At 38.5% G+C, this 132,781-nt stretch overlaps 31 protein-coding genes across 31 annotated transcripts; 16 read left to right on the top strand and 15 right to left on the bottom strand.

The window, feature by feature from the left end:
* Nucleotides 1-386: 386 nt before the first annotated feature.
* Nucleotides 387-4,064, top strand: CBG03164 (the record flags this gene model as incomplete). The annotated part of the gene is made up of 12 exons (XM_045242248.1): nucleotides 387-522; nucleotides 1,374-1,632; nucleotides 2,249-2,405; nucleotides 2,463-2,633; nucleotides 2,680-2,766; nucleotides 2,812-2,872; nucleotides 2,919-2,990; nucleotides 3,043-3,140; nucleotides 3,202-3,342; nucleotides 3,388-3,533; nucleotides 3,581-3,791; nucleotides 3,891-4,064. The coding sequence occupies 12 exons, from the start codon at nucleotides 387-389 to the stop codon at nucleotides 4,062-4,064; spliced, it is 1,713 nt and encodes a 570-aa protein (XP_045092106.1).
* Nucleotides 4,065-10,022: 5,958 nt separating this feature from the next.
* On the top strand, nucleotides 10,023-14,609 carry Cbr-ptr-20 (the record flags this gene model as incomplete). The annotated part of the gene is made up of 10 exons (XM_045242249.1): nucleotides 10,023-10,091; nucleotides 10,585-10,881; nucleotides 10,932-11,341; nucleotides 11,393-11,504; nucleotides 11,547-11,713; nucleotides 12,570-12,649; nucleotides 12,700-13,385; nucleotides 13,434-13,752; nucleotides 13,799-14,034; nucleotides 14,301-14,609. 10 exons carry the CDS (start codon nucleotides 10,023-10,025, stop codon nucleotides 14,607-14,609), a joined length of 2,685 nt encoding a protein of 894 aa, XP_045092107.1.
* Nucleotides 14,610-14,937: 328 nt separating this feature from the next.
* On the bottom strand, nucleotides 14,938-15,692 carry Cbr-rab-21 (the record flags this gene model as incomplete). The annotated part of the gene is made up of 4 exons (XM_045242250.1): nucleotides 14,938-15,050; nucleotides 15,099-15,306; nucleotides 15,395-15,517; nucleotides 15,561-15,692. The coding sequence occupies 4 exons, from the start codon at nucleotides 15,690-15,692 to the stop codon at nucleotides 14,938-14,940; spliced, it is 576 nt and encodes a 191-aa protein (XP_045092108.1).
* Nucleotides 15,693-15,851: 159 nt separating this feature from the next.
* On the bottom strand, nucleotides 15,852-16,940 carry Cbr-cyn-11 (the record flags this gene model as incomplete). Its single annotated transcript, XM_002631289.1, has 4 exons — nucleotides 15,852-15,961; nucleotides 16,405-16,585; nucleotides 16,632-16,790; nucleotides 16,839-16,940. The coding sequence occupies 4 exons, from the start codon at nucleotides 16,938-16,940 to the stop codon at nucleotides 15,852-15,854; spliced, it is 552 nt and encodes a 183-aa protein (XP_002631335.1).
* A 547-nt stretch (nucleotides 16,941-17,487) lies between these two features.
* CBG03160 lies at nucleotides 17,488-20,821 on the top strand (the record flags this gene model as incomplete). The annotated part of the gene is made up of 9 exons (XM_002631288.1): nucleotides 17,488-17,510; nucleotides 17,574-17,779; nucleotides 17,825-18,048; nucleotides 18,092-18,178; nucleotides 19,165-19,271; nucleotides 19,321-19,441; nucleotides 19,490-19,648; nucleotides 19,830-19,982; nucleotides 20,678-20,821. 9 exons carry the CDS (start codon nucleotides 17,488-17,490, stop codon nucleotides 20,819-20,821), a joined length of 1,224 nt encoding a protein of 407 aa, XP_002631334.1.
* A 1,616-nt stretch (nucleotides 20,822-22,437) lies between these two features.
* CBG25556 lies at nucleotides 22,438-22,565 on the bottom strand (the record flags this gene model as incomplete). Its single annotated transcript, XM_045242251.1, has 2 exons — nucleotides 22,438-22,509; nucleotides 22,557-22,565. 2 exons carry the CDS (start codon nucleotides 22,563-22,565, stop codon nucleotides 22,438-22,440), a joined length of 81 nt encoding a protein of 26 aa, XP_045098095.1.
* Nucleotides 22,566-23,040: 475 nt separating this feature from the next.
* On the top strand, nucleotides 23,041-25,595 carry Cbr-trcs-2 (the record flags this gene model as incomplete). Its single annotated transcript, XM_045242253.1, has 5 exons — nucleotides 23,041-23,181; nucleotides 23,233-23,865; nucleotides 23,909-24,508; nucleotides 24,558-25,270; nucleotides 25,319-25,595. 5 exons carry the CDS (start codon nucleotides 23,041-23,043, stop codon nucleotides 25,593-25,595), a joined length of 2,364 nt encoding a protein of 787 aa, XP_045092109.1.
* Nucleotides 25,596-26,240: 645 nt separating this feature from the next.
* On the bottom strand, nucleotides 26,241-27,036 carry CBG03158 (the record flags this gene model as incomplete). Its single annotated transcript, XM_002631286.1, has 4 exons — nucleotides 26,241-26,357; nucleotides 26,411-26,471; nucleotides 26,520-26,646; nucleotides 26,913-27,036. 4 exons carry the CDS (start codon nucleotides 27,034-27,036, stop codon nucleotides 26,241-26,243), a joined length of 429 nt encoding a protein of 142 aa, XP_002631332.1.
* A 7,593-nt stretch (nucleotides 27,037-34,629) lies between these two features.
* On the top strand, nucleotides 34,630-35,779 carry Cbr-rol-6 (the record flags this gene model as incomplete). Its single annotated transcript, XM_002631285.1, has 3 exons — nucleotides 34,630-34,770; nucleotides 34,821-35,605; nucleotides 35,659-35,779. 3 exons carry the CDS (start codon nucleotides 34,630-34,632, stop codon nucleotides 35,777-35,779), a joined length of 1,047 nt encoding a protein of 348 aa, XP_002631331.1.
* Nucleotides 35,780-38,565: 2,786 nt separating this feature from the next.
* CBG03153 lies at nucleotides 38,566-39,027 on the bottom strand (the record flags this gene model as incomplete). Its single annotated transcript, XM_045242254.1, has 3 exons — nucleotides 38,566-38,578; nucleotides 38,743-38,921; nucleotides 38,965-39,027. 3 exons carry the CDS (start codon nucleotides 39,025-39,027, stop codon nucleotides 38,566-38,568), a joined length of 255 nt encoding a protein of 84 aa, XP_045092110.1.
* An 8,040-nt stretch (nucleotides 39,028-47,067) lies between these two features.
* CBG03152 lies at nucleotides 47,068-50,033 on the top strand (the record flags this gene model as incomplete). The annotated part of the gene is made up of 8 exons (XM_045242255.1): nucleotides 47,068-47,152; nucleotides 47,422-47,558; nucleotides 48,189-48,690; nucleotides 48,743-48,947; nucleotides 48,996-49,073; nucleotides 49,302-49,426; nucleotides 49,532-49,770; nucleotides 49,815-50,033. 8 exons carry the CDS (start codon nucleotides 47,068-47,070, stop codon nucleotides 50,031-50,033), a joined length of 1,590 nt encoding a protein of 529 aa, XP_045092111.1.
* Nucleotides 50,034-53,083: 3,050 nt separating this feature from the next.
* On the bottom strand, nucleotides 53,084-54,313 carry CBG25557 (the record flags this gene model as incomplete). Its single annotated transcript, XM_045242256.1, has 4 exons — nucleotides 53,084-53,207; nucleotides 53,378-53,472; nucleotides 53,533-53,629; nucleotides 54,099-54,313. The coding sequence occupies 4 exons, from the start codon at nucleotides 54,311-54,313 to the stop codon at nucleotides 53,084-53,086; spliced, it is 531 nt and encodes a 176-aa protein (XP_045098096.1).
* A 2,389-nt stretch (nucleotides 54,314-56,702) lies between these two features.
* Cbr-atf-2 lies at nucleotides 56,703-59,945 on the top strand (the record flags this gene model as incomplete). Its single annotated transcript, XM_002631282.1, has 6 exons — nucleotides 56,703-56,833; nucleotides 58,128-58,524; nucleotides 58,612-58,828; nucleotides 59,350-59,612; nucleotides 59,660-59,758; nucleotides 59,826-59,945. 6 exons carry the CDS (start codon nucleotides 56,703-56,705, stop codon nucleotides 59,943-59,945), a joined length of 1,227 nt encoding a protein of 408 aa, XP_002631328.1.
* A 325-nt stretch (nucleotides 59,946-60,270) lies between these two features.
* On the bottom strand, nucleotides 60,271-62,384 carry CBG03149 (the record flags this gene model as incomplete). The annotated part of the gene is made up of 6 exons (XM_045242257.1): nucleotides 60,271-60,328; nucleotides 60,404-60,684; nucleotides 61,152-61,238; nucleotides 61,286-61,363; nucleotides 61,736-61,834; nucleotides 62,316-62,384. The coding sequence occupies 6 exons, from the start codon at nucleotides 62,382-62,384 to the stop codon at nucleotides 60,271-60,273; spliced, it is 672 nt and encodes a 223-aa protein (XP_045092112.1).
* Nucleotides 62,385-62,697: 313 nt separating this feature from the next.
* Cbr-fut-1 lies at nucleotides 62,698-65,343 on the bottom strand (the record flags this gene model as incomplete). The annotated part of the gene is made up of 10 exons (XM_002631280.1): nucleotides 62,698-62,911; nucleotides 63,005-63,123; nucleotides 63,170-63,275; nucleotides 63,324-63,412; nucleotides 63,465-63,569; nucleotides 63,963-64,103; nucleotides 64,151-64,338; nucleotides 64,387-64,594; nucleotides 64,641-64,710; nucleotides 65,309-65,343. The coding sequence occupies 10 exons, from the start codon at nucleotides 65,341-65,343 to the stop codon at nucleotides 62,698-62,700; spliced, it is 1,275 nt and encodes a 424-aa protein (XP_002631326.1).
* Nucleotides 65,344-69,524: 4,181 nt separating this feature from the next.
* CBG03147 lies at nucleotides 69,525-70,769 on the top strand (the record flags this gene model as incomplete). Its single annotated transcript, XM_002631279.1, has 5 exons — nucleotides 69,525-69,842; nucleotides 69,889-69,980; nucleotides 70,045-70,124; nucleotides 70,167-70,440; nucleotides 70,502-70,769. 5 exons carry the CDS (start codon nucleotides 69,525-69,527, stop codon nucleotides 70,767-70,769), a joined length of 1,032 nt encoding a protein of 343 aa, XP_002631325.1.
* Nucleotides 70,770-70,845: 76 nt separating this feature from the next.
* On the bottom strand, nucleotides 70,846-71,500 carry CBG03146 (the record flags this gene model as incomplete). Its single annotated transcript, XM_045242259.1, has 3 exons — nucleotides 70,846-71,034; nucleotides 71,075-71,329; nucleotides 71,384-71,500. 3 exons carry the CDS (start codon nucleotides 71,498-71,500, stop codon nucleotides 70,846-70,848), a joined length of 561 nt encoding a protein of 186 aa, XP_045092113.1.
* Nucleotides 71,501-73,436: 1,936 nt separating this feature from the next.
* On the bottom strand, nucleotides 73,437-74,698 carry CBG03145 (the record flags this gene model as incomplete). Its single annotated transcript, XM_002631277.1, has 4 exons — nucleotides 73,437-73,715; nucleotides 73,763-74,075; nucleotides 74,122-74,482; nucleotides 74,527-74,698. 4 exons carry the CDS (start codon nucleotides 74,696-74,698, stop codon nucleotides 73,437-73,439), a joined length of 1,125 nt encoding a protein of 374 aa, XP_002631323.1.
* A 1,173-nt stretch (nucleotides 74,699-75,871) lies between these two features.
* On the top strand, nucleotides 75,872-81,942 carry Cbr-kel-1 (the record flags this gene model as incomplete). Its single annotated transcript, XM_002631275.1, is given in 13 exon segments — nucleotides 75,872-76,023; nucleotides 76,073-76,219; nucleotides 76,264-76,510; nucleotides 76,513-76,574; nucleotides 76,626-76,787; nucleotides 76,836-76,908; nucleotides 77,229-77,299; nucleotides 77,346-77,415; nucleotides 77,471-77,944; nucleotides 81,193-81,339; nucleotides 81,551-81,629; nucleotides 81,731-81,834; nucleotides 81,883-81,942. Coding segments are annotated over 13 exon segments (1,848 nt in total), but the record flags the coding sequence as incomplete, so codon positions are not given.
* On the bottom strand, nucleotides 78,131-80,602 carry Cbr-tars-1 (the record flags this gene model as incomplete). The annotated part of the gene is made up of 7 exons (XM_002631276.2): nucleotides 78,131-78,328; nucleotides 78,375-78,497; nucleotides 78,545-78,671; nucleotides 78,718-79,019; nucleotides 79,061-80,038; nucleotides 80,085-80,414; nucleotides 80,471-80,602. The coding sequence occupies 7 exons, from the start codon at nucleotides 80,600-80,602 to the stop codon at nucleotides 78,131-78,133; spliced, it is 2,190 nt and encodes a 729-aa protein (XP_002631322.2).
* A 174-nt stretch (nucleotides 81,943-82,116) lies between the features above and the next one.
* Nucleotides 82,117-87,612, top strand: CBG03141 (the record flags this gene model as incomplete). Its single annotated transcript, XM_002631273.1, has 12 exons — nucleotides 82,117-82,535; nucleotides 82,583-83,322; nucleotides 83,368-83,558; nucleotides 83,604-83,789; nucleotides 85,948-86,043; nucleotides 86,094-86,219; nucleotides 86,351-86,488; nucleotides 86,532-86,678; nucleotides 86,722-86,808; nucleotides 86,863-86,967; nucleotides 87,020-87,235; nucleotides 87,280-87,612. Coding segments are annotated over 12 exons (2,784 nt in total), but the record flags the coding sequence as incomplete, so codon positions are not given.
* Nucleotides 83,865-85,616, bottom strand: Cbr-inos-1 (the record flags this gene model as incomplete). The annotated part of the gene is made up of 4 exons (XM_045242260.1): nucleotides 83,865-84,198; nucleotides 84,243-85,156; nucleotides 85,269-85,535; nucleotides 85,584-85,616. 4 exons carry the CDS (start codon nucleotides 85,614-85,616, stop codon nucleotides 83,865-83,867), a joined length of 1,548 nt encoding a protein of 515 aa, XP_045092114.1.
* A 479-nt stretch (nucleotides 87,613-88,091) lies between the features above and the next one.
* Nucleotides 88,092-92,412, top strand: CBG03139 (the record flags this gene model as incomplete). Its single annotated transcript, XM_002631271.1, has 9 exons — nucleotides 88,092-88,256; nucleotides 88,311-88,437; nucleotides 88,480-88,730; nucleotides 88,776-88,928; nucleotides 91,577-91,712; nucleotides 91,760-91,878; nucleotides 91,976-92,071; nucleotides 92,205-92,315; nucleotides 92,362-92,412. 9 exons carry the CDS (start codon nucleotides 88,092-88,094, stop codon nucleotides 92,410-92,412), a joined length of 1,209 nt encoding a protein of 402 aa, XP_002631317.1.
* On the bottom strand, nucleotides 89,075-90,752 carry CBG03140 (the record flags this gene model as incomplete). The annotated part of the gene is made up of 6 exons (XM_002631272.2): nucleotides 89,075-89,234; nucleotides 89,287-89,477; nucleotides 89,559-89,688; nucleotides 89,739-90,012; nucleotides 90,062-90,588; nucleotides 90,637-90,752. The coding sequence occupies 6 exons, from the start codon at nucleotides 90,750-90,752 to the stop codon at nucleotides 89,075-89,077; spliced, it is 1,398 nt and encodes a 465-aa protein (XP_002631318.2).
* A 528-nt stretch (nucleotides 92,413-92,940) lies between the features above and the next one.
* On the top strand, nucleotides 92,941-94,775 carry CBG03138 (the record flags this gene model as incomplete). The annotated part of the gene is made up of 5 exons (XM_002631270.1): nucleotides 92,941-93,003; nucleotides 94,137-94,248; nucleotides 94,293-94,387; nucleotides 94,432-94,534; nucleotides 94,585-94,775. The coding sequence occupies 5 exons, from the start codon at nucleotides 92,941-92,943 to the stop codon at nucleotides 94,773-94,775; spliced, it is 564 nt and encodes a 187-aa protein (XP_002631316.1).
* Nucleotides 94,776-95,030: 255 nt separating this feature from the next.
* On the top strand, nucleotides 95,031-97,039 carry CBG03137 (the record flags this gene model as incomplete). The annotated part of the gene is made up of 3 exons (XM_045242261.1): nucleotides 95,031-95,041; nucleotides 96,241-96,847; nucleotides 96,929-97,039. The coding sequence occupies 3 exons, from the start codon at nucleotides 95,031-95,033 to the stop codon at nucleotides 97,037-97,039; spliced, it is 729 nt and encodes a 242-aa protein (XP_045092115.1).
* Nucleotides 97,040-100,415: 3,376 nt separating this feature from the next.
* On the top strand, nucleotides 100,416-101,532 carry Cbr-ldh-1 (the record flags this gene model as incomplete). The annotated part of the gene is made up of 3 exons (XM_002631268.1): nucleotides 100,416-100,659; nucleotides 100,728-101,320; nucleotides 101,368-101,532. The coding sequence occupies 3 exons, from the start codon at nucleotides 100,416-100,418 to the stop codon at nucleotides 101,530-101,532; spliced, it is 1,002 nt and encodes a 333-aa protein (XP_002631314.1).
* Nucleotides 101,533-103,107: 1,575 nt separating this feature from the next.
* On the top strand, nucleotides 103,108-105,059 carry Cbr-alh-8 (the record flags this gene model as incomplete). Its single annotated transcript, XM_002631267.1, has 6 exons — nucleotides 103,108-103,134; nucleotides 103,331-103,387; nucleotides 103,434-103,606; nucleotides 103,651-104,158; nucleotides 104,207-104,656; nucleotides 104,703-105,059. The coding sequence occupies 6 exons, from the start codon at nucleotides 103,108-103,110 to the stop codon at nucleotides 105,057-105,059; spliced, it is 1,572 nt and encodes a 523-aa protein (XP_002631313.1).
* Nucleotides 105,060-105,265: 206 nt separating this feature from the next.
* CBG03133 lies at nucleotides 105,266-106,527 on the bottom strand (the record flags this gene model as incomplete). The annotated part of the gene is made up of 3 exons (XM_002631266.1): nucleotides 105,266-105,447; nucleotides 105,495-105,641; nucleotides 106,416-106,527. 3 exons carry the CDS (start codon nucleotides 106,525-106,527, stop codon nucleotides 105,266-105,268), a joined length of 441 nt encoding a protein of 146 aa, XP_002631312.1.
* A 6,014-nt stretch (nucleotides 106,528-112,541) lies between these two features.
* Nucleotides 112,542-115,724, top strand: CBG03132 (the record flags this gene model as incomplete). Its single annotated transcript, XM_002631265.1, has 5 exons — nucleotides 112,542-112,594; nucleotides 112,645-112,864; nucleotides 113,778-114,520; nucleotides 115,331-115,496; nucleotides 115,545-115,724. 5 exons carry the CDS (start codon nucleotides 112,542-112,544, stop codon nucleotides 115,722-115,724), a joined length of 1,362 nt encoding a protein of 453 aa, XP_002631311.1.
* Nucleotides 115,725-117,157: 1,433 nt separating this feature from the next.
* Cbr-gpb-1 lies at nucleotides 117,158-121,522 on the bottom strand (the record flags this gene model as incomplete). Its single annotated transcript, XM_002631264.1, has 9 exons — nucleotides 117,158-117,264; nucleotides 117,657-117,758; nucleotides 117,813-117,927; nucleotides 118,008-118,209; nucleotides 118,990-119,140; nucleotides 119,416-119,494; nucleotides 119,646-119,741; nucleotides 119,788-119,901; nucleotides 121,466-121,522. 9 exons carry the CDS (start codon nucleotides 121,520-121,522, stop codon nucleotides 117,158-117,160), a joined length of 1,023 nt encoding a protein of 340 aa, XP_002631310.1.
* Nucleotides 121,523-132,781: the final 11,259 nt, after the last annotated feature.

Consider the following 132,781-nt stretch of genomic DNA (forward strand, 5'->3'; position numbering starts at 1 on the left):
ATTTGATAATACACTGTCCAATTTCAATTTGTCCACCTATTTTTTCGTTCAAGATCATTTTCAGACCCATCAAATAAACATTTTCTATAACTTTGACTAATTTCTGGAATATTCATAATTTTTGTACAGAAAATTCAGATATCTGGTGAAATAAAGGCTACATGGTACATGAATCATCAATTCGAGCTGTTTCTATACATGCGAAAAAAATTCTTCAAATTTCAACCGTCTTATATCATGGCAACATGATACTTTTCGCTTGAATCGAATGTTATTCTAAAAATGAGAAGCGGTGGGTGGCTGGCGGGCCGGTCACTCGTATACAATTGAATGAATTGTCGCCTTCTGCGCAACGATGCTAAACGTGTTTGGTGACAGGTATGACTATGACCACAGAAGCTTCTTGTGTTGCTTCCGAACTTAACACTGAATCGGAGAAGAAGACGTTGTCCTCCGACGCCGCCTTCTTCTTTTTTCGCACCGTTTCTCTGTATCCTCTCCATTTCATCTCGGCAACCGATAGTAAAAAGAGAGTGAGAAAATAGGAGAAGAACTTTTTTGGAACAACGGAAATGCACTTTTATCTTCTTCTTTATATTTTTGCATGTTCCGTGATAAGTGGTGAGTGCCTTTTTTTTTTTGATTCTGATAGGGGGGATTCATTTTTCGTGTTCTGCTTTGTTTCCATGTTACCCTCTCTGTAATAGGATTAGTGTTCTTTCGAATTGATTTTGATTAAACTACACATCACTTTTTGATAAACGATTCTGATAGCTTATCCTACCCATAGCTTACCGTAAAACCTGTAATAGAAGGTCCCCTATGGTTGAACTTTCAGCCACTTCATCTCGGTTCCTGTCAAAGATATTGAAAAATTGTCAACTGATAAATTGTTTATCATAATATAGTGAAAAATTTAGCTAACTTGACAGTGTGTGGGGCCCTTCTATTACAGGTTTTACGGTATCCTGTTTGAGTGGAAAATTAAATATCGAACAGTTCAGATCTATAGATTACGGTAGTTAAAACTTTGAGTATCTCTAGGTAGCCTGAAATACTCCGAAACCTCTTTTTATGCTAGATTCCTATTATGAATTACTGGGTTTCCTTAAAAGTTTCCGATGCGTTTTCTCTTTGAAACACCTTCTCCTGAATTCACAAAACACACAAAAAACTAGCTTCTCTTTTCATGAAAATTTTCACTTCGCATGTGGGTCAAAATGAAACTTTCAAGTGCTTAAAATGGATATTCAAACATCTTCCGATCGAAAATATATAAAAAATCGTTTATGTATTACGTAATGAGAGGGAGATACATATGTTGTTGTTTCAAGTTCTCTAATCCTCTTCTTGATTCCAATTTTTCAATTCAGCCGTCGTCAATGCGAAATCGTCTCTCGATTGTGATTTTTCTGAAGATTGCTGTTGGGCAACGACCAGAGAAGAGGAGCAATGGGAGATTCAAAGTGCCGATGAGCTGGATTTAAATGAGTTCAGAAAGATATTTTTGACTGGGAAAAGTCGGCCTCCGCCATCTGGAAACTATGCGATTCGAGTGGAGAATAAAAAGAAGTCGTCACTGATTTCGTGCGCGGTTTGCAGTGCAACCGGCCAGGCAACCGTTAAGTTTAGGTAATAATTTCGAAAAGAAAATCACTTTTCCCAATTCGATATCCGTCTCGATTTGATGCGCTTCGTTTGTCATCACATTGTGATGCGATGTGGAACGTCAGGTGTAGGTATTGGAAGAAAACTTGAATTTTACAGGTCTAAGAACTTTTGAATCGTCTTGGAGAGCTCATAACTATTTGAATTTTTTGAAGATATACAGTACAGCTCAATAAGATTTACAAAAACATATTTTTCAGTTGGTTTTCTGCTATTTTTGATCATTTTTAGGAGTCTGGAGCTAGGAATTTTTTGATTTCTCAAAGACACATGTTTTTTCACCTTATCAGTACAAAAAAGAACCAAGAAAGGGTGTCTTTCAGAAATCGGCAAATAGCTTAAATTTGGAAATTTTCAAAAAGTTCAACATATACATAATTTTCAATCTCGGTTTGTTTTACATCCTTGAAGATTTTCAAAGTGATCGGAAACTCGACAGCCGTCCAAAATGATCAAAACGGCCAAAAACAAACTGAAAAATACGTTTTTGTACATCTTATTGAATGGTACTGTAAAAAGATCACTGACTAGTGCTGTTTGAGAATTCAAAGAATTAATATCCAACGCTGGAATCTTTCAGGCACTGGCAAAGTGCAAATGCGATGCTGAAAATCTGTTGGCAACTAGCTGGAGACGGTTCTCCAACCACTGAAAACTGCCAAGTCGCTCGTCACTCGAAACAGAGCAAATTGAACACCTACAAGTTCCGAGACATCGACAAAAACAAGAATTTCCGTGTAAGCCATTCTCTTTTCCCATTCACACTGTGTATGTGATGGATGTGATTCTTTCAGTTGGTGTTTATTGTGGAAAACGCGGACGCTGAAATGGATGCGGGAAATGAAGCCACCATTATCGTTGACCGAATTTCTGTCGACTATGATTCATGTGATCATGCGCCGACTCATGAAGTTGAGGGAAATGTGACGAAGAAGAGGACAAGACAACATAGTAAGCCTAGACAAGTGAGTGATTGGAGAAGAAGAGATTAGGAGTGGAAGGGATTTTCAGAAGGCAAGATCTAGTGTAACACTGGAAAAATTGGCACAGAAGAATCAGAAAATGAAGGAAAATCTGAAAAAACAAGAGGACAAGCAGGTACGTATAATGATTTATGTCAACATAAACATTCTGCTTTTCCAGGCTTACCTGAAAAATGTAGATCAGCAAATCGCAAAAGTCGTAGATGAAGTTAACGCTAAGCGTAAGATCTAGTTCTCACGAAAAACTAATCTATCGTCGATTTTCAGAAGCCGCAGCAGCAGCTGCTTCTTTATCTGCCAAAGCCGTCGTTCCCGCTTCTCCGAAAACTCCAGTTGATCGTAAGATTGTTTTTGTGCCTCTTTTTTTTCAAAGTCGTTGATGTTTTTTCAGCACTGACTGATCTTCTCGGCAGTGAATTTGTGGACTTCTTGGATCCGAATTACGAATCGAATGATGATGAAGAAAAAGATGAGAGTGATTTTGATACGGTTTGTGTTTCTTTAAACAAGATGATGTTTCATTTTTAAAAACTTCACATTTTTTCTGAAGGATATTCATATTTCATCAACAACTACCGCTGCTCCCAAACCAACATCACCAACTCCGACGTTGAAATCGGGAACTGCTGGAAAACTACAAGGAAAGAGAGTGGAAACTTCTAAAAAGTCGATTGACACCAATGGACAAGTTGTAAGATTACTTTTGATGTATGCATAGATGTGCTTGAATTCTCAGATCCATAAAACATTGAAACCTGTGGAACACCTCCCTATCCGCCCAATCCCATCCGAAAGTATTGTCAAGTTTTTGCCAAAGGGGAAACCAATGCAAGTTCAAGCACAAAATGGAGTTTTCAGTCTTCCTTCTCAGCAACATGCCCAGTGAGTTTGACTATTTTGAATCTAAAAATTCCTTGGAATTTATTCAGAATCCCACTTGGCATACCATCAACGTGCTCGACACCAGGTGGTTGTCTTTTTGAAAAGGATTTCTGTGGATGGACAACTCCTATTGGGGTGTCCAACAAGTTCCATCTGAAGAAAGGTTTGAAGATAATTGAGGTGCTCAGAAAAAAAGTGAAAGTTACAGTACATGCATCGAGTTTTGCTGAAGCCATCGTTCCAACTGGAGAAATTGCTGTCATGAGACGGAGACAAAAATGACACAAGCTCATACGGTAAGCATTTTCCACAAAATATTTTTGTTAAAGTTAACAACTGTGAAAAACAAGGTTTCAGATAATTTTCGATGCTCTGGAGTTTGCAATGGGAACCAGATTGATTGCTTGTTGCATAGCAGATGGACAACTAACTTGTCCGTTCTCCACACCATCTGAACAAACTGGAGTTCTTTGGCAATTTTCGAAATTCGAGTGCCCTATAAACACATCCAAGGTATTCAAATTACAGTAAACACTCTAATAGAGTGCCACCCAAACCGTCAACTTTGAGCTCATATATCTCATTTATTGTGAAAGATATCAAAAACTTTTCAACTGACTAAATATTTTTGATGTTCTCATAAAGATTTTGGCAGTTGATCATTTTTTGATATCTCTCACGGGAAGCGAGAAAAATTGGCCCAAAATTGACGATCTGAGTGGCCTTCTTTTAGAGAGATTACGGTAGCTAATCGCTGATTCTAACAAGGGAAGGTTTTTTAGACAACGGTTGAGAATGTGCTCAAAATTTGTACAAAAGTACATTCGAACATGCTGAATCCGAATCCAAAAAAATTTTCAGCCTGTTCTCAAAAGGAGTCGAAATATGGCCTCTGAAAGTGATTTCAGTACTAAAATTTGACCAAAAACATGCATTTTTCAAGGTTAAAAATTAGCTATTCAGGATTTTCTTGAGTGCGATACTCATTTTTTAACATTTTCTATCTTCTGAAACAGTTTGTGAACATTTTCAAAAAAAAAACTTTTTTTTGAAAAAATCACCATGGGTTCCCCACACTGCAAAAGTGATTTCTCGAAAATTTTTTGGAAGTGCAAAAAATGTTCCAATTATTCAGAAACGATAAAAATAGCATTCTGACAAATTTTGACAGCCCAATGTTGTCTTTGGGCTCGAAAAATCTCCAAAATCTGATTGTTGTTAGAACTTTGACAGTTCCTAATTTCTGAAATATCGCTTGAAATTCACTGAAACCTATAGAAATAGGTTCAAATCTTGTATGTGATCGATTTAACAGTACCTCACTTCGAAAAGGGCAAAATCGAGCAATTTTCAGAGGCTGAGATTTTCGTTTTGAACGATAGGAGGATGTAAAGACCGGTCGAAAAGACCATTATCTATTTTTTCCTCAAACTCTCATAAAATCTTTTTTTTTACTTCGAAAACCTTTGAAATTAAACAAAAAGTGTCATAAAGTGTCTAGGGGGGCAAACTTGAAATCAAAAATTAGTTTCAAAAAATGCAAAAAAGTCTTACCACAGTGGGGGTCGAACCAGCATAGTCAACCCTAATGAGTCACCCTCTTACCACAACACCACACAACCGATATTTTCCTCTCACGCAGAATTGGTAGAGGAGGGTGGGAGAAGCCGAAATCGCCTGCGCGCCGAAATCGGCCCAAAATTTCAGACAAAGTTTTTCGGCCTGGGAGTGAGAACGGGCTAAAAATTTTTTCGTCATCGTATAGAGCATGTCTTAAACTAAAAGTATGCAAATTTTGAGCAAATTCTCAACCGTTGCCTGAAAAACCTTCCCTTGTAAATGTCTGTTTTCAGATCGCTTTTGTTTGTGAAAATTTCGGTCTTACTGAAAGTATATGTGCTGTGGATAATATTCGAATTCACACATCTACAGATGTATTCTTCCTAGAAGCGTGTCAGAAGGACAAATTACATAGGAACTGATAATTGCCAACCTTTGATCTCACTATTTATTAAATTGTATATTATTTATGTAAAGTATGAAGTTTTCCGAATCTTGTTTCCTGACAAAGTTTTCCTTGAACTTTCCATCGCTTGACATACTAATTTCTGTATTTATGCATGTTCTCCACTGTCTCGGAAACAATGTCTTTGTGGGAGAGGAATGGAATAGGAATACAATGGATACGATTGTACTGAATGTTCTGAATTGTGATTTGAAGTTTTTGAGTCGTTTGATATGCACTTTTGAGACTTTTGGAACAAATATCAACTTATTCACTTCATGTTCGAAAGTCGCTAGTGTTTATCTCAAAGTGTTGGTAGTTTCCGAAAACTCCCAACGTGTATGATTTGAATAATTTTTAAAGAAGAGCGAAAAAAGGTTTTAATGGAACTCTCGAGACTAAAAACAAAAAAAAAATTTTGGGGAGAAATCAGGCATTTGTTTCCCATGAAAAATCTAGGAGAAGTATCATATAGACCAACAGTTTCCTTCTGACAGAATAATAAAAGTTAGATAATTAGGTTGCCGTACTTATCTAACAGAAGTCCACCCAAACCGTCCACTATGAGCTCAATTATCTCGATTCCTGCAAAAAATATGAAAAATCGACCTAATAATAAGATATTGGTGATATTATTTTCCTTATATATAAAAGAGGGTTGGTAGTTTAATAATATATGTGAATGCAATGTTTTTATCTGTGTATGTTTAACACTCTCCAGAATGTTCAAAATGATCGGAAACCTGAAAGACGAGCTTCGGACTCTTGAAAATTGTCGAAATCTACGGAAAAACACAATTTCTATGAAAAAAACAATATTATGAAAATAAACAAAAGTATCAATAGTGCCAGACTTTTGTCTGTTGATTCCTTTCGCCACGTAGAGGCTCAGTACATGAAAGGGTCCCCCCGCCCTGGTCTCCGAGGACCATTGTTGGATAATTTCCAAAGTTCCTTTTCCCTTGTAAGAAGCCATGCGTACGCTTTTATCTGATATTTGTTCATTTCTTTTAAATCTTTGATTGAATCTTTTGCAGAAGGGGGACGTTCAGTGGATTCCACCTAGCCATGAACCCCAAAACATGGCGACCCTTAGGGCCTTCTAGTACTTTTTTCGCATTCGACCAATCAAAAGATGAAAAAAAATGAACAAAAAAAGCAGCGTATGCATAGAGCTTCTTACCAGAAAAAAGGGCTTGTGAAAATTATTCAACAATAAAATTCAAAGAGTCTGATTTCACAGAGAACTGCGTTTTTTTTGCAATACGTGGCATTTTTGAACGTGGACAGAAGGAGGGGGCGTGACCTAATATTGATTGATTTATTGAATTATTGCGTAACGTGAATAAAAATATAAAAGACGAATGTATCCGATTTTTGAAAACCTTGAAAATTAAATCTAATTCAACGTGACCTTTTGAAAAAGAGAAATGAAAAAGTGAGGAGTGGAGCGACGGGCAGTAAATAGGTTAAATCGCGTCGTAGGCACACCAGCCAGCTGTTTGAAGCGCCAGAGGCGCGGCAAACTGACTGGTGATAAGTAATTTATAAGTCGACAATTGTTTGATATCTTTCCCCGGAATCGAGGCAATTGAGCTCATAGATGACGGTTTGGGTGGGCTTCTAATCTGCAACAAGTTTTCGAGTTCACTTTTGAAGTTATGTCATCATGTTTATTCTTATTAGAGGCTCCTTATAGCGGATTTGTTGACACCGAAACGTGTTGAAATGTTTTTCTTGAATAAAATTTTTGCTTGATTAACATTTTGGTACAAACCTTTTCTAAATGAGTAACCCCATCAGATAAACCCACCTTTCTACAGTAACCTCAAAGTCCCAGATCGAACAACAAACAACAGATTGTGAGGATAACCAAAAATCATCATTATGACGTAAAGATCCTATTAAACTTACTTTTAACTGATCTTTGAGAATGGACACCTAACCTAAAGATGAACAAGAACCGTTTGTTCTTCGTTCAACTGGAAAATTATTTTAATTTAATTTCCTGAAACTTCAAAAACCAAGAGTATAATAGATGTGTTCCAAAAGAACCAAATTGGCAGTTAATCGTCACTCTCTTTCGGGGTACTTCTTCTTCCTCAGACTATACACTTCCCAGGTAGACACCGTTTCATCTTCTGCCATCCAGCAACCCATCCGTGCTGACATTAAACCAGTCTCTTTGTACTGTAGAGGTGTATACGTCTGCTTCTTGTATATGTTTTCCAAACTGTTTTGCTTAGAAGATAGTGTCCGTGACAGTATGTGTGATCATTCCCTTTCTTTCCTTTTTTTGTCCCTCTAGTCCGAATAGACCCCCAGGGTCTCCAGTTTCCTTCTTCCTTCTTCCCAGCTTCTTCTTCTTTTTCTTTTTCTTCTTTTGCATTGGCAATCTGCTTAATTCACATAGCCCCCTTCTTCTATTGCGCAAGTTGATCTTTCAATGACATTTCTCCTCGAATCGCATATCTCTTTATTTACGTTCCGATTCCTCGCCATCCCGTTTCTTCCTCCTAGGATTTTTTGAACCGACTCCATTCGGATTTTCTCTACCTGTTTCTTCTTTTCCACTCGCTCTTTTTCTCGTCCGAAAACCCACAACCACTCTTTAATTTTAATGTTATTGCCTCCCCATTCCCTCTCTCTACCAGTTATGCCAATATTCACATTACACCAATACACCATTCTACCATTTTTCCAACATCATCTATTCTTGATAGTTCAAAAACTACCACCACTTTCTTCTCTCTCGACTTAGTTTTCTTAGTTTTCGAAACAGAAAAAACACGTTTTTTGGTTTGTCTCACCCCTTCTCTTCAAGTTTCTCTCTCTCCGTTTTAAGAAGAACATCTGTTATTATTTTTAACAACTATTTGATTTTGAGATAAGACATGGGTCACCTGATAACGTAGTTAGAGACATCCCAAAAAAACGAAAAAGGGGTATATATTTGTTTCGGTGAACCGCCTCCTTGCCTGTTTTTTTTTATTGCAGAATTATAGTTTTCATGATCAGACGTTTCTTACCGTATCAAGTCGAGTTATTCTGAGAGAAATTCTCAACCATTATCATCTCATAGATCACCTAGGAGATATTTTTTTTCGAAAGTTACGCTTTTTAAAAGCTAGACAGGTGTGTCTGCGAACGTTAAGATCTGGATAAAAATAAAATCGGTTTTCAAATTTTCGTTAACTTGTGAGTAGACAACCTTTTGAACAAAATTTCAATTCCAGCTTAAGATTATATCTTGATTTCTTTGACCACCAACTTTGAGCTCAATTAACTCGATTCCTGTAGAAGATATCAAAACTCTATCAATTGATAAAATATTGATAACAGTATGATAAATAATTTATTAATAGGCAAGTTTTTGATATCTTTCACAAGAATCGAGATAATTAAGCTCAAAGTTGAGTGGGCCTCCATTCGAGGAATTACGGTATTGTTTGTTTCCTGACTTTGAGTTGGACTTTGACTACCATCAATATCCCAAACTCATAGAGCTACCTTCCATGATATCATCTCTGATTATCCTCAAATCAAAACCAGTCTATTGGAAAAGCTGATTCTGTGATTGTGACCCTGTTATCTCATCCTCCTTATCTTTATCCCATCCTGTTGCCATTCATATCTTCCGATCAGGGATCAATTTTTTCTTGTTATTGTTTTTTATTATTCTACTGATCTGACCGTAATCTAAAAATTATAAAGACATTTTTTGCGAATTCGAAAAAAAACGGGTTGCGCAAGAAGTACACCTTATCTCGTCGTAGATACGCCTCATTGGAGACAAAAGTTTTTTTTAGGTGGGCGAAAAAACAGTTGGTTTAGTAGTACAACATGTTTGTGGGCCATTGTCACCTTTTTGTAAGGTAGTTCACTACATAGTTAAGGGCTTTCCTACCATCCCTCAAAAAGCTGTAACTACAGGCGGTTCCGCGTATTTCCTCGACTAATTTCAGAACGTCCTTTGCCTCTATTTCTCTCCTCATCTCAAATGACTTTCATCTTTTCTACCATTTCACACTCTTCCTTTTTTCATGCCCTCCTTCCTTCTCATCACCTGCTGTTGTATTCTTCGACCCACCACCTCGATTCATTTAATTCATTCATAGAAGCATCAACCCTCAATTAAAGCGTCTCTTACAAAAAAGATACGGTGTGAGGTGTCATCCTTCGGTGAATAATCTGCTACACAGTCTTGAATTGAAAGCAAAGGTGAGAGGGTAGATCTTCTCATTCCGTCCCCGCACAGTTTTCTCGATAATCCTACCGGACTCCTCTTCCTTCGTCTCGCTTCAGATGAGTATTTTGACTCTTCTTTGTGGTTTGATTTAGCCATTCGATTCGTCACCTATTCTACAGTCAACCTTGTTTTACGGATTATAATATTCTCATAAATTCACACTTCTTCTTTCTTTTCTTCCTCCTTTTTGACGTCATCTGATTTTCTGATTTTTGTAATTTATGCCTTTCAGGTAATGCGAAAGCTGGAGAGATTTTTCGATGGGTATGGACAGTATGTGGCAAGAAAACCATTCTTTTTCATTGTAAGTTGATATTTTTACAGAGTTTCAATACATACAAGTCTGAATTTAATGTAAAACCTGTAATAGAAGGGCCCACACTTTTAAGGGCTCCACTCTTTGAGCTAATTTATCTCGGTTGCTGTTAAAGATACAAAAAAGTTGTCAACTAATAAAATGTTAAAGATAAAATAACAAACATTTTATTAGTTGACATATTTTTAGTGCCTCTCATAGGAAGGGAGATAAGTGAGCTCAAAGTTGATTTACGGTATACTAAAGCCCAAGTTGAGGTCAACTAGTTGTTTTTTCTAGAATACTGTCATAACTTTTTTCATCATAAGTTTAAAACTGAATGACCCCATTTTCTGTGTAATTCAAATATTGGTCGTCCTACTAGCCTTGAGGCAATGGACGAAAAACAAGTTCAAATAGTACGATGGAGTGGTTTTCGAAACGGTTTGAAGTTTGACCTGAAGAAACCTCCCGGAAGTAAAAAAAGAAGATTCCTTTCCAGCTAGTCCCTGCATTACTCACAATTGTATCGACGTTTGGATTTCTCTCATTTTCCACTCAAGACGACATTTGGGACATTTACGCCCCGACAAATGGGTTATCAAGAGTGGAAGAAGCAGGTATAAAGAGGTTCGAGTACGCGTCTGGGTCTCATCATCATCGAGTAAGTATTCCTTTTGTTCTAATTCATTTTCTAGTTCTTTTTCCTCTTTGTCAGATGCAAATCCTCGTGTCCAAGAAGAACAGAGGGAATATATTGACAAATGAAGCACTCGATGAAGTGTCGCAAGCACACAAGGTCGGTTTAATTAGTTGTCTCTCTCGAATCAGTCTTATTTTTGATTCCAGTTTGTTGCCGACAATATTACAGCATGGGACGGAAATCATCAAATTGCATACAAGAATTTGTGTGGAATCTATTGTAATGATAGTAACGCCGCTGTACTCGCATTCTTACAAGCCACTCTGAATGATACTGCGAGAAGCTCATTCAAGCTGACATTTCCCAATGCGGAGGCTCTACAGAAGAAGATTTTCGTTGGATATTCCTTGGGAGATCTGAAACTTGAAAAAGGATATGTGACAGAGGCAAAGATGGTGATTCTTCATTATATGGTCGACACTTCACTCCCCAATGGAAAACAATTAGCAGCAGATTTCGAGACCAAAGTCAGAAACTTCTTCGCTTCTATGACAGATATCTCTCATCATATCAAATACTCCGTGTTGTCTAGGACAAGGGAACTTGAAGAGCAAAGGTAGCTAAGCTATAGTTTCTAAAATTGCAGAAGAAAAAGTTAAAATTTCAGAGCGATTACAATAACATCACTACCATTCTTGGGATTGACGATAATTGTTCTAACTGCATTCATGTTGGTCACTTTGGTTCGATTCCCATTGTATACCAGTCAGCACTGGCAGGTGGGTTCCCAAAAGCAGAAAAGTTTGATTTTGAAACTTTAGAGTATTGTTGGAGTCTTATCTCCGGGAATGGCTCTCTGGACGACTACTGGACTTCTCTGGGGACTTGGATACCCATTCAGTAATATTTTGACAGTTGTACCATTTTTGGTAGTCACTATTGGTATTGATGATGCCTTTTTGATTTTGGCTGGATGGAGACAATCCACGTAAGTGCATTCCGGAGTAGTTAGTAATTTTGATCAACTTGATCCAAGACGGTCAATTTGAAAACAGCGATATTCTGAGAAGGTTACAGTTGAGAATGATAGGTTACTACTGTCTAGTTGTCTTGGGTGTTTTTCTATTCCCAAAAGAAAGACTTTATTGGCCCACGACGATATTTATAGCCCAGAAGTAGGCAAGGGTTGCCGAAAAGCGTACAAACGGCGGCTGAAGATCTGAGTTAGCTATATGTATCTGGGAAAAATATATGAGAAATGATTTGAAAAGCAATCATTATTAATCGGACCATAAAAAGAAAAACTATGGTTTTTGAGTTGAAAAAAATAAGAAAAATCTTTTTTTGGTTTTTTGGATTTTGTGTTTCTTAAATAACATTTTACGAAAAAAAAAGTTTTTCCATTGTGGTTCAGTTACTAATTACCGTAAAATCTGTATTAGAAGGGTATCTCCAAAGGGCCCTCCTATTACAGGGGCCCAGAAATGTTTCATTTTAAACAATTTATTTTGATGGAGGCCCTTCAGTTTTTCCCAAGCCCCTTCAGAGGTCCCTTCTATTAGAGGGACTCTTCAGTTTAAGGGCCCTTCTAATACAGGTCTACTGGTTTGCCTTGTCTTTCATACTTTTTGTCACAAATTTTTCCGAATTTTCTCGAACACGCCAGTTATAATCAACTCTTACAAGTTAGACCTTTAGCCGCCACTGGTCCGTTTTCCGCAACTACCGCCTAACCTCTGATTTAACTTATTCTGGACACTGGTAACACTATTATTTCTAAGTTAGACTTTCAATTTCGGTCAGCAAAATCTCATTACTAATTTCAAATCAACGTTTTTTTTTAGAAAAGGAGAATCCCTGGATGTTCGTCTTGGACAATCGGTAGCCATTTCTGGTGCTTCTGTCACTGTTACATCTGTCACAGGTAGCCTCACAATGCTTCACCGTCCAGTAAGAACCTTTCTATAATTTCAGATGTCGCCTGTTTTGCCACTGGTTTATTTTCAAACATGCCAGTAGTGCAACTATTCTGTCTTTATACTACCGTTGCACTTGCCATTGATTTCGTCTACCAAATGACATTTTTCACGGCTCTAGTTGGAGTTTTTGTTCGGAAACAAGTGGATATTGAAAAGGAATTAACCAAGACGGAAACCAAAATCGAGAAGACAAAAGAAGAAGAAGGGTCTTCTTCCTCTTCTTTAGGATCTCTTCTCACATTTGTTCCAACGATTTCTCAAGAAGCCCACATCAGAAATATTCTAGAAGTTTTCATCGATTTTCTACATACTTCAATTGCCAAAGTCATTGTTGTCCTCGCGTTTTTCGCACATATTTCGGTACTACTCATATCTAGAATTTCATCTCGAATCATCATTTATTTTCAGATCTGTCTCGCCCTCGTTTCAAATGTCAACACTGACTTTGACATGGAAAACCTGTATCTTGAAGACTCTCCCCTCACTGACATATCGAGAAGAATGCAGAATTTCGTTCTTGGGGAAGCGTTTGTAGTCAATTTTGGAGTTTATCCAATGCCAGACTTTGATAATGCAGAAATTAGAGAAAAGTTCGAGGATATGGTGAAGAAATTGGAGACCATGCCAGATTATGGTGCTGGAAAAGAAAACACGAATCTGTGGACAAGAGAGTATTCTAATGTTTGTTGTTCCCTAAAGGAAAAACTAACTGGTATCAGTTGATTACAGGCTGTCGCTTTCTGGGGAGACACTGAAGATTTCTGGCATAAAGAGGATATGGTCAGTAACTATAGAGAATATGGGATGGATGAAAAATACATTACAATGGCAAATGATACTAATGGAGATGAGATTATCGACGGATTTTTCTTCACTATCACTTATCATAACTTCTCGAATTTCCTTCAAGTTGAATCATTTCTAGAGGATAGAAGAGAGATTTTGAAGAATTATTCTTCATTCTTCACAGTGCATTCACATCATCCCTTCGAGAAAGTTCCAACGGAAAGTGCAGCTTCTGCTCCATTCAATTTCATCTCTACTTCAGGTGTGCTGAGAAGACTAACAAATTGACAAATTATACATCATTACAGTATCTGCCGTTGTCTTGATGTCTCTTCTTGTCTTGGTGTTCGTGATGAACTTCGAAGCAATCATCTCCGTTGTCGTTTCGATCGTATCTATTTGTCTTGGAATCGTGGTGTATCTTCATCTTTGGAACGTCAATCTCGATGCTGTTTCACTTATTTCCATGCTGATGTCTATTGGATTTTCAGTCGACTATTCTGCTCATGTCTGTTATCATTATTTTGCTCATGTGCATATTGACGTAAGTTTAGGATCAAGTACCGTGTTTTCTCTAACAGAAGCGCAAAAAACCATCAACTTTGACCTCATTTATCTCGATTCCTGTGAAAGACATCAAAACTTTTTCAACTGATAAAATTTTGGTGATGGTATGATAAATAATTCATCAGTTGACAAAACTCATATATCTTTTACAGGAATAGAGATAATTGGGCTCACAGTTGATGGTTTGGAGTGGGCTTCATTTAGAGAATATTCAATTCGATAACTTTTTACATTTTTTTTCAGGAGCAACTTTGGAGATCTCACATCTACGCTGAAACCAGGGACCGTCTTTTGTCCACGTTCCGCGGTGTTGCTTGGCCAGTAATGCAATCAGGTCTTTCCACGATTTTGGGAATGTTCCCACTTATGTTCGTTCGCGCCTACGTTGTTGCTGTCTTCTGGAAAACTGTGATTCTCGTTGGTATTCTTGGAATGCTCCATGCTCTCGTCCTTCTTCCAGTCATTTTCATTCTAACTCATGACGTAAAACTTCTCTTCCGTAGGAAACGAACCGTTGCTCCATCTTCTCATTCCATGGAGCTGGCTTCTTAAAGATTTACAGATGTCACAATGTGCAGGGTCTTTTGTATTGTTTTGTATCATGTTTCGTCTCTTGTTATCTACGGGTGTATCATATCTCTGTGAATATGAATATCTGAATGATTTGTTTGTTAAAAAAACCATCGATTGAATAAAACTTTGAATTATGAACAAACTTCTGAAAAATAGATACAAAGTGAGAAAGTGAACTGGGAAAGGAGGAGGCGACTAGAAAAATCTGTGCTGAAACGGGCAAAGAAATGGGAACGGGGAAAAATATGACGAAATAGTCGACCAGCGAGGTGAAATATACATTTATGAAACAGTGGGATGTGCATAATCAGCAGCATTTCTTGCGTCTGCTCTCTTCTAAAGGTTCTTCATCGATAAGACGAATCGATCGGTTCGAGAGGGGTGCCTCGGCCGTGGCTGTTCGAGAATGCTGAATCATTTCTGTAATAAGTAAATTTCATATGATTTGAATTCAAACCAGAAACTAACTTTCTGTCAGAGCTGTAAAAGCTTCCGATATCCCTCTATTCTCCTGGGCGGAAGTTTCCATGTACAATGCTCCTTCCGATTCGGCATATGATTCGGCTTCCTGTCGTGATACTTGTCTTTCATCATCCAAATCAATTTTGTTCCCGACAATCAGAATTTCGGCGGTTTTTCCGAGACATGTTTTGATTTCAAGAACCCAGTTTTTCACCTGAAAACTGATGTATATAATTGTTCTTCGAAAACCAGGATACCTTTTTAAAAGACCGTTGTTCAGTGATATCAAAGACCAAAAGCACACCATTGCTGCCACGATAGTATATTGGTCCGAGTGCGTGATACTTCTCCTGTCCAGCTGTGTCCCAAATGTGGAGCTCTGCTTTGCAGTCATCTACTTGGACGGTTTTATTTTGGAAACTAGCCTGGACTACGGAAATTTTAATTCTTTCGATTAAAAGACAATACCTGGATAGTTGACAGATGTCTAGTGCTGAATTTGTTTTCCACAAATCGCAAAACTAGAGATGACTTTCCAACACATCCTTCTCCTAGCAATACCACTTTAAATTTGAATTCTTTTCTCGTGATACTGGACATCAATTCTGAAAATACATAGTTAAAAAACCACCTATTTACAGGGAATCAAAAAATATGAATACAGTTTTTGAAACCGATTTTCTTTCGCATCAATAATTGTGAGAGAATGAAAATAATTTATTGTGGTACAGAGATCAAAATAACAAGAAATCGGTTAGTTTAGAGTTGACCACATTGAACAATCACAATCGGCAGCTTCGGCTTGTTATTAGCTCCAGTTGGGACATTCTCGATCTTTCGCACTGTCAGCATGCCATCGAGTACTCGTCCTGCAAGAAATGATCGGTCATAGGATCTCATAGCGTCATCAACCAGCTTCATCTTGTATAAAAAGGTGATAAATCTTTGGATCGGATTCAGTTGAAAACAAAGCATGATACGTATTCTTGCACTCGTTTTAATATATCTGAATTTCGTTGCAATGCAGACCCTATTACCTATGTTATACGGTTTGAATCCTTACGAGCAGTATAAAACAACTACTTCTTCACCATCTATGTATCACCAACACTATCAGTGAGTATTTGAAAAATGAATTGTGATTAAAACCTAGTTTTAGACAATTGGGATGGAGAACTAACGATGTCGGAGATATATACCACAATCACAACCCCTATTCCTCATTCTTCGTTCTTCAGAAGTCTACGTACCCATAAAATAATGTTTTAAATAATTCAATTCAAATTTTACTTTCGTTAAATAAATTTCTTACCGAATACAACGTGCTTGTTATCCAAGAAATCGGTTTTTGCACATGTGATGAAGAACTGACATCCATTGGTGTCCGATCCAGCGTTGGCCATCGACAGCATTCCAGGTCCCGTATGCTTCAGTTCGAAATTTTCGTCACGAAATTTCGAGCCGTAGATACTCATCAAACCTGTACCATCGCCCTATAAATATTATTCAGTTAACAGATGCGAACAGTCTAGACCATACATTGCAGAAATCGCCTCCTTGAATCATAAAATCCTTGATGACACGATGGAATGTACAATTCTTGTAGCCATTCGGTACGCCATCCTTTTTATACTCGCCGGTGCAAAATTGTCGGAAGTTCTCAGCTGTTCTAGGAGTCACATCAGCAAACAGTTCAATCTGATAAATAATATAAATTCAGAAGTATATTGTTTTCAAAGTACTCACAACAATTGTTCCGATTGGAGCCCCACCTGCTGTTACTTCAAGAAACACGATTGGGTTATCGGGATGACGGAGTTGTTCAGCAAATTTGTCATACTCGGTCATCTACAAATATTTACAAGTGAATATTTACTGCAAATTCATAATAAAAAATTAGAAGGCGAGATATATACGAAAATCTACTAATAATGAAGTTTTAATAGTTTGTTTGACACCAATTATCAGGAAAAAACTTTTTAAGAACTCGAAAAAAAAAGAAATCGGGAAAAAAAGTGACTGAAAGTGTTCAAAAATTGAAATCAAGGCACAAAATTCGTAAACGAAAATGGCAGAAAATGCCAGAAAAAAGCGTGCCGCAGATCTGCGCCTTGAAACTCCGCCCAACCAACCCTGCCGCAGCGACATTTTTTTTGCAGCCGTTGTTCTATGCTAACCTTTTTTAATACTTTCCTCAAAGAAAAATATCTAAAAAATATAGTTTCTTTTAAGTTTAAGATGTAGAAACCAAGTATTTTGTAAGTTTTCTCCAGAGACTATTCCGTTTCAACTGATTTCAAAAACTTATCTTTATCAACATTTGAAATTTCGGTCAGTGCAAATCGTACAAGAGTTGAAATCATGTAAATCAGAATTTTTTTCAGGTATCTTCAGAATGTCTTCCAAAAAAGGAAAATCGTAAGTGTTTGAGAACGTTATTCATCAGTTTAGTAATTCGTATTTACAAAAATGTATTTTCAGATCATCGCATATCACTTACGAAGATGATAACGAGGACCTTATTGATGAGATCAACACTTTTCACAACAAAGATAGAAAAGTTGAGAAAAACGCTCTTCACAGAAAGAAAGTCTTTACTCGTCCTCAAGAAGTGCTAAATGTTGAAGCCGAAGCTTCGGATAGCAGTGAAGACGATGGGTCTGACTTTGATGACGACGATGTTAATGGTAGTACTTTTCAAAGTTGAGTTTAGAACGTATTAATTATTTCAGACATCACTGATAACAAATGGGGAAAGGAGAGAAAGGATTTCTATGGTACTGGATTCGTAGACAAAGATTGGGGAGGAATGCGAGAAGAAGAAATGGAAGATGCTCAACTTGAAGAAGAAGATGCCTTGTCGCGTCAGAAGCTGATCGATAAATCTACAGCTGCTATCGCTGATCTGTTTGATGATGACGAGGAGGATGAAGGAGAACAAGAGGAAACAGTTGAAGTTAGAAATTTTTATGTGAATATTACCCAAAACCATGATTTAGGTTGAGACTGTTCTCGAGTTCAATGAAGAAAACGCTCAACGGAAGAACAAGAAAGTTGTGAAATTATTGCAACAATTCGAAGCTAGGGTGAGTTCTAAATATATTCAACGCTTCTTTTGTTTTCAATTGCATGCATTTTTGTATTTCTTCAGTTAGAGGAAGTAAATGTTCGTTTCGATGTCCCCTAGGTTTCGAGTTTCGAATCGCTTCCTATTTTTCCGTGTTATCAAGAAGTGATTCGTATCGCCGTCAAGGTTAAATTTCCCTGTTCTCTCTTCTCCCGCTTTCACTAACTGTTCTTTTTATTTCTGCTTCTCAGTCGTGATGGCTATGAGATAAGCGGTCTTCGAGTCGCGCAATCGCCACATGATTACGTCAAAAACGGGTTGCCATCTTCACAAGCGAAGATACTGGACGATTTCTTTCAAACGATGATTGTCCTACGGACAAAATACACAATTGAAACGATCGAAATCGTCCACATGAGACTGTTATGAGTGAACATTAAAAAGCGAAAGCAAAGTGCCCTTCTGATGTCTGAGGCATCAGATGTTCAAATAGCTCTTTTATTCGTCTGTTCGCTGCATAGCTTGGATTTTCGTTATCTCGTTTCACTTCGGCGTTATTCATTTCTCACCGGACGACACTGAAAAACTGTAACACCACATAATAGAGTTGCACATCAATTGTTAACTTTGGGCAGATTTATCTCGTTTGCTATGAAAGACATCGACAAATAGTCAAGTTAAGTAACAAAACATTTTCGATATTATCTTAAACGTTTTGTTAGTTGACTTTTTTAAAACCTCTTACAGAAGTCGAGCGAAATTTACTCATAGGAAACGGTCGCGGTCCATTTTCATTGGTCTCTGTCAAATACATTTTTTCCTCCACCTAACTTCACTACTTGATTTTCCTATAAGTTGCTCTGCATTATATAATACAGCTGTTTCCGGAGCTCGTGACTAGTTTCTTTTTTCGCCTGATAACGCTGCCCATTCTTGTTATCTGCTCTCCCCTTTCTCTCCTCTTCTCAGCAGAGAAATCGTTATTTTTCTATCATTGATTTTCAGAAACGAATCTTCCAACTCGTTGTAAAACCACTTGAGAATGTGATTAAGCAGATTCCAAAATGCGCACTCCGATCACAGTTGGTGTATGTCGCCCAAACATATGCTTCGTAAGTCTTCCTGTCTGTTTTCTGTCTTCCAATTATGGCTTTCGTTCAGGTATCTTATGAACACTGCGTTCATGTTGAATTTACGAGCCGAACAGTTTGCGAAGGAGAAACTTGAAGATCCTCTTGTCGACATTCATCCTGTCACTGAGGCCCTGAAACGACTCGAAAAGGTATTTACGCATATTCTCTTCACCTATCCAAATTCTTCTCCTTTTCAGAAAATAGTCGAATGCGAAGATTTTCTGCACACCAATTCGGATCATCTGGATGAGCTTAAGAAATGGGCAGCTTCTGAGCCGGAAAATATGGAAGAATTGATTGCCAAGGTCGGAGATGTGCAGCTGACTAAGAAAACGTTTGGAGCGGTTATGAACGAAGTAAGTGAATTACTTTCTTTTGCTTCTAGCAATAACATGTCTTTCCCAGAAAAAAAAGTTCCTCCCCATTCCGTTAAAAACAAAGGAACTGTTCTTTATCTGATACTCAAGATATGTGCCAACTACCTTCATACTTTTCGAGAGATTGTATTTTTGAACAAACTAAACTGTTGGCCTTCAGAATCGTATCGATGCTGTTTCAACGGACGTTGCCTCTACTCATCCTTCATTCACTCCAATGGATGCTGATGAGAAACGCAAAGCAAATGACAAAATCTCCAAAAATAGGGAATATGCTGAACGCCGAGGAAAGAAGAAGGCAAAAACTAGCAAGGTAAGTTATTTTTCTTCCTATGTTATGTCTGGCGATATTTTTAGAATAGGTATAAAATTAGTTTATGCTTGAACATCTTCATGATCCGGAATATAGAGTATTCCTTTGTAATGGATGTTTTCTCATTTCTCAATCAAAATGTTCTACAACTTGTTTTCACACACTATAATCAATACCCAAAATATCACTAGAGCGTTGGTGTCCCTATCGCAACCAGTAATTGGCTCACGATATCTCTAACTTGTTTATTCGACCGAGTCTCTCAAGTTTTCCATCTTCCGAGCTGCCTCGGAAATTTAGTAAAAAAGACAACCACTGATATCGCTGCATGATATTAGCTTTCAATCAATTCCTGAACGTCGTATTGCTGGCTTTTCATTCATTTTCGTAATTTTCGAGAAACAGAACTGCTTGTTAATTATATCTAAATTTAAATATTTCCGAAAAGAACAAAGTTATAAGATTTTCATGCACTAATGAGATTTTAGTTTTTTTCTAAAACTTATTGGGGTGGAAAAAGTTAGAAGCTAGTTCAACACATTATGACACCCAATCACGAGTATTCCGTATGACCTTTTACTGATTATCAGCTTTAATATAATACTCAATAACGAATTCTTAGTTTCTTCATTCCCCTCTTTTATCATTATCGCCTACGCTTACTCATCTTCATTGAAAAAATGTTCTACTTTCAGACGAAAAATCGCCGCAAGGTACACGCCATCGAGAAGCGTGTCAAATCACAAATCGGAAACGTTCGACGCGAAACTCAGAAGTATTCCGGAGAAGCCAGCGGAATTCGTGCTTCAACAATCAAATCAACCAAACTCATTGCATAAGAAGTGAGTTCAATATCTCTCTTTAATATACTCGTTCAAACTCGAGATTCCGGTATGCGTCTTACATTCTCATTACTCTTCACCGCACTAATTAGCTCTCTTCCCGTCTTCTTTTTCATAATATACCGAGCTCGGCGCAAACGCTCTTCTAGTGTTGAGCATATAATAAAAGGGCGTTTTCGAATTACCCACCAAAAATGCACTTTTACGGTACCTCACATGATCTCAATTAATCTTATTGGGATCTGCTCTGTACTGGTTTGCTCTCTGTTCTGTTCATCAAAAGAAGACACCATTTTCAATGCACTCCCCTCTTCTTTTCGACCCATGCAATATGTCCGCGAGGTCTGGCACCGCCAGGGGTTGTGTCCTATTTTTTATGCGTGTCCTTCGCTTCGAACGAATTGAGCCTCGGCCACCTGCTACTTTCCTTTTTAGTCCATCTGACCTTCACCAGACTGGTACATTTTCCTGGCTGTTCTACTAAAATTTCGGGCTCGTAGATTTAATGTCTTCTCATAATAATCGGCGGTGAGAACGATTATAACATTTTATTAGTTTTTTTTTTGCGAATTTTACCTATAGAGTAAATGCGATTTCAAATTCTTTCCGGGCATACAGTTGAAAAAAGTCTATGAAATCCCTATTGCTAACAGTCAGTTTTCAAGATTTGGTGTTTAGCCATTTCAATTCAAGCTGATTCCTCTTAAAAATTGAGCTGTCAGCGTCAGGAAGTGCATAATATTGTAAGCGCTTATGATTTTCTTCTGCTCTTGAAATGACTCATTTTTTCTCAGCTTCTCTGTTTTTATCGTTCTTTCAAAAATCCACACTTGAGGGAATGAGAATAGCAGAGAATGTCTAACCCCTATAACACAAATTGATAAGCAGTCGTTTTTGGTTTCAAGTTCTATACCCTACTGTCACCTGCTATTTCGCCCACACTTTGTATATTTCAGCCACCAAGTTTCCCTAGAGCAATCTAATATGAACATTAATCAGTTTCTAGTAACTAATCATGAGTATAGACATGAATAATGTGGAACCTTTTTTCAATCACTTTTTTTGGTCTCCTTGAAATATGTCTAGTGACTAGTTTCGATTTTTTTCTCGTATCATGCCAAAGAAAAGTAAACCGATCAATTACAACTTCTGATATCAGTGATATCAACAGTGAAAGAACACTTCTACTTTCATCATAAGTTGAGAAAAAGTTTTCCCGCATGCCCTCTGCCCAACACCTTATCAACCATCGATTTTCAGGTTTCCACATCTTCATAGTCAACTGCACCTGGGTATCAACTACTCATATTCAAACGTTTTTTTGTTTCAGTTATTTGTTATCCATTTTTTAAATCGTTGTTGTTGTTCGTTCTCGTTTCTTGTTGATTTTTTGTTCTTATGATTTCTCCCTCTGAATGGAATAAGACTTATTTTTCATTTTTCATTTATCAATGCTCTTTCTATCGGTCTGAACCCCGAATTATATATCTGAAATTGTTTTTCGTTTTATTACTATTTTACTTCTTTTTTTGGTGTTCATTATCTCGCGGTTGTTATTTGCCGTTCGTCGTTATCACATGGTTACTCTTTTTGTTCGAATCTGTTCATTTCCCCTAAGACTTGATTGTCTTGGCAACAATCCACTTCGGCCATCCCCTTGCCTCACACAGCTCCGTGCTCCGCCCCTGCTTCATATCTGTGTCAGTCGTTTTCTCATTCTAGTCGTTCCCACTTTCTGCATCTCCCAATTTCCTTCCACAAGGTATCGTTGAATTATAAACCCAAACCTATAATTTTCGAGCAAACATCGTCAATTTTTCGAGCATGAGCGAAATGGTTTGTGAGGCTATAATTCTTAGTTAAGCTTCACCTGCTCTTAGTTTTTGAAAACTGCCCATTCTGCCAGCTTCCATTTTTCCGTTGACTTAGGAATTTCCAGCTGTCTGTTTCCATGACAGTATTCGTGGAGCCTTCGACTTCTAATCATCTTTTATTTTCAAACCTTATTATATACGATGTATTGTTGACTGACGGTTTCCACAGCTGCCTAGCTCAACAATTTTCTTTTATCATACGTCGCATTGCCATCTACTTTTTCTTCGACTTCCCATCGCTTTTCAATAATGTTTCTATCTCCTCACCGTGTTCCCATCTCGCATTCTTCGTTCTTATCAATCAATACATATATTTTCAGAATCACATTCAATAGTTGAAGAATGGCGAAGATTTTAGGAGAAGGACATGTTCGGAAGACCGGTAGAGCTTGTGTGATCTTGGAAAAAAGTAAAAATGTATTAGTTGATTTACCTGAAAGTGCTTTTCGATTGAATTATGATAAGAAATGGTATGAGCCTGAGGTGAGTAAAGTGTTTCATGTTCCAATCAACTAAAACTATAAACACTTTTAGCATGGTGATCATCTTATCTTCTCTGCTCAACTTCAAAATGGTAGATACTCGGCTGTGACGGCTATTAGACAATGTGATCTTCTTCAAACATATGGAAGTCTTTCTTATTTTGATGATCAATTAAAGTTTGGACATGTTTCGATTCAAGGAAGGACGGCTAAAGTTTTTGTTCCATTTTCTACTCGAACTACGAACGGAGCGTGTTGGTACGGACAAGGTGCATACATCGACAAACCATATCTTATCCACATGTTCCGACAAGAAGAATCTCATGGGTGTAAATATGTTGCTTGGGCTATTTTTGACGATAACCGGAAAACTGCCAATGCTCCTGCTCAATCAGAATCAACAAATGTGTCTCATATGAAAAAACTGGGAACAACGAACGCAGTTCAGCGGCAATCGGATCATCAATCAGTGGAATTTGTGAAATCTCAAACCGGTGTTATCTACGACGTATCTGATAACTTTGTCGTTTCGGTGACTTCTCCAACATGTCAGAACGTTGAATTTGCACCTGCTCTTTTTGAATCATGGATGAGACCTGGAAGATTTATGACCTTTGATGGACGTCGAGTTTCTGATGTGAAAACATCGAAATTGATGGGTAGCAACCCTGAAGACATGGGATCGGTAATGTAGCAAACAGTTTCCCTCTTGAATTTTTTGTTTTCAGATTTACCCAATAAGAAAATTGGCTCCCTTGACTATTACCATCAGTGCTGTGTTCAACAAAGTCTCTCACGGAAAAGCTGGTTGGGCATGGAACGACCATGTTGGTCGTATATATGTACCATGGAATTGTACAGATCGCCACATGTCAGCTTCCAAGCCCCTTCCATTCACACCTGTGCATTTGGAAATCGCCTACAATGGAAAACATGATGACATCCCATGGGTTGCATCTTCTGCTGCTCTTTGTGAAGAACTTGAGTTCGATCAGGTTATCGACGAAAACGCTCGCATGCTTAGAACGGAAGACAACTGGAAGATTGCTTCAATTGTCGACGGCCCGGACAATCCGAGCATATTCTTGCAAAAGTTGGACGAGTCTGGCAAGAAGAAATGTGCTTTCGCCAAAGTGATCGATTTGAACAGCGGAAACATTCCACCAACTGGAACCCTCGTTCGAATTACGTACTACGCTCAGGAGCGTCATGGAAGGCATGCTTTTCGATGTGTCCTTGTCACATCAATGGATAAAGTGGAGCGCTTTCCCAAAGTTCATTTGGTTCATAACGGAATCGGAGTCAAGCACTTCCCAATGTTGTATGAGGTAAACAGAGATAATTTTTCGTATTGGGACGAATTTTAAATATTTCTAGCAACCGATTCCCAAAAAACAGAAGGTTACTGAGTCAGCTCCTCGTATTCAAGCAGCTCCACCACCGCCGAAAAACTGCTGGAACATGAAGAATCTTGGAGCACCTGCAGTGCAGCCATCTGCACGAGACTTTCCGACCGTTGACGGATCGGAGATTGAGGAGAAGGAGAATATTCCTACCCAATCGATGGAGTCACTTCGGATTAATTCAGATGAATCTATTCCCGCTGTTGTGTCAAAGTCGGTAATCGAACCACCACCAGGTCTGGAAGCGCTACCACGATATTCTGCTCATCCGGCTAATGCCTTAACACTCGAAGAGCTCGAAGCTTCCCAGGTGTCTGCAGCTGCTTTACCACCGCGTCCCAGCTACGGTCTTCGTATGAGTATGGGTTCAATGTGGAGTGGAACACCAGCGGAATCGAAACCAGAAGAGCTAACTACATTTTTCCCACAGGAAACATTTGTTAATACCACCTTAGGACAGTTTAGTTCCGCGTTCACACCATCGGGAGATAACTTCTTCACAGAGCTGGCTACTGTTTCACAGCCGTCCACTTCAAGTGCAGTAAATTCGAATCCAATCAGTGATCTGCGTAACACACAATCCGAGGCGTCTTCCCCTGGATTGAAATCCGACATAAATGAGCAGTCAGAAGAGCAAGGAAACTGTTGGTCGGCATTTGACAACAACACGTTCGGTGGATCATTCTCGTATGTTGTTGTAGATTAATCAACAACATCAAAATACACATTTTTCAGGTTCGGATTTCCACACGTTGACCTTCCTATCTATCAGAGCATGATTCCAAAATCTCAAGAGCTTCTGAAGATCACACCAACAGCCGAAACCGATGCAGATGCTGCACCATCGACAACAGACACTAACGCCGACTCGTGCACTTGTGGAAACGAACAATTGATTTGGGACCTGTGGGAGAATCCTCGCTTCGTAGCTGCTTTTTCTGCCAGTGATCCGGAAACGTACAGGCGCGTGGAGGCGAGACGTCACACGTTCAGTTCTGTTCACCGCCATTAATCGTCATTATTGTTCATAGATTCCTCCTAATAACCATTATTTCTTTCTAAACCCATTTTTAATTTCTCGTTCTTTTATATTTCATCGAAAGCAACATTCCTGTCCGAACCATTGCTTTCGTTTATCGTTTATGTTTTGTTTCTTTTTTAGATTGGCGTGGGCCGCCGTTGAATTCGTTCATAAAATGCCCCTTACGATTGCTCGTCTTCTCTCCCTGTTCTCATGACACCCTATCAGTCCCCTCCGCCCAGTTCTCATGACATTCGACAAATTTCTCGAGTCGCCCCCAGTGCTTCTCCCGCTGAGATACTCACATCACCTGTTCTATTTCTTTCCATCATGTAACACTTTGTAATACCTTGATTGCAGTCTGACTTATTTATCCCTGACTTTGTAGACTCTAATAATTGGACAGTTCAAACACCCCAATACACATCTTTCTTTTCTCCCCTTTTTATCCTAACAACATCATCAAATAGTCTTGATCGCCATCACCCGCTTTCAAAGTGTTTGGTTTGACTTTTTGGAGATAATCAAATGAACATTTTATTTTTCTCTTTATGATCGTTTCTATATTATTAGAATTTCGTCGCTTATTGTGAAAGACTGAGAATGTGTACGAGAAATTGAGATGACGAGAAAACATTATAACCGTAAGAGTAGAGGAAAAGCAAACATTGAAAAGAGGTTGAAGAAGTAGGGAGAAGAGTTGCAGAAGTCAGAATCTCGGCAGTAACAGTTGATAGTATCCACTCCAAGAACCTGGAAATACAAAAGATATGAAACAGATTATTTCAATGGAGCTCTCCGCTCACCTCTTCTTCTTTGCAGTAAGTTCTCATTTTGAGATGTGGCTCATAAACACTGCTGGATATCCTGAAACTCGAATTTATACATCTCATTTAGCTGTTTTCTGAAACTCACGTTAGATTCTCGCAACCTTTGCTCACATAGTGATTATTCACAAGCGACTTGACACAAATATCACCGTAACAGAGTCCTGTTGAACAGTCGTGCGGTTGATTGCATTGATGGCAACGCAGTTTCATTACTGGAAACAATACAATAAGATACCGTAAACCTTGTATTAGAAGGGCCCCTCACTTTTAACTTTGAGCCAATTTTTCTCGGTTCCTGTCAGAGATATAGAAAAGTTGTCAACTGATAAATTGTTTATCATAATATCACCAACATTTTTCAGTTGACCGATTTTTGATTGCATGCATAGGAATTGAGATAATAGAGCTCAAACTAGACTGTGTGAGACCCTTCTAATACAGGTTTTAGGGTAGATGAGTTAGAATTCATGAATATTACCATTTTCAATATGATATCCGACAGCTTGCCGGCTGCGACTGGATTCGTAGTTTTTGTAGGCGTCACCAAGAGAGATGAGGAATAGAAGAAATAGGGAAAAGAGATGGCTCGTCGACTGCCTCATCACATTTCAGTCTCTCACCTGGAATAAATTATTAGGTGTGAAGTGGGGATTGAAAGATTAAGGAGAGGAAAAGGAAAGGATGAGGATTTTTATTTCAAATTAGCTTAATAAATTGTATGAAATTGTATAATGAAAACACCCTACAAAACTTTGAGCTTATCTTTCTCGCTTCCTGTTGAAGACGTCGAGAAGTGATAAACTAACAAAATGTTTAGCATAATTTCGCATATATTTTGTCTTCTGACTACTTTTTGATATCTTAGATGTGAGATAAATTGGCTCAAAGATAAAGTGGCTCAAAGTTAAAAGCTAGGGGTTGTGTTCTATAAGAGTTTTTACAGTATTTCTGCTTTTCAATTTTCTTACTATTAGAATATTGGTTGAAAACTTAAATAGTGTGCCTTTATTACTTTATTTTTTGGAAATTAAATTTTTTTAATTTATTGAAAATTTTTGAATTCATGTCTTCATGAGTCTTCAAAAGATTTTAAATAGTTTCGTTGGACGAAGATCCCACAACTACCGTACCCTAAAATTACTTTTACTTTCCGTATTGATTTTCTCGTTTTTCACTGCTATTCGTTGATTTTTTTTTTAAACTGAAAATAAGCACGGAAAACGAGAAAATAACTCAAAAAAATGTTTTAGGTTACGGTAGTTGTCGTTGTGGGACCTTCGGCCACGAACACTGGCATTTCTCTAAAACAGCTTCGATTATTTTTTACCAGAATAATATATAACTATAGATTCTCAAATGAAGATTCACAATTCACAGAAAAATCAGGGATTCAGAATATATTTTTCTCATGAGTTATGCAACCTGGATGACTTTTTTGAAAATCCATCGATCTCAAAAGTGTTGAAAGGTTGAAAGAAAAGGTGAAGAGAGGTCCATTATGACGGATGAGGAATGATGTTTAAAAGATCCTAATGAGATATTTTGACATGTCAAAAAACTAGCGACAACTGTCATGACAATTGGAACAAGAGAGATTGAGTTTGAGAGAGAGGAGTTTCTTAATAACTGAACGACTCTGGAGAAGAAGAAATATTTATCCGTGGTCTCCAACCAAGTCTCAGTCAGTCAGCCATCTCCGGGGACGCCGGCAGGCCGCCATCAATTATCTGTTGTTTCTTTTCTGGAACAAAAAAAGAAACAAACGAGATCTCGGGGGCAGCGACGGGGGTCCGAACCCATCAAAAGGTTCTCTCTCTTTATGACTATCGTAGGACAGAGAGAGAGAGAGAGAGAGTGAGTAACAAAAAATTGATGAAATCCGAGATAAACGCGGAAGGCGATGGCAGAAGCCGGCGACATCGGCAGAGAGGAATATGAAGAAGGAGGAGGAGGAGAGGACGGACCAAAAAGGACTCTCATATTGCTCAACGAGTAAATATTGTGTTTAGTTGAAGACTCCCCGCCTTTTTTCGAAATGAAATATTATTAAAATTCATTCTGGAATTCTTCATTATATTAAAAGAAACGAAAATAAAGCCCTGAAGGAATGAAAGGAATAGGTGAGAAGGAATTATTAGACAAACATATTATAAGATAAGTTGAAAATGGGGAGGACACCTGTCAAACTGTTATGAATTATGTATTCGAATGGGTGTGGAGAAGGGGAAAAGAGCAAGATATTTGATATGCAAATTTGGATAAGGATTGAAGCACTTATTATGAAATGCGATCGGAATAATCTGCTAAAGATAAGAAGGATCTGAACTGAATTATTTGAAACGGGAAAGTGAATTTCAAGGTTTCTAACGGTTCTTAAAACGATTTCTATAAATCTGAAGTTCAAATAAAATCTATCGAATTCTATCTGATAGAGCCCATCGGAACTGTCAACTTTGAACTCAATTATCTCGACTTCTGTGAAAGGTATCAAAATTTTGTAAACTGATAAAATATTGACGACATTATGATAAATGATTTGTCAGTTGACAAAATTTGAGTTAGAGATAGTTTCATTTGGATTTTTTAACCTGATTATATGTTCAATACTAAAAAACAGGTAGTAAGTTTGAATAGCGATTTGAGGTGGAGTTCAAAAAATCTTCTCCAAAACTTATTCTAAAATTCTACTGAAAAATTTTCCAGAAGTGCGACTTTTAGAAAAATAATTTCGAATTCGCACGGATATGGTAAAAAGAGATTGAAACAAACTTCTAGAAATAAAAATGAAGAAAAAGAGGAAAGCATGAAGGTTGAGAGCTAAGAAAAGAAAGAAAATTGGTTTGATTAGAAGAAGTTCTATCCACAGAAAAACCCGCTTATTGGCTTTGTTACTCGAAAACTGTCAAGGACTCGAGAAGAAGGGGATTGGTCAAGTCTTTAATTGCGACTGAGATGTACAAACAGATGAAGTTGTCTCTCAAAAGCATCTTCTTCTTCGCGGAGAAGTTGTTTCATAAGTTAACAACTCCCTTGAGAGTAGGTCAACTCGCTTCACGTCCTCGACACTTTTTGATGTCCTCCAGCGTGTCAGATTGACTAGCTGGAAACTGCTTTGAATTCAGGAAAGGAAAGGGGATCAGAGAAGGACAGGTGAAAGAGCCCAATGCGACTTCGGGGAGGCAGTTTCGTTTCCGGTACGAATTATTAAACGAAGCGGACGAATCGCTTTTCCGGTGCTGCTGGGAGGTAGGAGAAGTGCACCACTACAGAATAAGGAAAGATTAGTAATAGTTTTGGTGTAGACATTTGGAAAAAGAAAAACGGATGGTTTCTGGCAAGAAAAAGGCTGAAGATGGACACGGACCGCAAGGGAATTGAGAAGAACAAACGACGCCGCGCCACACGTTTTTCTGACGAACAACACTATCATTTAGGAGATGGAGAGAAAAGAAAGTTTTCGAAAGAATGTATTAAACTGACGGATGATGATGACCTGAAATATTTTGTCGTGGGTCTTGGGGATAGGGAAGGAGATGATGCAGGTGCAAATTCAAAAAGAACCCTAGCAGACTCTGAGCATGTTTTAAGACAGTATAAAACCACTCAAATGGGTGAATCCCTATATCACAGTTAAATCTAAAAGTGAATTTCGCACATTTTTATTGAGAAGTACTGTATTTCCTCAATGCAGAAGCCCCCCCAAACTGACAACAATTTAACCTATTTGTTTTCCTGTTAGTCGCTCCGCTCCTCAATTTTTCAAAAGGTCACGTCAAGTTACAGGGTGCGGCAAAAGTATGGTAACACAAGTTTCGCTCAAGCTGGTGGGCGCAGGCACACTTTTCGTGTCCTGAATTTATATTCATTATTTTCAGCATGTCTTAATTACCTTACTCACAAATTTTAAAGTTATTTTGGTTGACTTTGAAAACACAAATGGTGACGAGTTCTTTACACCTAGGTACCCTCGAAGATGACCAAAAGGGGGGGGGGGGGGTGGGCAAGATCTTGGAATTTCACGAACAACGTGTGGATTAACATCGGAGTGTTAGATTAGTTGAATACGGTCAAGAACTGCCTAAAACGTAAGATCTCGAACTTTTATTACCCTGGAGAGAATCATAAGTTAAGATCTTGTTAACCAAAATCTTATGAAATCCTCTCATATAATACATCTGCTTCCATCTGAACCAGGTCTTATATCAATCCGTGACCACCATGAAAAACATTTCAGCTATTAATATGAAGCCTTATTTAAGTCCCATTCGATCTTCTGAAAACATCCTGAACACTAAGAAATCATAATTTTGCAACACCTCCACATTATCTTGAACCTAATGTGTTAAATCGCGGATCATTTGATTAACTTTTGACGGATCATAAATCTAATCAGCTTCATCATCACCGCAAGATCTTCCTTCATAAAAGTATCAACCCGAAAGAAGTTTCAATTTCTCGACAAAAATTCCGTATCCATCGACATCGCACGTACGAACGACAAAAACGTCATAATCGTTCACTGTCACCTCTGTTTCCCTCCTTTTTCTTCGTCGTTTGAGTTATGGATAACGATGGATAAGGTTGCCGTTTTTTTTTCCAAAAATTTCTTTTTCGTCGGATACCGACAACCATTTTGGGAATAAGAGGAGAAAGTGATAAATGTAGAGGAAAAATGAAAGATTGGGTGGGAAAAAGAAGAATGACAAAGGAGAAGAAGAATAAGAGGAAGAAGAAGTTGAAAACGAGCCGAGAGGTGATAAAATGATGGAATGGTGAGGGCGGAAAAGAGATAAAACAAGGATAAATTGACACTTAATGTGGCTTTCTTGTTTCAGAAAAAACACACAGAAGAAGAAGAAGTAGAAGTAGAAAAAGAAGAAGATGTTTAGGAGAACAGAGTGAAAGACAACATATAAAAGGGCTCTGCTTATTCTTGGCTCATGCACTCTTTGATTCAATCTAATCCGATTTTGCAGTGAGCTTCGATTCGTAATTATTTGAGACAGGAGTTCAGAAGGGGGCACGGATTCTCTCTTAAGAGAAGTCTCGATTTAATGGAAAGAGATACCCATTCATCAATCGGATATGTCAATTAAACTTAACCTACACTGTAAACGAAGGATACTAAATGGTTGAGGTGTTAAGGACCTGGCTTCGTTTGACCGATCTATTTCCGCTTTGTGAAAACTGAGAGTCGATATTAAAAAAACGGAAAGTCTAATTTCTTCTGTTTAACTTTTTGAGTTTGTTAATTCAGATTCGATAATCATATCCTGAATGTTCGGATAACGAACTTTCAGGATGCGACGTATTAAAGGGACTACGACCAGAAATTTTTCTGTATTTTTGTGCAATAAAATTGTTCCAAAAGTTATGAATCTTCATGATATTGTTTCGAAACAATCAAAATTTTTTTCAAATTCCTGAAAACGCTGTCGAAAATACCTAGCGCACTCAGTTCTTGTCCAAGATGTTTCATGTATTTTTTCAGACATTTGTCAGGTCAGCTAGATTTTTTTGTTCTCTTCATCGAGTTTTCAATGAAGTACTTTAATTTTTTTGTAAAAATTTAGACTTAATTAAGTTTAATTTTAAAAAAAAGGTCCGGGCAACGGGGAAAAATGTTGAGAAATTGCATGAAAAAACAACGGACCCGGTGATCTTGGGCTAGGATACCCGCGACCATCTTGGACTGAGCTTGCATTTTTAAACTTTTTTCTGGATTTTTTTCTTGTTTTGAGTTCGAGAAAAAAACGTTTTGATAATAATGTCTACTATCGTAATAATTATGTGATTGTCATTCTCAAATTCTCAAAATCAGCATTTCTGATTTTTCGCCTTACTCGACAGGTGAAAAATCTTTGCAGTAATACTGAAAATAATCGTTTTTGTTTCTAGATTGCAAGAAAAATCAACAGGGATCTCAACTTTCGCAATAATTAGTGTATCTTTTTGTCCTTTGTCCCTTTAACTATCTACAGGAAGTTTCTCCTTTTTTTTTAAATCACATCCTATTCAAAAAACATTTGTGACGTCGCACTTTCGTTTTGATAAAAGAACATGCGGTATGTATGGTTGCATTAAATGGACAAAGGTGAAAAGCATAAGGATGATATCCCTCAAATTGGTCATAAATCAAGATGTCCGGCGCCATTATGTCGGCAATAACCCACCGAAGACCCCGGTGTGAAAAAGTGATGATATCGTTCTCCTCGTCCAGGATTTGTTGATTTAGGCCTAGACCAGTATGGCCTGACACCTTGATAAATTGCCGTTGATTTCGAATCTCCTTCTCATTTTCCACCTGGATATCAAGGGTTGGGTCGGTTGTCCATGTCTTATCAGATTCGGTTTCAAATGATAGTGTAGTCGAAAAAATGAAATTGGAGAAGAGGAATAGGATACAAAACCGGACAATTGGTATGGCTTCTGATTGTTGCGTAAGCTATTTTTACGATATTACAAGACGGGTTACGTTATCAAAACATTTTATGAGCTGATAGAATGGATTCTATCTTTCTGGATGCTTCTGATCAAACCACCTTCTTCTCTCTGGTCTCAAATCTAATTTATCAGCTGATCAAAAACAAGAAGCTTCCCTAATAGGATGTACTTTTGTCAGAAAGCCCTTTTTATTCATTGAATCAAATAAAATCGGTCTCTCTCTTTTTTGGGTCGGTTTTACGAGTGGATATTTGCAACAATGTTAGTTCAATGTGATTTATTTCGGCGTGATTCACTCCGACACTCTTTTTTCCAGAAACCATGTGACGCCGCTGATTGTTATCTTCTTTAGAAGGAAAGCGATTCAAGAACAGGTGAACTGAACGAAAAATATATGCACAAACAAGTGACACTGATGAAAATCGAGATAAAGAGAAAAAGAGATGGATATGGTGGAAATACTTATGAGGAAATGACAGTGAATCTTTGAAAAACGGACACTGTAGCTCAGAAACTTCAGAATAGCAAAGCCCCATACTGTAATCGAGTATGCTTTCAGGTTTTAAACTACGAAATGAAAGATCACGGAATACATTGAAGTCAGGAAATGAAAATTTCAGCATTGCCGATTTTCAGAATCTCAGAATTTTCTTTTTCTCAAATTGTTGGCAGTATGGATTCAAAAATTGACAAACTAAAATTTTCGAAAATGCAGAAATTCCCAAAATTCGTAAAGTCAAAGAATATGAAATTCGGAAACTATAAAAATTCGAATTTTTCAAGAAATTCAGAAATGCATTCAAAAATTCTGAAATTCCAGAAATCCGAAAGTTCGGAAAATCCAGTTATCCGAAAACTCCGGACTTTTCAAATTCTGGAGTTAAAAATTTAAAACTCGAGTGACCTGATCAGGTTGTCAAAAGTTCTTAAGAACTTAATTAATAAGATTCAAGTTGGAAGGTTTTTCCCTGTCAAGACCCGAAACTTCCGATTCCAGAAGAGCAGACGATGTTTCCTTTATTCTGTGAAACTTGAAAAAAGTAAAATAGTAAATTTCCGTTTTCCTAAACTACACTAAAGTTCGATACACTGAACACTTTTAGATATCGAACCTTCAGGATCAGAACTAATTCGATTTGGGATTTCATACTAATTCATAGATCAAACCGTCGAAAGTCTCAAACACCTACTTTTTTATTCATCAGATCCACAAAAAAACTCATCGTGCCTTCTTCCCTCCCGTTCCGATGATGTGGTCACCCCCTCACATTAATCAGTTAAATGGGCCTTTTTTCTAATTTATCCTCATCCTCACCTATTCTACCTCTTCTCATTCCGAATGAAATTCCACGCATCATTGCAACATTTTCGTCATAACCTTGTTATCCCTAATCGGTTGACAATGTTTCCTTCCTTCACCAGGAAACGAACCGCTTCTCGTCCTCTCTTCCGAACAAAAAAAAACTCGAATACCGTTTGCCATTGGATGGTTGTTGTTTCAAAGAGTTTTAACTATAAGCTACGCCCCTCCGGACGTATACGGAGACGTACGCGCGGAGGTGGGGGCTGGGCGTCCTCTACCGAAAACTGCCTAAAGAAGCTTTTCGGTTTTTCTACCCTATATATTAGTGTGGACGGGTGGTATACGATTAGCGGCAATCACAGAGCGATATCCTATATCCATGTCTTCTTTTTCTTTCCTTTCTCTCCTCATTTCTTGTTGGCACTGATCCAAATTGTTCTCCTTCCAGATGACCCTAACTACGGCGACGTCCGGCGCCATTGTCTTTTCTGGAGCCACTTTGTTGGTCTCCCTCTTTGCCGCTGCTTCGCTTTACAGCCAAGTATCCAACATCTGGAATGAGCTGGATGCGGAAATCGCCAACTTCAGAGTAAGTTCTATTGTTATCTATTTCTGTAGCTCAATTTTTAATACTTGTAGAGTCTCACTGAAGACATGTGGGTTGATATGGTCAAGCTTGGAGCTGGAACCGCTTCAAACAGAGTGAGACGTCAACAATACGGAGGATACGGAGCCAGTGGAGTTCAGCCACCAGCACCAACTCCAAACCCATATGGAGGATATGGAGCCAGTCAGCCAGCTCCACCAGAGAAGTTCCCAGATGGTATTCCAAATGGAGGAAACCAACCAAAGTTCCCAGGAGGTGGATTCCCAGACGGACCATTCCCGAACGGAGGAGGACCACGTGGAGGAAACCAATGCCAATGCACTGTTGAGAACTCATGCCCACCAGGACCAGCTGGACCAGAAGGAGAGGAGGGACCAGATGGACAAGACGGTCAGGATGGAGTTCCAGGGTTCGACGGAAAGGATGCCGAAGATATTCAGAATACCCCACCAACCGGCTGCTTCACATGCCCACAAGGACCACTCGGACCACAAGGACCATCCGGAGCCCCAGGACTCAGAGGAATGCGTGGAGCTCGTGGACAACCAGGACGCCCAGGAAGAGATGGAAACCCAGGAATGCCAGGAGACTGTGGACCACCAGGAGCTCCAGGACTCGATGGAAAGCCAGGATCCCCAGGAGGAAAGGGAGATGATGGTGAGAGACCATTGGGAAGACAAGGACCACGTGGACCACCAGGAGAGGCTGGACCAGAAGGACCACAAGGGCCAACTGGAAGAGATGCTTATCCAGGACAAGCTGGACCACAAGGAGAGCCAGGAATTCAAGGATACGGTGGAGCCGCTGGACAGGATGGGTAAGAATAAATTAGGGAGAAGAGATTCATAAATAACATTGACAATATTTTAGACCAGAGGGACCACCAGGATCACCAGGACTCCCAGGAAAGGATGCCGAATATTGCAAATGTCCAGGAAGAGAAGGAGACGCCGGAAGAACCGCCAGACGTCATCGCAAATTCCATTTGTAAAAAATCACCGATTCATGACACTTTTCCACTTTTCAAAGAAATAAACCTAACTTCTCAGTTGTTCTTATTGCATAGGAATATGATTGCATTATAGCCTAATTTATAGGTTTTTTAATGGTTTGTGACCAGTTAAAAAGTTTTTAGAAGTACGGAAAACAGAAAATAAGAACAAAAGAGTTAAAAAACGCTCATCGATTCCTGGGAACTGAAAAGAATGGATAATTGGAATCTGAGAACAAAGAAAAGTACTACAAAGGAAAACAAAGAAAAGGGCAGATTTGGAGAACACTATCAATCTGAATTAGGGGTTAGATTCATGTTTTTGTCTTCGAGAGGTGGAACCTATACGAAAGAAAGAAAACGGCAAAAAACACACTTCATGAATATATTTAGGTTGCAGAGGAGAGAGGAAAAATAATCGGGAAAGTTGGCAAAGGTGAATTAGAAAATGTGTACAAAATATTGTTCGTTTGGTTCCAGAGAAAAAAGTTTAGAAAACCCCAAAAATGTTTGAAAAAAAAAGTTAGGCGGGAAATTGAAATTCTGCTGGTGTTCCCCAGAAAAAAATTTGGGCAAACATTTTTATTGGCAAGTTTAGTGGGTTTTACTAGGAATGAGGTTCCAAAACAAAAAGTGAGAATTGGAGAAAATTTGAAAAAAAAGGATTACAAAGAAAATATTTTTAAATATTAAAGATTAAACAAATACGGAGCTCTGAAACGGTACTGGCGGTATTAAATACGGTCGATTTTATACAAAATAAAATTTTAAAAAAGGAAAGTTTGTATTCCATTAATTTGATAAACGGAAAACTGTTGCCAGAACCTTCCAGAAAATTTTAAAAGCTAATAATAATATTTTCGGGGTTTTCAGGCAACGTTTCTGAAAAAATTCCTTATTCGTTTGGAGCCTATACCCGGGAATTTTTTCCCTCGTTTTCTCTGCTTTGGATGTCCCTTTTAAGATATGCGCCTTTAAACAGGGCGGACATGACAAATATTCTCAAACGCAGTCAAGTTTGGAATTATAAAAAAGTAAACCAGAGTTTTTCAATTTTTCTGAAAATTTCAGAGTATACGTAACAAAAATATAGCTTCATTTTTGTAGTTGATAACTTTTTCCTAGCTACTGTAGTTTTTGAGATATGCGCCTCCATCTCTCGTATTGACAACTATAGAATTGATTACAGTAGAATAGAAAATCGGGCCTGTCTACTTCGGTCCTCTTGTCTGAAATTATCTAGTCGGAGTTTTTTTAAAGCACTGTTTACGAGTTTAGCATAGTATTCAAGTTCAAAAATGTCAAAAATGTTAAGAGTCTTCTTTAAGTCAAAATTAGAAATTCATCACATCGGCTAATTAAGGTTAGCAACTAGTTGAGACCTCACTAGATTGAAATGAAAATGTTTCTAGAGCTCCTAGCATAAAAAAATTTCGAAGAGAAACCACCAGAATCGGACTACTAGCACCTCCTAAAAAAATGCCAGACTGGAACATCGTTCCCTTCTTTTGCGTACTCTGGTATTCCTCCGAAAAAAGAAAACATCTGGTTTCGACAATGCAAAAAATAACTTATGGTCGTTTTGGTGTTGCCCTCGGGAATCGGAAGCCGAAATGTTTTTTGTGTGTGTGTGTGTTTTTTGTTGTTATCGGAAGGAGGAGGAGCAGAACAAGAAGATGAATAAGAGGAAGAAGAAGAAGATGGAACACTATAACACGTACGTACATGAGCTCTTCTCTTCTCTCTTCTGCATACGAATTTCTGTGGTCCCCACCCACCTCCAGCGTCAGCGCAGACAAACCGAAACCTGGTCATAAAAACTGAGAGAAATCGAGAGTAGTGGAAAATTGGAAAAATAAAAAATGGAAGAAAAAAGAAACGAAGGGACTATAAAAGCCATAAAGTGCAAAACGAGTAAAAAAAGCGGCGAGAAAAGAGAGAGCAAGAAAATAGAAATCAGAAGGCAAAATCAGCCAACCGTGTCTGATTTCTTTTATACTTTCTCTTCAAAATCTTCTTTTCTGAAAGGAACGAAAACGACGTCTAATTGTGTGAAACATTGAAACGCAACAAAACGGAGAAGCCCTTTTTTCATTTTTTTTCCTTCGGCATGGAGTCGCAGAGATCTCAGGAAATCGAATAATAATGCAATTTCACATTGCTCTCCGGGTGTCTCAAGACGTGTGTATGTTTGTTTATTAGCGAATAAAGAAACAAAAAATGAATGAGGGCCTACTACCAAAAGTCGGGGGATCCAATTAGAATGCCCTCGAGAGAAAAATAAACAAACTGGTGGAGGAGGAGGTGGTCCCAAAATTTGTGTCACCAAATTTTGAAAAAAAAAACAAGGGGACACATTCTAATAAATATTCAATGTCACCAAAATAATGACCGGCTTGTTTTTGGCGCCGGAAGGGCACTTTTGCACCTGCGTTTTTTTTCTTGTTTTCAAGCTTTTGTAACAATTTGGTTTATTATTATTATTATTACTATTACATGAAATAATATTAGCTGGCAAAATCATAAAAGACCAGTTCTTAGCACCTGTCAGATTTAGCAGACTTCCTCTTGATTCCAAGAGCACGATTGGCCTCATCGATTCTGAGATTCTGGAGGGAACGACGTTTACGTCCTCCTCCTCCGCATCCGCAGCATCCACATCCACATCCACATCCGCATCCACAGCAGCATGGGCGGCAGCAGGTGCAGCACCTGGTACAACAACAAGTTCTGCAACAGGTACAACAACGACGGCAGCAGCAACAGCATCTGAAAATGAAAAGGGTTTATAGATGGAGCCTATAAAGTTATGTTTATATGAGGTCGGCCAAATTTTTAGAATGGGTTTTTTCACATTTTCCAGCTTTTCCTAATCAAAAAGAATATCATGAATGGTCTAGCAGCAGAAGATGCAAAAAGAACTAGTAATATTGAGACTCATTTTCCCAAACATTGACTCTTACCTTGGTCTACAACAACAGCATCCACATCCACATCCACAACATCCGCATCCTCCACCTTGTCTCTTCACCCTGGACATCGAATTTTGAAGAGTATCAATTGCAGTTGTTGTAGCCGTCGAAACATCTTTTCCGACTGTAGTCAGTTCAGTAGAAGAGACAGGGAGAACAGCGGATTGAACCTAAAAGAGAATGAAGAAGAATGAGATTCATATCCTCTTCTACCTGTGACACTGCTACAATTGTGGCAAGTGCAACTAGAACTGCGAGAGTAGATGAGGAAGTCATAATTGAAAATGAGTAAAAGCCGATGTCCAATACTACTTTCAATTTCTCTTTTATACCATTCATGTGCCATTCCGGAAGGACTTGCACCAACATATTGCGTAATCGGTTCGGTTTTCCTCGCAGGAAACTGTCAAAATGTCTCGACCAATTCAAACATTTTCCATGTTGCACTCAACCAACTTTTCTGTTGTTTGATCCATTAGATTTGAATTTTTTAGATCAGGTGATACAAATTGTAATATTCTGGTTACTAGGAAGAATGCTCGAAAACTTTGTCCGAAGTGATCATTTTCTTACAGAATGCTTTTCAAAAGTTTTCAAGAATTGAGATTGAAGAAAAATCAAACTTCCCAAAAATATTAGTCAAAACTTTTATTAGAGTGCGTTGTGCTGTCGAATTATTTTCTGTGTGCAGCATACGGTATGCTGGTACAAAAATCAGAGTCGTAGAAGAGAAACACCGGTGGCCGTGGACCGAAAGTCTCACATCGACAGATACAGCACCCAAAACACTTTTATAAAAGTGTTTTTTTCTGAGTTTATTTTTTTGATTTCCGTATATTTTCAGTAACTGTTTCACTGTTTCGTAATAAATTATTATTATTATTATTATTACTATTAAAAAAGTTTATTTTTGATTTGTTTGGGAAAATTAACAGAAAACTTTACGAAAGGCAGGGAAAACGAGGAAATAAAAATATTATTAGGTTACTGTAGTTGTAGTTGAGAGGACCTTCAATATCTCTAATGTTTATAGATATTCTATTTTACCTAAATAATTTCCTTCATGCGTCTGATCGGGGCAACACAGGTAAAGGAGAATGCTGAAAAACTGCTGAATGGCAATCACAGGAGAACTGACGGGTCGTTTACGGGCTGCTGACGGACTAGTGGAACCCATCGCATTAACGCATTTTTCAGCGCATTCAAGCTCGAACCCATTTTCATCCCTGTTCGATATACTCTGCTCCTTTAAAAAAATGTGTCACATTTCCTATCGTAGATCTGATGGCTCGAGTGTTTGAACACAGAAATCAAATAGTTAGGTGATCAAATCACTCCAAATAGTTGTTTCTTCCGTGCAAAAAGCTTTTCTGTGTTTTCATTCATCAACTACTTGTGTCTTCGCACCTTTCGCTACTTTTTGGTTATTTCCGTCAAGTGTTTCTTCTATTTTTACTTTTCTTCACCACCGCCCAGTGTTTTTCTTTAGAGCTGGTCACAGTTTTCCCAGCGAACAGATATCTTTTTTGATGATGAGAGCTACAAGACACGTATTAGAAGGCATAACTTTTTTTGGAATTGAATCAAAAGACTTTTCAACTCTTTGAATGATGTTTGCATATCCCTTGTTGACGGCTGATCGAACATTCAAGCCTTTTGATCATTTGTTTAACAAAACAAATCACATAGAGGGAGAGAGCTGGGTCATCGAACATCGCTTATCAACGCGAATTACTGTCGGTTTGATAACTGACATTGATCATTGATGAGGTGTGTAAAGATTCGAATGAACGGGCAAGCAATCAACAAAAACAAAGATGTATGTGGTGGTCATTTCAAACAAGTGAGAAGATGTGTACTCTATAGAGTTGTAGGAATAAACAATGTCATACAGGTGAAAATTAAAGATTGCTATTTACTATTTTTCGAAATTTTTGTATGTGAAATTTGACCTTTTGATATTAAACTAGACGTCTAGTTATATTAAAGTTGAAATTTTGAAAATCGAAAGACATCTTCTGGTTGGAGGTTGTTCAGATTCCAGATAGGATCACTACTAAAGCCGACCAAACTGCGACAAACTAATGATAAGCTTCCGGCCTAGTGGTAGCTTCCTACCTAGATTTCAAATTTCAATTTCCGACCAAAATCGGACCATGACCCGCTAAACAGCCGTGTTTGGGCAACTTCCGACCAGAACCAGGCCAATGTCCGTCCAAAAGGCAAACCTATGCTTGAAGTTACAGTAATATATTCTGAAAATCCAAACTAGACTCTAGCTAATTGTGAGCAGGTTTCATAACTAAACTGATCATTTTGTGCTTTTTGTAGCCAACACTGTTCGTTTTCAATAAAACCTTCAAGAACAATCGAAACTTTCATTGCAATCGATTTCTTAGAGATCCTATATTTTAAGAATCAAATCATATGACAAGACCATGAAGATCCTAGGCCAATCAATCTTACGTTACTTCAAAGATCTCAAATTGTTCTCTGTCAGACCGTTCAGACCATTTCCGAAATCTTTCAAAAATTTTCATGACCTTAAAACCAGTAACTTCATTCAGAGAATCTTCCTTCGTCTTTCAATCAGAGACAACATTGAATAAATCTGAGATCGCCTAGAACAATTGAGAAGAAAACTGCTACACCGGTACGATTGTTCTCAAATTAACCCTGTAATTGTTGAAAATGTTCCCAAAATTGCATTGTTTCGTTTTCTTCGTCTACAATAAAATTGCGATTTTTGCATACAAACATGTTTTTGTTCTTATTTTTGCAATTCGGTCAGCTGTACTCAATTATCAAATGAACTGATTACAAAATACAAAAACTAGAATGATAATATTGAAAGATAATGATAACAAGAGAAAAGAGATCATGATCCCAATACTTCTTTTTCTTCTTCTTTTTTTTTCATTCCCGCCCTAGAATCTAGTGTTCTTCTGACGATATTGATATGTCAACTTTTGATCGACCAATTTTATTCGTGGTCATCTCATAAAAATAGCAATAAAAGTTCAAGATCATGATCCGCATCAAAAAGGGAAAATGCTATCAAATGGAAATATTATGAGAAAATACTGTGACTTCTTCAATGAGAAAAGCAAAGTTTTCTGGAACAAGAGAAAACAAGTCTTCTTGCAACATGAACAAATGAAATGCTTTTTTAAAAAGAAGTTATCGTAAAAACCGGACGAATTGGAGCGTTCTAAAATTATTTGACTTGTCTTCGAGTTGATTCATACTTGTTGGCCTAGAAGTCGTCGAATTTCAAATACCGTAAACACTCTTATAGAAGGCTACGCTATACTTTGGCTTAGAGCCAATTTTGATCGGCTCCTGTAACAAACATCAAAAAGTGGTCAACTGACAAAATGTTTATTATAATATCACCAATGGTTTGATTGTTCACAGGTTTTTCATGTCTCTCATAGGAACCGATATAATTTAGCTCAAAGTGCAGGGTGGGCTTCTATATTTGCGAGCACGGTATATATGATCATAATTTATCAACCACTTTTTGGCAAGCTTTGTAGACCCAATTCGATTAGTTTCAGACGCGTTTTTGTAATTTCGTATTGGTAGATTCTGAAGTTTTCTGGAAATTTCAAATATCCGCGGTCATTATAGATCTTCTGGCAAACCAAAACCGCTTCTTCGCAGTTTTGAAAGTCTCTCTCACAGCTTTGAAAACCTATGGTCACACTTGGTAGTTTTTTTTTCCAAAAAAAGTTTTTCAGGGCATAGTTTCTATCCTCAGAATCGATCCGGCACAAAGCATGAAGTTCATGAGAATCAATCCTAACTATAAATCTTTTTTAATTCACTCGTTTTTAAAAAGTCGACCCCAAAAAAAGGCTTGTTCTAAAACACCACTTCTTCTAGAACAATGTTTTTCCATGCCAAATAGTTTGCAACCAACCCCATCCAACACGTTCGTCCACTTTCAAAGACATTCCTGTATTTTTTTCCTTCACTTTTTTTTTTCAAAAACAGTGCCTTGAGCAAACTTTCGCTGACGTCCAAAAAGTGTCAATTGTTCTTTGTGCTTTTTCTATGTTCCTCTTTTCCATGAGGAAAACTTTTGAAAGGAAAAAAATAAGATAGGAATCGGTTTCCGATCAATTGACATCGTTTGAAAAACCACCAAACCAGTTATGCGTTTCGTTGAAAACGATTGCCATATCCATTCTCTTCCTGTTCAAATATTTCTTCGATGGAGAGAAAATAAGAGACAGTATCTGCCCTTTGCTTTCAAAATGTTGTTAAGAATCTCTTATCAGGAAGAGTAAAGGTTGATTAAAAGTTGTTGATCTGTTGAAATGGAACAAAGTCCCTAAAAGAAGAATCTAGAAAATCGAATCTTTCTTCTCCTTATTCGTCACCCCTTCTCAGCCTGTACTGGTTGACATCTTTTTTTTCTTTCAAAAAACAACACTTCTGTCCATGACATCAATCACGACAGATGATATGAATCCAAGTTTGTATGAAAAGTTACGTAACTGGGAAACCCCTTTCCCTCCCCTTCCTTTCGACCGAATTTCACAGAATCTCGAATCGTTATCAATGATTTCTTATCAAATTTGGCTCTTGAGGAAACCCCCTCAATCTGTTGAGACTGCAGCGTTTTTCAACGAAATTCGTCTTAAGATCAAATGAACATTCAGGAACTAAACCCCAGCGAAAAACTTATTGATGAAGGTAGAAAGATCATAGTTCTGGCGCAGACGATGGTGAGGCAGGGTGATGTAATCGAAAATGTTGTTTAGAGAATTGTAATGAAAGTTTCGATTGTTCAGGAAGATTCCATTGTGAACGAACAGGGTTGGCTACGCAAAGCACAAAGTGATCATTTCTTGGCAGTTAGATCAGCTAGAGTCTAGTTTGGCTTTCATAAAAGATTACTGTATCTTCCGGTTTAGAGGAAGAAATTGGAAATGGTTCGGCGAAGTTTCAGATTTCAGAATATGTGAAAATAGAGTTTTAACTTCTAGCAGAGAAGTTTTCAGTTTTCTGGAAGTGGGTGAAGTAAAAAACTTTGGTAGTTTTTTAAAAATAAAAATATAAAAATTAAATATTCTATGTATTTTTTTATCGAGGTGCTCGAAAACTTCAGAAAAGTTTAGTGTTTCAGTTCCATATTGCCCTATCGCGCCATCTGGAATATTCGTGAAATGCCAATTCCAAGTCCTCCCTTGCTAACTGATCGAAAATTGTTTATCCCCTAGGTTTTCTTTTTTCCAAACTTTTATTATCAGTAACTTTTGTTCTAAAACACAACAGTGATTCAAACAATTGCAATGTCCCTAATGCGGGAGACGACCTCAACCCCTGTCATCTTTCCCCCAGTTCTCTTTGAATTGTCATTGAGAACATTCACTAGCAGCAAACCCAAAAACCACGCCATAAACTGGCAGACTTCAAAGAAAAAGCGTCTCATTCCGATTCCATCACTTTTCAGGTAGACTTCAGGTGTCACGTGTGTGTGCAGATAGGGGTCGCTCTGTGTCTCCGGTGCACACAAATGTTTAGAGGAGAAAGTTGAGCTTCTGCCTTCTCACTCGAAGAGAGAAAAGTTGCAAACAAATGATCAAAAGAGCGGTATCATCGAACAACAACAAATGAGGTTTCTGATACCAGTGTGAAAAACATCGGTCAACGATCATCCCTTTCCTCAATATCCTACTCTCTTCTTATCACACCATCATCTTCTCTCTTCGCGATGTCTGTTCACTCCACCTCCGTTATGTCGAGGACAGGAAACCCCCTTTGGCGACGACGAAACCATCCCCACGTGGGGTGATATCACGAGGTTTTATACAGAAAACGATAGAGTCTGTCTCACAAGAATATCCTCTCTAGAACATTTACAGGTACGTGCAAACCCTACAAGGCTACAAACAACACATCCATGTGACATTCGAGATGGGTGTGAGTTGAGTTTTATGGCCCTCCTCCCGATTTGGTTTTCCGACCTTTTTTGAGGAATAAGAAGAAAAACACTAAATCGGCAACAGGAAGACGTTTGGTGGTTTTGAAAATAAACTGATGCAACATGATTCTGAATGAACATCACAACATCAGAGAACAGTCGGACGATCAGCCGATTAAATGCGACGGACTAGAAAGAAAAGTCCGGCCTGCAAAGAAGAAGATAATGTTCAGAGAACTAATCTAGATCACATCAGTCCAAAGTACATTCCTTCAAGACGATCCTGAGAATTTTAAAGATCACTTCTGAAAATGAAGTTGTAACTGGTTCACCACCATGTACGGCCATCTTTCTTTGATATTTCTTTGTTTCCGATCAAATGATGCGACCGATTGTTCCAGTCACTTCTGCGTCACAGAAAATCTGCTCGTCAAACTTTGGACCGGCTGGCCCACCAGGAAGCAGGAAAACAATACACACGAACGTTCACTTTGACCTGAACTCGGATATTTTTGTTCTTTTAGGGGGTTTTCAAATTCTTTTGACAGCTCGTAAAATCTATAAATATTCAATAGTTTTCCTTCAAATGGTTGAAAAAAACTGGTGAGCGGATTACTGTAACTGTTTTAAAATTTGCATCGAAAAATACAACAAACTGCGCGTTAGTTTTATTTCAGATTCAAGCGGTATTATATTGAGGTGTTTTGTTATGTTTTTCGAGCTATATATTTATTTTTCAAACTGTTGCACATATTTCCCTATATTTGGATATAAAAATCCGGTTATTTTGAAGAGACAGTCGGCAAGAAACGAAACAGTTTTCTAAATCATACGGTACTTCGTTGAAGAGTTTTGTACATCATTACGCAAAAATGCACAACTTTTTTTCCTGCTCACACAAAATAAATGCTTCGATTTCTATTCTTGCTAATTGCTTCTTGCTAATTTTTTGTGTAGTGTCGCAGCTTTCGGATGTTTTTGAGTGTTTTTCTAAATTTTCATTGCCTTTTTTTCAATTTTTTTCATTGATTTGCGTCTTATCCCGTCATTCAGCTCGTAAACAGCTCTTCAATTAAATTTCTCTAACCCGATTATTCCATGTAACCAGATTTCGCCCCCAGAGCCATTTCGTCTGTTTAAATGTTTGTTCGAAAAAGCTTATTTTTTGCGGTCCATTAGTTAAACGAAAACCCAACATTATTTGCTTTTTCAGGCTGTTCTTAACTATGAACTCTTCCTAACCTTGCTTTTTCGATCTTCCTAGCCTTACTTTCTCTATTGAAAAGACGCCAATCGGACCACTTGCGTCAATAGCTCTGCTCTGCGCTCCAGTTGTGCCGTGGCGCGCAGAGCTCGTGACTTCATGGGCCCTTTCTTTCGCATTTCCGCTCATCGATTCACATCCTTTTCCCTTTTCTTCTCGTGAAAAAAAACCTTCTATTACAATTTCCAATTGAAACATTCCTTAATTTGCTTGTTCTCACAACATTCTCATGTTCGTAATTGTAATTACATTACATTTAAGCCACTGCAGTGTTGAACAAGTTTTTCTTGTCTTCTAATTCTTTATTCTGTCTGAAAGACCACAGAGACCATACACAGTTGCCTATTGTTCAGTGGAAGAAAACAATGTTCCCATTTGTCACAGCTCTAGCCGTTCTTTGCAGTCACGTGGAGGAACTGTATTTGATAGTTTGTATCTTTTATTCCAGATTCAACTGATAAGACGATTGGCGCATCACCCCCTCCCCTTCCTCGCGCCTCCTACGAAATAGAGGCGTAGCCTGAAAAGAAAACGAAAAATGACTCCCACTCCCCATTCACCTATAAAAACCGCCCTCTCGCCACACCAGACACTCAGACCATTTTTTGGGAATACCAGTTGCTCCGCCCAGGGATGTCCCATGTATAACCTGCCCTCTTGTCTCTCTAACTTTTTCTCTTCGGGGCGCCTCCCCCTCTCCACCAGACACCGCATCATCTATCCTCTGCCTGCTGTGCCTCCTTCAAATATATATTCATGCGATTGAGGGAAGGTCGAAATTAATCGATATGATGCTTGATTCTTCTTGCTTCTCCGTCCTCATTGTCTTTCTGCATTATGTCGTTTGTTTTATCTCCTCTTTTTCGTTTCTTTCTTCTCTTTTTCCCCCCCGAACTACTCAAATGCTAAGCAGATTAAAGTCATTTGAACGGGCAATAGCAGGTACTAGAAGTACTCGATCTTCTTCTTTTTTTTTCCGTTAGCAAACTCTTTTCGATTTTTCGTTCACTTACTGTTATGTAAACATATCAATTTCTATACATCATTGACCTATAAACTTTCCAGGCTCTCGCCATCTTTTCACCCCACAGCTTTACGCTGTACCTAAACGAGAAGGATGATGTTCGAATATGAGGAAGACGAGGATCCCATGGAACAACAAAAACAAGAAGAACTACAACATCATTCGTCGGATTACTCCGGTTAGTCACTTTTTTCTTATCTCAATAAGTGTCAATTTCCCTATCGAAAATTTGTCTAGAGACAGGACAAAGTACATTATTGATCAAATCAGGCTAGAAATAACGGGAACCAAAAATATATGTAATAATATTACAATACAACCAACATCTAGTTTTTTTTCCACACTGATCTTTGTTGAAAATTTTGGAACGTCGCAGATAGGAAGCAAAAAAACTCGTCTCTGTCAGCAGCTGATCACAACAACAACAAAAATCGTTTTTGTTTTCAGGAAGTCCTCAGGAGAATCCGTTCCGTTTCTCGTATGATACTGGGAAACGAGCGGCATCGATGTTCGTAACGCCGTCGTCCGAAGACCTCATCGCCTACGGCACCAAACATCTGCTCGACTCGCCAACCGCTCTGCAGGTATCGCTTTCGTTCTGTACTTTGTCCTGAGCGGGGGACCAATTGTTATTACGTTTGGTGGAATAGAGGGGAAATGTACTTTGACTGACAGGGAGCAGCACGTGGGGGTGTATACGACACAATAACAGACACTACTCACTAAAAAAGGAACAAAGAACACGAAGGTCTCTGGCGCTGAGGCTTCATCAATTAATGATAGGTCAGACTCCTCGACGAATAAAACGAGAAGTGACGTCTTCAGACTATTAGTTTCCATTACGTTTTTTTCTTGAATTCTGTCACCGAAGTTCCTAATAACTTCTAGAGTTTGTAGCCACGTGGGGAGACTTTTACCGACATGACAGCTGCCCTCGTTTCATGTCATCATATCACTACTAAGACTAGTATCTTCTTCGCCGTGTCGGCTTAAAAGAGAGTCACCCCATGAGCTGAGTGAACTGACCTCATTTCTTGAGGATCCAGGCTTAGCAAGCAAAATGAGAGAACAGGTGGTGGAATCAAGAATAAAAACAACCATTTCGTTTGATTCTGTAAATCAAAGAACGACTATCCTGATCAAGCATCAAGAGAACACACAGATTTCAAACGCATGACCTTTTTGATTAGGAAAAATAAAAATTGCTCTTTCAGCGTTCGTTGGTCCTGAATGCAACAACATCGCTCAACATCGACTGTGATTTGTCATCTGATGAGGAGCTCAGTCCAACAACTCAACGAAAGATCTGCTTCTGTGCCAGTCAAAATCCAATCGAGACCCAAGAACAAGGTCTCCGTCAAGCAAAGTCGACGCTGACCGTTTCTTTCCCATATCACCAGCACCAAATCACCGAGGACTATACCATTTCTGCCGAGATCATCGGAATCGGCGAATCGGGAAAGGTGATGGCGTGCTACAAGAAGAATTCCGGTGAAAAGTTTGCACTGAAAGTGTTGAGAGATAGTCAAAAGGCTCGACGTGAAGTGGAGTTGCACTGGCTGACAAACGCTCATGATAACGTTGTTTCGATTCTGGACATCTACGAGAACACATTCGACAATGTCAAATGTCTTTTGATGGTTGTCGAGTTTCTCGAAGGAGGAGATTTGTTGAGTCAGTTCGAAAGCCAAGGAAGCATTCCGTATTCAGAGAAGAGTGAGTTTATTTTCTAAAGTTTTCTTCTGAATACTACGTTTCGTTTTTTCAGAAGTTGGTGAGATCATTCGCCAAATCGGAAACGCTGTCATGTATCTCCACGACATGAATATCGCGCATCGAGACATCAAACTTGAAAATATTTTGTGTAGTGGTACGGGTGATAATTGCATCTACAAATTGGGTGATTACGGGTTTGCCAAGCGTCCGGAGAGAAACGTGCTCATGGAGTCTCCATGCTGTACTCCGTTCTACGCGTAAGTCCATCAACATTTTCGTACTTCATCCTATGATCGTGTTTTCAGGCCACCAGAAGTATTGGGACGCGAACGATACGACAAATCGTGTGACATGTGGTCTCTCGGAGTCGCTATGTATATATTGTAGGTTATCAATTTCCATTGTTCCCAAAATTTCGAAAATCAAATCATTTGACTGTTACGATTAGAAGTTTTTTTTGTTATCACTCAAATCTTCTGTTTGCTCAAACTATCAGCTCTTTTCGTCTCTCAGTCAAAAATATTTGTAGGGCAAATTAGGGTTAGAAATCTTTCAAAAATATAAAACAATAGGGACAAAGGGTATTTGAAGCATTTTGAACCCTATTACAGATTATGTGGATATCCACCCTTCTACTCGATGAAAGGTGTTGCTCTGTCTCCGGGCATGCGATCCCGTATTGCCAACGCATACTATGCTTTCCCGCCCGAGGAGTGGGATTGTGTTTCGAAAGATAGTAAGCACCTAGGTTAACCAATAAGCTTTCAGAACGTTCTAAATATCTAGTCCAATGACTAACCAACTCCTTTCTTTTAAATGATTAACACTGTGTCATTTTCAGCGAAAGATGATATTCGATGCCTGCTGCGCACGAATCCACAAGATCGTCTAACTATCCACGAATTGATGGCTACACCATTGGTGACTGGAGAACCGATCATTCCTGGAAAGCACATCACAACTGCAATCGCCATCCCTGGAGCTGACGATTCGGAATGCGAAGGAGGAGTCTTCGAAGGGTTCATTCCCGAAGTGGAAGATATTCCAGAGATTCCAGATATCACTGAAATCACTGATACGGTAAAAACAAAAAAGCTAAACTCTTAAACATTTTCGTTTTTCAGGTCGGTGAAATTCTACCTGTTCCGAAGAGCGTCCGTTTCTTGCGCGATGGTGTTAAGGCTCCACGACTGCACAGTATCCAAGAAGAAGTTGGTCGTGCAATGGAGATCATGCGCATGGGACATGATCAAGTCTACGTCAAAAATCCGACATCATCATGCAACAATCTATTCGCCAGGCGCCGCGCCATTCATCTGAGCATTCCACGTGTTCATTGTTAATCCGTGACCTACCTCTCATTTCTATTGAATCCTGCCAAAACATTTCTAACCTTGATTCTATATATTTTCCCCCCGTTCCGGTGAATATCAAATAATCTTTATGAATAGAATGTTGTGTGTACCTACCTGCCTTCTAAATAAATTGCCCTATCACTATTACCACATCGCTGCCTTCTCTCAATTACACTATTAGCGCACCGGTCGGTACCAGCCGCCCGGCTCGCACCACCGGAGCATTATGCGCGCGTTCTTCTCCTTCCGCGCAGGTGTTTGTTCGTCAGACTGCTGTCACCAAGTGACCTCTTGCAGCAAAGACACCAAATAGAACCTGTTGAGTTGAATGCATGTGCATCAATTAAGGAGAAGCAGATGTTCTGACGGGAAATGCACAACCAGATTATGACAGTTTGATGACGACCATAAAAGGAGAAGAATTAGGAATTGACTTGTTGTCTGATTGGTGGAGAATATCTACTGGAGATGTCAGAGAGCCGCGAAGAGGAGTATCTGGCACTCAGAATATATCATTTGTAGCCAATCGGATTGGTTTTGAATATTGAATCTCTCAAAAATTATGGTTGACTACAGTAACCCAACACTAGTCTTCTCGACCCAACTGAAACAGGTCCGAATATCCCAAAACGAAATCTACCGTAACCAATGAATATTTTTATTTACACAGCTTATTTTTTCGTTTTCCGTGCGTTTTCAGTGATTTTTTTCACTATCAATAACTTTTATTTTTGACTTGCAAGGTGGAAAATGACAAAAAATGAAAAATAAACGAAAAAATAAATATATTTTAGGTTACTGTAGCTGTAGTTGTAGGGCCTTCGAACACGGCCATCCTCTTCCACGGCGTTCCTCTTCCACAGCTCCGCTTTTTTCGTACCAGAATAATAGGGCTACTGTTCTTGTCTGGACTCACATCATCACGAATTGAATTTTTTAAACACATTTTATGGTTATTTAAATCTTCTGATATTTCTGATACTGATACTCTTCTGATACCATTTCCAAAAATTATCGTTCATTACAGTAACCCACCAATATTTTAGACCCAGCTATCTCGAGTCGAACCTACCTACCGTAGAAGGCTGAATTTCATTTTCATCACAAACTGCACTTTCTAAACGATTTTTTAAATTATGATTTTTCAGATAATATTTGACGTCCATATTTCAGAAAGGCAATGAATTTTATTCGCAAAACTGAAACTCTCGCGAAATTTCATATTACAGTCGTCATTCATACTACTGTAAACCCTGTAATAGAAGTGCCCCCACACTGTCAAGTTCGAGCTAATTTATCTCTTTTCTCGTAAAAGACATCAAAAATGTGTCAACTGACGAAACAATTATGATATTATGATGGACAAATTATCAGTTGACAACATTTCTAAATCTTTTACAGGAACCGAGAAAAAATTGAATTAAAGCTAAAAGTTAGGGACCCTTCTATTACAGGTTTCAAGGGAACTTTGAAATTCTGAATATCTTCACTTTAAAGTTTCTTAAACTCTAAAGAGCAACAATTGCTCGCTCAAATCGTTAAATTGTGTAAATGGTTGAATAGTTATCGAATTGAATAATAAACAAGTTGTTTTGCACTTTCGCCACTTCTCTTATCTCATCGTCGCACCAGCTGCATGACGATGAATTGTTACGTTGACGTTCTCCGGTACCGCTTCTTCTTCTTTCTTCTGCTGCTCCTCGATTCTCTCTATTCAACTAATCAGTGAATTACTTGGAAATAGCATGTACAATACGAGACGCATAATATGCCCTCTCTTTCTCGAGAGTGCTCTGTTCCCGCGCAGGCGGTTGTTGTTTACTGGCTCTGACCATCATCATTCCCGACCGCCCTAGTTGCCAGCCAGCTTTCCCGTCGGTCATTCGGGGTCACTGATGTTTACGTGCCGTGCCAGTGTCCCAATAGACACGCCGAGCCGTCGTCGTCCGCGCGGACGTTCCCTGTTCCCCCTCCCATATTTTATTTCTGTGCCAGAGCTTCATTCCACTGACAAAAGCGGTCCCTCTTTTTTCTATGCATGCTCCCCAACTGAATTCCCAAGATATGGGGAGTGGCTCCCTCTTTTTCTGAATTTCGTAACTTTAAACACTGACTAATGTCCTACATTGACTTCAAAAGATGTTCAGATTTTGAAATTGTGAAATGAGTTTGAGAAATTTTGAGTCAGGAAGTGATTTAAGTGAGCCAGAGATCAGAAATCTGAAACTTCAGTATATTTACAGCAGGTTCTCATTTGAGGACGATGTTCCTAGTTGAGCCGCCACCTACAGTGATCCCCTATTTATAGTTCAAGAAACCCTGGTTTTATTTAATGTATCTGAAAAAGACAGAACAGTTTAGGAATTCTATAGGGGACCAATAAAAACCAAAACAATACCGTAAACACTTTAATGAATCGGGTGGTCTTCTACTAGCGGAAATACGGTACCTTCCAAATGCAGAGTAAAATTTGAAAAAAAAGCATTTAAACTGAAGCTCATTTCTAATTATATAACAAGTAGTGATTTTCAAAAGTTTTAATTTTGGGAAAAATATTCAGAAAGTGTTAATATTTCTGCTATATTTGTTGAAAAAACACGTTGCTCCCAAAAACTTAACGGTCCATCTTTTGGGAGATTCAATAGATTCTCGTGGCTCACAAAAATTTTTGAAATTTCAGTACTTTGATGTGAAAATTAAAACTTTTGAAATTCACTACTTGTTATACCATTATTCTAAATCACATCGTCATTAAATATTCTTTTTATTCTTTTCTGTGATGAGCATAATCAACACTTGTGGATGCACCAAAAGATGCGAACCATCTGCTCCGCTTCTGAATGTTTATGCCCACTCTCTGTGACTCATCCCCACAACAATAACAATCTCTTTTGCTCCGTCTTCTTCTTCCTTTTCTTCTTCTTTTTCCATTTCCCCATGCCAACAACCCATATTTCTCGAACGTTTCCTGTTCTCGAGAAGCCGTCTCACCTACTTTTTTCTGCTTTCATTGCTTTCTCTTTCTGTGAAGCATAATCCTATCGGTGCCAAACTTTTGATCGCCCATTGATTGGATCATCACAGCCGGATCTTGAAGCACACCCAAACATATATCGATGAAGACGAAAAGGACGCGGGACATGATTGCAATTACGCATGCAACTAGAAAGGGGTATTCCCGTTCTGACGACGACGACGGATCGAAGAAGACGTGTCGAGAATCCCGAACCTGCATCATCGACGTCGCCAGTTTCAAGCCTATTGTCCAACTCGACTTTCACTCTTGCGGTGGTCACCACACACACTATCCGAAACTCTCGTTTTCCAATTGCCTCCTCGATCCGATTAAAAAGAAGTCGTCGTCGCTTTCGCTCGTTTCGCCTTTTGTCTGGTTGATGTCCGTCCTCTTTTCGCTTTCTTCATTTTCCTCTCGAGATCCGCTTCATCATCTTCACTTTTCACCTGGGGAGGCTTCATCCTCATCAGCTTCTCCTTTCCCTGACTTTCCATTCTTGCATAGTTGATGAGATGTTCTCAGAAGGACATTCTGATAGGAATTGAAAAATCGTTTATCCTCGACTGACCTGCAACGGACAGCTACCGTGCCCTCTTTATTTTTCTGACTTGCTTTTAAATGGACAAGCAAATCACTATTGTTTTCAGGATGTGCAATCAGTTAGAAACTGAGGATCTGATCGCAGACTTTAGGAAGTTCTAGTTGCTAGTTCTGGTTGCTGTAGAACCTACCGTAAAACCTGCAATAAAAGGGCCCCTTTCAACTTTGAGACCATTTATTCTGGTTCCTGTCGAACATACGAAAAAGCAGGCAACTAATAAATTTATTATCATAATATCAAAAATGTTTTGTCAGCTGACACATATTTTATATCTTGCATAGAAACCGAGACAAGCTTGACAGTGTTGGGGCCCTTCTATTACAGGCTTACAGTAGTTTGGAATTAAAGATCTAGGCTCAGACTCTAGAAAGCTCTAGTAGCTGGAATTCATTCAAAGTCCCTGGAATTCGAATTACCTCTTCACTCTCAAAGATACCCATCTCGAACTTTCACATTGTCCAATTCCCAATTCGCTTTCTCTCGCTCTCCGTACTTTCCCTTGATGGTTCCCGAACGATACGATCGTGCTAGCCACTCTCTCCCGTTTTCCTTTTTCTCACACCCGTATCGAACAACGATCTTCTTCTTCTCCCCCCCCCCCCCCACATTTTCCCTCCACTGAATTCCACTGAATACCATTTCAACATTCATTTCGCAACCCCATCATCCAAAGTGCACTTCATTTTTGCCTCCGACCCTAATCCATCGGAAAGAGTTAGCCGAAACAGTACTGGTCATCAGCATGCGGTAGAATACGCACGGTGTCCAGTCGTCCAGTTTCGAGTCTTGAAGCCGTCAGTAGACACTGTTTACCTCGTCTTCCTGGAACTGTTTGTCATCCTGGAACTGTTTGTGATTCACTCTTTTTTCTCTCAGCCGAATCGCCTTACCATCAAACAAACAAAAATAGCTCAGTGGACAATTGTCCCCAGGCGCTCTTTTTCTTCCCTACCTGCGGTTATTTTTGCTCTCTACACGAAAACAGTCTATCTCTCACACCCTCTCGTTTCTACTTTTCCTTCTTTTTTCGGTGCACAATCAAAAACAAACAAGTGTCCTTTCTCTCTCTGAATTCGCGAATTTGTGTGTCCATCTCTTGTCCTCTTTTTTTGGAAACGATGACAACCCCTTTTTTTCGGACACCTAGGTGCTCCTTTTTTCGAAAACCTTTTTTGGAAGTTTAGTTATAGATAGCTTTTAACTTTAACCTAATTTATCTCGGTTCCTGTCCAAAATCTAAAAAGTTATCAACTGATAAATTGTTTATCATTATATCCTAAACTTTTTATTAGTTTACAAAATTTTGATATCTTTCACAAGAACCGAGATAATTGAGCTCAAACGTGAAAGTAGGGGCCCTCTCAAACACTATAATTGAGTGCCACCCAACCCGTCAGCTTTGAGCTTCTATAACTCATTTGCTGTGCAAGATATCAACAAGTGGTTTACTAGCAAAACATTTTTACATTATGATTAACATTTTATCAGTTGACAGGTTTCCGATATCTTTGACAGTAACTGAGATATAGTGGCTCAAAATTGACTGGTTGAGTGTCACTCTATTAGAGTGTTTCTCATTGTTTTCAATGGTCCCCTATACGTTAACTGTTTTATTTTCGAAGCTAATTTGTTTATCTTCCTTCTTATTTGTTTTATAAGGAACAATTTTAGTTTTTGCAATCGAAAATCCTGATTTCCTTCCAACCGAAAGTATGAAAAGGTTCAAAAATCACGACACTCGAGAAGAGCAATTTTGAACGTCGAATTTTTACGACAGCTTTTTTTTCCATCACCTGATCTTATTACAAAACACATTTTGAGCAAGAGTCAGAACTTTCATGACTTTGAAAATTTCTGAACTTTGCCACCTTCAAGATCCCCAGTCAACTTTCAAGACTTTCAAATTCTGTGAATTCGAAATTGATCTCTCAAAAGTTACTTTGCTTCTTGATTCTTGATATTCTGGGGATTGTACCCTCAAAACTAGTGAAAGTTTGATTTCCAATTAGTTCCAGACCTATATGAATACTAACCAAGGTTTAATCTACCCTTAAAACCTCAGAAAATCTAATAGAACGCCATTTGAACCGTCAACTTTAAGCCTTTTTATCACGCTTCCTGTAGAAGATATCAAAAAGTGGTAAATTGATAAATACTTATTATAATATCAAAAACATTCTGTCAGTTGACTATTTTTTTAATATATCTTACAGGAACCGAGATAAATTGGCTCAAAGTTAAAAACGGGTGGCCTTCTATTAGAATGTTTACGGTAATCTCTATCCGTTACTTCATTATTGCGTTTTGTTATCTTTACTTTCTCTTTTTCGCTTCTTTATCCACACCAATTATTCACTTTCTCCCTCCCACTTTCCTCTTTTCATTTTCTTCCATTTCGCAAAGTTCACCTACCCTTTTGTACTAGTGACCTGATGATGTATTCATCTCCTCCAAAATCCACACAGACACTTACAAATACATAGAGACAGATACATCCGTGACCCGAAAGCAGCGAAAGCTGAAGCCATTTTGTGAAAGGGAAAGGAAAGTGAAAACTATTAGAAAAGTCGGCATCATGGACGGTGTGAGAATTGGTGAGAAGTCGTCGCTCGCGGCGAACGATGAAGAGTGATTAGAAGAAAAGGGAACGGAGGAGAGGCGAAAATCGCTTCTTCTCCCTCCGGATGAGATATCCTGTTCTGTAGACTAGTTGTAGAGAGAGTGAGTTGAAAGAAAAAGAGAAAGGATACCAGCATTGTCCGAAAGTGACCGCTTGTGAGTGGTGGCTATGGCTAACTGGTTTGTTGTAAAATGGGGGGCACCGAACCGCAAATAGGTCAACTGAGGAGGCGCCCGGGGACAGAACCGCTTAATTGTTGCTAACTGCACTCTGCTACACACCTGTATGAACACATACACAACACCTGCACACTTTGTTACTTTGTTCTCACCTACTTTTTTTGACGTTTTCTACAGTAACATAATTTCTCTATTTATGACTCTAGTGACCTAGAAGCAGTGAAGTATTCGTAATTTTCAGATGGACGTCGACCAGGTGTCACTGTCACCGTCCTCCAGACTTTCGGTGGTTTGTTCGGCTTCTGCCGAGTTCTCTTCGAGCTCGTCAGATTCGTCGAACTTTTCAGAAGGATCTCCTCCCGAATCAAGAAGGTTTGTAGCTTTCTATCAAAGAGTTCTAGAATTCAGTTCTAGAATTCGCTTTAAAGGTGGTGTACGGTGAAATTTTTTATTGCATCAAAATGTGCAGAAATGCATGTAGATTGACTTAAAAATAAAGAAAAAATTCAAAAAATTCCTTCATCGAGAAAAACGCATCGAAAAATACGCTGAAAGCCCTTAGGGACGAGGTTTTTTCTAGGTCGCCCGGTGAGTAAAAGCGCGCGAATTCAAACTTTTAAAATTTTTCCGCTCGTTTTCACTGTTTTTTCAAATTTTCCCATGTATATGGAAGAACAATTGACAAAAACCTGGAAAACTCTTGAAAACCCCGAAAAAAAAGTGAAAACGAGCAAAAAAATTTTAAAAGTTTGAATTCGCGCGCTTTTACTCACCGGGCTGCCTAGAAAAAACCTCGTCCCTAAGGGCTTTCAGAGTATTTTTCGATGCGTTTTTCTCGATGAAGGAATTTTTTTTGAATTTTTTCTTTATTTTTATGTCAATCTACATGCATTTCTGCACATTTTGATGCAATAAAAAATTTCACCGTACACCACCATTAAACTTTTTTCCCTTAAATATGTATTTCCTAGAATTTGAAACAAAAAATACCTATTTTGGCATTTAGCGAGTATACTAAAATTAGACTCGTACTATTCGGCTTCCTAGAATTCACTTACCGAAAACGAGTAATGGAAGGGCCATCACACTGTCGAGTTTGAGCTACCTTATATCGATTCCTGTCAAAGATAAAAAAGTTAACAAATAAATTGTTTATCATAGTATCACAAACATTTTATCAGTTGACACATTTTCGAAATCTAGCATAGGAGCCAGGAGAGGGCCCTTCTATTACAGGTTTTACGATATTATGCTCTCCATAAACGACTCCTTAGCCAGTATAGATTCTTCTAGGCTAGTGGGACAGGATGTTTTCAAAAAACTAGTATGGTAATCTCATAAACCTATTGCGAAAACAATTTGATCATAGTAAGCGCATCAATCCAATTTTTATGGTTTTGGAAATACACTAATCAGTTTTTTAAAAACAATAATTTCTCGGTTCCTGTCAAAGATTAAAAAAAGATGTCAACTGAGAAAGGTTTCGTTAGTTGACACATTTTTCATATTCTTTACAGGAACCGAGATAAATTAGTTGGAACTTTACAATATAGGTGCCCTTCTGTTACAGGTTTTACGGTAATTTAGTCGGTTTGAAGTTTCATGAATTGCTCAAGCATGAGCAAGAATCAAACGCTATACCTATTTAAAACCGTTTATTTTTCAGAAATTCCGTAAATGAAAGTGTAATAAAAGATGAACATTATTGGGAGAGGCGGCGGAGGAACAATGATGCATCCAGACGGAGTCGAGAAAAACGTCGGCTGAATGATCAAGCGATGGAAGAAAAGATAATGCAACTATCCGCTGAAAATGAGAGATTAAAGTCACAACTGGAAAATCGACCTGCAGTTGCTCCGGCTCCTCCCCCACAACCTGCTCCTGTAGTTGAACCTCCAACTGCTCTCATTATTCCAAGTGTTGCGAAAAATCTGTTTCCATCGGGACCAGTCGCCTCTCTGCAAGCCAGTTCAATGCTCTCTGTGCCACTTCTTCAAACCGCACCTCATTTCCCATCGATGCTCCAATTGTGTCAATTGCAACCAACAACGATCCAATCATCAGTAAGTCTAATGGTTACGTTTTGACAGCAGATGAAATTCGTGACCTAGAAAGGCAGATGTTCATGATAATTACCGTTTCTGATTTAGGTCTACACGAGCACTCAGCCAGCGACCTCAGCATCTTCATTATTCTCATCTTCATCGTCATCTGCATTTCATCCGTTTCGTCCGTCTGAAGCAATTCAACAGAGCTTTCCAACCAGTAGTGTTATTATGAAAGTTGAGAGAAGGAGTCCGGATTCATCGACTGATTTGAAATTACCTCAACCACAACTTCAGCCGGGAAGCAATGTTATTCAGCAAAGTGAGTTTTCATTTTGAAAATCTGAACGAGTCAAAAATCCAAAAAAAAAATTATTCTTGATCCTTTCACGGACGTTCAAATGCCAACTTTGGAGTCAGAAATAGGAAGAATATGTAATAGAAGAGCCCCGTACTGCGAAGTTTGACTTCAATTATCTCATTTTCTGTAAAAGGTATCAGAAAGTGGTTAATTGATAAAATATTTTTGATTTTTGATAAGCATTTTATCAGTTGATCACTTTTTTATATCCTTGCCAGGAAATGTAATATATGGGCTCAAAGTTAACAGTTAGGGGGTCCTATTACTAAGGATTTTACGGTAGTAAGACAGATAGATCAGAAATGTGTTTTTAAAAAACTCTGATAAGAATTCTAGCTTTAATTTCACAATTTTCCCAATTTTCAATTTTCACAATTTTCACAATATTTTCACAATTTCTATCAGTTTCAAAATTTTCAAAATTGTATGTTTTGATTCCTAAAGTTTAATTCCTAAAGTTTTCAAAATAAACTAATTTCCAGTTGGCCAACCAGCCTCCTCAACTGCTCCAGCTCAACCAGTGGTCCAACAAGCACCACAACAAGGACCATCTCTTCTTTCGGCACTTCTGTCTCAAAGAAGAACTTCTCCATCAGTACCTCAAAGCCGTACCGAGCACATCTCTGGTCTTAATTCACCACCAAGACATACTGGAAACAAATCCGACTGCGAAAGTGTATCGTCGTCAGCGTCTTTCTCTCCTTCGCATTCATCTGAGGATCATTCAAATTACTCTAATAAATCTGTAAGTGATTCTGATTCTTTTTTATTGAACAAAAGTTGAAATTTCAGCCTCAATATGTGGATAGACGTCGACGAAACAACGAAGCGGCGAAGAGATGCCGAGCAAACCGAAGAGCAGTTTTTGAATACAGATCGAGACGTGTTCAGGTGAGTTCAGAAGTTGAAGCAATTGTTTTGGAGCATTCAAAAGATTTCTAATTCAAAAAATTTTCAGCTACTAGAAGGGGAAAACGAGGAACTTCGGTCACAAATCGAATCGTTGAAAGCAGAAATCGCCCATTTTAAATCAGTTCTGGCTCAAAGAGCATCTGTTGTGACTGCACTGCGTCAGTGATTTTTTTCATTTCTTCTCATCATCCAACTTCAAAAAATAATACGGATAGAAACCCCATTTTCTTCTTCTCTCGCTAGATTTTCTAATTCAAGGTTCCCCAATTCTTTCCATTCTCTCTCCCTCTTCCTCCAAATCATTTTTGTGCAATATTTGTTTTTCAAAAACAACTTTTTTCTAATAAAAACCGATGTCGTAATATCATTTTCGGTCATTAAATGTGTATTAATTAAATGTTAAAAAATTATAATTAATAAAAATTGTTTATTACTTTGGCAGTATTAAAAACAAAGACACTTATTATGATAACTGAAATCGCATATATAATTCAAACTGAAGTAGTTTGTCCTTTTCTTTGGTATTCCATGTAGATGTCATGAATAGTTCTGAAACAAAATAATTATTCTTCATGATGATCTTCACACTTTCTCCCAAAATATGTTATGCAAATTTCGACCCACTTTTCCGTTTCAACGACGGCAACAGATGGCGGCGGATAGTCATAAATTGGGGAGCGTTTTGAATTCCGCCAGAAGTAGAATGCATTCAGACCCAGATCCAGGAGACCAAATACAAAAATCAGGAAACAAAAAGCGGATGAAACTTGGAAAGTTCCAGTGGAAACGGACTGGTAGCAACCGAATTGAGAAATCATTCGAGGATCACAACCATCGTTTGCGATAAGGAACATCACGGCGGCTATTAGAATAGATAGTGCGTAGACAAATGAAAATAAGCATCTCTGAAATGAACAATATAAATTAAATACCCCACTCTTATGATTAAAAAAGGGGCGGGGCCTATTTTTTTGTTCGAGGTGTTTTGAATGTTTGAATGTCTGTAACTGTGGCTAGAAGATCAGGATCGAAGTGAAAATTTGTCTGTTCATGTAATCGACTACGTAAAAATTGAATATGTAATTGTGTTTTACTGAAAACTCTAAATGAAAAAAAGAAGATAGAAAGCACTGATTGCACATATATGCCTTAAACAGTGAAATGCAAGTTTGGAACGCTTAATCATTTTTTCCAGTAAATAAAGCCTTTCTCTAAAAGAAATCTAAAACTTAAATTTCAGAGAAATTACCGGAAAATAGTACTTTTCAGTCAAGCTGGCGATATTGCTTTTAGGATGTTTAGACAAAGGTATAGAAAACAACAATTTGACATTGTAAAAATTGAGAATTCTATTGAAATGTTCTAATAATACCTTGACTATTGTTGTTGTATTGACATCCCAAATGAAGAGGATAGATACAGCGGACGCCGAAAAAAGCAACGCAATGATCACAAAGAGCTGAAAAATGTTTTCTGGTAAGAACCTCAAAAAATAGTTTTAGTCACCATTCCAAAAACTGCAGAAACTCGGTTTGTCCAATATTGGCTTAGACCGATTATGAAGACTACAATAATGCAGCAGATCTGAAAATAAAATAGGGTTTAGGCAGTGAAACTAAACTTTTAGAATAACCCGTAACACCTGTAAAAGTAGGGCCCCCACAAGTTTGAGCTCAATTATCTCAATTTGTATGCAAGATATCAAAAATATGTTAACTGATGAACAGTTTGTGATATTATGATAAACAATCTATCAGTGGACAACTTTTTGATATTTTTCAGAGGAACCGAGAAAAATTGACTCAAGGATTAAAGTTAAGAAGACCTTCTATTACAGTTTTTACGGTAGCTTATTTCATACAAACCAAAAAGTATAGAAAATTTTTAGAATTTCTAAATTATATCCTTGATCACTCGAGTTCGTTTCATTTTGTATCCGTTTAAAAAAAAACTCACCGTTGCTAAAAACCTCAAAACGAGATAAAAATAAAAGCTGTGGGGAACATCAGGCTTCTTCGAATTCTTGTTATGTTTCTTCTGCTTCTTCTCGTCCATCTTAATATCACATCATGCAAAAAGTGATAACTGCAAAAATACAAAACTCTTATTTTTTATTTGCGATTCGTCGTCCTTTTTCGTGACTAGGAGCGAGAGTCGTATACTATCAAAAGGGGATGGTCAATGTGTGGACAATTACAAATGTATTTGCATCTTCCAGAGCGGCTCGTACACAAACATTTTGTCAGGAAAAGGAAGTAAAATAAGAAGAAAAAGAAAATGTTTACCATCTAGTGATAGTCGTGTTTTTGGAATTCGGATATTTTTTAAGAAGAAGAGAAGGTATCCCTAGAATTCTTGCAACGTAACACTAAAAGCGGATTTTGTGCCATTTACGTAAAAGTATAAGCGGCGGTGGAGAGCAAAGGGGAAGAAGGAATATAAGGGAATTTTCTTGTTCCCCGGATGACGCGAGACGAAGAGAAAAGAGTAGTGTTGTGTTGTTGTGGTAACATAGTGGACGAAATTGAGAGCTCACTCGAGCACAATGGATTGCAGGGAGGTCGAAGGCGTGCTGCGGGAGAGAGGAAAACGAATTGTCAAACATTTCGTTTTGAAGTGGAACGGAGGAAAAGAGATGAGGAAAGGACACCGTGCACTTGATCGTGGGATTATCCTGAACGGAAATTGGAAATAAGAATGTAATAGGAAAAGAAAAAGAAAAAGAAGAAGAATTAGAATCACTATACTTCATTCATATCACAATTGTTGTGTACCCATTAAAAAACCATGAGAAATGTGTAAACGGACCAATTGAAGAAATAAATAAAAATAAATAACAACGTGACTAGAAAAGGAACAACTTGAATACAAAGAACCCGTGCCAATAAACTAATGAGTATAAAAAAGTTAAAACTGAATTATAAAACATCTGGAATCGACTTCACCAACTCTCCATCCTTCTCGCACGACTGCCTCCAATACACATCCCAATTTGGTATAATAACCCTCTGACGTGGATCCGTCCAAGCCATTCGACATACTTGGCAGAAGCCCCACGGCCTTTCTAAAACGTCATGATGAGATCCGTCCAGGAATATTACTTTGTAGTCACGTCTCCATTCGAAATATTCCCTGCAAATTAGCGGATTAGGGAAAGAAAGTGTACTAGTTTTAATAAGAGACAAGGTTTCATCGAACCGAAATAATTATGAGAATGAGGCTTACATATATGCCGTATTGTTACTCATTAAGTATTTCAAATGATCTCCCATTTCTCTGACACTTTTGAAATCGTCCACAGCGATGAAACTGTTCGGAGGGACAAATGGCTCAACAAGTTTTCTCTGAAAATAAGATGACTGAAAATGATTTTTCTCAAAAATAGCTTACTTTCAGAACTAATGGAATGATTGTATTTTGATATCCAGACTTCCACAGTTTCTCTGTTACGTAATCCTGACAAATGGAGTTTTCGAAAGTCACATAGAAGTGATAGCTGAAAAAATTATGATTTCTACACGATATCGAAGAGAAATCAACTAACTCAGTATCCAGCATAGTGTCACATTTCTTATTTCCTCTCGGACACTTCATTGGACCGCATCCACCATAGATATCAATTTGAATATGTTTCTGGATAAGCATAGAGATATTCAAAAAAAAATATAAATATTAAAACTCGAACCTGCAGTCTTCGAACAAACTCTTCTCTCCTACTACTCGTTTGACAATGGCTCACAAACCAAGCAGCTCCTTTTGATTTTCCTTTGACTAGACTGGCATCCACAACCTAGAAATTAAAAAAAAAAAGTTTGAAGATTTTAGATATTTGCAGTCTCTGACAAAACAACTCATAAATGTACAATACCGGTCAATGAGATATTCGAAAACATATTTTTTCAGTTGATTTTTGGTCATTTTAACCGTTTTCAGGAGTCTGGAGCCCGGCTGTCTATGTTCCGATCACTTCGAAAACTTGGAGAAGTGACTTGAAGAAGTTTGACCGGTTTTTGGGCTCCATACTCCTGTGGTCAAAATGGCTAGAAATAAAAAATGGTCAAAATGGCTAAAAATAAAAAATGGTCAAAATGGCTAAAAAGCAACTGAAAAATATGTCTTTTGTTTATCTTATTGACCGGTACTGTATGTTAGGCTCTTATGACTTATCCGAAAAATTACTCACCGGTCCTTGCAGTCTAGATTTTGGTCCCAACTTAACAGAATATCCATATGGAGATCCAGCAGGTGTATCATGTCGGAAACCCAACGTCATATTCACAAAATCAGTTCTTGGTAATGAGATTCCAGAGTTTGCAGGTGACTCCTAAACTTGATCATTTTTTTTTATATACTTTCTTCAACTACACTCACTTGACTAAAATATAGAACATATTGGTCAGGAGTTGGTTTGAAATCTGGGTCATTGTGAGCAATCAAAACCGCCGCAGCTTCATTTACTCTTGAACGAACTTGAGTGAACTCACAATTCCAATCAGGACATCCTTGTAGATTATCTGGTGAATGACCAGCGTTCCAGGAAAGGATTATTCGCTTTTCGCCTGAAAGAAAGAAATGGAAATATGATAGAGCAAAAGGAATTAAAATACCTGGTTTCACATTTGCATTCATTCTTTCTGATATTTTTATATCACTCGAGGTCAGAATTTCCTCCACATCAAATGGTTCTTTTCCAACTGGATTAAATTTAAATACCTTATTCTTGTCGGTTTTTTCTTCTTCTTTTTTAGCTTCTGTTTTCTCTGTCTCGTGTTCATTACTCAGCTCGATTTCTCCTTCTCGCCAATTTTTTTGATTCTGAATGTTTTGGGAATGACTAGTAATGGAAAGAAAAAGAACTTACAGAGTTTGGAAAAGGGGCATATACGACTAGTAGATATGTTACACAACAGGCGAACATCAAATATTTCCATCTGAAAAAAAGTATTTTCTCTCTAAAGGAATTCTTCATAAAGGAAACACTGTAATAGAAGGTCATCTGAACCGCCAACTTTGAGCTCATATATCTCATTTCTTGTAGAAGATATCAAAAAGTGGTCAACTGACAAAATATGTATCATAATGTCAAAAATATTTTGGTAGTTGACCACTTTTTGATATCTTTTATAGGAATTGAGATAAACTGGCTCAAAGTTAGAAGATAAAGGGGTCTTTCTGTCAAAGTGTTTATGGTATACATTTTTTATTTGTCACAAAACCTAACTCAAAAGTTATAAAATTTTAATTTTTTTAATCCAGGACGTCCCAAAAATCTTAATTTATAATGCCTCAATTCTTAAATGGCATACAATTTTGGATATTATAAAAAGTGTCAATTGATGACATAATGCATCCGTTCCGATTTGGATTCAAGTGGATTCTCCAAAACAAATCTATATTTATCTTTCTCAATTTTTACGAAAATATAAATGTTTCGGAAAACAATTATTAGGACCCATTTTCTGAATACTGAAGCTTAAAACTAATAGTAATAAAGAATCAAACTCCATGCTCATTAGCTCAAATTCTCACCTTGCAAAGAAGATTTTGACATTCCTCAGCGTCATTTCCGGAATAATTATCCCTGCAAAAACTGGAAAATGTATAGTGAAAAAAGAGCATTTTTCGAAAGAATCTCTCAGTCCCCCGCACTCCAACATCAACGACAACAAATGGTTGCATAGTAACCGCAAAAAAAAGAGTTGACTGGCTTTTTTTTTGTTTTTTTTAAGCACAGAGAAGGAAAAGGTGGGAAATTGAAGAAAGATGAAGTTGATGAAAAGTGTGTAAGAGAATCATGTTCCAGTTTGATGTCACTGTATTTCATAAAATGTGAAAAAGAGACGAGATTCCAGAAGAGAAGACGTTAAATTAAAAGAAGTGGTGGGAAAAGAAAAAGAGGAGAAGGGGAGAAAACTGAAGACGTGAGGAAATGAGAGTGTCGGCTCCAATCAGAAAAGTGTATATCCAAATTGATAGGTGTGTGTGTGCCTTTGGGGTTTCGTATTTGCCGTGTCGTAAAACAAGCCATCAAATTGCTTTTCGAGATTCTGATGGAATGAGTTGGCAAACAAGAAGACGTCAGGAGGAGAAAAACAAGAAGAAGAAGAAGTAGAAGCTCTCAATTATCAAATTGGCAGAATTAGAAGAACAAGTTATAAAAAGGAAGAGAGAGCATTTGAGAAGCGCATTAACAAAGTTGTATCCCTTTTCGTGAAAGAGAAAAAGAAGAAGAAGAAGAAGAAAAAACAGAGAAGGCATCCTCCCAATTAGAATAACTGATTCCTAAAATCAGAATTATGCCACTTTGAGTGTGAAAAAGTGATTCCAAAAACATGAAAAAAAATTGTATTCGATTTATGGTTATGACGACAAACGAAACAAACCGCTTCTCTTTTTTTGTGGTGAAAAAAAGACCGAGGAGGAGAAAATGTGAAAGAACATTTTTGTTCGTTGGCCTGATCAGCGACATTTAAATGGATGATTTGAAGGGTTTCGTTTTTCTATAAATGGCTTCGTAACATTCAATTTTAAGAATAGAGATGAGAGCCAGAAGATTAATTTCAGAATTTCCAGAACCCCAAAACGGAGATTATCTCTACAGTAACCTTTTCTGAAGTCTTTATAGTTAGTATTATACATCAAGCCTCTCATTCAATTCTCTTTGAATTCTGCTAGACCACTAACTCTAGAGATACCCGAAAACACTATTGGAACTTCATCAATTATTCTAGAATATTATTCTAGAACGGCGGTCATATGTTATTCTTTAGGAATGCTACAGTAAGAAAAAACTGTCCAGTTTCTTGAGTTCAGGAATTATTTATGTAGTAGGAAGGAAGTGCTTGTCACAAAAATGTATAACGCCTTTTTGCAAAAAATATGAAGGGGATCTATGGAAAAGAAGAAGGCAACAAAAAAGGAAGAAAAATGAGTAAGAACTTAAAAATGAGATTTCTTGAATGGAATTTACCGTTTCCTCTAATTGAACTCCATTAACTTTAAGCTCAATTATCTCGATTCCTGTGAAAGCTATTAAAAATTTGCCAACTGATAAATTGTTTATCATAATATTAGCAATATTTTATTGGTGGACAATTTTTTGATATCTTTCACAGGAATCAAGATAATTGAGCTCAAAGTTGACGGCTTGGGTGGGCTCCTATTAGAGGAAATACGGTAGTCTGAAACCGTTCAAATGCTGAATTTTATCAGCTTGGTGCAAAAGTTTCGGCGATTTTCAAAAACCATTGTTGTCGGCAAAATTTCTCTGACTCTCGCCCATCTTTTTGACATTTTCTGACATCTCCAAAAACTTGACATCATGAAAATAATGATGAGAAAGCTGGGAATCATTTTAATGTCCTTTCGAAGTATTTCCCTTGAAAGTCATTTTTGTGGGATCTTTGGCCATTGAAATTGAAGTTTTTTTTTTTTAATGTTAGGTGATTAGAAAATCTAGGATTGGATTTAATCTATTTAATGTAGATTTTTTTAAAGATCGTTAGAAATCGAAATCACAGGTTTTTTTGAAACTGGACTTGGATCTGAACCACAGTTAATACTAGAGAAATTAAAAATTTGCAGAATGAAAATTTATAGGTACATGAATGAACTTAAAATGTACTGATAGAAACTAGTTCTCGAAACGGTTTCACTAATTACCAAAAAAAAGTTTTATCTAAAAGAGAAATCTGAAATTGACAATTAACATCGAAAACTTTTTTTTAGTTTCTACATAACAAAATGAAAACGCATGATGATGGCATATAAAAAGAGATCAATGTGTGCGGGGCTGAAAAGTTTTTGAATATTTTTTGTTGATGGTTTTGTTTGCAAAGGCACTGAAGGGGGGTATAGAAAAGAAGAATTCACATTTTCAGATGGAAAATCATTATAAAAGAGAGAAAAAAATTATATCAAAAATGGAATTCAGTGAGAACGGGAGAAAAAAGCAAACAGTGCAGTGTTGTTCACACAGCTGCAGTATTGAAAATCTACGTTATGTTTCCAATTATTTTATTCAGTTTGTAGAGAAAAATGGAGAGGGGGAGTGTTATAGAGTCATAGTATATAGAAAAAGAGTACATGTTATCAGGGGAGAGGAAAATCGATTACTAAAAAGAGTACGTGGAACCAGAAAATTGATAACAAAGGGCGTATTCCTTCTCTGGGTTTTGGATTATGCAGATTTGCATAACCTAGTTGATCGGGTAAAGAGCTTCCTGTCAGAGTCTTCTTTTTCTTTTCAGAAACATCATTTTCTCTTCTTGAGGACACACACAATACACATATATATATATATATACAACCACCACAAACAGAAACTAAACAATAATAAAAAATGCATGACAATTTATATGCACAGTTTTTCTGGCCACTTTTTGGAGAGGAGGTCAGGATGCTTTTTTTTGATGGAACAAAAAAGTGACAGGTTTTTTTCTTAGCTTTTTGGAAAGAATTTTTCACGTCAAAGTAGGTTAAAATCTAGGACCCCAGAATGTGGATATTCCACTATATTATATCCATATTTATATATTATATCCATACTATATCCATATTTATTGACGTGTGTGAGCTTTTTTTTTTGGGATCGTGGAGACTGACCACTCGGATAGGATACAGGAGAGCCACCGGATACGGTAGTTCTCAGTAATCAAGGAATGTCAAATGAAATTGTAAGTTGGGCAAAATAAAACAATAATACTACGACTGGGTCTGGGAAAAACTGAAAGGAGAATCTTTGGAAAAATGTTTGTTTATTTTCATAGAGTGAGAAACTCACTTTTTCCACAAACATTCAGAAGGTGAGAACCTCATATTTTTCTTCAGATTTTGCAGCTTTTGGAGCTATAAAAACTGATATTTTAAGTTAGAATTAGGAAACATTCTGACATCAAACTAATGTTCGTTTCTCAAATTCGTGTTTCCTCTAATAGAAGCACACCCAAACCCTTAACTTTGAGCTTAATTATCTCAATTCCTGTGAAAGACATCAAATTTTTGTCAACTGATAAAATATTGGTGATATTATGATGAATAATTTATCAATTGACAAGTTTGCGACATCTTTTACAGGAACCAAGATAAATTAGCTCTGAGAGGAATTACAGTAACTTCACAATAAATATAGCTAAATCTCGAAAACCTAGTCAGCTTGTTTTCAGCTTTGATACTGCATTTATTCCAAGAATGAGGAAAGGTTTCTTAGGTATTCATACTATTCAAGTTTAGTCATTTTTTCGAATTTCAGTAAAACATAAATCAATTTTTTGAAAGCCTTCATTTTGGTATTTTTAAGGAAATAATAAGGGCTAACGAAAACGACCTCCAAAAATATTTTGTAGTTTTAGACTCCGAAAAAAATTTTGGAAATGCTTTTCGGAAATTTTGACCAAAAACCCGGAAAAATACAGCTTCCAGTTTTAGGCTGAAATTCCAGGTCGAAACATATTTTCGATATACTTTCAGCTTTTTTATTCTCTAGAATATTTACTGAACATTTTTGAATTTCTTGATTTAATCCAACAAAATTTTCTAAGTTATGTTTTGTACAAAATACTTCGAAACCGACCAAAAAAATTTTGGACCAATTTTTTTTCGTTTCCAGTGTTCCGAAATTTTTTGTCAAATGTTTTTCAAGGACTGACCGGAAAAAACGAGAAAAAAATTTCGCTCAACCCTGGAAATAATGTTCCTAATAATGTGTCAGTCGGAAACATTCTTTTTACTTCCTCAATTTTTCCAGATGTCCACTTCATTATGCACTGAAAGAAAAGAACCGTTATCCGAGAGTGTGACAAAAGTACAACAACTTCCAAATATATGCGCATGGAACGATTCGAACACAATTCTCCGAGACTTTGTCATGATATTCTTCACTAAAAGATCCGCCGTTTTCCGTATGAAACAAAACTTGCCAGGTCGTAAAAGAGTTTTGATTTTGACTCCTGACGACATTCTGTTGGTTTATGAGACCAATTGCACTGGATACTCGTTTGATATTACGAAGGCAATTAAGATGAAAATTTCGTATTTTAAGCAAGAGAAAGAGCAGACTATGGAGGTTAATTTGTTGGTTTTGTGCTTTGAATTTATTTTTGTTCTTTCAGAAGTCGTGCAGAATCACTTTGAAGTACGGCTTCGGATTTGCAAATTTTTTATTTGTGACTGACGCTTTGAAAAATCAAATTCCAATTTGGAGGTATCTTGAAGATATTTATTTCAGCCAGTAATGGATTCTTTATTGAAATAACGATATCTTTCAGAAAAACTATCTCCGCAATTTTCGAAGACGATTCTTTCAATGGAAATCTTCTCAACGATTTGTCCTCATACACTGCTAAAGGTATCCAGATAGCAAGAAATCAGTTTTAAAATATTATTTCAGATAGCGATATTGACCAAGAATTGTTGACTAATCGTTTTACAATTATCAGCTTGAAGTCAGCCAGAGGTTCCATGAACTTATTCCCACTTCATGACGGCACAATCGATAGTACTCAAATCGAGAATTCTTCTCTGAAAACCAACTCAAACCGATCTTCCACGTGCCTCCCACTAACCATCCGCACTAGCATCTCGAATGCTTCCGACCTCTCTACATGCCGATACAGTAACCCAATGGAAACTACAGTTGTTGAAAATAACCAAAAGAATATGATGTACGGTGTTGTTAATCTTCGCCTTCTTTTGTATTCTTCTCAGATCTTCTATATTTTTCAGTTCGATTCGTCAGGGATCTCAAGCAGTTTCATACCTCGCAAAGAAGTTCGAGGCAAAGTTCTCTGCGAAACCTGCAAACCCTCGAGCTCCGTCTTCTCCGCTGGAAATTCTTTTTCCAGAACATCCAGTTATTCAGAAGCCAATAGAAGATCCATTTGAAATTCGAAAGGAGGAGACCCCAAGAAGAATGTCTGTGATCGGATCGTTATTTTCTAAAAGAACTGCAAAGAGTACTGTAGAAGCCAAAACTGAAATCATGAACGAATAAAGTTTTAAATATAGATTTTATTGAAAGAATTTTGGGTTCCAACATGAGTATCAAAGTGATTAAAAATGAAGTCTAATCAATGGAGAAATATTCTTCTTCTGAAATCAACTTTTCTAAATCCAGATCGGAATTCCTCATCGACTTGTTTGTCGAGATTCCAACCATCCGGGATTCCTACCAATCCACGAGCTCTTGGAGCAAATTGTGGATATTCTGGATTCACATGGAAGTCGTACGCAATAAGACGCCTTGAGAAGGAAGAGGTCTGAAGATAAAAGATTACTTTTAAAACTAAATCATAAAACCCACTGCTGCCATGATAAAAGACCAGACGAGGAGACCGATGATGTAGATCCATCATTGACTCCTCCAGAGAATGTATTTTTCTCCAAACCATGAGCTTTTGGAGTTTCGGATGGCAAGGATCCTTCGTTTTCCTCTAGTTTCTCTGTTCCCTCTCCAATCATGCTACTTTTTAATGTACCTTCCTCTTTTTCAATATCTTCCAGATGTGTTTTTTGAAGCTCCGCGAAGGTTAGCTCAGCCGATGGAGCGCCAGTCTGGAAGAGATTTAAAATCAAAAACATTTAGGTGACTTTGCTACAATGACATACATTATCAGATGCAGCGTGTTCGGTTCCGAATGGAAGTTTTCTGGGTGGTCCTTCAATTTGGTCTCCGCCTGATTTCAAAAAATGTTTTTCTTTAAATACAAGCTCAGCTGCTGCCATATCCAAATCATCATCTGCTGCGGAACGACGGGTGTCGGATCTTAAGTTTTGTACAGTAATCACGGAAATTGGGTTTATCGTTATTATTCTAGTACAAAAAATCGGAGCTGTGGAAGAGAAACGCCGGTGGCAAAGGTCCGACAACGACAACTACCGTAACCTAAAAATATATTTATTTTTCATAGTGGCTTTCTCGTTTTTCACTGCTTTTCGTCGAGTTCAAGGATATTCGGAACGGAATTCAAATTCCCTCAAATTCCGAAAATTTCCGTCCATTTTCGCAATGAAATTCCGACCGGAATCTTCCCGAAGTTCTTTATTCGGAATCAAAATCTGATCTTTTTCCGGAATAAGAAATTTTCGGTCTACGGTATGTCGCGAAAAAATTGCTTGCAAGCAGAATTACTTCCAATTTTTTTGCGTTTCAAAATCTTTTTGTCAATTTTCCACCGATTTTCGGCGTTTTTGTGAATGAAAAGTGTTTTTTGTGAATTAAAATTTTCTACTTTAACATCGGAATATTCCCAAGTTCGGACTTTTTACAAATCGGAAAATTCCGAGATTCCGAAAATCCAAAATTTACAAGATCGAAATATTCCGAAATTTCAGAAAATTAAAATTTTGAGAGTGCAAAAAAATGACTGAAAACGCACAAAAAACGAGAAAAAATCCGGAGAATTAACATATTTTAGGTTACGGTAGTTGTCGTTGTGGATGCTTCGCCCAGGGATGTTCGGAACGAAATTCGGAATTCCGAAAATTCCGAAAATTTCGACCATTTTCGGAATGAAATTCTGACCGGAATTTTTCCGAAACATTTTTTCGGAATTAAAATTTATTCGACTACAGTATGCCAGGAACAATTTACCTGCGTGTTTCGAACATAATCAGTTTTGATAATTTTTGCGTTGTCGAAATATTTCTGTCCATTTTCGAAAGATTCTTGCGTTTTTTGTGATGGGAAAAAGAAATTCCCGCTGTAAAATTCGAATTTTGAAAAATTCCGAAACTTCCGAAATTCGGAATTTTTCAAAATCGGAAAATTCCGAGGTTCCGAAATTCGGAAATTTTTAAAATCGGAATTTTGCGGAATTCCGAAATTCCGAAAAAGGCCATTCCGAACATCTCTGGCTTCGCCCACGATCACCTGCGTTTCCGCAGCTCCCATTTCTTCTTACAAGCATATTACCTTCTGTACAATTTCCGAACTTTGTATACATTTTCAGCAGAAATCAAAGTGATTAAAATAACAAAAAAGATTGATATTTGAACCCGCATGATTCAAAGATTTAAACGGAAACCCAATACTGTCTTCTCAAGAAAAAAATGAGTGAGGCCGGTTGAAATGACTACTTTTGAAGAAAAAAATTGTTTGAAAAAACGGAGAAGAACCAGTTTCTAAAAAAAAGTGGGAGGAGAAAAAAACATATCATCTTGGGAAATAGCATCTTGACGTTTTGATGTTATCTTCAATTTTCCAAGTCAGGTAGATTACACACATGGCACGTCTTCCCCAATATACTCCGAAATGACCCTCATCCCTTGTGTTCACAGAGGTCACAAGTTACTTGTAGTGTGTTTGTAGTGTGTGACTTTTAGCTTTGATAAATTAAATCGAATCGTTTATATAAATAAGGACAATCTTAAAACACAGGCATAAAGCGAATAGGGGACAGGACAAATGGGAGTGACTGAAACAGGGGTTCGAGAAAATAATTATGTCCAGAGGATCGGGATATATAACATTAGGAAGGTCGCCTATTTTGAGAAGAAAACACGTAAGGAGCCAGCGCCAAAACAACAAATTATCAGATATCAGAAAATATAGGACGAAAGAGAAGAAAATAAATTAAAGGAGCAAAGAAAAGGAAAGGGAAGCTCAATTAGATGTAAGACATGGGTACTATTCACACAGAGGGAAACGTGGTAAATAAGATTAGAAAAACTTCTTGTGCAGTGCTGATGCTCCGACATCATCATACTCCTTCTTTCCAAGCCACATTTTTCGGAATGTATCGAGACTTGCTACGATTGATCCTCCGATCCATGTGAGAGACAATCGTTCTTGTGAGGCCGAAATTCTGATCTTTCCGTCGGATGGAGCGATCTTTCGCACTTCGCCGAGCAAACGATCTCCAAAACCTTTGAACAATGTTGTTCCTCCGCTCAAAACTATGTTGCTGTACAGCGTTTGTCGGAGATCAATGTCACACTTCTGTAAATCAAAATAATATACTACGATTACATATTTTAAGCACATACCATAATTGACTGATTGATAAGATGCGCCATTCCTGGCCATTCTGTGCCGATCAAATCTGGTTTGAAAAGAACTTCCGGTGCACGGAACAGCGAGTTTGAAAGTTCCACTTTGGTTGTGTCCGGAAGCGAATAAACTTGCTTGACAGAGTTTCCTTCGACTTTGGTTGGATCTGAAGCTAGGTAGCAAGAATTCTCCTTGATTTCTCTGACGATTTCGAACTCGTTGCTTCGATGGAACTCGTATCCCTCGCGGCGGAGAAGAACACGAAGGTACTCGGTAACATCACGACCAGCCAAGTCCATTCGTTGGATTCTGGAAGAGAACCAACATTTTCGAGAAACTCTATTTTAAAACTTACGCATGCTTCATAGCAAATCCTTTGACGATTGGGACAGCATGAGTGACTCCATCTCCGGAGTCCAAAACGACTCCTGTCGTTCTTCCAGTAGCATACAGCGAAAGAACAGCTTGCATTTGAATATATAGTGCGGGAACGTTAAATGTTTCGAAGAAGATTTCTGCCGACTTTTCGCGATTTTTCAGGGGATTCAACGGAGCATCGGTGAGCAAAACAGGATGCTCTTCAGGGAAGATCTGCAACTGCTCCGGGCCGAAAATATATTCCCAAATCTTTTCCATATCGCTCCAGTTGTTGACAATTCCGTGCTCCATTGGATACTCGATGGAGAACAAGCCACGGTTCGATTCGGCTTTCGAACCTACAATATTAAAACTATTATTTTTCACTTATAAGTTTAAATACCAATGAATATGTCCCCTTCTAGTCCTCCAGCCATAACACGATGATATTTTGGTCGTCCGACAAAATTGGCGAATCGAACTTTCGGCTGTTGCTCGCCAGCGAATCCGGCTTTAATGACTCCAGATCCATTATCAATAACCACTGGCTGGTTGGCGATGACGTCGTAGTCCATCTTATTACCTACAATTAACAGCTTAGGACATGCATAAAGAAGGAAATAGAAAGTAAAAGAGAGAAGGTTATGATTTATATTCTGTTTTATAATTATTCATCATTTTAATGTTTAAAAAGGATTAATTGGTAGCCAGAATCGCCAAAAATGTGGACACTCCACCGATTCCGAGGAAGGGGTTGTCTCCGAGGAAACGATTCCGAGGAAATCGGGGCGGAGTTTCAATTTTTGCAGTGCCGCAGTTGAACCGTGCGGCAGTTGCAAAGTAAACCCCGATTTCCTCGGAATCGGTGGAATCTCAAAATGTGGTGGAACCAAAATTACAAGCCAGTTGCGAAATGTACGCAGAGTTGCGCCCTGGTGTTTGCAGACAATGTACAATTTGCGCGGAGAAAATGACATTCGAATGAGGATAGAGAGAGGTTCAGAGAGTACACATTGGGGACAAACATACAGACAAAAGCCTACTAGCAATGTTAATCAAAAATCTACTAAATAATAACCCCATTGAGAACCAGGTATTGAACGAAGTTGATTCAAAAAAGTTTGAATACAGTAGTTAGGTTAAAGGGATATTTCAAGGAGGACAAGGGTGACTTTACGGCGATCTGACAAATATACTGTAAACATGATAGTTTTATTCGTTTTTTCCCAAAGATATTCGAACTTCCTGGAGCAATGATGAATTAAATAGGAAAATGATAAATAGCCAGATAAAAAGACAGAATTCAATTATTTTGAAGAAAACACCAAGGATGAAATACGGCAATGACCAAATTAGGTTACTGTAGGTACAAATTTTGTGGATCATTGAAGATTCAGCGATTCATCGTATTTTCAAAAACTATACTTTTGAATTTGATTACTTTTGACAGCTTAGACATACGCATTGAATTGAGAACTACACCTGATCAGGACATTAACTCAAAGATCCATACCAGGGCATTATATGGACCGGGGCATTATACGGTTGTAGAAATCTCAGTGATTACTGCTTCCCGCACAATAGAAATGGGAACAGATGGTCTGCTCCCTCATTCTGTCTGCTGAGTTCCTTCTTGTGCCTGCGTCTTAATGCTCGGGGAGCTCTCTCCATCGGACCCTTCTGCTCTTTTCTTCATTCTATTTCTTAGACAAAAAGTGCATTCTCTAAATTTTTCTACCTAAATGACAATTCTACCAAATATCTACAATGTGGAATCTGATACTCTTGGAACTGGTGTACCTCATGGATCCTCTCGTTCTCCATGCTTCAATAAAACTTCTGTCTATACAAATCCAACAATGCTCAGCGAGTTTTACCAGAATTTGAATTCAATGCGATGGTCTGAAATATCGTTAACTTTCTGCTATTTAAAATAGAATTATTTTCAGTCAACAAGAGCTATGTGATGTGACTCTCGAAGCATATCCAATTCAAGGGCATTCACTAGAAGAAGGAGCAGTTAAAGATGAATTAAATGGACCACAACACATTCATGCGCACCGAATTATTCTTTCGGCTTCTAGTTCTTACTTTAGGTTTTAAGGAAATTCTAGTTTTTGATTTCGAATTCGAATTTCAGAGCAATGTTCACTGGAGGTCTACGAGAAGCAAGTCAACGAGTTGTGCCTATAAAAGAAGTTGACGTCGAGGTCCTGTCCCAGTTAATCGATTATATGTACACTGGAAGAATGCGAATAGAAGAAATGAATGTTCAGACGATTCTAGCCACTGCTAATCTCCTCCAATTGACTTGCGTCCGAGATGCATGTGCCAGATTCATGCTAGAACTTTTGGATGTGACCAATTGTGTAGGAATGGCTGAATTTGCAGAGCTCATGCGTGTCATCAGTTGGCACATGCTGCTCAATTGTATACTAAACAACACTTTGTGTGAGTTATAACAACTTAAAAAGATGAAGAACAATATGAAAGTTTTTTCAGAGAAATAATAGACAATGAGGAACTTTTGAGTCTAGACAAAGATGCATTTTACGATTTGATACAAGATGACAGGATTACTGTACCTAATGAGAAACCAGTTATGCAGGCAGTATTGAATTGGGTCAATCATGATGAGCAGAATCGAAAAATGTATTTGGGAGAGTGAGTTTTTGTGATATTCAAGAAGATAAACAATACTTTTTCTTCCAGATTGATGTCAAATGTGAGATTGCCGTTGCTCGGAGATGATTACCTGCTCGAAAAATGTAGAAATGATGAAACGGTAAGTGTGTTCCATCAGCGTATGGTCCCACAACCGCAACTACCGTAACCTAGCAATATTTTTTTTCCGTTTTTTAAAATTAAATTTTCTGTTTTCGTGCGTTTTCAGTAAATTTTTTAGTATCAAAAAACTTTTACGACTTTTTTTGGGAAAAATAACCAAAAGAAACGACAAATCAATAAACAACGGAAAAAAAACGGAAATTGAAAATATTTTTAGGTTACTGTATTTTTGGCTGTGGGACCTTCGGCCACTGGCGATTCTCTTCCACAGCTCCGATTTTCTATCCAAGAATAATATTTTTCGACTTCTTTTTCCAGATAAAAAAGGATGTTGCATGTTTGAATGTAATTATTGAAGGAATCCACCAGCTGAAATTAGGATGTTCGAGGTTTAATGCTTGAAAAAATTGAAAAAAAATACTATCGAAATTTCAGCTCCTCGAATGATAGAGAAGAAATGAATAGAAAATGGTTTGTTGCTCGAGAACCAATGCCTGAATCTCAAGTACGATTTTTTTTTCATTTTTGTTTCCAGAATTCGCCGAATTCCCCATTTTCAGCACATAATGATCGTGGGCGGTCAGGCTCCAAAAGCAATCACAAATGTGGATTTGTTCGATCCAGATAGCCAACTCTGGAGCTCCTGTGCTCCTCTTCCACAGAGAAGATGCCGAAGCGGAGTGACTATGTGTAATGGATTTGTGTACACGACTGGAGGATTCAATGGGGCTCAAAGAGTGAAATCTGTGGATTACTACGATCCACGAACTGATACATGGAGATCTGCGAATCAGATGAGCGCTCGGAGATCCACACACGGCATGACGACGTGCCATAATATATTGTATGCTGTCGGAGGATTTGATGGCACTACTGGATTGGCAAGTTCAGAGTATTTCGAGCCAAAAACGGGAAGCTGGTTTCCTCTTCCGTCTATGAGCACCAGAAGGTCGAGTGTTGGTGTAGCTGCCATTGCAGATGATATCTATGCGATTGGAGGATTTGATGGAGTTTCGAAGCAATGTTTGAACACGGTTTGTGATTTTTCTGTATTTCATTACAAGACGGAAAAAATTATAAAGCAAACTTGGGTGATAACGGGAGAGGAAGAATAACAAATGAAAAGGAATAGAATGCAGTAGGCGATGTGGGTAACCAATAAATACTATATTATCGATATAAAATTAATTAACAACAAAAATATAAGACTTTAATTGACTTCACTCCCATTCCTCAGCCTTCTCAGTGTCGGCAACATACTCGTCAGCGAATCTTCTGAACTTCGAAAGCAACTTTTCGATTGGTACTTCTCCACGAACTGCGTTGTCTCTTGTGCGCACATTTACAGTTCCGTTCTCCTTCTCCTTTGCTCCGAGAACGAGGATGAAGTTGAATTGTGCAAGTTGAGAGTTTCTCACCTGAAAATATATTTTCATTATAAAGTTTCTCTACAAACGAACTCACCTGCTTGTTCATGGTGTCGCCACAGAATTCATCGTATTCAACTTCAAATCCAGCATCAAAGATCTGTTTCTTCACATCTTTGGCGTAGTCTCTCACAGATTCGTGAACAGTGATGATCTTGCACTAAAATCGGAATAATTGTGATTCCTTCGGTTAAGAAATAGTCTCACCTGTCGCGGTGAAAGCCAGAATGGCCATTTTCCTCCATAGCTTTCAGTGAGAATGGCAGTCATTCGTTCCACTGATCCGAGAACGGCACGATGAATCATGACTGGTCTTTGCTTTTCACCTTTCTCACTGAAAACGATTTTTCATTATGAAAAAATTTCAATAATTTGCTTACTCAAAATATGAAAGATCGAATTGATTTGGAAGCTGGAAGTCAAGTTGAATTGTAGCACATTGGAAGTTTCTCTTAAGAGCATCTTGAATAGTAATGTCGATTTTTGGTCCGTAGAAAGCTCCATCTCCTGGATTGAGAGCCCACTTTCTTCCGGTGGCATTCAAGGCTTCAGTAAGATCGGCTTCAGCTTGGTCCCAGGTCTCGATCTTTCCAAGGAATCCTTCTGGTCTTGTGGACAAGTTCAACTTGAAGGTGAATCCGAAAACTTTCTCGTAAGCGTACTCGAGGAAGTCAAGACATTGCTGAAAACCCGGATGTGTGGAGTACAACATTTAAGACATACCTTGATCTCTTCAGAGATTTGGTCTTGACGACAGAAAATATGAGCATCGTCTTGCTGGAAACGACGAACACGGGTGAGACCTGTAAGAGCTCCAGACATTTCGTTTCTGTGCAAAACTCCGAAATCGGCAAAACGGAAAGGAAGCTCGTTGTAGGTGTGTGGCATATGACCGAACATAAGACAATGACCAGGACAGTTCATTGGTTTCAATCCGAACTCTTCCTTCTCTACCTCAATCTTGAACATATCTTCAGAATAATGCTGCCAATGACCAGAAGTTTCCCAAAGCTTCTTGTTGTACATGTTTGGAGTAATGACCTCGGTGAAACCACGTCGTCTGTATTGTTTTCTGATGAAATCAACAAGCTTGTTGTAAATATGAGCTCCTTTTGGATACCAAAAGGCAGATCCTGGTGAGAGCTGATGGAAGAAGAACAAGTCCTGCTCCTTTCCGAGCTTACGATGATCTCTCTTCGCAGCCTCTTCTTGCAACTTTTGCCATTCTTTCAGTTGCTTGGAGTCTGGGAACGAAATTCCGTAAAGTCTTTGCAAAGATTCAGCATCAGCCTTTCCCTCCCAGTACGAAGACGAGTTTTTGGTGATAGCCATTGCCTTCACTTTTCCAGTGTGACGAACATGTGGTCCACGGCACAAATCAATCAATGGTCCACATCGGTAGACAGTGGTTTTTGGGGTGTTGATTTTCTCTTTGATAATACGAACTTTGAATTCGTTGTACTTGAACATCTCCAAAAGATCCTCCTTTGTCATTTCAAGACGTTCGAACTTCTGCTTGTCCTTTACGGCAGCTTTGACGATTTGGTCTATTTTAGGGAAATCTTCCGGGCAGATTGTGCGATTTTCATGCCACATGTCGTAGTAGAATCCTTCTTGAATTGGTGGTCCATAACACAGATGTCCTCCACAATACCGTTCCATAGCCTCTCCAAGAACATGGGCTGATGAATGCCAGAAAACCTAGAGGAACAGACTTTAGAAAACAACGTTGACAATAAGTACTAACCTGTTTCGCCTCATCATCTTCGAATTTCAAAAGCTCTAGAGTTGCGTTTCCTTCGAAAGGACGATCCAAATCCCAAACTACTCCGTTTACTTTAGAAATCACAGCGGCTTCGGCGAGGCCTTTCGAGATTCTCTCAGCAATTTCAAATGGAGTGGTACGCCATGATTTTCCTTCGTGCACTTTGCCGTCGGGAAGAGTGATCTCGATTGGTTCGGATTCTTTGGCCTCAATTTCTGCATCGTACTCGTTTTTCAACTTATCCCAGAGCTTGATCCTCTCATCAATGAATGCCGGCCAAGGCGACATGTCGGTTGGGGCCTTCGACATCTTCTGAAAAGTGTGATGTAAGCGAAAATATTACAACCAGGTCGGAAAAATATACGTACATGACCGTTTACGAAATGATATTTATCAGAAGCTGCGGAACAAAGTGAGCGATAAAACGGGAACGAAAATGGTTTGAAAAGGTGTTTTGATTTTTGACCCAGAAAAAGTGTCCGCAGATTATTCAATCGCATCGAGCGATTTCCATAAGCAGCTGGTGGAATCGAACGAATTAGCGACGGAAACCTAAATACGAGAGTAATTTAAGAGATTTCGAAACACTTTTAAAGCATGATGGAAAGTGATGCAACGCTTTGCGGAAGAAAAACGTGGCAAAGAATACACTGCTGAGCAAGACAACGGACGAACGCGGAGAATTGGGAGAAGCATAGTGTGAAGAGAGGATGAAGAGGAAAGAGGGGAATTAAAGCGCACACAGAGTAGTAGAAGCATACATTTTCGTTACTGCGAGACTAGTTGGCGACGAAAAATAAGCAAATATGGACTACATGGATTATTGGAAGTTAACCATACAGTTATTGTAAAGGATAACTGTGGAAATTAGAAGAAATAGGAGAAGAATCTTGAAAATTAGGAGAGTTTCGGCTGTTGTTCGAGAAACACGCCAATGTGGCGCCTTTTCTGTGCCCTGGCGCAGTTTGAGGGCGCTTATCCAGCGAAATTTGGACTTTTTCGGGGATCTTAAAATTGTTTGATAAGATTTTATAAGAATAAAAATTTTGTCTGATTATCACTTTTAAAAACTAATATCTTGTATCTACAGGTAGAAATATTCGATCGCAGAGCTCATAAATGGCGTCCAGGACCGTCAATGCTAAATGTACGATCAGGAGCCGGAGTCACAGTCTATGATAACAAGATAGTCGCTGTGGGAGGACATAAAGGACCAGAAATTCATCGATCAGCCGAGGTGAGTATGAATTTTGACAGAAAAAAAGTCAGAAATGAATTTTTGTTCGGCGCGGACCATTATACTACAGTAAGAGTTCTTCTCTAAAGGAGTGTTGCACCTTTAAATGACGGTGTCCGATTCAAAAACATCTCTCACTACTTTTCTTCTAAATCAAACTCGAAACGCGTTTATCGGTAGTGAACGAAAAATTCTAAATTTTGTTTTTCAGATTCTGATCGGCGAGGAATGGATGGAGCTGGCGAGTATGTCGATTCCAAGAAGGAACACTGCTGCAACTGCGTTGAATGGTACGGTAGTCAAAAATAGATTTTTATGAAGTTGTTCATTTCAACACATTTTCTTGAAAAATAACCAAATTGTGCATAAAATCTGAACTATTTGTTAACAGGTCTCCTCTACGCTGTTGGTGGTGATGATGGCTCAAGCAATTTGTCAACAATCGAATGTATTCAACTGAGTGAAAGGTCGGAGGCACAATGGAAAATTGTCGATGTGAGGATCTGTCAGTTTACTGTTCCAAAATGAAACTAGATTTTTCAGGCTCCAATGTCTCAAGGACGATCGTACGCTGGTATCGCGCTCATTCCGAAGGAGTTCTAATATCTTCTTTTGAATAGTTTTTTAGGTTGAAAAATAAATAATAAAGTTGCATAATTGTGATTACTTTACTTGAATGATTATCAGATGAACCAATTCGCTTTGTATCTGATTTTTGTTCTTTTTTTTCTCAGAAGTTTTGAAATTCAGATGGAAGAAGATGACACAGGCGAATGTTCTTCTTCCCAGTTAAATGATAGTTTTGGAAACAAGGAAGGACTGGAGCTTTTGCAATATGAAAGAGCAACACTTGCCAAAACCCTTCCGGCAAGTGTACTCTTTGTTGTTGCCAGTGGATTGGGACTGGAACGTCTCTTTTTGGAACATCTGATTCTCTTCTCTGATCGTCGCCTGTTGGCACTTGTGTTGAATACAAACGAACACGATGAGAGCTACTTTGTTTCCAAACTCAAAGAACATTCCGTTGATTGTGACCCAAAAGTTATCAACTCGGAAGTTTCTATTAAGGATCGTCAATCGATTTACCTTGAGGGAGGCGTTCAGTTTTGTTCGAGTCGTGTTCTTCTAGTCGATCTTCTCCAAAATCGAATACCAGTAGATCGTATTGCGGCTATTTTTGTATATAGAGCTCACCAGTAAGTTTCAAAAAAGTGAGTGATCTCAATAAACTTTGGATTTCTAGAACGCTAAACGCTTTCCAAGACTCATTCATTCTCCGATTATATCGTGAAAAAAAGCCAGATGGTATGGTAAAAGCATTCACGGATGTTCCCAATGTACTCTCCTCGCTTGGACAATTGCAACGACTTGTTGATCGTCTCTACATTCGCCATGTTGAATTGATGCCTCGATTTTCTAGCATCATTGAAACGGAACTCAATAGATATCAACTCAAAACTGCAATCTTCTCGGTAGATGTACCTACAGCACTGAGACGTGTCCATCGAACCCTCATCGAATTCATTAAAGTATGTGTTCGAGACTTGAGAACGTCTTCTCTATCTGGGAAACAAACCGATGAACCCGTTGAAGAAATGATTCATGTTCCTTGGGCAACTACACAACTTGAGAAGAGACTTCGTGATAGACGTGGAAATATATCAGAAAAACAACAACGTCTTCTGAATGATGTTGCCTCTCTTCGAGAAATTCTACAACTTTCTGAGAACATGGATGTGGCTACCGTTTTATCACGATTACAAGTTTTGAAAAATGATAGAACAGTCCTTGAAGAACACAGTGGATGGCTCTTGTCTCCCTCGTTCAATCGAATCATGGAAGATTTGCTCACTATTGCTGGGGTTACAAACGGAAAAGGTGACTCTAAAAAGTTCGCAGTGCCAGCTAAATGGACAGTTCTTGCGGAAGTACTTCGGGAGATTAAAAACATTCCTCTGGAGAAAAAAGAGTATAAAGACAATTGTAAGTTCTAAAAGTTAGCTTCAAAACAACGTAAGTTTATTTCAGCCCCATCTGTACTTATCATCACCAATTCGGAAGATCTCTCTCGTCAAGTCACAGACGTTGTTCGCTACGGAATCAATAAGATGAAGTGGATGACGTGGAGACAGTTAGGATATCTAACAAAACAAGAAATGCCAGAAGATGAGCCACTTTGGGACCCAGAAACGATTTCACAGCTGATGAGAAGCACTTTAGTGAGACTAGGCTGCTGAAAAATTATGAAAATAAAAGATTTTCAGGATGTGGAGTCAAAAAGTGATGTCATTGCTAATGTGCAAAAGTCTCAGAAAACCACTGCCAGGGCGGCTCAAAAAAGAAGAAAGCACGCTGAAGAATTGAGTGGGTTTTCCAGTGATTCTCGTGTTCAAACCAATCTGATACAATTCGGAATTCTTCAATACAAGCGCAGAAAGTCTGGAAATGAGGTGAGTTACTAAAGAGCTAACACACTAGAATTCATTCAACAAGACAAAAAACATTAAGAAGGAATTTAAAAGTTATCACTTTGACTGTGGGAGCTGGGTGAAGAATTCGATCTGCATGTCGGTGTCAGATGGGAAGCCGGCCAGAGCAGTCACCAATTTGGTGAGCGTCGAGAACTGCCGCATGAAGGCATTGCTGATTGGAGTACCTGGCGGAACGACAGGGGCCTTCAGGAGAAGAGAAAGGATGGAAAGAACAGAGTGGAATGGTTTGTAGTCGTCGCCATCTTTGTAGGTCACACGAGAGGCTAGCTCTGTGAGGATAGCCAAATCGTAAATAAGTGGGGAGGCGAGAAGGGAATCCTCGCAAGTGTTGTGCACCACAAATGTTTGCTTTCCGCCCATGAAGATGCTGGAAATTCAACGTCACTTAATGAAATAAGATGCTAGAATTACCTGCAGATGTATTCATCCATAGCTCTTTTCGAATCAGCGACAAATGGAACGTACTTAATCACGACACAGTGATCTGGGTTCTTGGCATCTGGGAACAAAATCTGATTGGATTTCACCATATCATCGACAACCGAAGATTTCGAGATTTCCTTCGAACGGAATTGTCTCGCTTCACTCAAATTCTTTCCGTCATTGTTTCCGAGATGGTTGTAGGATACGATGCATTCTGGTTTCAATCCACTGCTCACAAGGAAATCAACAAAAGCAGACTTGAACTTGGTTTGTCCTGACTTGAAATCGTCTCCACCAACGAAAACGTTGTGACGATCGGCGAGCTCTATGATTCCGGGAACAAGCGTGTTCTGAGGAGAACCATTGATGTAATGCGCTCCTTCGAGAATCGAAGCGACTGCGAAGATGTTCGATGGAGAGACTTCATATTCGTTGGATCCAATCGATTTCAGAATTTCATCAGCAGTCGTGTTAAGACCAGTCCGAACATCCGTATATCTCTCGGTATTAGCAGTCCAGAGAACGATGACACACTCCAACTCGTGATCTTGCTTGAATTTTCGGATATCAGCACGAATGTGCTCCAAATGCTCCAATTTGTTGCTTCCTGGAATCACGTTGTTGGCTCTATCTCCTTGATTGGAAGCAATGAAATCCGGGTAGTAGACAGATGGAAGTGGAACGATTGGCTCCATGAATGGGCGGAGTTTCTCCTGGAGCTCCGGCTCGAAAACCTTGGCACGAGCCATAGCATCGTACAAGTTTGAGTTACTGATGTCCCATCCACTAATAACCAAATCGTTCGGAGAGAGGATTGGGACGATATCCTTGAATGGAACGAATATTTGGTTTTGAGCGCCGAGTCGTAACCAAGGTGCACAGTGGCAGTTTGGGTGACGGAACTGAAAAGTTTTAAATTCATATAAAACTTCGAAATCCACATCATTTTTCTTCACACGAAAATAACATGCACCTGAAAAATAATGATAAAGTCTCTTACCCGAAATAGTTTGCTTGATTGGATCCTTCTTTGGTTCTCCAAGTCATGCCATATTGATTAGCATAAATGGATCCGACTGCCGTGGATCCATTGTTACCACCAAGTCCGACGAGCAAGAGACCAGTCTTACGTGGCTTGAGAACCGTCTTGAACGAATACTCATGCTCCTTCGGGGTAACATGAAGTCCATCTGCACGATGCTCAAAGTGGTTCTTACGGTAGTTGAACTTCGACTCTAAAACTCCATCGACCAACTTAACGTTTGGTGACTCAACGATGAGCTGAATTTTAGTACTTTGTTATGTCATCATGTGTACTTTGAAACTCACTCTCTTGGAGATTCCATTGACTTGATTGCTCATTTTGACGCAGTCACGCGTAGAGCAGTCTTTTTATTACCTGAAAGCCTCAAATTGTTAATGAGAAAAGGAGGAAAGGAGACGTCGTTGTGTCTCAAAAAAAAAAAGCGAATCAATAGAATTATGGGCACGAAGAGCAAAAAAAAGAAGAGAAAAGGGCAAGCTGTCGTCTAGCTCCCCTGCCTCGTGCACGCAATGAATGCACTAATGCCTAAATCGCCAGAGCAGGAAGCCAGAAGTTGGACTCCGCCCCTGTGCAGAGCCCGCCCACATAATTATAGAGAATGGAAAACGGAGAGGGAAGATGGAAGCTACAGTATAAACAATTTTGCAGGTGGCAACGACGTCCGAGGCACACTGTGTAGGATGGGAAGTAAAAGAAGAGGAAGAGGAGGTTGATGAGTATCCGAAGAGCATTGGAGAGTTGAAAGTATGTGAATGAGAAAAGAGAGGAAGAAATGTATGAAACTGAATTTACAGCCCGAACTGATTGTATGCACTGCTCGCGAAAGAGAACGATATGTTTTGTTGAAGCTGTTGGAACAAAAGAAACCAAGTGCAATGGTTCTGTACACAATGTCTCTGCAAACGTTGAGGCAAATAGAGGTAATAAAAATGCATAATTTTTGAATATATTGGTCCCATCAAGATTCCCGCTTTCTTTTTGGTCGAGAAGATCAAAAATATTTTCTAAGTCTACTCATTTCTTTAAGCCACAAGGAATACCATAATTTCAGATATATCGCTCCACAAATCCCAATAAACAACTCCATGTGTACTGGCTACAGTATACAGAATCAACTGAAGAAAGCAGATACTTGGAATCTATCAATCGAGAGACTCTCTCATTCGAAATGTTGATTAGAGAACAAGGAGTAAGAACTCCTAATCGAATTGATATAAAAACGTTTTCCACAGACTCTCATGATTTCTCGAGAATTCAACGTTGATAGGGAAGAAGCTCCTCGCCTTAAAACTTCGACAAGAGATGGTGGAGGAATCCAACGACGAGATGTCGATCCGAGAGATCAATTGGACCCCGATACAGATGTGGAAAGACCGAAGGTATTCAACCAAGGAGGATCTTGATATTTCATCGGTATTGTAGATCATTGTGGATATGCGAGAGTTCAACAGCGAGTTGCCAACAGTTCTGTACACAAAAGGATATGATGTGGTGGCTACAACTATTGAGGTGAGTTTCACAATATGGTTTTTCCCAGACAACAATTGAAACTCTTCTTTTCAGATTGGTGATTACATTCTTTCCCCGAACATAGCAATTGAAAGGAAGGCATTGGACGACCTGACGCAATCTTTGCAATCTGGAAGAGTGTTCAAACAAATTGAACAGGTACACAATGGAAATCTAAAATTGAAAAAATAATCAAAATGATTCTTTTCAGATGTTGGAACATTATGACTGTACAATTCTGTTGATCGAGTCGAATCGAAAGTTTGAGACCAAAATCGTGAATGGAGGACCGTTTCAAGGAGAGCTCAGTCGTCACTGCCGAGAAATCCGCTCATTGTTCTGTTCTCTGATTCGTTCTAATCCTAAAATGAGATGTGTTTGGACGACGTCACCAACCAATTCTGCTGAATTTTTCTCAGAGCTAAAAGTCATAATCCCATAAAGATTATTAGAAAAATACAAATTTTTCAGTTGGGAGCTCCAGAGCCGGACGTAGACCGAGCGATTTCATTGAAAGCTGATCAAGTTGAGGCATCTAGTCAGGAATCAGAAGATCCCGAGGCGGGAATCAAATCAAAGAAGGGAAAAAAGTGGAAACCAAATCCAACTGTCGTTCGAACTTTGACCCAAAATTTCGGAATGAAGGCTACGGATGCATACAATCTTCTAGCGAATGCTCCAATCAAAACTCTGGCTGATCTCTTCTCTTCTGGAATCACGTCTTCTCTACTCTCAGAATACATTCCTTCTGCGTCTGCTGATTTCATCAAAGAAGTGTCAACATTTAACTTTGGCAGAAAATAACAACAACAACCGGTTGATTTTTAATGATTACATATCAAATTTACTTATCCGATACTCGCCTGTTTATAAGGAACCCTTTTTTATTTTGTTTCGTTTTGTTTCTGTTTTTCAAGAAGTGGAAGAAAAGTCCGATTTCATTCTTAAAGATCCTTTGAGTATTGTTTTCTGTGGTTTGTGGAACACAGTTTATGTTACTTTGATTTCATAATCGTATTCTCAGAGCATTTGTTATAGTTATCATATTACAATATCATTGTTTATATTTGAGTCTGTGCTTCCGTCTGCACTGAAAATATAAGATAAGCATTTGAACCCAACGATAGAAAAAGGGAAAGAATTGTTCAATGATACGAATAGACTCCAATGATAAATGCCTGATAACTGACAAGTAGAACGTGATTCTCGACGAAATGTATCTAGAAGAAACTGTCTACCTTGTTTCTCTCCGATTGACCATCAAATCAATTCAGGCAAAAAGAATGAATTTGTTACAACGATTCTCGTTGTTTACCTGTGGAAGTCTCAGTCGATATCAGTCGGTGATAGCAATACAATCAGTTGACAAGAAACAATTCAACAGTCGAAAATACTATTCTACTGACGACATGGCAGCTCCTGATGAAAGCGTTGTTTCTAAAGATGAGGTGAAAATTCTATGCTGAAGAATTCATAGTTTTAAGATTATAAAAATTTTTCAGATGCGAAGATTCATGGTGGAATGCATGACGACAGCAGGTGCTACTGAATCTCACGCTACACAACTTGCTTTGGTACTATTGGAAGGAGATGTTCGTGGTCATTATTCTCATGGACTCAATCGACTCGGTAATTTAATGAATCTTTCATTGCAACAATCCTTATTTTCAGATATGTATGTCCGTGATGTTCAACAAAATGTGTGCAAAGGAGATGGTGAACCAGTTATTCTGAAAGAGAAAGCTGGAACCGCATGGGTAGATGGAAACAATCTTCTTGGTCCCGTCGTTGGTAATTTCTGTATGGATTTGGCTATCGAAAAAGCGAAGAATGCTGGAATTGGATGGGTTGTTGCTAAAGGATCGAATCACTATGGAATTGCTGGATGGTACGCGTTAAGAGCAATGAAACAAGGGATGCTGGTAACATTAACTTGTATCTTCAAAGCGTATTTCGGTTTCTTTTAGGGAATGTCCATGACAAACACATCGCCAATATCGTATCCAACAAGAAGCGCTGTTCCTGCGTTGGGAACTAATCCTATTAGTCTGGCAGCTCCTGGAACTGGCGACGACGCCTTTGTACTTGATATGGCATCAACAACAGTTGCTATTGGAAAGGTATTCATTGGGGATGGGGAGACTTTAAAATTGTCATATACGAGTTGGGCAAACGCCAAAAATCAATGGTAGTAAAAGCCTAGAACGACTAGAGATCGGCCCAAATACAGAGAATTATTGTTAGGGGAGAGAGAGAATGGGAAGATTCAGTTAGTCTTGTCCTTCTTGAATGTCAGTTGAACGACATCAATGTGGTCGTAGGAGAAGAGAGCAGCGCATAGGCAGAAGTAGAATTGCCATCTGCGATGGAAATCATCTGGCAGCTTGAACTTTGTCTCAATCTCTTCTTTGGCTTTCATCCAGGCACTGGAAAATTATACTTGTGAAAGATCGGGTCCAATTGGATTACTGTACTCACAAGAACCAATGTTCCAATGTCATTGAATAATGATGACCCATGCTAAATAGATCAGTCTGTTTCAAGGTCTTTGGAAGAGATTGAGAAATGGCACCCAGAGATGGCAAATGACCTCCAGGGAAGATATACTTCTTAATGAAATCAGAAGAAGAACGGTACTGGTCGTAATAGGCGTCTGGACAAGTGATGGCCTGAAATAATTCGAATCATGAAATTAGTTTTCTTGGTTTTCTTGGTCTTTTGGTAATTTAAAAAGAAAACATATTACAAACCTGAAGAGCTGCGATTCCTCCAGCAGTGAGAACATCGTTGATGATTTGGAAATACTGTGGAAGATATTTCTCTCCAACTGCTTCAATCATTTCAATGGACACGACACGAGTGTATTTTTCTTTCACTAATCTGAATGTTTCTGAGTTTAAGAAAATGGATGCTAGACAACAAAGACCTACCTGTAATCCTGGAATCGAAGCTCGATTCTTCCCTCGAGTCCAGCCTCTACAACCTTTCTTTGTCCCCATTCTAGCTGTTCCCTGGAGATGGTGATTCCAGTCCATTTGCATCCAGTACGCTGAACGGCACGAATAGCAGCAGCTCCCCAACCACATCCGATTTCAAGAACGTGATCTTCGGCTTTCAATTCTAGTTGATCAATCAGACGATCGATCTTCTTGTACTGAGCTTTTTCCAGTTCAACAAAATCGACATCCGTGACTGGCTTCTCAGCTGGAAATCCGATTTTTAGAGCAATCATAAAAATCAAAGTCTGACTTACCATCGAAAAGAGCACAAGAGTATGTCATTGACTTATCCAAAAACAACTTGAACATGTCGTTTCCGAGGTCGTAGTGAGCCTGGATGTTCTTGGTACTTTGAGTGAGAGTATTCTCTTGTAGCCAATGCTGAATGTAGTTGACAACTTTAGCAATCTTGCGAACAATATTAATGGCAAATTGCGAGACTTGAGATCCGAAAGATTTGGTTCTTGGTTTGTCCCCATGTTGAGCCTTGTACGCTGCTTGTGTTTGCTTTTTGCTGCGAATCAGAAGACGAAGAAATTCAGTTGGATTTGGAGAACACGACCAGTCATCAGCCATGTAAGTCTCTCCAAGTCCCATCTTTGGATCCAGAAGCATTAGCCAACAGAAGTGGATTGGGTTGTGGATAGTAAGGAGAACTGGTTTTGATGGTGCATTGTTATTGTTAGTTTCTGCGATATTGCCAAACTCAGAATCGAAGTTCACTGATGGAATTTGCAATAAGAGTCTTTCACTGGATTTGGCCAGGAAGGTGGCAAAGAATCTAAAATTTTGAGACTTGATTGATTCAAAAAACTAAAAACCAACTCACTTCCGGATAGATGGAATACACAAATGTGTAACGATGAAATTGTAGAAAACGTTTGCTGGTGGTGATGGAGGCGCTCTTGCCGTCTTCATCTCGTGTGAACTGACTTCCGAAGCCATCACTACAAGCAGGAAAAAAATGATTTTAGGTAGATCTTTGTTCCAGAGGGTACATATAGAGGCGGGACTAAGAGTTTCGATTCTAACTAGTTCCATTATGTCATAGGTGAAGAGTTGAGTCAAATGAAAATTCGATTAGTGTTTTGTGACGAAGTGCATCGGGTAAATGTGGGAAGATCGGGACATAAAAAACTGTTTTTTTGTGATTGGGATACAAGGAGGTGTGAAGAAAGAAAAAAGAAAAAAAATTAGTGTCATTCAGACAACATTCTGTTGAGTGCTTACTGAGTTTTTTTTTTGCTGGTTCAGTTTAAGACGACGTGGCGAACAGGAGCTCGTGGATTTGAATGGAAATCTGTAAAACTGGATCAAGGCCACTGCGAGGTCATTCAAAAATGAGAGTTACAGAAAAATGTAACGTGAAGAAGGTAGCTGATAATCTGGGAATCTAAAAGAAAAGGGAGAGTGATATCTATCTAGATCTTTTTGATTTCATTAGGCAAAATAGGAATAAAAAGTAGAAAAGGAAGCAGTTTCAGTCTAGAAATCACTTGAAACAAAGACATAGGCTACACGAAGAATCTTGAAAAGAGGATCAATGATAAAGAGAAAGTGGTGAAAAGGAAGAGTGGAGACGGTGTGGAATAGGAGAAAAGTGAACAGGAGAGAAGCAGAAGAAGGCAAGAAACAGAATGACCCAAATCGGTGCGCGGATCCTCCGTACTTTGCATCCACAATGCGAATTGGTGATGGAGAAGCGTTGTGATCATCTTTGAAATAAATATCTAGGTGTTGTGTTTTACAATCAAGCATCTATGTTTCAGGTAGAATTGGCAGCCAGAAAAGAGAATCCAGTGCCATTATCATGGGGAGTAGGAGCTGGTGGAAAAGAAACGGTTGATCCAAAAGACGTACTCAACGGAGGAGGACTACTTCCATTAGGTGGAGTGGAAGTCAGCGGTATGATTTGGAGAAGAACGTAAAACTGGATAATGTGTGATTTGTAGGAGGCTACAAGGGATACGGATTGAGTTCGATGATAGAAATTTTCTGCGGAATTTTGGCTGGAGCGCATTGGGGACCACATGTCAGAAAATGGATGAGCACTAACGCAGAAGCTGATTTGGTGAGTAGAAAATCTGGAAATCTGTAACAAGATAGTCCATTTTAAATTTGTTATGTGTACTGTAGTTTTACATTTTAACAGAAAGTACTGTTTCCAGGGTCAATGTTTTGTGGCGATTGATCCAGACGCATTTGCACCAGGATTCGCCGAACGCCTACAGGACTTTATGCAGACAATGAGAGCCTTGCCAACGGTAACCACTTGAGACATTCGTTCAATTCGAAAAACACTAAAAGTCAAATTGACAAATTGTTAGGTCATTCGAACTATCGTTCGAATTAAGGAAATGTGACTTGAAATGTCAATAGTTCTCTATTCAATTTCAGTCGTCTCCATCGTTCAAAGTGGAAGTCGCCGGGGACATGGAGCGGCGACATGAGCTGCTCGTGGAGCAACTAGGAGGGATACCGTATCACAAAAACCAAATCACTTTCATTGTAAGACTTTAGTTTCTTGCAATTCCAACACTTTATTTCTTTTCAGAACGATTTGGCGAGCAAACTTGGTGTCAAGCCAGTCACATTGATTCAATAACTTTCTTTATTGTAATGCACCCGATGTATAGAATTAGAGTTTTCTTTTTCAGATTTCAATTTCAGAAAATAAAAAAGTTCACATTTTTCAAAACATTCTATCTTTTTGACATCTCACTCAATCATCTTTTTTTCAAAACACTTTCTTTTTTTTTCTTATTTCTTCCTCTTCTTCCTACTCACTTTCCCCCAGCTGACAAACCAAAGCATCCTGTGATAAATGGTGGTCTCAACTGCGTCTCTAAGATGTGCGTGTAGTGCACGAAAAACAGCTGCTTCATCACGGTGCGAAGCAACTGTCGTGGCTTCTTCTTGCTCCTCCTCTATGTTCGTCACCAGCCATCAGTACGTCTTCTCCAAAGAATAAAAGATTCTTCTGGTCACACCACGTTTCCCGAAGACCTTCTTTTCTTCTTCTTTTTTTTTTGGGGTCCAGTGTTTATTCGTGGATAAGAGGCTTCTCCGTTTTTGGTGACGCCTGCATATTTTATAAACATTCCTCTTTTCCGGAAAACGGAAAAGAGAAGGAATGTTTCGATCTGAAGACGAGCCAGTGGGAAGAAGATGTACAAAATATAAACTGACAATGAGGGTGAGTCCTTTGCTTCTTCTTCTTCCTCTAATTAGTAGTTCTACAACCACTGCCACAATCCTCTGTCACGTTTCCGGTGCACTGGAGATCTTGTAAATGTTCAAAAGACCCCTTTAAAAAGTCCTAGAAATTCTTATTCTGCTAAATAAAAAAATATGGTAAGCCTATTTTCGTAGAGTTTTCTTTTTGGAATCAAAGAAGCCATAACTCACAAAAATTGTTTAGTGAACATCTCTCGAGGGATTCAGGGATTTCAAAAAACGTCGAAAACATGGATTTTTAGATGTTTCAAAAATCAACTGAACTTTTTAAAATATAAGAAAAAAGTTCATAGGCGGATTTAGTATTGCGCACTTTGAGCTCAAGTATCTCAGTTGCTATGGGAGATATCAAAAATCTGTCAACTAATAAAATATTGGTGATATTATGAAAAACATTTTATCCGTTGATAATTTTTGATATCTCCTAAAGGAACCGAGATAATTGAGCTCAAAGTGTTATGGTATTCGCTTGAATGTTATTTTGGATTCTGAGAAATTCAAGGTTTTCATCCGACAGAAACTCTTCCAGATCTTTTCTGAAATTACTTTCAGAGTCGTTAATTCATTTTTAGGTTAAGATACTAATAAAAATATTCTCTAATAAAAGAATAATATAGCATAGTTGAACTTCAAAGATCCCCAAAGTTGAGCCTGAATAGTTAATTGGGGGTGTATCATCTATCTTTTTTCCTTTCCACCCTGAGTAATTTTTGGATCTTCGAAGGTTCATCACAGAACTTATGTAGTGATGATCTGGGGGTATTCATGAATATGAGTTGTCAAAGTTTCAGTCATCCGCAATTACCAGATTATATTTCTGTAAGTCTGAAATAAACCGTATTTCCTTCGAGCTCAATTATCTCGATTCCTGTGAAAAATATCGAAAAGTTGTCAACTAATAAATTATTCATAATGTTATCACCAATAGTTTATCAGTTCACAGATTTTTTATATCTTTCACAGAAATAGAGATATGTGGGCTCAAAATTGACGGCTTTGGTGGCCTTCGATTAGAGGGAATACGGTAGCTGAAACTAGGAAATATCGATTTGAAAACATTAAAATTCAAAGTTCAAAATCGAATCGTTTCAGTCTGCATCCATCGTCGTTGCCATTATTATTCTCATTGCTGAAGTTTCTCTCGCAGTGTATGAATACATTCACTGTCGAATAGATGGAAATCCCTTACCTGCTGTCTTTGCTGGTAACTCTTGTTTTCAAAAAAGTTGATTTATCAAAATATTTTAGGCATTTTCTCAGTACACTCCATCTTTACAACTTTCTACATTGTTGGTGCTTTTCGACTCGTGGAATGTTTTATGGTTCCTTGGCTAACATTGCAGGTAGTCATTATAAATTCTGGGGATTTTCAACGAAATATTTCCAGCTGATCTTTCTAACAACATTCGTATTATTTGTGATTGTTTGGTGGATTGCTACATTGCTATCCATATTCAATTTAGTTCATTATTATCATACTACGAGTGATAGTGAGTTCTTTAAAAAAATATTCAAAATAAAAGAAAACAACTATTTTCAGAAGGATTGACAAATAAGGAGTTTTTCGTCCTGACTGGTGTTATTTTGACAATTGCTCTTCTGGTTTCCATCAAACTATCTCATATTCTATACAAAGGATTTGTGGCCGTTCGAAATCAGAATATGGCTCGTTACCGAATCACCGAAGCAATTCAACGAAAAGATTCAGTTCTAAAACCTAGTTATGTCTAATTGTTTTTGTTTCTTTCCGCGTCATTTGATATCATCTTTCAACTTTTCATCTCCCAATCGGGTATCTATAAAAATTGTCCCCATCCAGTTTCGTTTGGTTTGACACTAAAACACATTCGACAATCAACAGATGTTCAACGATCAAATCAGAATCTTTCGATATCTGGTATTCCTTGAATTTCCGAATGAAATCGAAAAAAACGAATCGACGGAAATCATGTGCCACCTGGTGAGAAAAGACGGAAACACAGAAATATGACAGATTGGTTATTTGAGAAAGAGAAAATATAGATGAAAACAAGTTTACGGATTGGGTTTCATTGGTTATTTTTCTTGAACTTGAAAACAATGAAACAGGAAGTGATCAATTCTAGAAAAATCGAAGACAAAGTTCGTAGCGAAATGAGCATACTTGTGAATTGGTCCCTGGCGGATCTTCGTCAGATCTGTCATAGTTTATTTTCATGAAAAAAGTTATGGACAAAGCGGGAAAAACGGGTAGAATGCGGCTCTGGCCGGATCGGCCACCTTATGGCTCGTAACTCTGTTCATAGACAAGATACAGCTTTTTAAATAACATCATTTTGTAGTACTCGTCCAGTTCTATCGAATCCGATTTAGTTGGTTAAAAATATAAAACTATGACACGGCCCGGTTTACAGATATGAAAACAAGGGAATTTTTAGAAATCCGGAAAGCTTGGCAAACTGAATCTTTCAGCACATCTATGGACATTTCCAGAACTTGGAATTATTGAATGGCTGAACCGAAAGATTGGAGCTACAGTAATCCAAAAAAACTTCCAAGCAAATGACTTCCCATCGGTTACTGCAAATTATGTGATTCTACTAACTAGGTTCTTTCAAAACTGGTTTCCCTTTTTTCAGTTATATATTCTGCTGACTCAAATTCAACTATTTTTTATTAAACAAAAAAACTTTGGAGGTCATCGGAACATCTCCAAATTTTGGTTTACATCTTTTTGCTGCTTTTTCAGAATGCAAGATGACGAAGCATTCGTCCACTCGTCAGGGTCATTTTTTCTACTAGTAACGGGTCATCAGAATTTCTGCTTTTTGTCTTTTTTCCAAACTGAAAATTACTTTTTTCCAAAGTTCGTCAAAGTTTGACTCATTTTCCATTTCGTTTTCTCGCCCGCCCACTCGCGGTCGAATCAGTATAAGTGGACATAAGACAGGTTACCTGACCAGTCGTTCTCTCTTTCTTTCGTATCAATTTGTTTTTTCCTTGTCTCATCTTGTCCCGTATTGATCTGGTGTGATTGCGTTCAAGATGTTTTCAATTCCTCTGTCATCTATTATTCTTTTTTATTCAATTTCTACTGCTTCTCTTGTTAGGTGAGTTTTTTTAACCAAAAGTTTTAAAATTTTTTTCGCGATTGATTTTTTTAATAGAAAATTTCAAATTATTCAAAGTTACCCAAATACTAGCTTTTTGATTTCAGGCATCGTCGAGGAGCGTACATGTCAAGTTCCTATTCTCGACCTAGTTATGGGGCAGATCGATGGAATCAGAATAATTACAATCCGTATCAAAACTATAATCAGAACCACTATCAAAATGATTGGAACCAGAATCAATATGGAAACAGAGTTGGACAATATGGGTCAAGTTACGGAAGACCATCCAATTATTCCCCTCCACAATCCAGTTATGGACCTCCAAAATCATCATATAGTAGACCAGAACCCACTTATTCTCCATATTCTCGCCCTACATCGTCTTATGGACGGCCTCCACAATTCTATCCACCACAACCCGCTCCAGTCGAACCTTCTGTTGGTCAAGTAGTACCTCCAGTACCTCCAGTTGTGACTCCATCTGTAGACACGCGACCAGTAGCACCACCACCACCAGAAGTTCCAGCTCCAGAACCAGCTTCACCAGTTCCAGTCCCACCAGTACCTGAACCTGTTGCCCCAACTCCATCCGGTCCCCTATTCGGAGGAGTTGAGCCAGGAGCCGGAGCGTTGTCTCCAGGAGGAGTGCCACCTCTTCCGCCAACCGATGAAGAGATGACTAGGGTGGATGCAGCTGAGAAAGAGAACGAAGTGAGTCTAATTTTTTATTGATCAGAGATAGTTCTAAATATTGTAGAAATGTTAAATTGATATAACTAAATCATATTCCAGGTTCGAAAAGCTCGAGGAGGACCACCAGGAATCAACGTAGATTCGATTGTGGAAACGGGAACACTTCCACCTCAAGCAACCGTTCCTGATATTCCGATGCCTCCAGTCTGATCCTTTTTGAAACTTTTCTGTACAGTTTAAAACATATTACGGTTATTTTTGGTTGTTGTTCACAACAAACTTTTCGAATTCAATAAAATTGAATAGGCAAGCTTTGTTGAGCAGAAAAAGAAGATGCTATAGAACCTGTAATAGAAGGGCCCCACACTGTCAATTTTGAGCTTAATTGTCTCGATTCCTTTGAAAGATATCAAAATTTTGTCAACTGATAAAATGTCTGTCGACAAATTTTTGATATCTTTCACAGGAATGGAGATAATTGAGCTCAAAGTTGACGGTTTGGGTTTCTATTAGAGGAAATACGGTATATAATGAACCTAAACAAATGGAAGTTTTTTTTTTCTCAGGACTTGATTTTTTTGCTACTTCATTGATCATCTATGCACTTGATTTAGGTATAAATGAAGCAGAAATTATTTTCTCACAGTTACCGTAAACACTTTAAAGGTGGTGTACGGTGAAATTTTTTTATTGCATCAAAATGTGCAGAAATGCATGTAGATTGACATAAAAATAAAGAAAAAGTTCAAAAAAATTCCTTTATCGAGAAAAACGCATCGAAAAATACGCTAAAAGCCCTTAGGGACGAGGTTTTTTCTAGGCCGCCCGGTGAGTAAATCGGTTTTTCAAGATTTTTCAAGGTTTTTGTCAATTTTTCTTCCAGATACATCGGAAAATTTGAAAAAACAGTGAAAACGAGCGAAAAAAATTTTAAAAGTTTGAATTCGCGCGCTTTTACTCACCGGGTGGCCTAGAAAAAACCTCGTCCCTAAGGGCTTTCAGAGTATTTTTCGATGCGTTTTTCTCGATAAAGGAATTTTTTTTGAACTTTTTCTTTATTTTTATGTCAATCTACATGCATTTCTGCACATTTTGATGCAATAAAAAATTTCACCGTACACCACCTTTAAAAGAGTATCATCCAATTTGTTAACTTTGAGTCCATAATCTCATTTTCTGTACAAGATATCAAATAGTAGTCAACTGATAAAATGTTTATCATAATATCCAAAATAGTTCGTCTGTTGATTGCTTTTCGATACCTTTTGCAGGAAAAGAGATATATGAACTCAAAGTTGAAAATTTGAGTGCCGCTCTATTCGAGTGTTTATGGTAATCAATTCTTGATGTCTATTGCCGAAAAATATGCATTTTTCTCATTTGTCTTCTTAATCTTTTGAACAAAATTTGACTACAAAACTCAAAAACAAGCCACAGAATATCTCGGTTTCTATGGAGACGACGAGATAACTCACATAAAACGTGCAAACTGGAAAAAGCAGAAGAAGCCCTTTATGGTCAGATTAGTTCAATATTTAGTGGGATTGGTTTTTTAGTTTCTCCTCCTCTTACACTCATTTCAGATGCCCACTCTTCTCTATAAAAAAGCAAAGAAAATATCTGAAAATCAATCTAATCTTCAACTCCTCTCAAAAATATTTGTGCATAATTTCTTTTCAATTAGACTCGTTTTGCACAGCAGCATAATCCCGAGGCAAAAAAAGAGAAAAACCAGCTCGTTTTTCTTCTGAAAAGCAACTTTCTCGCTGGGCAGTGCACTCACTATTTGAGTCACAAAGTCTCTCCTATTTTTCTGCTTTTAGTTTGCCATTTTCTGATTTTGCCTCAAGGCATCCAGAGAGATGTCTTCATAACTTATTCATTCGGAAAAACACGAAGAGCACTCGTTCTAGAAAATTATGTAGTTTGTTATAGGCACAGGTGAATAGAAGCTACGGTAGTAGTTATTATTCTGGTACCAGGAAATTCGGAGCCGCGGAGGAGAAACGCTGGTGGCTATGGCCGAAGGTTATTTTGGAGTAACCTAAATAATTTTTATTTTCCAAGATTTATTTTCTCGATTTTCGTGCTTTGTCAGTCAATGTTTTCACTATCAAAGTTTTTTTTTATTCAGGAGTTTTTAGAGATGAAATAATAGACAAATCGACGAAAAGCTGAGAAAAACGAGAAAATAAATTTGAAAATAAAAATATTTTTAGGTTATGGTATTTGTCGTTGTGGTACCTTCGGCCACCGGCGTTTGTCTTCCACATCTCCGATTTTTGTACCACAATAATATCTTCATACGGAATTAAGTTTTTACCGTAACTGATTATAATTTGATTTCTATTCTGAAAATTTAACAGGATAACAAAAAAAGGGAAGTTATGGGATTGAAACTTCACACAGATATTTTGTGTGCTCTGAGTAAATAGAGCTTTCCTTTTCCAAAAAAAAATTCTCAACAGAAATCAAAAACTGTTCTAACCTTATAACCTAAACTTGATTATTCTAGCTGTTGAGATCCATAAACTTTCAAGTTTTTCCAAACTATTTTTAGAATGTTTCAATATCCAATTATCTTTTTTCTTCCTCTTTTTCTGGATCCAATAGCTCCCTGTAAAAGGGCGTTCCCCCTCCTTCTATGGACTCTTTCTTTTGCATCATTTTCTATTTCGAAAGCTCACAAGTCGTCATCCCCTTTGCATCATCCAGAAGGGGTGTATTTCTCTCGTGCATTTTTATTCCCTTCTAGTCCTAGATGTTCTGCTTCTGCTTCCTTTTTTTCCATCTACTCTCATTTTTCGATTATTTTCTCATAATCCGGAAGGAGTATTTGCTCCAGTAACACACATATATGCAAATCTCTCCTTCATTTCAGATTCAACACATCCAAACGACGTCTGCCGAAAACTGCTGAAAATGGCGAGGTGGGTCTTCTTCTTCTTTTTGCATGTTTTTCACGAAAGTTTCATAGTACACATGTTTTTGTTTACTAAAAAAAGACCGAACGATCAAACATCGGTTTTAGGCCATCGAGTTTTGTTATATAGTATTTAACTTTTTATTCAATCAGAAAGACGATTCATTTAGGCTGACTCTACCAGAATCTAGCCTTATTTTTCAATGAATGAAGTCGTAATTTTTCGGATTTTTAGACTTTTAAATATTTTACCTACCCATTGTGTAGGCATTGTCTTTTTAAAATTGTCTAGTCCAAAGACCAAACTATGATCTTCCGATTCTTTGATAAGTTTCTTCTCCTCCTCCCCTGCGATTTCTTTCTATCAGAATAGCCGCTGTTTTCAAAACCCTTCTTCTTCTTTTTTTTCCTTTTTTTCTGCCTTTCTGAATTGAATCTAGTCCTCTAATCGTCTACCTCTCTCTTCTTTCCACCAGCTCTTTCTGTTCTCGTGTTTTGCACGTACTTTGCACGGCTGCCCACAAGGGCCAACTCCATTCGATTTTTGAAGACACTGAAACTAGGTTTTTCTCGTTTTCTATCTCCCAAATTCTCTTTTTTTTTCTAGGTATATTCCTTAGGTCTCACTAATAACGAGCATTATCCATAAAAAATTGCTTCAGCATGGCTAGTACTATCAAGGAAGTCTTCTCCGAGATTGCTCCGGCTGTTGAATATAGCCATGGAAAGGTGACTGTCGTCGGAGTTGGACAAGTCGGAATGGCCTGCGCCTACTCGATTCTCCAGCAAAACATTGCCAACGAGCTGTGTCTTGTCGACGTTGTCGCTGATAAGCTCAAGGGAGAGATGATGGATCTCCAGCATGGTCTTGCCTTCACTCGCCACTGTACCGTTAAGGCTGATACTGGTAAGTTAGGATTTCTGATTTGAAGAAATTTATAATTCGATTTTTGCCATTAAAGTACTTTTTTGCAGACTACTCGATCACTGCTGGATCGAAGTTGTGTGTCGTAACAGCAGGTGCTCGTCAACGCGAAGGGGAAACTCGTCTCTCGTTGGTTCAAAGAAACGTTGAGATTTTCAAAGGAATCATCCCACAACTGGTCAAGTACTCTCCGGATACTTGCATTCTCGTCGTTTCCAATCCAGTGGATGTTCTCACTTATGTCACCTGGAAGCTTTCGGGTCTCCCACGTGAACGCGTCTTCGGATCTGGAACCAATCTCGATTCGGCCCGTTTCCGTTTCTTGCTCTCTGAGAAACTGAACATCGCTCCATCTTCATGCCACGGGTGGATCATTGGAGAGCATGGTGATTCGAGCGTTGCCGTCTGGTCTGGAGTCAACGTGGCCGGAGTCACTCTCCACGATGTCAAGCCAGACATTGGAGAGAAAACTGATAACGAGCACTGGGAGGCTGAAATCCACAAAAAGGTGGTTGATAGCGCCTATGAAATCATCAAGCTGAAGGGATACACCTCATGGGCTATCGGACTATCCGTGGCGAAGATTGCTCAGGGAATTTTCAGTAACTCTCGCAATGTATACGCTCTCTCCACCAACGTTAAGGTAATGATCTAATTATTCTTACCAATCGAGCATTTATATTGATTCAGGGATTCCACGGAATCAACGACGAAGTCTACCTTTCGCTCCCAGTCGTTCTCGGATCTGCGGGACTCACTCATGTCGTCAAGCAGCATCTCAATGAAGCCGAGGTTGAGAAACTTCACAAATCTGCGAAGGCACTTCTTGAAGTTCAGAACGGAATCGTTATGTAAACTACAGTCTTCTTATTGCACTCTTATTTTATAGCATACTCTCCCTTGTCACAGAATCTCATGATAATAAATAGCCGTTCTTGTCTTCTTTGATTTCGTTACATTACAGATGTTTAATATAAATAATCGGAAACATTTTCTAGTCTCTGGAGCATGGTTTTTTGTGTGGAATTCTTTTTCTAGGCGATATTACTGACTTCCACCGAAATGTATTGAAATGCATTTCGCGACACTCCTGCAATGAATTTCGGTGCAGACTTTCGCTACATGAATAACCCCCATTAACAAATATTTCCAGACTTTCATCGGAAATGGCCAAAAAGCGAAAAAATTTCGGTTGATTACCGAAAAAAATTCGGCGAATAATTTTTCGGAGCTCAGAAAGCGGAAAATTTCGGACAGAAAAAGTTTGAAAGTTTTTTCGGTCGGTTGTATTATAAAGTACTCGCAATTTATCAAAAAAATACAATTCGACACGGTATTTATTCCAGACGAGCATCGACATCCATTTTTTCGGTCAAAATTTCCGAATTTTCTCGAAGTTTGGAACCGAATAATATATATTTTTGTTTTTTTTCGGACCCAGAAACCAAAAAAAGAAGCTTTTTCGATTTTTTCGGAGGTTACCTATACGCCTTTGAAACCCCGTATGGTTACTGTAACGCAAGCGCGCTAAGATATCGCTCTCACATGGGCATGCTCCTTTAAAGGTGGTGTACGGTAGGAAAATTTATTGCATCAAAATGTGCAGAAAAGCATGTAGATTACCGTAGAACCTGTATTAGAAGTTTTCTTTAATTGAAAGGCCCCTCTAATAGTAGGGCCCTCGGGTTTGAACATTTTTATCAGAACACATTAGGCAAACCGTTTTAGCCTGCTTTTGCTTATTATTGCCTTGTTTCCCTAATGATTGTTCCTCTCATAGTTTTCATTTTTTGTAATAATGAACTTTGTTTTTTATCACATGTGGAGTCGTTCTAGAAGAATTGTCAACCTGGCTCTGATAATGTTATTGACACCCTTATCACGACGCTGATTTCTGTTCATTCACTATCTCTATTCAGGTTTCGAGACGATTGATCACGTTTCCAAGTGCACACGGGTCAAATGTTGGGCAGTTGCAGGTCTTTTCCCCCACGTGCTGCTGCTGTCTCTTATTCTCTTGCACTATTCCTTTCGCACTCTTTTCTTTTCTTCTTTTTTTTGCTGTCTCTGGGAAGCAACTGTTCTGTGTCGTCCGATTTGCCACTCCTCCCATCACCCTATCCCCTTCAAACTTTCAAGAAACAGAAACAATCAGTTGCTCTTTTTTAACTTTTCCACACGTGTCTTCACCTGCATAACCTGAATTTCTAAAAGCGGAAAGTGATCTATAATGTTTAGTTCTAAATCGTTATTTTTTCCTTCATTTTTCTTCATCCAATTCGTCGTCACCAACACGCGCTCACCTTGTTTCTATTTTTCATTCATATCACCGCCCATCTTTTTCGACGTCTTTTATTCTCTTACTTTCGTTAGTAACCAACAAGTTTCCCTTTTTTTCAGCTCTAAAACTTGTGGTTAACATTGCTCAGGATGTTGTCTCGTCTCGCTCGTGTCCAGGTAAGACTTCTGTTTTTTTTATATTCTCGACCTGGTTTAAACTTCCCAGCAAGATGCGACACGTGTGTGTTGGCTGCAGTGTCTATTTGACAGTTGGCGTTTTTCGTTTAAATGACGCAAAGAGAAAAATGGCGAGACAGAAATCAAAGAATCACCGATAAAGAAATTAGGTGTAAATCTCAATTGGTTTTTTCAGCCAAAATGCAACCAGTTCGCCTCCTTCAGCACATCCAAGTCTGCAGCTGCAGCCCCCGTAAGCTTTAATAAAAGTTTCAAAGTCATCAACGTTGGATTTTCAGACTGTTAAGCTGTGGATCGATGGACAAGCTGTTGAATCAAAGACGACTGATTTCGTTGAACTGACCAACCCAGCCACAAATGAGGTCATCGGACTTGTTCCAAACGCCACGCAAGCTGAGATGCAAGCCGCCGTCGACTCGGCTAAGAACGCCTTCAGCACCTGGAAGAACACGTATGTTAGAAGATTTCCATCGAAATAATTACCAATATTTTCAGATCTCCTCTTACCCGCCAACAATGCATGTTCAAGCTTCAGGCTTTGATCAAGAGAGACATGAAGAAGCTCGCTGAGAGTATCACAATTGAGCAAGGAAAGACTCTTCCAGATGCTGAGGGAGACGTGAGCAGAGGACTCCAAGTCGTCGAGCACGCTTGCTCTGTTCCATCCCTCATGATGGGAGAGACTCTTCCAAATGTTTCTCGCGACATGGACACCCACTCCTACAGAATCCCACTTGGAGTCACCGCTGGAATCTGCCCATTCAACTTCCCAGCTATGATCCCACTCTGGATGTTCCCGATTGCTTTGGCTACTGGAAACACCATGGTCATCAAGCCATCTGAGCAAGATCCAGGAGCAGCTCAACTTCTTGTCGAGCTCGCCAAGGAGGCTGGAGTTCCAAATGGATGTGTCAACATCATCCACGGACAACACTCGGCTGTTAACTTCATCTGCGACAACCCAGACATCAAGGCTATTTCCTTCGTTGGAGGAGATGCTGCTGTAAGTTTTTCTAAACAGTTTTTCACCGAAATCATTTGTTTCTTGTAGGGAAAGCACATCTATGAACGCGGAGCCAAGAATGGAAAGCGTGTCCAATCCAACATGGGAGCCAAGAATCACGGAGTTATCATGGCTGATGCCAACAAGGAACAGACCCTCAACCAACTTACCGCCGCTGCTTTCGGAGCCGCCGGACAACGTTGCATGGCTCTCACCACCGCAGTTCTTGTTGGAGATGCTCGCGCTTGGTTGCCAGAGCTTGTTAAGAAGGCCAAGAACCTCAAGGTTAACGCCGGATGGAAGCCAGATACTGACATTGGACCACTCATTTCTAAGCAATCCAAGGCCCGTGTCCTTCGTCTCATTGAGAGCGCCAAGAAGGAGGGTGCTCAAGTTCCACTTGATGGATCCAACGTCACTGTTCCAGGATTCGAGAACGGAAACTTTGTTGGACCAACCATTCTTGCTGGAGTCAAGCCAAACATGACTTGCTACAGAGTGAGTAATTTTGTTCAATTCTTTTTTTGAAAAATAAAAATTTCAGGAGGAAATCTTCGGCCCAGTCCTCGTTGTCATGGAAGCCGAAAACCTCAACGAAGCCATCGAAATCATCAACAACAACCCATACGGAAACGGAACTGCCATCTTCACCAGCAACGGAGCCACCGCCAGAAAGTTCACAAACGAAGTCGACGTCGGACAGATCGGAATCAACGTGCCAATTCCAGTCCCACTCCCAATGTTCTCATTCACTGGCTCCCGCGGTTCGTTCCTCGGAGATCTCAACTTCTACGGAAAGGCCGGTATCCAATTCTACACTCAATGGAAGACAGTGACTCAGTACTGGAACGAGTCGCTCACTGAGCTCAAGCCACAAATGTCGTTCCCACAACTCAAGTAAATTCAGAGGAAGACGCTTGACGCCATTCACTTCATTTCCCTCTCTCTCCCACATCCATCCATCACTTGGTTTTTTATTCTTGTTCAATGACTATTGCCATGGTTTTTTTTGTTTGTTTATAGCACATTTATCGAAATAAAAACTAATTTTTTACTAACATTTGAAAAACCACCCGTAATTAGGATTGGAAACAAAAGTGGGGACAATCACAGCTCGGAGAGAATCGTAGTTGAATTGTTGAAGTCATAGTCGAAACGTGGATAATAGCCGTTCTGATCTGCAATCTGCTTGTCTTTCTTTTTGGTCGGTTCGTCGATCTCCAGATCCGATTCTTCATCATCTTCATTATTTGAAGTTGGGTCTAGCGTAACGGCAATTATGATTATACCTGAAACTGAGAGAATACCAGAAGCTGTATTGATAACTTTATATCACCTGTGATTAAAAGAGCAACACTGATAAGTGAAACAATTAAAACTAATGCTACCGAAACGGACATCGACTGGGGTGCGCTGCTGTTAAATGGGCTGGCAACTGTTGGAGATGGTATTGCACTGTCCAGAATTCGACGCGCTTCTTCATCTGAATAAATGATAATGTTTCAGGATTTTCTCAACCATCAACAAAAATGGAATCTTGTAATCAAAAACGACATTACCGTAATCAAAAAACAATTGGTTTTTTCTCTCGGTTTCAATATTTTTTCAGTCAATTTTTTCACTTATCACAAAAATTTTAATTTTCTGACTTGTTTTGGGGAGAAACAGAAGAATCGACGAAGAATCGCACAAAAAAGGATTCCTGTTATTCTTTCCGAAAAAGTCTAAAAGTATAAACTTTTGAATGTGAAAAAATGGGCTGAAATTTGATTTGAAAAATCCGGAAAACAAAGATATTTCTAGCTTACGGTAGCTGTCGTTGTGGAACGTTCGACCACTTGTACCAGAATAAAAATGAACCACTTCTTGATATCATTCGAATGAACCGAGATAAATTAAGTTAAAATTGATAGTCGTACCTATATTACGGTACCTATACTCTTCGATGAACCGTATTTCCTCCAATAAAAGCCCACTCAAAATATACATTTTCAGCATATATCTCGATTCTTGTGGAAGATATCAAAAGGTGGTCAACTAATAAAATGTAGGTGATAGGATGATGAACATTTTATCAGTTGACAAAATTTTCATATCTCTCACAGGAACCGAGATAATTGAGCTTGAAGTTTGCGGTTTGGGTGGGCTTCTATTAGAGGAACTACGGCATCTTGAATTGAGAAATTCTAAACATCTATTGGGGATTCTCAAAAATTATTCAGACTCCTGATTCAAAATATTCAAAACCGAAACCAACCGTTCGCATCAAAGGCAACTACAATCTTTGAATTAGCATGAGATACAGCAAGATAGATGAATGCAATGAAGATGAAACAAGTCAGTAGAATGATACGGGCCACGCAACGCATTCAATCATGAGACGTTGCAGAGAGGATACTATTCTGAAAATTAGAAGATGATGTTTTGGAGTTCGATTTGTATGTACAAAGAGATTAAAAATAAGATAAAGGAGAGGTTATTCCATGTATATATTGACCCAATCAATTCGGAATTCCTCGTTTTCGCATACAGAACATATGGACTCGACGAAGCAGAACGAAGGGACTGCTCAACACGGGAGCACACTCGCACAAAAAAAAAGAGTCCATTAATTTTGCTGGGCGCCGAGAGACGGCGCCTCCTTTCTCTTCCTTTTCCTTTTCCGAGAGAAAGGAGAAACATTCTAATGATGAATAGGTCGGAAAAGAAGAGTCTAAGAAATAGAAAAAGAAGTTCAGAAAGAGAGAAGAGCTCCGTTCAGAAATTGATGGACGGTAATTGCTACCCAGCGGAAGAGGATTATCCAAGCAAACTCTTTGTTTTTAGGAAAACTCTTTGTAGGTTTTGGAAATAAAGGCTCTTTGAAGTTTTAGCCAAAAACGGCAAATATAAAGTGACAATGGAGGAAATGCTAAAATTTTCTGATGCAATAAACTAAATTAGTCCGAATTCAATTCCCATATTTTTCATGTTCCTCTTGGATGGAAATGAGGCAGACTGAATAAATAAAAAGTATCAAGAAAGAGTGAACAAGAATTGGAAGATGGACGAGTTTCGTGTCTAGGTTCACCGAAGACTAAAACTTTCCCCGGAAGGCCATAGCCGGGATGAACTAGGTTTGTGAACATAACCCAATAGTAGCAAATGTAAATTTTTGAATTACTCTGATTAGCGGACACGGTAGCCGTTGTGAACATAAACTTTGAAAAATAGGACATTTTTCTTATGCTTATAGTACTTACAGTGCACAAAAGTGCCGTTATATGATTTGTTCTAAGTAATCTGCAAAATATCGTAGACACTTTAATAGAACGCCTACTTCCTAACTTTCAAAGTTGAGCCAATTTATCTCGGTCCCTGTGAAAGATATCAGAAAACAGGAGCCAAGATACAGTACCGATCAATGAGATATACAAAAACATGTTTTTAAGTTGACACCCCTTTTTGGCTCATTTTTGTACTGAAATCGTGAAAAAAGCAGGAATCTTTCAGAAATCGGTAAATAGCTGAGAATCTAGGAATTTTTGAAAAATTCTGTAAATGCAAAACTTTCAATATAGCAGAATTCTGAAAATAGTAAAATGGCCAAAAATCAACCGAGAAGTATGTTTTTGTGTATCTTATTGACCGATACTGTACATGATCTGTATATGGGCTCAAAGTTGAAAGGAATAAGTGAAAAAAGTAAACTTGAAGTTGAAAGTTTCGAAAACTTGCTCACGATACTTCCTTTACTATACCGTTCGGTTATTCAGAAAATTCAAAAAAAGTGTGCTCTCAAATTACACAGTTGAACCAAACATTGTTTTTGAACTCAAACTTCTTTCAGATCTTTTACGCGAAAAGCAAAAAAAGGAAAGTTATGATATTCGTTGAAATGACACACATGCTGACACACAGCTCTTTTTTGTCGAGTTTCCGCCGGAAATTGAGTTTTTGAAAGTAGGAGTTGAGGAACACGTTCGCATGTTGTTTAGTCTTCCGAGGGAACAAAAAAAAAAGAGAAAAACATTTTTTTGGAAAAATGAGACATATGATCTTCTTTGAATTCTTGAAAAAAAAGAGTTGGTGCAATTTAATCTTGGCTAGGAAGACAAAAGAAACTCGACGATATAGTGGTAGTAGCAGAAGACGTTGACTAAGAGTTAGGTCAATGTAATTTCTTGAACCTTCGATGAAATTGAAGAAGAGGAGGTATGAGTGTGTGAAATATTCAAGATATGACATGAATTGGAAAGAAGAAGAAGGAAAAAAGGAAAGACAAGATGAATATATGTGGAGAAAAGGAAGACGAAAAAAAAAAAGAAGAAGCCGACTGCGGGTAGAGGAGGTTAATGGTACTTCAGAGAGGTTCCTGTGACAATCCGTTTTCAATTGGGTTGTGTCACAAAAATTAGGAAATGCGGGGAGATGAGGAAAACAACGAATTTTGAAAGCTCAGTGAAATTCTGAAAAAGGGTTCCCGATTTTTAGTATCCGAAGAATCTTGAAGAACTCCTGTTGCTTTTTAAAAGATGTTCTTATTAAATTTGTACGACCAACACACAAAGAAAAAAGAGTAAAACTAATAGGCCAGAGAAAGAAAAAAAAAATGGGTAAGTAACCGGTGAAAGTGGGTAAAGCAAACATTGGGAATTTCTTTTTCCTTTAGAATCCACTATGACTCAATAAAGGTTTTCTTTCCCTCTCATTATTCCTCAAAATAACAAAGCACAAATTGGTTCGTTAATTTTATTTGGAAAATTTGTTTGGGATAGAGAGAAAAAAGAAAAAAAACACGGTTCGCATTTTAATGAGATGTTTTGGAACCGAAGTTGGATGGATGAAAAAAGAATGATTCGTTATGGATGGGAAATGATGTGACGGAAAAGTAATTCTAGGTGAGAATATCAAGCACGGCAATGAACCTAAAATATAATGAGTTGAAAAAAAGGATAAGATAACGTAAGCACACTGATGTTTTCGGTATATTCCAAACTGCGATTTCTATTGGTTTGGAAAAACTTATTTCAACTGGAGATTCACAACGTACTTAAGAAAAATAAAACCTGGTGAAGTTGATGAAGTCGGAGATCTGGCACTTTCATAATGAAAAGTCTTCGCTTGAAATCATCGAAACTTGAGAGTCTCCAGTTATGTCGAAAGTGTTTTCAATGAATATCTTGGACAAAGTAACGTTTATGCAGTTTTTAATATGTTTGGAGATAGAAAAATTAGTTTCATAGTTTTTCAGAATAATTTTCTTAGCTATATCAAGATCTAGATAGTGTACCGTGAACACTCTAACAGAAGGCCACCCTATATTTGCACTTTGAGCCTATATATCTCGGTTCCTGTAAAAGATATTAAAGGTTGTAAATTGATAGAATGTTAATCATAATATCAGCCACATTTTATCAATTGACCACTTTTTGAAATCTTCAACAGGAACCCGAGATAAATTGGCTCGAAGTGAAAGTATGGGGTGGCCTTTTATTAGAGTGTCTACGGTACTTAATATAGACGCAAGAATACAAAGAAACCGGAAATAGTGATGAATTGGAAACATATTTTGGGTTATGAAAAATGAGTTAAACTCTTTTTCGAAAAAGCCTGGAAAATTGTTTCTATTTCAGTCTACAGTAACCACAAACCAAACGAGCGAAATTAAAATGGGGAAAAGTATTTCCATTTGACGATTCACCAACTTAATCCGATTTGCATTCCGGCGAGAAATCACTGAAAGAACAGAACTTTATCAAATTTTGACACCTATTACACTCGGATTCCACTCTTCTCCTCTCTTTGCTTCTTCTTCTTCTTTTCTTCGTTAAAACAAATTACACTTGTTCATTCCTCCAATCGAAGTCGGTGAACAACAAAAGCGAGTGTTACAAAGAAAAAAACAAAAATTATTTTGAGATATTTTGCAGAATCCAATGGGATAGATTATCCTGACTTCCAGGAACATCCAGAATTCCAAAAATTCAGAGAAGAAGTGCATTCTTGTGGGATTTTTTTCCAAGAATATGAATTCAACAAACCGGTGGAAACTCTTGTGAAAAGAAAATCGAACAATTGAAAGTTTCTGACTCACAAAAGAATAAGAAAGGACTTTATTTGGTGTTTGCGATATTGGAAAAAAGGATTCATATTGGTTTCTTTGAAAAAAAGAAAGAAAGAGAGGTAGAGGCGCAGAGATAACATATGAGTGATTGGCAAACAAGCTTGATAAGGATGATACCGAATGGATCATATGTGTGATCGATAGGTCTTTCTCGTCATTTATATCGACTAATACAAAATGAATGGAAACAATTTCGAAGGAGAAAAAGAGAGAGGATTCTCTCTTTCTCTTCCTCTCGCGTCATCATCTGAAGACCGGTTTTCTCCGTAATCTCTATGTCTCTTCATAATCAAATACTCTCTCTTATAATAGTAAAATACTTTTTTCAACTTTTCTAGGTAAAGCGGTTCTGAAACATTTGAATAAGTAGACGGGAGGATTTGTGTGGCGAATAGCTTTATGGTTTGGCCCATAAAAAGCGTTTAGGATTCCTCCTGAATACACAGAAGAGAGCTATTTCTTGTTTGTGGCTGAATTCGTTTCCGCTCTGGGATTTGAATTCCAATTCAGAGAAGAAGTCGTTTATTTCGTCTCGTCGTGTTTTTGGTAATTCGGCTCTTTGATAATTATTAAATGGAAAACAATAGGAGAGCAATGAAAATAGTCTTCAAACGCTTTCAAACTGATTTTACTGATGGGGGTTTCCAGATGCAAAAAATTAATATGGTAACGTTTAAGCTCAATTATCTCATTTCCTATGCAAGATTTCAAAAAGTTATAAACTAATAAAATGTTTGTGATATTATGATACACATTTTGTCAGTTGATCACATTTTGATATTTTTCACGAGAACCCAGATAAATTGGCTAAATTGGCGATAAAAGTTAGAGCCCTTCTATCGAATGTAAGGCGGGGTTGCGGAAAACCGTAAAGACGGCGGCTGAAAATATGAATAAAGGGTTGGCCTAGTTGGCTTTAACTTGCGTATTTCAGCAAATTTGGAACATTTTGTGACAAAAAGTACGAAATTAGATCATTAGTAATTGGACCTTAAACTCTAAAGTTTTAGCCAATTTTTAAATTGACAACGTTCGTACGCTTTTCGGCAAACTCGTCATACCAGTAATAGAAGGGTCACCTAATTATTAAATTTGAGAAAATTTATCTCGGTTCTTGTCAAAGATATGAGAAAGTTGTCAAATAATAAATTGTTTATCATTATATCACAAACATTTTTCCAGTTGACACATTTTTATACCTTACATCGAAGCCAAGAAAAATTAGCTCAAACTTGACAGTGTGGAGTCCTTCTAATACAGGCTTTACGGTTTTATGATGTTTAAATTAAGAGGTATTTTTCTATTCTTGTTTTTCGAAATTCCCTCTAGTTCGATTGCTACTTTCCATGCCTACTTCTCTCAAAAATGGTCCAAGTTCCGGAAAACGAAAAACCTGACTATGGTGTAGATTGTGCCCATTTTAACAAAACTACGATTCAGTTGTGATAAGAAGTTTTTCAGAAAGAGACACTCAAATCATCAGGAATTAACTTTGAACGATACTTTTGCTGACATTTTGTAATTCTTCGAAGTTTTGTGACGTTGGTTGGAAAACGAGCACGAGACCAAAAGATTGGCTACAATACGATGTTGAATGCAAAAAATTTAGACGGTTTAAGCAAAATTCGTCCAAAATTAATGGAAAAGTGATAAGGAAAAGATGACAGCTGTGAACAGCGGTTTGTCCAGTTGCCGGAACTTCATGACGCGTTAAAATAGAGTGTTTTCAGGTTACGGTACATTTCAAAGTGAAAAATAGATTTCAGAAAAAAAAACAATAGAAGAAGGAGGACGCTTCAAGGAAAACCGATTTGGTTTGAAAAAATCAATAAAAGTCAGCAAATGAGAAACTGAAGAACATCTGATAATAGTTAGCAGCTGCAGGCAGAAACTAATGTTTGAAGAGAGTCTCGGAAAAATTGAAGTGCATCCTCTTAACTCGTTTCTTTATTTTCTTCACCAAGACACATTGTCTTTTAAAACTTCCAGCAGATCCTATCTTTTAATTTTTTGCTCTTTTTTCTTCACGGATTCTTTCTTCCACTAGGAAAGTGGTGATGATGTAATGAAGCCCCTATCGTGAATCGGCGTCAAAAAAGGGAGAATCAGACGCGAAGATGGTCACAATCGGCTTAAAAATACAGTTGATAAGTGATGAGTCGAGATAAGAACTTTTTCAATTTTTCAACTAGACTCCTCCTCCCTCTCTATCACTATATAGTCCGGTCTAAGAACTAATTCTCGTTTCTTCTGACCATTTGTCTTATTACAAAAAAGATGGTAAGTAGGATACTTGCACTTGTGGCCTTTTTGGCTCTCGCCCATGTTTGGTAAGTCGGAATTCAAAGAATACTGTAACTGAATCTATCCTGATTTACAGTGAATTCGCCCAAATCACAAACCTTCCGGGAGCACCAAATGTCAATTTCAAGCAATACTCTGGATATTACAATGTTGGAACTAAGAAGAACCACATGCTTCACTATTGGTTCGTTGAATCGCAGGGTAATCCAGCCACTGATCCAGTGCTTCTTTGGTTGACTGGAGGACCAGGATGTTCTGGACTTTCGGCACTTCTCACCGAGTGGGGACCATGGAATGTGAGTTTCCGATGACTGAAAAGGTTACTGTATCTTGAAGAGGGAGGTTTAGAATTGTATTGAGGGAAGGTAATGTGGTTCTCGGAGAAGGATTACTGTAGTTTCTGTAAGAATTGCTATGGGTAAAAGCTGATTACAATAGCTGAAAGGAAAGTTATCGTCTAAAATTTATATGTAAATGAACTCACTATCAATTTGGTGTACTGTTTTTGGGGAAGGGATTTCATTATAAGATTCAGATACGATAGTTTAGACATTTCTTGAAAAAAAAGCCACAAGAGATCGCCGGATATCTCTTGGTACTTTTCAAAAACGATAGTGGGGTTCCAGATAGCCCTGGAGCCTTGTTTGAGTTTTTGCAAAATATCTAATATACTTACCGTAATCAGTTACCTTACAAAACAGATACCGTATTTGCTCAAATTGAGGCCCACCGTATACGTGCGCTTCGAGCACAATTATCGCGGTTCCTACGAGAGATATCAAAAATTTGTCAACTGATGAAATTCATTTCATAATTACACCTACATTTTATCAGTTGACAATATTTTGATATCTTTTGGAGGAACCGAGATAATTGAGATTAAAGTTTATGGTTTGGAGAAGATTCCAGAGATATCAAATATCCGTCAACTGATAACATATTGATGATATTATGATGAATAATTTATCAGTTGAAAATTTTTTGATCTTTTGAAGGAACCCAGATAATTGAGCTCAAAATTTTCATTTATAAAGTCGACTACTATCAGAGAAAATACGGGGAATACGGTGGAAACCAAAATATTCGAAAATTCCTGATATACTCCAATCAGCTGAATTCGGAAATGACTCAATTGTTTTTCCGGGTGTATGTATTCTTCCTGTTTTCTCTCCCAGTTCTTTTTCTCTTATCAGTTGTTTTCTTTTTCAGGTGAACAAAGATGGAGCTACTCTCTCAAACAACCCATACTCATGGAACAAGAACGCATCGATCCTGACCTTGGAAGCCCCAGCTGGAGTTGGATATTCCTATGCCACTGACAACAACATCTCAACTGGAGACGATCAAACTGCAAGTGAGAATTGGGAAGCATTGACCCTTTTCTTCCAAGAATTCACTCAATACAAAGGAAATGATTTCTACGTTACTGGAGAATCCTATGGTGGCATTTATGTTCCAACTCTTGTTCAAACCATCCTTGATCGTCAAGACCAATACCATATCAACATCAAGGGACTTGCCATCGGAAACGGGTGTGTTTCTGAGAACGAAGGAGTCGATTCTCTTGTAAACTTCTTGTACCACCACGGTGTTGTCGATGAGGCCAAATGGCAAAACATGAAGAAGACCTGTTGTCACAATGACACCGATGCCTGCCCATGGCACTCGTTCAGCGAGTTCTCATCTTGCGGAGAATTCGTTGAAGCCACCCAGCAGACCGCATGGAATGGAGGACTCAACCCATACAACATGTACGCTGACTGCGTTTCCTACAGTGCTAGTTTCCGATTCGCCATGGAATACGAGAGAAGATTCAACAAGAAGTACACTCCAGAGGTTCTCGGAACTGTTCCATGTCTGGATGAAAGTCCAGTTACTAACTATTTGAACAGACAAGATGTTCGAAAGGCTCTCGGTATTCCATCTTCTCTTCCACAATGGTCCATTTGCAGGTGAGGAAGTGGATGGTTACTGTAAACACTGTAATATGATGACCCCAAACTTTGAGCTTCTGTACCTCATTTTCAGTGAAAGATATCAAAAAAAGGTCAACTGACAAAAGGATTTTAGTGATGAGTGTAGTGATGACATTTTGTTAGTTTACCCCTTTTTGATATCTTTCACAGGAACCGAGATAAGTTGCGTCCAAATTTGAATTTAACGGTAACAGCTCCAAAATGAATGTAAAAAGTAGGGGCCTAGTGAGAGACGCAGAGAAGGAATTGGTATTTTGTGGGTTGAGCTTAAATTAGCAAAGTTTTCGCTAATTTTACAACCCATTCCAATATTTCAAAATTTTCAAATTTTCACACTTATTTTGAAGCACTAATAACGTCATACTCAAAAGCTACCGTAAACAACCTAGCCTATAGACGCCTCAACTTTCAATTTTAAGGCAATTTATCTTAGTTTCTGTGAAAGATATCAAAAAGCGGTCAACTGACAAAATATTTTTAAGATTATGGTAAACATTTTGTTAGTTGACCACTTTTTGATATATCACAAGAACCAAGATAAAATGCTTAAAAGTTGGAAGTTTGGTAGTCTGACTTTATTTCTCTAAAATTGGAATGCTTGTTGGATAGGAATGTAGTCATACGTCTAGACTTTGAGTACAACCGAACCTAAAAGAGATTATAAATTTTGTATGGGGATTTGACTTGGTGCGCTTGCAAATAATTTCAAGTACACCCAACCTTCTAGTTCTACAGTAGTCTTTATGTTTTCTCCTTAAAAAGTATGAATAATATTTCAATTTTCAGCAATGCCATTTCATACGGATACAAGAGACAGTATGGAGACATGACTTCCCGTGTTCTCAATGCTGTTAACAACAACAATTTGAAGATGATGCTTTACAACGGAGACGTCGACTTGGCTTGCAACGCCTTGATGGGACAAAGATTCACTGATAAGCTCGGTCTTACTGTTCGTTTCTTTTTTTGGCCTATCAATGAACAATACTAAATTTTCCAGCTCTCCAAGAAGAAGACCCATTTCACTGTACAAGGACAAATCGGGGGATACGTCACTCAATACAAGGGAGGACGAGTTACATTCGCCACTGCTCGTGGAGCTGGACACATGGTGCCAACTGATAAGCCAGCTGTCGCCGAGCATCTTATTCATTCATTCCTGTTCAACAAGGCTTTCTAGGGTGTATCTTTTTTCTTCGCTAATAAATATTTTCCAAAACTAACTCTTTTCTTCGGCTAGGCAATTGTTTAGAAACGCATTTTATAAGATTTGGAAATTGAAACAATAAAAAAGAATCAAAAGAAAAATAAGGATTTTTTGGGGGTTCAGGGAGAGGAGGGAGAGAATTGGGGTGGATGAGTGTTCATGTTTCAAGAAAAAAGGTTGGGAAGATTAAATAGTTTTTTGTTGTTGTTTTTTTTTGGGGAAGAAGAAGGGAGGGAAAGAGGAAAAGAAGTGGCAGCTATCCGAGTTATGTGTGTGAGAACTTTATCAAAAAATTTTGCGATCGGAAACTTACAAAATCACGGTAGAAGAAAAAAAAGTATATTCAAGGAAAGGGGTACCGAGATAAAGATGAAAAAAAAGAACAGAGTGGGACTGGAAAGGGATTGATGGGACACAGAAAGAGGTGGGGGAAAAGGGGGGGGGGTCAATTAAATTAGTGGAGAAAAGGGATGTGAAGAAGAAGAAGAAGGATGAGAAGGAGAAGATGATACCAGAAATAGAAAAAAGAAAGAAAGCTTAAATTATCGTAATAATAATTAGGTGAGTAGAGAATATCGATTTTTGGGATAGGGGAGCGAGCCTGTTGAATTGAGATAAAAAAGTGGATCTCATATTGTGCTTTTCTTGATGGGGTTTTCGAAATTTAGAACGCATTTTTTCGAGCTCGTTCTAGTCGTGATTTGAAAGTATTGTGCTCTGCGGCTCCATCAAAGTAAATTTCTGAACGCCGAGCACAATTGTTTTTTTTTCGTAGCATGAATATCATGTTAGTCGTGTTTTTTGTTGGGTAACATTTTGAGGACAGAGAGCGCATGTATATATAACTAGAATGAGAGAAAAAGAGAATTTTCAGGTGAATCGAAAAGCTTTGGAAGGGAGAGAGTGTAAAATGTGGGGGATTGGGCGTGGTGAGAAGGGGATTGTGGTTTCTATAATTTTCACATAAAAGGATTGAGAAAATCAGAAATTACATAGCAATATCAAAAAATAGACAAACACAGAAGAAGAAAAATGAAAAAAAAATAATGGACGAAAGTTATATGGGAAGAAAAAGATGAGAAAGTCGCGAGTTTTCGAACCAGAAAAAAAGTTCGAATGAACGCGGCGAGTATGTACGCACAAACGGCTGAGGACTAGAAAGGACCGAAAAAAAAGCGATGATGGAGAGGAGATCCGGACGAGCCGGGAACCGACAGATAGCGAGGATGAGTGAGAACAAGAGATTGGTGGATTTGGGATGGGGGTAAGAATATATAGAAGTACAAAAAGGGGTTGATAGCCATGAAGTGTCATCATAATTCAGAAAAGAATAATCAAACACAAGACACATTAAGAAGCCTAATGATGAGTATGTTAAGGCGTTGGTGTTTGGTGAGGTTCGGTGTCTAGTTCCAGATCTTGAGGAACGAATCCCACGATCCCGTGCACACAGCCATGCCATCCTCAGTCACTCCTAGACACGAAACTCGGTTATCATGTCCAGCGAGCACTCCTGGAAAATAGAAAATGATATTCAGATATAGAAAATGATATATTGTTTTAAAGGTGGGGAGACATGAGAAGAATAATGTTGTCGAAATTCCGTTTAAATATGCTCCTCGAGGAGTTGAACTTGTCGAGGCGAGTGTTGGAGGTGCGGCGCCGCTACCGACTGAGCTACGCGTGCAAAGAGAAAGCCGCTGCCCGATTGCATACATAAAGGCGAGGGCGACAGCTGTACGCAGAGTGACATTAGGCGTTGTACACCGTTACGGTAGAATGCATACTCTGGCCCCAAAAATCCCCCGTAAAATCTCCTGTCCCCCCACCTTTAAAGGTCTATTTGTCGATTTGAGTTTCTCTGTTTTTTTTTTAAAATGCACTTTTTCGTGCGATAAAACTCACCAGCTCTCTCCTGTCGCATCGAATCCCATACATTGCAGTTGAAGTCGTCATATCCGGCGAACAACAAGCGACCCGATTTTGAGAATGCAACACTGGTAATTCCTGCAAAACAGAAAATTAAACATCCATCAGAAATCAACGATATGAGAAACAAACCGCAAATGATGTTATCGTGAGAGTACATGGCAAGTTCCTGATCAGCGCGGATATCAAACAACCGGCATGTGGCGTCATCAGATCCGGTGGCGAACGCGTTTCCAGATGGGAAGAACTGAAAAGAACCATTATGATACCGACACTCTATGTATCTCTTTTTTCAACCCGAAGGTCTGAAAGGCCCAAAATACTCACAGCAACGGCGTTGATGTCGGATTCGTGTCCTGGGAAGGTCTGCTTGCACATTCCGTCTCTGATATCCCACAGCTTGGCTGATGCATCGCAAGCTCCTGAGATGAAAGTGCGGAAGTCTGGAGAGAGGGAAAGGGACATCACGTCTCCGGTGTGTCCAGTGAAGGCGGTGCATTGCTGTCCGGTCTCAATGTCCCAAAGAGCGCTGAAATATCAATAGTTTATCGACTTGCATTCCCTTCTTGCTTCAGCTATTTTCTGTAGTTTTTCACATTGTTATTTCGCACATTTTTGGTCTTCTAATCCGTGCACCATTTATAAGAAACAAAATGAGAGAATTCTAGAGAAATGACATACACGTTTGAAAACAAACTCATCAACATTCGACATCCGAATTTTCTCCTCTCACAATGTGTGCATCTATGTAGGCGCTTCTACTGTTGAGACCGAATCGGACGACTAGGCCGAAGGAGACTGCGTCTTCGCACTTTCAGCGCGCACCGCGTCTCAACCTTTTCATTTTCTCTATCTACAACTGCTTCTTCTTTTTCTTTTTCTTCTATGACACTGGCCGGCTAGCCATGCTGCTTCTTTTCTACTGACGATGCTCAAATTACGAACGATGGACGGCTGTCATCGAATAGAAAACTATGACTTAAAAAGGGTTTTCTCAAAAAGGATAATTATTTTAGATTTTAGTTAGACAGGATTTCTATATAATTTCCGAAAAACTAAAGATATTATTGAACTTTGGATTGTACTTCAAAGAGCACAAAATTATTGGGTTTGATCTTGTTATTTAGAAACTGAACTAGATACGTGACATATTCGAACCAGTGCTCGAGTAATCTGATATCAAAACAATGTAGTCTCACAGCTGAGGCACACCTCTTTTTCATATTTACGCGCGAGTAGAAAGGTGCTTGTGGCTGGATACAGAGTCTGATTTCAGACTTTTTTTGTTTTTAGAGGAAAGAACACCTACCATGTCATATCTCCGGAAGAAGTAACAATCTGGTTATCATCGAGGAACCGACAGCAGGATAGGTATCCAGTATGTCCTGGAAGTTCGCGAGATACCCGCACGTTTCCTTCACGCGTCTTCAGGGAGTAAATTGAGCAAATATTATCGAGACCTGAAATTAATTAGATTAATGTTCGTTTTGTAGCAGCCTCAAAGTTTTATTGGAACCTTTTTTCTTTATAGTTTGCTAATAAATCTGTGACGCCCTTAACTTCTACTCTCCTTTTAATCTCATCGACTATAATTCTGAGATTACCCATCGTTGATATCAAAAAGAGAAGGAGGATTGAGGGATACAATGAGTAACACTCAGCCCATAGAAGTCAGACACCACTAAGCCACAAATTTGAATTTTTGTCAAGGGAAAGATCAGAAGTCAGAACATACCTCCGCAAGCGACAAACGATCCTGACGGCGCATATGCACAAGTCATCACCCAGGATGATCGGAGGGGAATGGCATGGACCTGAAATCAATTCAACAATTCGAAACTGCTTCGGGCTTTTTTAGAAAACTCAAGAAACGGAGTTAGAACATTATTTGTGAAAATTTGCAAAAAGGTGCTGAGAATTTCCATTTTTTCTTTCCCATGCCCCCTAACTGGATAAAAAACTCACTTTGTTGGTGGTGTACGAGTCCCACACAATAAGCTTTCCATCTTGTGAAGCAGAAACCAAATTGCGACTATCTGAAGCCCAATGCATGGCATAAATCTGAAAATATAGAAGTTGCTTTCTGAAATTAGAAAAAACAACGCACCTTGGCTAAATGTCCCCTAAGTGTACGTCTCGTCCTCATCTGTATGCGTCCAATCGGCTCCAGATTTGAAGCCACGGTAGCCAGTGTTGTGTCATTTGCTGATTTCCGGGCTTCCTAAATAGTTAAACGATCATAGTGTTTTTTTGTTTTTATTTCTGGTTTGATTAAGTGTTTCATTATGTTTATAGATGTTCTTTGAAAGGTGCTGCCTTGACAAAAATTGACATTGGCAATGAAAAGGGTAAAATTTCAGCTTTTTCAAAAATCGTTCCTGGTAATCGATTATCTCTAACAACTGATTGAATTTGTTACTTTCAAGTTTCAAGGTCACAAAGATTTTCAAGTTTCGTCTGCCCAGATATAAAACTATTCACAGATACATATTGGTATAAGATTTTTACCGTTTGTGTATTTAGTTAAAATAAATACTTTCCCCCATTTTGAACTTATGAAGTTGTCGAATTCTTTGGATAATATGTTAAAGCCTAATGAATCTAGATTTGAAACAAACATTTTCGTTTATTGCTTTTTTCTGTATTCAAAGTTTGCAGTTCTGATTATGTGCCATCTTTCTTGGTTTTCCGTGTCATAAATGTTCAAAACTCGACAAACATTTTCTTCACTTTTCATTAAATGCATCCTGATCATTCTTTAGTGCACTTCCTCTATTCTTGCAGCCTTTTCGACCCCTTCCAGAACAGATATGTGGAGAGGAGTGAGAGAGAGCTCCACCGGATTCTCTCAAACTCACACTTTTGGAAGCTTCGAAGGCTTGTGGCTAGCGCAACATTCGGTGCGCACATCCATGTGCGTGTAGTGAGTCTCTGCATCTAATACATAAGGACTCCTATCTCTCGGGCCTCTCTGCCTAACCTCGGTCGAGGAGCCACCACCAATTCTAGTGAGCGCGATGACAACGACGGCGCACAGAGCCCTCAAGGGAAAATGGCGCACTGGGACATTTTCTGCGTCTCTTCAAGGAGTGAAGCTCGCGCAGCAAAAGAGAGTTAGTCCCTCTTTTTTCTCTCTCCTCTCTGGCCAGTCGGTGGCTCGCCAGAAATTGAGAGCATTCGGCGGGCCCGTGAAAAGAAGCAGGCAAATAGCATCCTACTGCTTGAGACGCCGAGAATCTCACATTAGGCAGCCAATCTATTCTCCTCGCTTGCTTCTGCCCCAGCTTCTCGTCCGTCTCTACATTTATCGTCAATGCCCCCCACCAACCGGGGCGACCCTATTGGCCAGTGGCTCGCTGCCGCCGACTGCGTGGAGCAACAACTTCTTCTACGCCATCACCAGTCTTATACGGATCGATATTTTGCAGCGAGATAGAGGAAGAAGCAGAAGACGTCTGCGGTAGGGACGACGCGCGGCAAAAAGCAAGAAGGGGACGTCCGTGTTATACACATCCAGTGCAGTAGCACGTCCCTCCATCTCTCGTCCGCCAAGTACGGCAAAAACAACGCTACATAGCGACGACGGCGGGAGAGCGCTCCGCTTCTTTACTTATTACCAACAATTTGTGTATGTATGTGTGTATAAATATATAAATGTGTATATTTCTCATATTTCAACGAATACTAAACCACTTAGCAAATGGGACGAGATTTTTGAGGTTACTTTAAACACACACCTGGTTTTTGAACTAGGGTTTAAAGAGAAATGCGGGGGATATACTCACTCGAATCTGCGACTTCAGCTGTTCAGCCTCCTGTCGAAGTTGGTCAAGTTCGCTCATCTTGAAGGCGGCGTGTGCTCCGGATGGTACTGATGGAAGTATCGACGGATGCGGCTGCGGCTAATGCTGCTCCTGGTCGATGTTCGCGTTTCGACGGCGGCGCTGCTCTCTTCGTCGTCTTGGTGGCGTGTTCTTGCACTCGACAACTGCCCTGCAAAAAAAAATAACTGATGCAGTAGCACTACTCTGATATATGGAAGTTCCGTTTCCAGTTAAGAAAATTATGAATGAAGTAAATCGAACATGCGCAAAATAAGTAAAACGGGATATAGTGGAATAGGACGGAAAGAAGGGAACGAGACAATCGGGGACCAGAAAAAAGAAGGGGGCGCCGGCAGGAACACAATGAGCAAACGCCGACAACGAGTGGTTTCAAATTCGACGAGAGCGCTTATGTCAGCGATTTTTGAAGTAGTTGGATGTTGATATCAAATAAATGGGAAAATTTGTTGTTTTAAATAAAATATCTGGAGCTATTAGTTAAAATTTTTGCGGACGGAAAAAATGAGGTCTGAAGTTTCGCGGGGCTGTGTTCACACTAACTACGGTATGCAACTTTTTTTATTTTCAGAATTTCAAGCAATTTTGCCAAAAAAAATTTTCAAGCAATAAAAAACAACAGAAAGTATTCGAATCAGTAATCACTTTTTCACTGACCCCTTATCTCGGCGAAGGTTATGAGAGACCAGAAGAATTTTGAAGAGATTCTGAATGACGGTCTGGAAACCGAAATCGATGATTTTTTCGTTAAAACTTTTGAGCAACAAAAAATCGATAGATTGTCGATGAAACCGAAACGACTATTTATGAATGGAACACGGTACGAGAGTGATATAAGCCAAGAGGCGCAGACACAAACCAAGCGGGATGAAAAAGGGACGCGGCGGGAATGTAAAAGTGTCGATCTGTGTTGATGGCGGTAGAGGGGGGCAAAACAATGACAAAAAAGAGAAGAAACTGAATACCACATGTGGAAGGAATGAGAAGAGAGAAAATTGGTAAAGAGGGCACCGAGAGGGAGTAACAGATTAGATTGCTTCCCGTGTTCAAACACCTCGGCAAAAAGAAAAAGAGTGAGCTCCTAGAACAGTAGGCACGCCGCAACGTGACAAAAGCTAATATATTTATCTGGGGAAAAGGCGCGGCTTGGTCGTGGTAGGCTCTGATTAGCTTAAGTATATTCGTAGTTGTTTAAGAATCAATTGTGATTTCTGGGTGTTATTACCCTTCGATACTGTAACCTAACAACGCTTGTCGTAGCTCAAAACTGGATCGATCTATATAATCATTTGAAAACTGGTAGAAAGTTAAGATTAATTAGTTCAAGGTATTACTTCTGATTATGAATCGAGAATCTATTAAAATAAGAAGTAAATGATTAATTCTAGGTGTCATCATATATCAAAATGTATCTATCTTTTTATATCCTAAATGAATTGACCGATTATCCTGATGGAGAAAAAGAATCAGCCGTAACATTACAAACGTTAAAATAAACATAGTTCATTCTGATTCCTAAATAGGCTAAAAACTAAAATAGAACCAGACAGGGTGCCGTCCAAGATTAATGGTTTTATGTGACGTGGCAGGCAAGGCCGTCAGCTTAATGGCTGGAGACCAAGAAGATGAGCACAGGAAATGGAAGGGGCGAGTGGGTTTCGAAACGTTCAGCTTCTCTTGTTCTGCACGAAAAAAAGGAAAAATAAGCGGATTGTGTCAAGCAATCAGTCGATCTGACGAAGCGGCAGCCCAGAGAAACAGACACACTACACGCATATTCAGATAATGCCGAAACGAAGCACAGAAGAAGAAGAAGAAGAAGAAGAAGAAGAAGAAGAAGAAGAAGAAGAAGAAGAAGAAGAAGACGAAAGAGAAGAAGAAGGAGAAGTAGAAGAAGAAGCAGAAGAAGCAGAAGACGTCGACGTAGAAGGACAAAAAGAACAAGAAAGAGAAGAAGAACATTGAGTGTGCGTGTGTGTGTGTCTGTGTGCCAGTGAGCTGCCCCGAGATACAACAACCAGAGGCAGTCTGCTTCTCTTCTTTTCTAATACTATTCTTGCTGCTGCTGCTTTCGCAGACGTGGAGAGCAATCGGAGGAGACAGGGGAGCGAGGGAGAGTGGAAGAGGGCCATGGCTCTAATACAAGCTGCTTGCCTGAGTCTCTTCATCTCCTTCGCTTCTCTCGTTTTTCCGAATCCTCTTTAGCGCACTATTCCAGGGCGGTCGAGGGGGCCCCTCAGTTGAGACGGAGAGGAAAAGAACAAGAGATGGGTGAGAGAAAGGGGAGCGGATCAATACTCCTCGAAGGCAAACCGTCGCTCCACCCTGACAAAAAGCAAGGGTTGAGAGAGAGAGGCAGACATGCTGCCAAGGGGCAAAATCAAGCAAGAGAGAGACCGCACCGCGACCGCTTCGCAGGAGATGCACACGCTTACAAGAAGAGAAAGAGGAGATGGAGGGGACGCACCCAGGCATAAACATGCAGCATGAAAAAAGAGGGAGAGAGAGCGAGAGGAAGCTATACGGAGAATTGTCACAGAAAAAGCTCCCGACTCTCTTTGCCTGAAGGATCCGCAGTAGCAGGAGCAGTACTACTCAGTCTGAGTCTCTCTGTCTATTGCCAACGGGGGCCGGGCTGCTCCACGCGTCGTGGTCCGGGGGGCACCTTGTCAGCCTGAATCAGGTGGCACTGTTTCGTTCCAGGTGTGGAAGGTGTTCTTTTCAGAGCATGGCGAATAAGAATAACTGTTTCCGAACTAATTCTTCTTCATGTGACAATTCTATGAAACACTGTCAGAACGAAGAACGCAACAAACAAAGACTAGTTCATTTTACAAATTAACTAAATTTGAGTCGCGGTCAAGACATTGTCATTGTGGCAGAATTTGAATAGAGAGCGCGAGAAACGTGCGTGTCTGTGTCACTCAGAGGGTTGTTGAATGAATATGTCGAAGGCCTTCATTGAAGAAAAAGAAGAAGAAGAAGAAGAAGAAGGAGAAGAGGAGAAAGACGATGGATGACAATGAGCGGAATATTCAGGCCTTTCGAGGATTATGATTAGCTTGAATTCAACTCGCATATTCTATGATGCTGATGAGAGGATGGATGATGGACGATGGATTGGATTTGAAGAGTAAGAAATTGTTGGAAAAGAGAAGGGAATTGATAGAATTTTTTTTCACAACCATAACATTTGAATTTCCAGACAGGTTTTGTAGGAATACAAATTTTTGTATAGATTCTAAAGTAAAACCCATCTCATCCAAATGAAAAACCTGGTAGAAATCAGAGAGCAACGTGATCACCATCTAAAGTTCTAGACTCTCTAATTCGATTAGAAGAAGAAGAATCTCGATAACTACTAGTTCTAGAACTAAGGCGGTACCGAGCTAGACACGCGAAAACAATAATCAGGTGTGACAGTCTTTAGGGAGTTTTCGGTTCTAGAATTTTCTTTTTTATGTCTAGAAATTTTGTCTAAAATGAAAACTTGGTATTCTAAGAAGTGAAAGAATTTACGGATGGAGTAAAACACGGGTATGAGAATAATCTTGTTTCAGCCGGAAGATAGAAAATATCAGAAGTTTGGAAAAGGAATCCTACTGTGGTTTATAGAAGTTTGAAATTAACTACCCCACACTGTCAAGTTTTAGCTGTTTTTTTGGCTTCAATGCTAGATATCAAAAATGTTTCAACTGATAAAATATTTTTCATATTATGATAAACAATTTATCAGTTGACAATTTTTTGATATTTTTGACAGGAACCGAGAAAATTTGGCTTAAAATTAAACGCAATGGGCGCCTTTCTATTACAGGCTTTTTAAATTATCAAAATCAGACAATATTCATCCTTCTGTGAATGAAAAACTTATCTGATTTGGTATGGAAAAGTTACCATAATCATAACCAAAAATACCATAACCGATAGATGTCGTAGTGGTAACAGTAATTCATCAATAGCTGAATTTGAATTTGAAAACCAAAAAATGAATCAGACAGTTAAAACTGTTTGTTCGCTGGAAACGTTTAAAATTGCACAGATCTCCAGATCACGATAGCGACCTAATTTAATGGGAAATGAGCAATCTGAATGTGAACTAATGCCTGCACAAAGATCCTTGTCCACCTAACTAGGTCGAATAAAATAAAACGAAATGGAATCCAGTAAAAAATAAAGAAATGTCAAAAGCGATGTCTCTCTCTCGTTCCGGAAAAAAATGGGTGGACCAATGGGTTTGTCCCGCGCGCGTCCTTTTTTGCTCTACTTCTCATTTTCGACCGAAATGAGTAAGAGCGGCAGAAGCGGACGGGAAGCTGAAGAAGAAGAAGAAGAAAAATAAGAAGAAGAAGGCGTTTCAACGCAAAATGATGAGTCCATGGGAGACGACAACATATTGGGTAACTCGAGTGGCGGCAGCGGCAGAAGCAAGCCAGCGGACGAGAAGAAGAAGAAGAAGAAGAAGAAGAATAAGAAGAAGAAGAAGGAAGGGGATGGCGGCAAGAAGAAGAAGGAGGAGGAAGAAGGAGAAGAAGAAGGAGAAGAACAAAAAAGGACAACTGGAAGGGAAGGGAGCAATAGAAAACGGGCAAATGTGCGGAAGAACAAGTCGAAGCTGTCGATAAAACTCGCGTCATCAATCTCGTCTTCATCAGAACATTTTACTGCGCCACGGACACCCGGGATCAAGGCTCTCATGAATAATAAACTGTCTCCATCCACTACATTATTTCTCTGTGCTCTTGTCGACGTCGTGGGGCTTGGCGCCGCGGCGCTCAAATCGAATTTGTCTCACGTTTCTTCTCAACCGAAACCGCCCCGGAGTCCCTTCCGAAGCTCTTGTCGATTTGGAGACCGGCCAGATCCCCCCGTTTTTTCTTCCTCCTCCTTCTTTAAAATTTCTTTCCAGAAGCAGAGAAGGCGTAAATTCATCAAAGGAGAGGAGTGTTGTGGGGTGCCCCGTGTCGATGATGACGTCGATAAACATTTCGATTTCGACATTTGGAAGCAAAAAAAGATGAAGGAGGCAGAAAAAACAAAACAAAAATCGCCTGGCTCAAAGACGAATCGTTTTGTTTTATATAACGAAAACTTCTTGCTCTCGGTGTGGATCAAAACGCAGACGCGGGGAACCTTTTTTATTGCGCTTTTGACTTGCCAGAAGAAAGATATGAGTCAGGAGAAGTCGAACTAATTGTGGTGAGGGGAAGATCCTGGAGACTGGAATCAGACGTTAATTGTAGTCAGGGTTTATGGTAGTGTGGCAATTGTTAAGATCGAAATCAAAAGTTTAAGAGAACTTTCTCAAAGTACAGTTTCAGCACTTTCGATTGAAAAGAAAAAAGAAACGACTGCTCGTTAATGTTGTATATAGTCACAGGGTTCCAAAAGGCTTGGTCAGAAATAGCGCCCCAGCGAACGTGAGATTGGGGTTCTGATTTCTTCTTCTTTTTTTTTTGACCTTCTGTATCTTTTAATAAACTTTAATGGAAAATAGGACATCAGAATATAGGACAACTACAAAACATATAGTAGTTCCAATAATGGCTACTCAAAAAGACATATCACCTGGTTTTGGGGATGGAGCTCGCTCTAGGAATTCTAGCATATCATGTGCTTCTAGAAATTTCGAAATCCAAACTCGCAACCTGTAATTAGAGATTCCGATTCTCAAAAATAAAAGTATTTGTGAGTATACTGATCACGTAGACAACCCTATGGGAAGGGATCTTATTCATCAGTTGACAGAGGTTTGAGCATTCTCTTCTTCTTCTTTTTCTTTGCTTCTATTTCGGGAAACAACTCCTCGGAGGCCAATATGCGGAACGCGGAAATGGGATATATGGGATAGGAAAAATGGAAAAAAGTGGGAGAAAAAAGAACGAGAAGAAGAAGAATGATAAACGAGATGACGGAGTTTCAAAGCGGTTTTCTGAACTCAAAAAGATATGAAAATGTGGTAGACGATACATTTTATTGTGGCTCTGAATGCCTGGCACAGACGCAAAATGTACAAATGCGATTCTCGAATTTTTTATAGCCGAGACTGCCTGCTGTCTACAGTAATTTATAGACAAAGTCAGAAGAGCGATAATCGTATAGTAATTGATCTTATGAGAAAAGAGAGAGAGAGAGAGAGAGAGAGAGAGAGAGAGAGAGAGAGAGAGAGAGAGAAAGAGAAGTTTCATTCTTAAATGAGCCAATTATAGAGACTTGAGCATCCGTTTATTATTCATTGGCACTGAGCAATGGGCACCTCTGAGTTCTAACCACTTTTTATGGAAATTCGATGAGAGATGACTCAAAGTGTATAGAAAGGCTTTTTTTGGTTTTTTGGACTGCCGTTTTCGTGGAATTGAAAGAAGATATACCCAAAATAGACGTTCAAAGTGTTTCGGGATTAAAATAGAAGGAAGTGAACGAAGATGAAAATGTGCATGAAGGGCTTCGTAAAAAAGGAAGGCAGTTCATTGAGAAACAAGTCTAGGAGTGTGTATGAACATCGAAAATATACCGTAATCATTCGAATAGAAAGCCCCTTTAACTTTCAACTTCGAGCCAATTTATCTCGGTTCCTGTTGGAGATATCAAAAACTGATAAACTGACAAACATTTTTTGAAGTTATGATAAACATTTTGTTAGTTGACAACTTTTTGGTATCATTTGCAGGAAACGAGATAAGTCGGCTCAAAGTTACCGGGCAGAGGGCGTTCTATTAGAGTGTTTACGGAATTAAAGCAAAATGTGAACAGAATGGTAATTTCCGACTTTCAACTTCCGACCAAAATGTGACCATGGTCCGCTACATAGCCGTTTTTCAGCAGATTCTGAATAGAACCTGGCCAAGATCCGCCTAAAACCCAAAGGCAAAACTGAAAAGTAATATGGCTCGGTTTTGAAGCTAGAGTGACTTCAGATGGTTCCATTAGTTTAATCAACAAAGTTTTATTTGGCTTCAATCAGTCTGATGGAGTTCAAGTTCAAACTGGACCTAAACAAGAAGTGCGGATCTCTCCCAAGACTTTTAAAACTCCTCCATTTTATTACTACACTTTTAATTTTATTAAAAGCCAGTACAATCCAAAAAACCAAAACTCAAGTTGTTCAAATTCAAAGAAAAATTCAGAACAACAATCGTTCTTTTCAATATGAAAATAACTAATAAAGTGAGATATAGAATCAAAGAGATCTTGAAGAAAAAGGGAAACAAAAAGCGATGATTACCATAGTCGGGGCTTGTTTGTGGATTATATACGAATGAAGGATTAGTCGTGTTCCCTCTCTCTTCTTCGTCAAAAGTTCAATGGAGAGAAGCGACGACGGAAGTGGGGGCGGAGCCAGAAGAGGACGCTTGGAGTCTGAACGGTGCCAGAGGGACGGCCGGAAAGAGTTTAATAGAATGCGTTTATTTTTAGATGAAAGTCAGATGACAAATCTGACGGATAACCAGAGAAATTTTGAGGGACACTGATCTTACGGACGTTTAACGTCTTCTTCTTCTTCTTCTTCTTCTTCTTTTTCTTCTTCAGTTTCGTTGTCTTCTGATGACAACACTAATCCTGAAAAGGAAGGCAGAAACGGTAAGAGAAGAGAATCAGAATCAACAGGAAAAGGAAAAAAAGAAGAAGGGACATCACAGAGGGTGTGATAGATTAATCAAAACAATCACAAATTAGAAAAAGACAAAACCTTTGGCAACCTAATTAGATGGAGGGATTGAGTGAGAATGTGGAAGCAAGTAGCACATGCACACTCACAAATGTCATTACGAAACAGTGGAAGTACAAACTGAAATGCGAGGGAGCGAAAGAAGTTGGTAAACGATTTATAGAAAGAATTCAATCAGCCAAGGTAATAAGTGTTAAATTCATTCTGAAGGTGTAAGTTTTTTTCGATGTGAAAGTCTAAAAAATGTGGACTGATAATACAAATGCTATACCGTAATGGCTCTAATAGACGTGACGTTCACTTTGAGCCAATTCATCTCGGTTGCCATGAAAGATATCAACAAATTGGGTGGTACAAATGTTGAGAACTTTCACGTGAGAACTGCTACAAATGAGAACTCCACAAATGAGAACTCGTACGAAATGAGAACTCGTACAAGATGAGAACTGGCGGAATAAAAACTGGTAACATGAGAACTGCTACAAATGAGAACTAGACAAAAGAGAACTTGTTTACCGGCTCTAATTCGTAGTCCAGGATCTGACTTATTTGGAAAAATAGTTTCGAAACGATCTAGTTCTTCATATTACTTCAAAAATTTCCAAATATTTTTGTTTTAACATGTTTCCAGCTAGTTTTTTGAGTTCTCATGTGTAGCAGTTATTATTTGAACGGTTCACATTCATAGCAGTTCTTATTTTACAAGGTCTCATTCGTACAAGTTCTCATTTTGTAAGAGTTCTCATTTGTGGATTTCTTATTTGTAGCATTTCTCACGGGAAAATTTCTCACCTTTTGTACCACCACAATTTGTTAACAGATAACATGTTGGTGATATTATGATAATCATTTTATCCGTAGACCACTTTTTGTTATCTGTCAGAAGAACCGAGACAATTAAGCTCAAAGTAGGGTGGACTTCCATTAGAACTAATACGGTAGTAATGTGTCTTAAAAGCTCCCGATTGAGACTTGTAATTTGGGCACATGGGAAAAATTGACTCCGCGTCACTTCGAAACCGCGACACTTTGAAACCGTAGTAATGCAGGCGAATGGATAAATTTCTGACTACAAAAACAATTTTAGGATTTTCAAATATGCTTTTTCTGATAGAACACATTCTAAAAATTAAAAAATTCAAGATTTTATCTTCTTTCGGGAGCATCAAAGTTAAGATTTTTTTGATTTTCAGAATGTGTTCTATCAGAAAACGAATGTCTGAAAATCCTAAAATTGTTTTTGTAGTCTGAAATTTACCCACTCGCCTGCATTACCGTGGTTTCGAACCGGTTTTGAAATGACTGGTTTCGAAGTGACGTGGAGCCGAAAAATTATTGTTTTTCTCTGGAAAATCTAGGTGATCGGCAATTTTAAGAATTTTTTTTTTGGTTGAACACAAATGTTTTAAATTCTCTGATAGAAGCCCACCCTACACGCTCACTGTGAGCTTAATTATCTCGGTTTTTTTTAGAAGATATCGAAAACTTGTCAACAAAAAAAATGTTTTTCGTAATATTCCCAACATTTTGACAGTTGACAAATTTTTGATATCTGTTGAAATAACCAAGATAATTGAGTTCTACGAGCATGCATAGGGCGAGCTTCTATCAGATCATTTACGGTGTGTTTAATAAAAGTAGAAACATGAAACATTACGAATTTTTGTATATTATTGATACACCCCTATACTACTAAACTCTCTTAAAACACATCGGATCATCACGAGATCTGGAAATTTCGTTTATAGTTCAACATTTCCAGTCTTCAATTACAGCTGCTCTGCAACATTTATCCACACTAATAAACAAGGTGGATTTTGATGTTGATCTTGTTAAACTTAATTGCAGGTTGAAAACGATTAAAAACAAAAACAAGAAAAAGAAAGCTATGAGCCCAACGTTCCTAGTACGAAACGACGTCTAACGTGTACCTGAGAAGACAAACAGAAGAAAAAGTTTGAGGTGTGGGCACTAATAGAATAATGGATGAGGTATCCAGACGGCGTATGGCGTCAGAACTCGACGGAGATTACGTTACAAGCGTTTTTCATTATTTCTGTTTCAAGGGGAATGTGGGATTTGCCAACTTACACACACACACCAGATCCTTGATTGTGATGTATACTTATAGAAATATTTGGACGAGAGGTAGTGGGGGAAGAAAGCGATGTGAGAAGGAAGAAAACGAGGGAAAGAGGAGCTCTCACTCGTTTTCCGACTCTAATCAGAGACAACCCAAAATGGGCGGAGCCACCTCTCGCCTCTTCTATTGTCACCCTGCCTCTCCTATGGAGATGTGTGGTGAGTGTAGTCATGGAGACTAGTCACACCTTGTTCTCCGCTGGCGCGATTCGCAAGGAAGACCACACGAAATTTTTTACGAAGCAGTCAGAGAAGAAGACGAAAACAAACGTAGCGAAGGAGCCGAAACCTCAGCTTTTTATCTTTCAGACTAGTTGTGAGGTTTAGAAAGAAGGTGAATAAGAAGAATTGATCTGGGAAAGCAATTAGAAGTGGATGATGATGTCTAGGTCTCCAAGGGAGTATACTAGTCGAGCATCGGACTAGACAAACATAAAGGAATTCGGAGTTTCGAATATCTAGACAAAACAAGATAAAATTACTGTAAAGTTGTCCCAGGGCGATTTGAGGGGAGATAGAACAATGTGTAATTTCTCGATAAAAATTGTAATTGGCAAAACAGTGGAAAACGCCAGACGTACCTGCTCTCGGAAGATCAAAAATTTAGTATCACATGATTCGATATTCGGGACTATCAAGAAAAGAAATCTTTCTAAACTTAAAAAAAGTGTTTCTATAGGTTACTGTAAAACCTGAGGCCGTATTCATGAACATTTACCTAGGTAAGTGCATTTACCAAGGAAAATATTTACCAAAGGAAAATATTACGTTTACTTTTTGAAATTTCTAATGGAAAAATAGATTTACACATTGGAAAATAGCATGATTGGTATTCATGAAAATTATTTTCCTATTGGTAAAGGATTTACTCACTTGATTTTATTTACCAACGTTGGGGGTATGAAAATAAGATTCTCCTTACTGTTTTGATGAATTTTAAGATGTTAAAGTTGAAATTAGGAAACTGGAATTTTGAATTTTAATGAAACTGAGAATAATATAAAGACAGATACGATATTAACATAAAAATAATGGAAAAATAAACTTTAAAAAATTGAAATCCCCAAAAAATCACTTCCAAAATTGTTGAAATTTCAAAAGTAGTACTTCTCTGACAACTTTCAGACCGTTCCCGATTTATGTTTTAATGTTTGACCAACACTAAATTATCTCAATGTTTCATTTTTCCTGACATTTTCTAGAGGTGAGACATAACTGGCCATGAGTCAATGCAACTATTTGTATCATTTCCAAAGAGAATGAAATAGTCGAAGGGCCCCAGACTGTCGAGTTTGAGCTAATTTTTCTCGGGCCACATGCAAGGTATCAAAAATTTCGCCAACAGATAAAATATTTGAGATGTTATGATACAAAATTTATCAGTGAACTACTTTTTGGTATCTGTCAGAGGAACTCTCTCTCTCTCTCTCTCTCTCTCTCTCTCTCTC

The sequence above is a fragment of the Caenorhabditis briggsae genome (assembly GCF_000004555.2).
Source record: "Caenorhabditis briggsae complete genome, chrII, whole genome shotgun sequence".
NCBI classification, from domain to species: domain Eukaryota; kingdom Metazoa; phylum Nematoda; class Chromadorea; order Rhabditida; family Rhabditidae; genus Caenorhabditis; species Caenorhabditis briggsae.